This window comes from Adelges cooleyi, unplaced genomic scaffold (genome assembly GCF_023614345.1).
Source record: "Adelges cooleyi isolate 19-005CV unplaced genomic scaffold, UGA_ACOO_1.1 ACOO_flye_CR_arks_rails_tigmint_CR_PRNA_447, whole genome shotgun sequence".
Lineage (NCBI taxonomy): Eukaryota > Metazoa > Arthropoda > Insecta > Hemiptera > Adelgidae > Adelges > Adelges cooleyi.
The window spans coordinates 285,411-407,760 of record NW_026096130.1 but is presented as its reverse complement, the minus strand read 5'-3'; the positions used below and the strand labels follow the sequence as shown (position 1 = coordinate 407,760).

At 33.6% G+C, this 122,350-nt stretch overlaps 1 protein-coding gene across 1 annotated transcript; it reads right to left on the bottom strand.

Moving 5' to 3' along the window:
- Positions 1-6,747: 6,747 nt before the first annotated feature.
- On the bottom strand, positions 6,748-74,192 carry LOC126842155 (paired box protein Pax-6-like). Its single transcript, XM_050579043.1, is given in 10 exon segments — positions 6,748-9,894; positions 9,897-9,981; positions 9,984-10,211; positions 11,844-12,046; positions 15,363-15,367; positions 15,593-15,971; positions 22,367-22,507; positions 41,595-41,822; positions 68,990-69,246; positions 73,992-74,192. Coding segments are annotated over 9 exon segments (1,869 nt in total). The 5' UTR covers positions 69,171-69,246; positions 73,992-74,192; the 3' UTR covers positions 6,748-9,475.
- Positions 74,193-122,350: the final 48,158 nt, after the last annotated feature.

The following is a 122,350-nucleotide window of genomic DNA, read 5'->3' as shown; positions in this document are numbered from 1 at the left end:
AAAAAATACACTCATCGTTCAATCGAAACTCCAAATGGTTGTATTAAATTGTACAAACAGTATTTTTTTTTTTTTTGTATTCCAAAGAAAAATACACACATGCTCCGAATAGCGAATAGCGCAGGTAGGTAGGTGATTTTCGTTAGCAATCCAATTTGTGCACCTATTAGAATAGGTGTTTGTTTATATTGTCGGTTAAGGTGTGAAAATTCGGTGGCACGGTGAGTGTTAAACGAACACACACAAGCACATCCCGTTGATCCCGGCTATTAATGGTGTGTGTTACACAAGTAGGTACAATAACCTACCCACCGTGTCTTATACATATAGGTAGGTGTACACGGGACATGATTGGGTATCGTTACGCGGATTCGAACAGTCATCGTAGCGTATCCAGATAAATAGCCGTAAATATTCCCTGCGCCGCCAATAAGCCGGCCAGTATATTATACTGTACGCGACCCTCGTTAAGTGGAAACCGTACTTTGCACCTCATCGAAATTCTGAACGCGTTTTCGATAAACTCTGGTCGGACTACAAACAGTTTTAGTGTGCATACTTTACCGGGTGATCCATTTAACCAGTGCCCTACATCGGGCCCACCTGTGCAACGTCCAATATATATAAATATATAAGTTTTCTTAAAAAAAAAATTCAAAAGAAAATTACAGTTGCTCGGGTGGGTTGAATAGGTACTAACTAATAGTTCTGTTGACTAATAATTCCTAGCTCCTAGTTCAAAAGAACTACAAAAAAATCGAGAAAAAAACGTGACCGGTAAATTAATAATTAAGTACCATTTAATCTACTTTCCAAAAAATATTTATCGATTTCATAGTTTTTGGGATCTGTACAAGGCGATCAACTTATTGTGAACCACTCAGTATCTCACTGGGTTTATTGAGAAATTACATTTTTTCTTTGTATAATGTTTTTACTTTTTATGCAATGTGATCTCAATTTTCCACCATTTTTTTGTTTTCCCCCCTCCCAACTTAGTTTTTTTGATAACATCTTTTGAAACTTAAATGGTAACGCATGCATTTCATTAACTTTTTAAATTGAGAATAATGTACTAAACATTTTGACTGGTATTGAAATTATTGAAGTTTCAAGTTGAGGGCAGGTGGAAGGCGCCTTTCCCTGAACGAAGAGAGTGAAAAACTACTTAAGAAACTCATTACCGAACGATCTTGTGTCTAGTTTAAGCATAATTTCTATTGAGATAAATCTGAAGCCAAATCATTTATATAAACGCTGTATAGTTTCTACGCTACTGTTTAGGTACTAAAAGTATGAAAAATAGACATACTGGGACTAATAATTATACAAAAAAAAAATACCTTACTATGCGATTAATATACTCTGTTTAGATCATTTTAATTTTTAGTGTCCCGGCTTTTACAGCACAAAATAGTACCAACAACCGCATGCGGATGCAGCTAGTGAGTTTTTAATTTATTCAAAACGCGGCTAAATGTTTTCCCTTCGAAATTTCGGATAAAAATCTATAATTTATTATTGACTTCTTAAAAAAGTCTGCGGTTTCAAACATTTACCCCTTAACAGAAATCTTAAGTTTTCCCACATAATATTTCAAAAACATACCTAACGAATTTATGTGAACAAGAACACCATGAGGAGATGTTATATTATATTTTATATTAACCGTAGAATCGATTTCTGCCACACCGGAAACGGATGTCTAAACTTGTTTGAAAGTACAAATTATAATCATCTTTATTTAGCTATTCTAATATAAGTTGGTAACATGCAATCTTTGTAGGTATAGCTCTTTCGTCACGGATTATCAATTATAACATTTTGTTGAGATGCTAACAACGACGAGGAGTTGGAAGTCAAATTTGACTTAAAAACACACATATACATTTTTGTTCTAACGGGGGCAAATAGAAAACAGGTGTTAAGTAAAAAGTACTAATATTTAGATATTTACTAACAACCTTGAAACAATTATCTTTATTATTCGGAATGTGATAAATGCTTTTTAAATGCTTAATTACTTTTAATTTAGCTTTGAGTAACAACAGTTAAATTCTCTACTCTTTCTTTTTGGTTACTGCACTCCTAACATCCACTTATTGACTTGACACTTTCTCATCATTAATATCCTTGTATTAGTCATATCTGCTACCTTTATTATTTTGTTAATAGGTTGAAAACTTAGGACTTAATGTTCATAAATCAATTGCATTAAATGTTGATGATATCATTGCTGGATTTGCAATTATTAAAAAAAGAAATATAGATCTTGTTTTGTAAATAAAAATGTGCTTTGTTTTATCAAATGTCTATAAATACAGTCTGTTGAAAAACATCACTTAGAAATGATTTATCTTGTACCGCAAAAAAAACAGCGATGAATAATGGTATTTCATCAAATACTTATAATGATACTCTTTTAGTAAAAAATTAATAAAAAGCATCTATTAACACAGTCGCCATTAATAACAATGGGTTGCCATGAATACATCACCAATTTGAAATCTAAATCGAATGCAATAGATCCAATTATTTCAGATAGGGACGCTGACTTATACATAGTTATTAATCTATGTTACATTTTTAAGTTTGTTCTTTTTTATTTTTTGCCAAATTAAGTATACATTTTTTTATTTTATTAAACAAATTAAAGCATAATAAACTATGTTATAAATGCAACAAAACTAGCTTCGATGCAAAACAGTGAAGGTATTGGTTTTACCATGATGTGGGCTTTTTTTTTTGGCTGTATACACTGTAACTCGTTTAATACTGGACCAATTCCTTCGAGTAGCAACTCTATAAGTTCTATCGTCTAGTTAGTACTTTGGAAAATTAGTAATATGGAATCAAAGCATAGAGGCAACGGTGAGGTCACAGGTCCACAAGTGATAAAAGTGAATAAAATCACTTTCAAATAAACGCTTTGATGCTTGTTTGTAAGTACAGCCCTCAATTTAATACTTTCTAACTTTGCTGGTTTATACTGTGCCGGATTTTAAGTAGATGACCGGGCGGTCAACTCAAGTTTAATTAAATTCATGTTTATAAAAAAATGTGGTAACTAGGAACGATTTGCTTTGATTATAAAACGTATGCAATTATTACTTGTGGGGTTAGAAATAAAACAGTTATTTGTCAACTTTAACATTGACTTACCCAGTTGGATAATTGCATAGTAAATCCAGATTTCATTTCTCCGACCCCACAAGAGGGTGAATTTTATTCATTTTTTTGGGAATAGTTTTAGAATTTTTGTTAAAAACCAAAATAGGAAGTCAGAGCAAGGGTTTAAATAATAATATTGTTTACCGTACACAGTTTCCAAGTGTATTTTACACATGGTCTATATGTATATAGACTAATTTCCAGCAACAAACAATTTATTCCAAAAATAGTTAAAAGTATATCAATATAAATTCCAATACTAGTAGCAGCAGCGGCAGAAGTAAAATTTTAGCAGGTATAATTAGCAGAGGCAGAAAGTTGTCTAGAGAGTTCAAACTGTCTTTATCCTGTGTCGGCTGACACGTTGTCCCCAAAATAATTGAATAAACGACTAACAACACAACAGCAGTCGAGTACAGTTTGTACATTGTAATTATAGTTATAAGAAATGTTTTGTTAAAGACACATTTGTCGGCAACGAAACGGTTCATATACAAATATAAAATAACAGTAATGATATCAACGAGCCGAGTTTAAATACATAATGTGTACCTATTAAGAGTATTGACCAGCATATAAATATATAAAATATGTTTTTAATGTAACATAATAATAATAGTTATATAATTAAAATATTGGTATAAAGAACATATTGAACGTTAATTTATAATTTTAAAACTTAGTGAAAAATACAGTGGTATCGCTTGGAGTATTCCTTAACCTAGACGAATCACTAGACGGCAGACCAACTGATGTAACAGATCAATTATTCGCAATTCCTTATAGAATTATTATGATTTTTGTTTGCGTGTGTACCGCGTTCAGTTGTAATGATATTATCATAAATATATTTTGTAATATTACGGTATGTTGTTTTCCCCTCATAATATCGTGCCTCGTAATCGGCAAACGAGTTTCATAAGTAAAATTCAAATAGTACAAATTAATAAGAGCGCACTATAAATAAGTAGGTTGAACGTTCTTTGCAGCGGAAACGGATAATTATTATTAAGTGTTGGGAAAAAATGGACGGAGACGATTGACCAACGTTTTTCCCGACGGATTATAAAAAAAAAAAAAAACGTTAATACAATATTTGAAATTTGATGATATTATTATGTACTACATTATAACAGGCAAACTAACATTGTAAGTATGTAAATGAGTATGCGGTACAACGTTACACAAACAGTTATTTTGCAATAATTATGATTGTTGAAGAATCCAAAGAATCAAAGAGTTGTGAAATACTATTATTCTCAGAGCAACTTTAGCCGCAATACAAACTGGTAGGTAATAACCTTAAGTTATACTGATAAGTAATTAAACCTTACATAGGCTGTCGTTACTTGCAAACTAAACGTATGAAATCTAAAATTGGTAGCAGAGCGTGGTCGAATAAAAGTAAAAGCTTATAATATGACAAACATTATTTTTTTCACGGCTAAAGATCTTTATTTTTTTTTTTTTTAGTCATTCATTTCTGTTAAACAGGTGAGGTTTCGATGGTTTTCAAATAATTGTACTTACATAGGTATTCAATATGGATAATAACTGATACAATATTATAATTTTGAAAATCTAGCTATATCCTGAGGTCTATTGTATTTATCGTCAGTTTAAAGAATCTGTTAATCTTTATTCAAACTAAAAATTCGGTTTTATGATAAATTGGTTAAAATTAAATTGAATCTTAAACACGGTTTAAGTTGACAGGCGTACTGCAGCCGGCTAAAGACTTTAAACTGATTGTGACATTAGGATCATTGTTATATCAGGTAATATATAATATTACTTAAGATATCTACTAGTATATTATAATACAATATTTCTATTAATATTAGTGTTAATTTGATTTGAACCACTTTAAAATGTTTATCCAAATATATAGTCGTTAGGTCTAGTTTCAATGTAAGTACTAATTTAATTCAAAACAAATACATAACTTATAACTATCGCATTGCCCATTTTATATAAATTGCATGTAGGTATATTTAATTATTGATGACTGATATAGTTATCAGTAGCAGTGGTTGTGACTAAGAAGTTTTTACTTGTCAGGCTATACAAACCAAAATTCCTAAAGACCTTATTTATTGTCAACAACAATTGACCAGCCAAATCCGTCTGAGTAAAAATACATTAAAAATGTTGTTAAAAATGGTTCAGTAAGAATTAATAACTGTTACTCAAAGGTAAAAGTTAAACAAAACATAATTGAATAGCAATTACTTTTAAAAAGTCTATTTTTAACAGAAGTATCGCGACCTTTGATGCACTTAGAGTATTTAAATTATTTTCTACCCTTACACAGGGGCCGGAGAGACGTATTTAATTTTTGTTTAAATTTTTAGATATTTACTACAAGTCTGCAATATTGCTGATAAAGTATTATTTTATTTTATTTTTCATTTTTATCAGCCTTTTTTTTTTTGTACCTTAAGCAACCTGTACATAATAATTAATAATTTGTATTGGTCAAGAATCATTTTAGTTCCTATTCGATTAATATTGAAATTGTAATCTGAAATGCAGTCACCTAGTAATATGTATAACACTGTTCATCAATAATCAAATATTATTATTATTATTATTATTATCATACACTTGTTTTCATTTGTTTCGACTTATAAATTATAAACTATACCTTTTTTGTATATACAGTTTGCACATTATTTTAATTGCGTTTTCCAATGTAAGTTTAACATTGTTATTATAAGTAAAACTGGAATTTACTTGAATGAAACAAACACTATTTGATTGAGGTTTTCCGGTTAAAATATACTTAAAAATTAAATTAATACGCATTTGTTGAACATAAATATTTATAGTAATTTATGGTATTTATTGTAAACAACATATTATGTATGAAACATTTCTTTAACAATTTGTACTAAGTAGGTGTCGGCTGTAATACCTACTAGGTATAGTTTTTTTTAAAAAGGATAATATTAATAATTAATTTTTATTTTGTATCCAAATAAAATATTTCATACAATTTTAGTATCTTAACCATATTTATTAAGGGACTGATGGTTTGATAATAATAAAATAGGTTATTAAACATTAAATATATTATCTGTTAAATTATATTTTATTAACACATTGATTAAAATATCCTTTGTGTACCTACTGTAAAACATTAATACATGTTAGTAATGTTAGTTTTATGTGTTTACAGTAGAATTTTTGGAGCTGTACCATTTTCCAAATGATAATTGCCAACTTGACGGAAATGTAAAAACACTGATAAGGATTCGAATAACAATAAAACGCAAACATCAAAAGTTTTTCGCAATGTATAATATTTAAAAAAAAAATGTATTGTGCAATAAATTAAATACAATTTTACGCGGTACAAATGCTATTCTTAAGATGATATAATAATGATAAAAAAAAAAAGCACGAGAGTACAACATTACAGATTTTCTACACTAACACTAATAGTAATCATAATAATACTAATTGAATGTACAATAATTCTATAGCTAGTTAAATAATTACAACAAACGTAATAGGAAAAAAAAATGCTCATTAATGTTAAGTTATATATATATATATATATATATATATATATATATTGATGTATAGATATATGTGTACATATCACAGACAAGTCGTTAAGATAAAACAAATCATTAATAATCTAAAAGTATATTGCAACGGTTCTCCGCCAGCGTGGCGCAAACGTCTTAATGTAGGCCAGTTATTAAATTATTTCATAATACAATTATGATTTTGCTCTGCGCCATTCAATCATTCATCACTGAGCCAACATTTATTAGTATAACAGCATGATTTATTTTGGCCGAACTGTGAACAATGTAACAGTCGGATAGGATAGGTTTGTTTGGGAAACCAAAAATGCATTTTTTAACTAAAAGTCCTTAATTCCTAACCCTACCTATCTTTAAGTGGGACGTAGGGTGTTAGGGTAGGTAGGTTAGGCTGTCGAAACCGATTTTTTAATCCCAAAATTATATTTTATAGTTGGTATTCGCGTTGGGGATTTGTATATTATCATGATCCAATTTTGGCTCCTTCTAATTGTGATTGACAGGAGTATAATTGGCATAAAGAATATGATAGTATAGTTAGCTTGTGAAATATGTATTTTGGAAATGTCAAAAACTTACAACATGTTAAGTACGTTATTGGAAACTAACCCAATTTACAAACTTAGACGTCTCGACATTTAAATCACATCGAATAGGGTGTTTTTTATCAGTTGGAGAAAATCCGGATTTGACTAACCCAAACCAACCTAACCTACCTAATCTAAGCCAACACTGGTTGCGTTGGCAACAATGGCGAGCGCTGATAAAAAACAGTGTTGTTGCAAAATATCAGGTGATCAGGTTTCAGAGGCAGAATGAAAAAAGGAAATTAGAGGAAATTGGTGCAATCTAAGTAAAAAAAAAACGGTTTGCGTGTGAACACACATTAAATTATATTATTTCCGTTTCAAAAAAAAAAAACCCAAAAACTCTTCGCCTTTCTTATTATTACATAAATAATAATATTATATACCCGCCAAATATAATTACAACGTTTACAGGCCGGCCGATAATTTTTTATTTTGTACACCGACACGAAATTTTTAAATAATTTTCATTAATCGTTCGCCATTGTTGTGCAGTTATTAAAATGTACCTACATAAACATTGTACAATACTTAGGTACTCAACAATAACGTGTGAACAATATTATTTACAATATAATAGTGTACCTGATTTTTTTCAAATACATACTTACAATATATCTCGCACGGTAAACAATATATTTATATAATATATATATATATTGAAACTATTAAATCTTTTATATTATTATAATCAATAAAACATGTATTTACAAAGCAACGTCCATTTCGCTGTGTGATAAGGAAATCAATGGCGGTTGTAATAATATTGCAGATTATACGAAAATCAGACGGGGCATTCCCTATTAAAGCAATATAACTGCTGAGAGATTAACGCTTCTCAACTCAGAGTAACCACTGGTAGAAATAAACATTTCTGAATTCATTGATTGTCATCGCATGTTTATTATGAAAATTATTCGATAACATATTATATTGTAGGAAAATGTTTTGTAGAAAAATTGTATTTCTAGAATGCGGTCACATCCGGTTCTTATCAAATCTGTGATAACATTGCAGTTGGAACCGTGCCAAAGATTTTAACGGTAACCCTAATTAATTCACTAGTGATGGAAACATCTGGTTTTGGTGTTTTTAACTTGTTTAAGTTCAAAATTACAATAATTGTTTTAATCAAACTAAATGAACCTAAGTAAACACAACGTTTTTTAATAGTAGTGAGTTGTGTTAAAAATGAATAAAATTAAAAAATCTGGATTTCAGTCCCCGCTCTAATAAATGTAACGCCTTAGAATATTTACCAAGTAATAAAACATACAATTCACACACCTTTTTTTTTTAAATTTTTATTGCTACGTTTTGTGTAATTTTGCTGTACATTGTTTTTTTCTAAATTGTAAATTAATTTGGATAAAACAACTTCAAGTACGTACAACATCTATTATAACAGCTAAACATATGCGATTTTAAACGGTAGCTTTTGAAGAGGTACCTATATTAGAGGAATATTTTTCTATGCTTTAACGATTTAATTTAAATTTAATTTTGGCTTTTGAAACAATTACATCTTCACTGAAGATGCAACACCTCATATCTCGTTTTATTTTTGCCAAATCACGTTGGCCACACTGTTATATTTTAATTTTCGCGCGCGGATAATTATTGATAACGCCATTATAATGTTATCACAGAATAAATAAAACCAGATAGTGCTTTTTAAAAAAAAGCGAAAACTGTTTGTCAAATTTAACTAATACTCTCAGGTCAGTGTGATCAAAAAATAATCTTTTTGTTCTACAATGGGGGTCAAAGAAATTTCATCAAGCTTTTGTAACCATATCATCATCAACCTTCGTCGATCAACTGCTTGTTATCAGTAATTATTATCAGTTACCATTATTATTATTGTAAATAGTGTGCCAAATACTATATTAACACTACAATTTTACCCTAATGCATTAAGTTGAACCAATCAAAAATCTTTATTTGAAAATCTTTTGTTTTGCTTTCGAGTGCACTATCTGGTCTTATGGTGTTGCATCTTAAGCGACGATATTTCTGGAGGTAAAATTGCTGTATAATGAAATTGCAATCGCTCTATAATATAGTGTCTAGACAATTTTTAAATATAATTTATGTACATTTTTTTTAAAAAAAATATTATAATTTTTTTTTAGACAATTTGCCTTTATAGACTTGTGTTCAGGTTCTGTCCTTGTCGTACTTGGTCAGCTGGAGCGGTTGGACGCTGGCCGCGGCCGCCGCCGCTGCGGCCACTTTGGCGGCCGCACTCGATTCCATCGCGCGATGGTGGAGGGCCGTGAACGCGGCCATTTCCCTCCACGACGCTATCGTGGACAACACGTTGTGGTGGTGATGGTGATGGTGACGGTGGTCGGCCGCGTGCTTGCCGGGATCGGCGGACAGGCCGAAAAACGGTTGGCGGTCGCCGGCGAACCGGTACGGCGAATGCGCGGCGGACAGCGACGCCTTGCCGCCGTGGCCGTTGCCGCCGTCGACGTCGCCGTCGTCGTCGTCGTTGTTGTTGTTGTTGTTGTTGATGTACGTCGGTGACGGCGTGTCGGAACGGCGTCCGCCGCCGCCGCCGCCGCCGACGGCTCGTCGTCGTCCGTGGTCACGTTGATCTCCTCGGACGATTCGGACGCCGCGTAGCACCGGCCCGGCCGCCGCCGCCGCCGCCGTTCGGGTACGGCACGAGCGAACGGAACGCGCTGTTCTCGCCGCCGCCCAGACACCGGGACGCCGCCGCGGCGGTCGCGCCGTCCGCGACGGGGGACACCACGGGCGGCGTGGGCGTACCCGCCGAACCGCCACTGCTGCCCGACACGGTCGAGGTGGCCGCCACGCCCGCCGACCGACGCGATTTGTTCATGCGCTGGTGTCGCCGCCACTTGGCCCGCCGGTTCGAAAACCACACCTGAAACGTAAATGATACAAATGAGTCGATGCTGGAAAACTTGAGAAAAAAAACTAGAAAACTTGAAAACATCTTGTCGACTTTGTTGATTTTAAAACTGTTCAAGAATATTTCAAATATAATCAGCCCATTTCACCAACGTTTGATAAGGATTTAACTTGTTGTTAATTATATTCAACAATTAGTTGAGTACAAAATTGGGTTTCGTCGAGATTTATTACCCTTAACACGTATTGTTGTAATAATTGTTAAGTTAATCAGCCGAAGTCGGCTTGTTAAAGTGAGATTTTTTATTATGAAATTATAATTTTATCACTTATCAGTTTTCACATTACGCGATAACCAATGAGAACGTTGGAATCAAGGTAACCGCTTTGGTAACCCAACAGACATTTTGTTAACTTAACAAATATAATTTAATGGTAATGTTGTTATGATGAGACTTAATAAATTCAACCAGATGTTAAACTTAAACGAAATGTTAGCTAACATTATGTTAACACTGTATATTTTAATAATATTGGCGAGACCGGCTGAATATATTTTATTATTAAGCAATTAATTCAAAAAGTATAAAAATTTAGTTTTTATGATATTATATACAACTTTATCAGGTTGACCAGTTGGCAGGAAAAATAGTTAAAAATATATTATTTATTGAAGTTGAATAAATTGGTAATATTGATTATATTGATAAGATGTGAATTAAAAATATTTTAACGTTTTGGTATAATTAAAATTAAACAATAACAGTGAATAGTTTATAATAGTTAAGGACTAAAGTTCTTGTTTTGTTACTGTTATTATTATTAATAGGTCCCATTTCGTGTGTTGACTAGCGCCAGGGCAACTTGAAATCAATTATTCACAACACACTAGATAATTTGTTAGCTGGTTTATTAACAGCTATTATTTAATAATAATAATTGACAGTGGAAGTGTTATCGAAAGAGGAGTATTTATTAAACAAAACAAACAAAATTATCTATAGGTTATAACGTGGGTAGGTTATAAGTACTTAAACAAACCATACTCAATGCAGGGTAATGCGACCGTTACATAATACATTTGAATGTTATTATTTTAGAATGACTGTTAACATGCGACTCTTTTGTCTTGCTTTCGTTGGAAAACGACGATAGGAATTACCGTACGAATATTGTTGATTAATCGAATTCACTGACAAAAGGTTATTAATTATTTTGAGAATTAGTATGATAACAGGCAACAGCGCCGCTGACGGTATACCTTTTGGTTTATTGTAATAATAAATTGGGTTTCCCGTGATCAATAATAATTGTCCTTGTGTTAGAAATAACTTTTCTGGGAAGTTAACTGGAGTACAAGAAAAATATAAAAAATATAAACTTTTTTGAGAGGAGAATATGATATTGTGATCTCTTCCACAGTGTAACCCAACTAGGTTTTTCTTTTTATCACTATCTCTTCCGTGGAAAGCCAGCTGGGGAATCGTTACAAGTGCAATCTAGTCCAACCTTATCTTACTACACAAGTACCCGTTACCGAACCTAACCTAACCTTTTTTTTCCCCCAAATAACCGCTAACCCGGTAGGGAACAACCCAACTTAACCTGGCTTAACCTTTTGTAAACTTTCGTGACAAGTGCTCACCTGTACTCTGGCCTCGGACAAACTGGTCTTGGCGGCCAGTCTCTCCCGGGTGCTCACGCAGGGATAATGGCTCTTGTCGAATTCTTTTTCCAATTCGTCGAGCTGATCCGGACTGAAAGTGGTCCGGTTGCGTCTGAACTTTGGCTGTTCTCCACCACTGCCGCTGCCTATGCTCTCGTCGTCTTTGCCATCGCCTTCCGTTGCTGTGCAAAAAAAAAAAAGACGAGAAAATTAAGATTAAATCGTCCATTCGTGTGGCGTCTTCTCGTTAGAGGAGATGTCCTCGCCCGTTGTATTAACCCAACGCCTCCGGATAAATAATTCTAATAGGTGTTTGCTCGTCAAATCATAAAGATGTCTAAGATATGTCCTAACCGGCCTAGGAGGTCGAATTGCCGAGCAAAGAGTCGGCAAAACGATTATTAATGTTTTTTAGCGTTGCAATAACAATGACACGATAGTAAAAAAAAAAAAACACCTAACCTCTGTGGGTTGGTCCGAATAACGCGATTTGTCCTAACCTAACCTGTCATTATTTTGTTTATCGCAATCGCCGTGTAATTATGTCCTACGCCGCCAGACTGCTATTATACCTAGCCTGCGTTAAATTATTATTATAATTGAAATCGCACAAACCTAATTAACAAGCTCACGTTCGCACCCGTGTTACTATATGTCAATCATTAAAACATTGTAAAAAACTACACGACCTCGTTAGGTACACCTTGTACCTATGTGTGTGTGTGTGTGTGTGGTATGTTCACAACCGTCCAATTATTATGACTACTGAAAATCTTATGTTGTATACGCTGATTTCTGATTCGTTAACTGTACTTTGTCGGATATCTGTCGACGATTTGAATTACTCTGCTTCGATCCTATGGAGTTTTGTTTAACGTGGATAAATATGAATGTTATGGATACATGCGAATGGCATTGGGCTGTATACAAGAGATTTTATGTCGACATTTTCGCGTCACACTTTCACTTTCACGTGATAAGAGATAAGAATTAAGCGATAAGATATAAATGATAAGACATTAGTGATACGAGATTAGAGATAAGAGATAACATATCCACGTTTCAATGTTTTTCCGTGGGGCTGAGAAAATAATTATAGATTCTTTCTTTTTTTTTTTTTAATCATCTATCTTAAAGTCTTATGCTTAAGTCCAGGGTTTATCGTGAAGATTACCATGTAGGTATTTAATATTTGGGGTAAAAAAAAATTAAAGAATTGTTTGTTCCTAGTGTTAATGGTCAACAATATTCTATTCTTTGAACATTTTTTTCCGAAGAAAATATAATATTGTACTGATACACACAATTTAAAATACTTTAATAAAATACAAATTTTAATAAACAAAGGTAATATTAGAAGTTATTAAAAAAAACAACATGGGAATTATTTGGAAAAATAATTTTCCAGATATCTTAAGACAAAGAATTATATTGTAATCATATCATTGATATAGCTACTTATTTCTCAAGCGCGCAAATTCGATAAGTCATCCGCATACTATAAATGTATTACTGCATAATTATTGGTGTCCTGCTTTCCTTGAAATAAAGTCTGAGCTAATTTTTCAAAAATCTGATGAATTTTTTTTTCTTAAGAAGAATAATATAAATAATGGAATATTTTACAAACTTTCAATTAATGTTTCAAAGAATAGATTTTACACTAACGATGGACGTGTCTTCGACTCACTAGAAAATATATCAACAAAAATGTTTTTCGATAGTGTCTAAATATGAATGGGCAAGATCCTTTTCCAGCAGACCGTTGGGCTAATTTGAATTACACATTTTTTTTTTTGCGGAACCGACCATGCCCAAACAAAAATGTGGCAATAAAAAAATATGCGTTTGCGATGGTTGTTATTCGGTTTAAATAGACAGTTTTAAGTAGGTAACTATTTAAATCTGAAGTATATGTATATAAAAATGTAATCATATGTTTTCATTTGTAAAAAAATGGTTAATTTTTTTTTTTTTTAGTCAAATTATGCCTGACCTTGCTGGCTCGACCGCTCTTTGAAATGGACATATTTTTAAAATTGCCCATCTTAATCACTTTGTTTTAAAAATATGATGTTTACACTCGAGTGAATTATAGTATTTATATATGTATATATATATATTTTTTTTTATTGTAAAAATATGCGTATTTCTTCACCTCCGTCTGGTCGGCTGTCATAAAAGCAATTACTACCAAAGAGTACTTGTGGTTGATCGTTCACACGGCGGCGGTGACCGGTTGACGCGTTTTCTCAGCAGATTCGCATATTACATGTATTTTTTATTCGCCACACGACGATGGTTTCCAATTACCGTCGGTTGACCGCCGCCAGTTATTAAAATTATTTTATAATAATAATAATAATACGTATAACGGCGGTATCCACACACGTAATTACATCCGATGCAATTATATTGTATTAAGTCGGCCCGGCTTAAGTCTGCAACCTGGCTGTACCCAATGGTACATTAGTGTACAGTGCGTGATGGCCAAACGCTGTAAACTCGAAGCGATCTGAGGTTATAGTATTTTAGTAGCAGCCTTCCGTCGCACAGTCCGTCAAAGTACACGGTCGACTACTTATTGTAACGTACGGCGATTTGTTAAATAACAAGTCGGCAACACCGTCAGTTTAGCCAAACGGCTGGAAAACAATTTTAATTAAACGTACAAACAATGTTTAAGCTGATAATGGCTCCTGATAAGAGACAGTCGATTAGAGATCAATTAGATGTAGGTAAAATGGACGAGTGGAGTGACTAGGAAGGATAGAATAAGAAATGTAGTTGGGTTCGATTAGGTTACCTACAAACGGACACATTGGCTCGCGTGTCATATATTTTTTTTTAATGTAAATTTGAAAAAATAAAATAAAAAACTCACAACGAATACTGTGACCGGTCTTTTGCTCTCCTGTAGGCCACCGCCGTTAATTATATCTAATTTAAATATAAAATGAAACCGTATCGCGTGTTTCAACCTTTTGCGTGGATCATAATTAATAATTGCACAATGTATACCTACATCCAATCTGACCCCAAGTGTATGCCGTTTAACTATTTAGTTGTAAATACAGTAGCCGTCTAAGTAGGTGTGTAAACGTTAGCACAGAAAACGTTTAATATGATTTTTTTTTAAAAACTTATTTCAAAATACGTGTAATTACTTAATTTGAATGATAAAAACCGACGGTTCGACAGAAAACAATATTTTTCAATTGCACAAACGCAGCGTTAAAGTCTCTCCACAACGACCCAGCCGATAAGTCTCACGTGACGCAAGGACATAAAATTGTTGAATAAAAGTAAACGTTATACAATTATATATTGCAATGTTAGATATAAACAAATCATATTTCTTACAAAATTACACTCAGTCAGAATACTATGTTACTTGTTACTAGCTTGGACGAGGCAATGTATGTGTTATTTTTTAAACTCGCAGAACTGTTGCAAGCCGTTGTCAGCTATTAACGTTGTTTACCAGACACCAAAGACACCCACTGCTTTAGTTATTAAACTATGCGTTTTATAACCAAAATGGAATTTTTTTATAGTCTTAAATGTAAAATCGACTTGAAACATCTAGTGGCAAACTGTTTTATTCATTCAAGCCCTACCAGAGCGCTGTAGGTCCGATAATGTCTCTTTTTGAGACACCCTAAATTGTATATGATAAGATATCATAGATGTCTTTAGCCTAGGTTAGTTTGCTTGTCCTGTGGTACTCACACAAAAGTCTGGGCATCAAGTCCCGAGCCGACAGCATGCTGCATTGTTGGTGTGGGTTCATCATTTGAAGTGGCGAGCTCTTGTTGTTGGACGCCACCGAGGAAGCTGCCGCTGCAGCGGCGACGGCGACCGCAGATCCGGCGTGCGACAGCCCGGCCGAACTGACCGCGGGCGCGGTCTGGCCGTCGGCCGTGACTCCGGGCCACAAGCTGTGCGGATGCGGGGGCCACGGGAACGACGCGTACGGATGCGACACCTGGTAAAGCCCGTATCCGGCAGCCCTGGCGAACTCGGCCGCGGCCCTTTCCGCCGCTCTATTCCTCAGTATCCGGTTGATGCTGCTCACGGACGGCGCCGTGCCGTTTGTGCAAACACCTATGAACAGATTAGCAACAACTGTAAGTCACAAAGGTAAAATATCAACATTGTATTACACAGTACAATAAAACTCGGCCCCTCGGACCTGCTGTAAAGAGATTCCCGAGGTGTGAAAAGGTGAGCAACTAGCGCTTGTGGTCAAATAGATTTATCCCCATAGAAAAGAACAAGATTCAGCATTAATCCCGTGTTTGCTTTGCTTGAACTGAAGCAATGGCGTGATAGACTAGTGAAAACTAGACCTTCGGCAATAAGTTTGAGCCATATTTTGATTTCTGGCAGCTATTGTTCATAGCAAAAGCATATTCTTTGCGGAATTGTATACCATTGGCGCCAATTCAATGGGAAGTGGCCAAGTATACACAAAATTCTACAAGTTTGTGAGTATTAGTCATAACTCACATTCAATCATTTACAATTTGATCAAAAAAATTGAGCTGGCTAGGTCTCGTATTGAGGTCCAACACGATCACAAAACAAGTCCTGAATTGAACCCCACGAAGGAAGAGACCCTCAGGCGTAGACCTAAACAACGACGGTCTGAGAAAGCCGTAAGGGATTTAACAATACTAGAAACAGAGAAACACCAGGAGGTAGCGTCGGATAGAGAGAAGTGGTAAGGAAATGTGCGATGCAGCATTGGGCCTAAATGGAAGCTTTTTGGAGCTGAAGAAAGAAGAAGAATTGAACACTTTTAAGGGCACGCTGAACTCGAGCCGTATTGATTTATTTTTACGCTAAGTACACGGAACATAATAATTATTGTCTCGAAGCAATCGTGTTGGGCACTACACGTGTAACACAATAGGAGAAACTGGGCGCGCGCACTCGACGGCGTCTCTGGTTTCGTGACTGCCACTATTCGACGTGTCCGTGGTCCGTATTAGGTATTGGAATATAATAATAACGATAATAGTAATAATAATTGATCACGCTCAGAATGACCGAGAGAGAGAGGGAGAGATTGTTAAATAATGAAAATGTTCTTAGGTATGTTTAAAATGTTATTGACATTAGGTGCACGCGGTTGATCGGTATGCGCCGGGCGCGGTTCGCAATGAATTATATTTATTAACCGGTGGTTCGTATACTGTCAAAACATTAATTAAACACATTCGGAACCGACACAACACTCGATGCCGTATTGGTTTATTAACCTGAAACGGGTTATTTGAGAGGGAATACGTTACGGCGATTTCATCGTGGTGTGGAGATGGAAAAAGGGATGGAAAAGAGACGGGTAGATGTAAAAAAGAAACCGAGGAGAAGATAAGGGAAATCCTCAATCTCCGGATGACTGATATAAGAATGATTGATAAGAGAATCAGTTTATAGAAATAACTGTGAAAAGTCAATCCAATAATCGTGCTGGAAATTGTACAGATAAGTTATCTAGATAAACCCCAATCTTATTGTATCTTATCAAGGTAAATCAATTTTGTAGAACTAACCTTTTTGAAAAAGTTACACAACTGCTTACAGTAAATTTTTTTAGCATTCATGCTTAAAATAAATATACTTGATTAGTTTGTTTTGGAAATATTAATATAATATGTATTTAACAGCCAGAAAACGAGAAGTTATAAGTTTCTTTCGCTATTCTTTGACGTGACCTAGACTTATTTGACAATTTCCAGACTAAGTCGATTGATGTAATTCAATTTCCGACGAGGAACGCGAAGTTCAGTCTCTCATTCATCTACTGACATTTTGTTAGACACGCGAACGGCAGAACTGTTATTGTTTTGACAGCCACGTCAAACGGGCCACAAGATTAAACGGTTATTATTTATTATAGGTATGTATTTTTTTACCTACACCAATTAATATACTTGTCGATCGTTAGATATTACATAAACGATACCAAAGACTAATTAAATTATTCAACTAAAGACACATAATATTAATGGTTGTGCGCCGGAGTTTTGTTCGAGTAGGAATTAAACAAATGTGTAAACTATTTTTATAATAATATAATAGTAGTCCATGTTTTTCAACCCAACCCCTCTTTTAACAATTATCCTCACCCAATATGAAGAGTTTAGTTTATCCGAGAGGGTAATTTTGGAAAATACAAAACTGTAGACGAGCAGAATCGATATCAAATTGAAATATTGACAACCAAAGCTACTTCTGCTACTTTAGCTTGTTTTAGACACAAATGCATTCGATCATCCTATTTCCCTTTCCTACCATTTCATTATCATCTGCACACACCTCCAGGTCTTTATTTATGGTACACACCATTTCCCCCTTTTTTGGTCCATCTTAACTCTGCCAAATCCTTTCGTTCAAAGTACCATACACCATCTCAGTTTGCTGCCTAAATTTATCCTGCTGTTGGCGCGATTCAAAACCACCTCATTCCTTTATCCTGTCTGTCCATCTCAACATTCTCATTTCAGTGACTTTCAACTTTCCTCACTCTTATTCAGCGTGAAAATACTACTCGATAGAACTGTAAAAAACCCGGTTATGGATAACTTCATCATTCAGGAGATTTCGCGGTTTACTTTCGAAAAATTTGGGGATACACAAAATTTAATCCATCCGGTTACATGTTTAAATAGATACTATCTATTATCATCTCTATAAACCGTACAGATCGGTCCGACGACGACCATTCCACTGACTGACTGACTGACACTCGGCACGGTACAAATAATAATAAACGATAATGATAACAACAACAATAACGACAGCATCGACAAAGATATGCTGACGATGACGATGATGATGATGATGATGATGATAATAATTCTGTACGGTTCACACGGCGGAATTCTGTGCGTATAATCCTTTTATCACGGGTCTCGTGTATATAGTAATTGGTAAAATTGGAAAAGGTAAAGATTCGTTACCCGTCGTTATACACATACAATAGTAATAGATACACACACGGACACAACGCCTTGTCTCCGTTTTTGACAATCGTCAAACCACAATGATACCTAATAATAATAATAATAATGGTAGTGAACAAATTCGTGAAACGATAAAACATAATATACTTAATATCGTACCTACCTACCTACCAACCAAAATAATAATATTATACAAGAGTCGGTCGGTATGAATGACACGCGGACACCCGATGACGATTCCACCTACCTACCTTACCTTACACCTTGTCTGTTCACGTTATACACAATGATTCAAGCCCACGTCGAATTATCACACTCGCACACAACAACAATACTACATCTCGAATGTCTGTGGGTACTTTAGGTATTTAGGTACCTATACGACGAATGCGGTGGTCCCCATGACCAATTTAATTAGATACCGAACCTGCGTCTGTGCGATGTCTCGTTTAAGCGAGAGGAGTAAAAAATATAAAAAAAAACACTATAATCACAATAATAATGTAATAATAATACTAATAATAATAACAACAGAATAACAGAGTAATATCATTGTAACTCTATCGCGCGCCCGGTGGTTGTGTGTGTAGAGTGATCGTCCACCGTAAACGCCTCGGTAGTCATACACGTATAGGTAGGTACAATAATAATATATTAGAATGCCTACCACCTACCTATATACCCGACCCGACGGTCGCCTCCAATATAATACTAATAATTTATTATGCCATTTATTATGAACGCAACAATAAACGATAACGATTCCCGATGACCGAACAACGATAATGCGACGTGCACACTTTAAAAACGACATACACACACATATATAATATCATTAGCATCGCGGATTGCACTTAAAATCAATACGGTCGAGATACATAATTCATGTTAAAACCACGGACAGAGAGAGCTGGGCTTAGCATCTAGAATGCAAATAGAAAAATGGGTTCCCAGAAAAAATTATCCTCAGAAAAATTAACACCGCAAAATTGGTCCTCTTTTGTACCTGTTCTCGGAAAATAAATCCCCCAGAAAAATATAATTGATCAATAATTATTCAAGCAGTTACGATTAAGATTAAGCGTGGTTGGATCAAAGCGTGGAGAGAAATCGTCAGGTGTTTTATGCGACAAGAGAATTACAATGATAATATTTTTGGGTAAGTGCTACTAGAGTGCGGAAACACTGATTACATTGTATGGTTCGGAATGTTGGGTGGTAGACAGGAACACAGGACAGAGAATGCTTAGGCGAAGGAGTATGATTAATTACATTATTAAATTCAGGATAATTTGATGAAAATGTTGACTAGTCAACAACCATGTTTGGACAATTACTTTTTAAGTTAAACATTTAAGACGGGTGGGTGGAGTGGAGTATTAATTTTATCTGCGCACATTACTAAACACTGATTTTTTACCAGTCAAATTGAGTATGTTATCTTTAATTAATCAACACATTAGCCATCAAAAGTCAACATTTTTGCGAGGTTATTGAATAATCGTAATGTTATTAGTGATACACTGATTGATGATCCATAGAATACTGATCCCGGAAAAGAAAATCCCCGGTACATCGGCTCCTGAGAAAATAGTCTTGGGAAAAAATGTCCCCAGAAATCCCCCCCCCCCATAAAACTATTCTCAGAAAATTTGTTCCTCTAGAAAAACATGAATGTATTGTTTTATTATTCAAGCGGTTTCTTTTGATTGATAGACATTATTATAATAATAAGTAATAACAGCTCCAATAAGAGATCGAACTTTTATTTAATTATTTATAATTTTTGTATAAAATCATACTTATATTTTTTTATTACACTTACAGGGAATCGTTATTTTTTTAGATGATAATAATTTTAGTATTTTCGATGCTGAATAGATGTACATAAACATTGCAAAAATAAAATGAAAAAAATGTATTGATAAATTAAATAAATACTAATATCGGTGAAATATTGATTTTCCCGTTCAATTGTCGTTTCTCGCTTTGAGAAATCGGTATTACTTTTTTCCTACTAAAAAATGATATTTTAAATTCCAGTATTTTAGATCATTTTGCTGGGGATAATTTTTTCTTGGGGACCAACTTTCCGGTGATTTTTTTTCAGGATATTTTCAGGTACATTTTTCCATGTATCAAGCCGAAAACGATTTGAACGGTAAAAATGTCGGTATACGTTATGGGAGAAAGTTAAAATCGTATGAACGTATACGCTTTACTCGAAGATTCAGCCGAACGGTTGACTTTCATAAACGGCCGGACGAAACACGAAGGGAAGTATCGAATTCGGGTATTTACCTATAATGCGTTTGCCCGGAGGCGATCGTTCTCACGGATCGGTTTTGACGAGATCAGTGAACGGATGTTATGTGGTATTAATTTTGAACAGTTTTTGGTTGGCTTCCATTGCTCAGGTCCGTTGAACCGTAGGTCACAATTTACTACATTTTCGGTGCACGAATTTCGGTACGATTGTTTAGGAACCGTTTGAAACCTCGAAAGTTTATAGTGGATTTAATTTTGCCTGCGCACAGTGCATGTGCTAAATCTGAAATTAGCGAGGCGCAAACCCCAAAAAAAAAAAAAATAAATAAATATCGTTTACCGTCGGGTGTTTGCCCTTCAACCACACAAGTAAGGCTTCCCAAGGTGACAACGTCTAATCCGTCGGCTTTTCGTAGCCCTCGTCTGCACGCCATAGGCAACCGTCGTCTGGTGTAATGTTATGTGTAACACTGTTGGACAATTTTCGAATAACGAATAAAAGATTTTGAAAAATAACCACCAAAGTCTAAACCAGCAAAAAACAGTACGAATCGGTACAGTAAAAAGTCTGCGAAATCGGACCGAAGCAATATGATCAAAGTGAGATCCAGTGTCCATCGAAGATATAAGTTTAAATTTTAGTGTACAAGTTTTTAAATAAGGTCAACTGAGTCGCTGAATTCTAATTCGGTTTAAGCGGTTAATATTACCAAGTAAAATAACATTTGTAATGCAAATCCACGTTTAAAGTGGAAAAATCATTCCATCTAGATAAAATATGTTATCTATGGACACCATTGTTGTAACCAATACCTTCTAAACTCTTAAAACTTTCTAGCTAAAAACTATTAAAATACATTATAACAATTGGTAAAGGTCAACTCCTTTGCTCTAAAGACTGAGAAAAACACATTTAGCAAATTGTTCATCTTTTATCTTTACAATATGCTAAAAATTCGTAAGAAATGGCTGGATCTAGTCGAAATCTTAATGGGAAATTGATTAGGCAAGTCTCTTCTGAAAATCAAATGATTCAATCCTAAAAACCCATACATTTACACCTAAAAAATACGAAAACTTTTCTCCTCTCGAAAAAAAAAGAAATGTCTGGGAATTCCCTTCAGGGAAATAAGATAGAACAGATTGGAGGTGAGGACGAGATTACTATCCCTAATCGTTACAAGCATCATATTATATAATTTTCTAATAATTTTCAACTATGTTATCCTTATTACTTTTTTTATAAACCATGATTATTACCTTCGGATATGAGTTTTTCGCGTATTTCCCAGGCGAATATCGTCGGGTTTTCCCGTTTGTAGAATTCTATTTTCGACACAACCGCCGGCGTGGCCACTTTGGGTTTGCTGCCGCCGATCAGCCCGGGAGGTCTCAGGGTTCCTGCGAACACCAGACAAAAATATACATTATAAACAAGCAAAAAATAATTCAATAAAAAAAAAAACAAGTCTTAAACCGGCTACGGCATGATAATATCAAGTGTTTTGCTATTATTGTTATTGACGGCTATACCTGTACACACGGCATATTATTATTATTATTATTACACTGTATAGAGGTAATGTACAGTGGAGACTGTCTGGCGGATTGTCTTCGCAACGTTGCTTTTTTGGACGGTCGACTTGTTGATGAAATCCGACACCGCGACCGGTCGCTACCGAAATCGTGCAAACGCTTTGCAATCTAATATACAGTATAGGTAGGTATGCAGATCGAATGCAAATAATAATAATAATAACGGTACCTATATAATACATATATATATATTATTATACAATATACATGTGTGTACCGGGCTCGCACCTGTATGTACGGCTCGGCAATGTTTCGCTCGAACAACAACGGCGGCGGTAATACGATATTCAACGGATTAACAGCGACCGCACACGGTCGAAACGTTTTCAAATAGCCGGCAAAGTATATTACTATATAGTTGAACTCGCATTGCGAACCTCTTATTTTAAGCCTTTATATAAATAAACCTAGTTATTTTCTCCATTCCGTGGAAAAACAGTGAATCATGAATATGTCATCTCTTATCACTTATCTCTTATCATTTATCTCTTAATCCCTTATCATTTATCTCTCACCCCTTAACACTAATCTCTTATCACTTTTATATTATCTCTTGACGCTAAATCTTATATCTGACGCGAAAACAGCGAAATGGCGTTTTCATGTGTATCCAGCCCAATAACTTATCCTTGTTGAAATTGTTTGGCTCACAACAATTACTCGGTTTATTTCAAACTTCAAACGCCAGTTTTTGTAGACCGTACGGTGCACAATAATTATTTTAAATGTTCACTGGTCGATAAACACTTTTGAAGTAAGTGAAGTTTAAAGTTTAGAACGTGAGGCGGATTGCAGATTACAATAAACCTACAAACCACTCTACTTGACGTCCTAAATTTTAAACTTAGCTACTTTAAATGTGTACGTCCAAAATTGCCATATCGATCAGTCATAATGTTCTGCAAATAATTTTTAATTTTAAATATCCGTTACCATTCAAGTTTCGAGAGTTGATACAAACAAAATGTTTTCAAAAAAAAAAAACTACAAACATTGCAAATGTTTTAAGAAAAAAATGAATGTGCTTTATCTTTGATGAATCGTCGTGTATGTAAGAAACAACGCAGACATGCAAAACACTTTTTAACTTCGTTATAGTAATTACATAGTTATAATAGAAAATTGTATAAATACTAAATGAAAAGAATATTAACAACCCTAAGCTATACTAAATTTGTTAAGCTAGAAGTTAACGGGAGAAATATACTTATACTTTAATTGTTCAACCTCACAATGGCCAGTCTTAAATGTTCTGATATGACTTGGTCTCCTTGTATGTTTGTCAATTGAATTTCTAATTTTTTTTCTACTATTATTGTTATTATTAGTAGTACTAAGCCTTTTTGGAAACATATAAATAGTGTTACAACTCATAGATCCAATTTAATTTGAATGCGTTATGCTTTATGTTGTATTAGGTATGCTGCTTTTTAAAAAAACTTCTTTTCTTCTGTTCATGTAAAGAATTCTGATAATGTCGATTTAGCTAATTTCTTTGTTTTTAATGTAAGTTCATATGTTAACTTAAGTTTTCAGAAAATAGCTAAACAATTTGTCAGGAATATTTATGAGCCATCTCAACCTATTCTCTCTCATTTTCTCCAAAATTAATGCAACTCTTAGACTCCCCATTATGTATTCATTTATTATTCTATTCTCCCTAGTCACTCCACTCATCCATCTCAACATTCTCATTCTCTGTGCAGTTTTCTTATCTACTGCCCAACATTCCGACCAATATAAACATTGCCGGCTTCGCTACCTACCTAAGAAATTTACCTTTCAATCTTATAGGCATCCTCCTATCACACAAAACATCCCTCGCTCCCCTCCACTTCATCCATCCTTAATTTATCCTATTTCTCAAGTTCTCCTCGTATCCACCATTTTTTTGTACCACCGATCCTAAGTACTTAAACCTATCAACCTCACACATTCATAAGGAGTATACTGACATGTTGATTTTGGATCGGATAAATTGAACGAGATCTATTTGACTAAATCGTTTAAATATTTTTCAACGCGCCCAAGGGGAGGAGCTGTTTCGCTTTCCCCTCGAGTGTCTCTCTACACAATGCAGTTATTTCATGTAGTTCCGGGCGGTGTGATTGGCGATGGCATTTTACAACGTCAATTACGTTGTCAATAGCACAGCGCAGGTACCTAATACGATTGTCTACCGTGGTCACTTTTTTTCAATTATTCCTTAAACGCATTATGTCGTGTATTTTTTTCATTTTGTTCGATTGTCCACGGCAATTTCCGAATCGTTGTTACGGTCCAACAATCTCTGCGGCAACGACCTAACTCACCAGGCGCATTCGGATAATGTTTCCATTATGTCCTCGGCTGCGTTCTTCGCCGTGGAAACATACTAGCTGTACTTGTAATAATTTAAATTCATATCTCGCAGTGCTTTAAGATATCCAATACATGTTACAAACGAGGGTAGTGGACGGCCAAAATTATAAGTAGAGTTTATAGAGTTTACCAGTGCATTCCTCATCCTCTTGACTTAACATTTTAAATCAAGACCGATTTGCTGAAAATTTCGACTGGTCGATAACTAGTTTAGGTTAATAATAATTACTTAGTGTTATTTTTATCCACAAGTAATTATCGAAAACTGACAATCGACCAGTCCTAATATTCGGCAATTTATTCTCAATTCAACGGGTACGTTACTATTAACATGGATATGTTATTGCTTGTGTCTGTGTTAATGTTATAAAAGACAAGAGATTAGTGATTAGAGACAAGAGATAAAAGATAACAGACAAGAGTCAAAATATAAGTGATAAGAGATAACATATCGATGATTAAATTATGTTATTGCGTGGAACGGAGAAAATAACACTAGGCCGATAGAGCTCTGGAAAGTACTAAAAAAAAAGTAAATGTGTATGCAATAGTTCAGACTGTGATCTAATGTGGAATAGTAATAATAAAAATAATTTATAATATTAAGCTAGTGCGTGCCATCGGTGCGTGTGTACTGTGAGCGAGCGCGCGCGCCTTGTTTAAACTATTCATAATTTTCAAAAGCCACCGTAATAATAATAATAATAGTAGTATAACGATAAAATAAATATTCCACACGAATAACGTACCGGACACGTAATATAATAAATATATATATATATATTATACACATGTATAATGACCATTGGCCTTCGGGAGACACGAGGGGGAGCAGCCATGCGAGCAGCGAGGGCGGAGGGTATGCGGGTGGGTGTGTGTATGTGTACACACTTGGGTTAGCCTTTTTCGAATCCACCCGGGCTATGTTGTACTATACACAGTACAATAGTAATAGGTAATAGCTTCCAGAAAGTCCCAGAATACAGGCTGTTCAAAGTATACCTACTTGACTTTGCAATCGTTTTTTTCCTTCAGTTTTCAATAGGTCCAATCACTTCTTAGGCGTTTACTATCTTCCCACCTTTTAGCTGTAGGTACTCGATAAATTAATTTGCTATTTTACTTTTGCAATTAGACCGACCCTCTAAGTATTTATTATTATTGTTATTTATTTCACCATCTATCTGTATTCTCTGCCGCTTCTCTCGATTGTATTCCCTTAGGTGAGGTCTTCCTATTGGATTCCTTTCAATAACTGTTCTCAGAGTCGACCCCCAGTTTTTTTTTATTTTGTCAAGCACGTCCTCACCATATCAGTCTACTCAATTGCAACGGTTCTTTGACCAAATTAAAGGGTTAAAATAAATTCTATAGTTGCTCAATACTATCTGTTGGGCGTATCAAGATCTTATATGGAAACAGCTTTAGGTCATGATAATTTTCTCAATCCACATTAGCAGTGATTGCCCTTTTAAATTCTTGTGTTATAACGATAAATTGGAGTACTCTTTTGAGTATAACTTGACCTTCTACCATTGTTGTGTATCTTCTTGTCGGTAATTTATACCGTGTATTCGTTTTTGCTATCATTCACGTGTAATCCGACCTTCTACAGCTATTTTCATGAACGTTCTGCACGAAGATACCTAACCGCCTCTAGATTGTTACCTTGAATGTCGGTGTAAGGCAAAATACTTATAGTTTTTTGACCGGGTTGAGAGACCATTTCCAAGTTTGTATTATTATACCGTTTCAACACTTTTGTAATGAACAATCATAAATGCAATAAGATGCTTGTTAAATTAACATATTGTTTTCAAACTTACCAGGGTCAGTTTACAATAGTAAAAAATGTAAAGAAAATATGGCAGCCACAGAATGTAAACAGCTTGACACAACTTGACCTAACAAAAATCCTTGCTTCTTTATTCTATCGTTAACCAACAATAGTTAATTAGTGAAAATATGTGTCAATCACCCTGTATACGGGTAAATTATTTAAGTAAGCGTTTAAGTTTCAAGATGGACAGAGCTCTGGCATACACTAAAAACGGTTAGGCTGGGCGCAGGGTGCTTGATTAGGGATAAGACACTCGTCTTCTCCACATTTAAACGACTTATTTAAATATTAGCACAATCTAGCACAGCTGGACTTGTAGCCAACCCGGCCAATCACTCTGTATATATGCACAGGGGGTCGCGCCAAAGTGTTGTGTTTGCTCGGGTTCGACCGTATCCATGGCGACCACCGTGTGTAATCGAGTGCAATTTAAAATAGGTAGCCGTCTCGTTCGTGCTGACCCGCGGTGGTCGGTTTGCGGTTGCCTGCCTTTTCCTGTACGCCTCCATCGCGGTCCGAGCCCCGGCAAAACGCCATTACGCAACAACAGTGCATTAATAATGATGACAATGATAAAAAAAATATTACTTAATACATGTATAGCTTATATCCGACCCCGACTGCGCCAAAAGGGACTGCAAAACTCACATTGATTATCCCTCGCTAGTCCTACCGCCGACGTTATACCGGGTGATCCATTTGACCGGTATTGTAACTAAAAGGAGGGTTCAGAACACTCAATTGCTGACATAGTGTATCACTACAACCACTGAGACGATAGACTCAACGAAAGCTGTTGGACTCTTTCAAATAGCTTTCGACAAAGTTCAAGAAACGCAGCATCGATTCGCAAAGACTGTGAGAGTTCTGTTCAATTCTAATACTCAAAGTTCAACTCATGACTAAGAATTGATCACCCTGTATTGCCTATACAGGTATTATTAATTATTCTGTGGAAACGGTCGACCGACATAATGGGTTTTACCCACGAACGCGCCTTGGGGTTCCCCTCCGAAACCGCCTCGAACGAAACACATTGGAAACGGCCATTACACACAAAAGGGGAGGGCACAGCAGACCACCGCGAATACATTATAAATATATAACAATAATATAAGACTTTGTCAGAGTATAAAAGGGTTGTCAGAATTTCGTGTCACGATTTCCCAATGAAAAAATATTTTCATAAAAAGTTTTTTAATAAAATCCTTATTAAATTAAAAAATTAAACGATAAAAAAACACTATATAGTTAATGTTTGTAGAACTAATTCCTTCAATCTTAGATCCACCCACCTATACGGTTTCTATCCCATTTCTATTATTTCTCCATCAGACTCGTGCTTTCAGGGTAATTTGCATTAAACAGGTGAGCGAATGCCGGACTTCTTACTCCTAATCTGCTTCTCCGTTTATCGAGATCACTACCCCTTAAGTAAGATAACTTAGAACTTTTGAAAATAAAAGATAGAGGATGATATGCGGACCAGTTCGTGACACAAGGACAAATAAATGCGGAGAAGGAAGTTCAGGAAGAAACGGGCTAGGCACCAGTCATTAGTTACATAAAATTACAAAGAATACAATGGTTGGATCATAGTATGAGAAGAAGACACCATCAGAGCAGTTATGGAATGGCAAAGACTTGAGGCAGACCGAGGAAGAGGATCTTAAAGTTCTGGTATTGCAAGAATGGAAGGCATTTGTTCAAGATCGAGAGAGATGGTGGATGTAGTGATGGCGGCAAAGACAATAGGCAATTGGTTTGTATAACATAATCCTTGTTTGAAGAAATCTCGAACGGGTCTACCCATTTATCTCTTGCCAACAACTCAAGAAGACAGACGTGAATGGCTACAAAGTGACAAGGCTTGGCTACTCCGAAACTGATGATGATATCAATAAAATTGATGTTAATTTTTTTTCCTTCTTGTTATTATTGTGAAATACTATTCTGGTTAAAATGTCTACAAATACTTGTTGGCTAAAATACCCGTTGGTTACTGGGCTGTATGTTACTGGTCGGGTGGTCATCATTTGTTGTTCGTTCGCCACCGACCGGCAGAGAATTCGATCCACTCGGGTTGCCGGTATTCGTGTGTTTTGATTGAAAGTGTACTTAAGTATTTTTTGATTTTGTATTTTTTTTTTATATATATATCTATATATTACACACACTATGCGTACGAGTAAATATATATAAAAAAAAAAAACACAAAAAATACGCCCATTTTTATCGCCGACCGCGTCTCGAGGTGTCGTTCGTTTTCCATTTTAGTGTAAGTGTTTTAAATTTAAATTTTGCGCCTCAAAAGTAAATTTTTTTCGAAAATTTCCCGTCGGTTTTGTCTCGAGTAAAAATTAAAACGGCTAAAACGGCTATAAGACTATAACAAAGCTCGACATCAACGGCGACGACGACGACGATGACGATGACAACGATGGAAGTGGACGGCGGTAGGCGGAGCCGAAATTTTTTCAAATTCCCGTCCAAGCAAACGGCGGCGGCTGCGGCGTCCGTCGTACAACAGAGCAGGGCCTCCGGATGCGGCGGCGGCGGCGACGGAGACGCCAAAGCCGTCAAACAGACGACGACGACGACTGCGACGGACGACCGTTCCAACTCGGCGGCCAATACCACGGAGAGCTCGGATCAGGGTATCGTGATGGACGACGAGATCGGCGGCAAACGATATCTGGAACCCCCGGAATGGCTGGAGGACCTGGACGAGGCGGCCACGTTCGGCGTAAAGCAGCGGCCGTACAACAACAACGTGGCCGGTTGGCGGGCGGCCACGGCGTCGAGCGCCACCGACGGCAGCGACGACGACGCGTCCGACTACTACGGGCCGCCGCCGCCGCCGGTGGACATCGTCGGCAAGACATTGCGGAAAAAAAAACAACCACGGCCGCAGCCTAGACCGTCGTCGCGGGTGCAACGATTGCCCAAAAGAAACAAGAAGCAGAAACGTGCCGCCGCCGTCAAACAGCCGGCCGCGGCGACGCAAGCCGCCCACGCAGGCGGGCTGGTGGCCGTGCAGAGGCCGGCGCCGACACGCAACGAGCTGGCGGCGGCCAAGGCGGTGCTGGCGTCCAACAGGCAGAAGAACGCGCAACGCGTCAAGGACGTGTACCTGTGCGCGGGGCAGATGATGCAGCAGCGCGGCGGGCCTGCGGCGCGCAAAACGTCGTCGTTCATCAACCGCAAAATGATGAGCATGGAGATCTTGCGGACCAACAGTATAATCGCTAGTAAGATACTGAACGCCAAGACGACCATACCGCGGCCGCACCGCAAGTGACACCGTGCGTGCGCCGCCTGCGTGGACGATACGCAATGTGCTATACGCCGCCAACAGTACCGACGACGCATAATTGGAACGCAACGGTTTTTAGATATGTCTTATGATAATTAATTAAATGATCATCGATAAATACACGATATAGATACTTATCTATTATCTCTTATCTGTTATCTCTCTTATCTAAACAGATAAATCAGCTCTTATTTTTTGGTTATGATAACATAAAAATGTCAGCAAAGAATTTCTTTACAATTATTGAAACCGGTGATATTACAGATGACTTTTGACCAATTGCTCTAGCCAATTTAAGACTTGAGTGTTTTGAGTTTTGTCACAAATATATTAATTACAATATATAATTTAGAAGACATGGTCGTTTGCTTTTGGTAGGAACGTCGCAACCCAAAATAAATACTATATATACTGCTTATATGGGGTTCAGTGTATTCATAATTATCCACAACTAGTCGAAAAATTAGGAGACCTTAATTATTCAGCCTCAAAAACTGAGGTAGCTAAAATTTAAATAAAATATATTTTATACCGCTGGTAAAAGCCTAGTTAACGTTAACGGTCTTATTGTCCGACCATCGACGGTGTAATAATACATTATCGGGCATATAATAGTAATGATGTAATGTACCTATAGTACAAAAATAATTGCAGACCTATCGGACAGCTAGGCCAGCAGCGACACATGCGCCAACAGGTTTCACATGTCGAGCCTTTTGTCTTAGTAGTGCGGTGTATATAATATTATAATATAGGTCTTGTAAAGAGAGAGAGGAGGAGGAGCGAAAAAAATCATAAATAATGGATTACAACTTTGTTCGATTCGTATCGTATTACGAAGGATTTTTTTTTTTTATATTGTTTTTTGACCACTTGTCCATTGAAAAAATACATATAATATAAAAAACAACAACGGTGCAGTGTACACCTGGAAGGGACGGTCCGGTCAACCGCATACGATATAATATATAATAATAATAATGTTACATTGTTTCGGTTTGGTATGTATACACATATAACTAGGCAGGTACAATCCGGCATGTGCCCGGCTATATTTAAATGAACTGTGTAACTTAATAAGCGTCAATGGCATGGCACGGCAGTCAATACCAGTGTTATACACACAGACACACACACACATAAGTAATATTATTATATAGGTACCTACTACCTATATGTGCCCCTGTACACATAAATTTTCAATAGGAGGTCATCTCTGTGCTCTGACAATGGTACCATGTGGTCCTCTGTATATTATAATATAGCGTTCACACAACAATAATATAATAATGATAACGATAATAACGGTCTAGCTGTGTGTGGTGTGTGTGTGTTTTTTTTTTTAATCACATTCAATATACATATAGAGAGGTACATATTATAATATTATGTACACGTCAATGGCTATCCTCGACGGCTACCGAGTGTCTCATTAGAGAGTGTATAGGTTGTACACACATCATAGGATAAGTTGACCGGTCGTAAATAGATGTACAAAACGCACAAGACGTGACGCAAGAAGTTTCCTGTTGGAGAATACATATATATATATATATATATAGGTATAGTAATAATAAGACTTCTGTCTAAGCGACATATGCGCCCGTGTATACAATAATAGTAATATTATAATGTGCACGATAATAATACCTACACGATATTATTACACTGTAAGTACGAGTGATCGTCTCAGGGACGCGTCAAAAAGTGATTTATACCGTATCGGTCAATAGAATTAACCCGGCGATTCATCTGTGCTCACCTTAGGGGCTTCTGTCTGTTTAAAAAAAAAAAAAAAATTGTCGCTGCTTATGTTGTATTGTTCGATAATGGAAAACCGCCGAGGCAGGCCCGAGGTACTCGTGGAACTTTGTACGTTCTTAAATTATGGCAATATGACTCACCAACAGGAGAATGAACAAAACTAGAAAAATTTGCCGGTAAAGATAGACAACGTTAAGATGGATGAGTGGAGTGACTAGGGAAGATGGAATAAGAAATTAATACAAAACGGGAGTTGCATCAATTGTGGAGAAAATGAGAGAGAATAGGCTGAGATGTTATGATATGAGCAGAGGCAGTGAGAGGTGTTTTGGAGACAGAGCTCTATGAAGGTGTATGACTAGGGTGGCCGACCCCGTGTAGTTGGGAGTGTAAGGCGAAGAACAAGAAGATTCGAACCGGAATTTGCGTGGCTCAGGATATTGTGTTTATTGCGTTATGATGTCGATGACGGATACGGCGAGGTAAATGTTTCCATAAAGATTACATCATGCAAGATTTTTTTTTTACGGATTTGCATAAGATGTGCGTGATGCGACGGTTCGCGTTGTACGGCGGCTAAACTATTTTACATTTACCTAATACGGATTTTACAAAGGTTTCTACAGAGAAATTAAAAAAAAAAATTACTGTACTCTGTATTTGTTTGAAGTGTTCGACAGTGTGGAATGCTGTTGGCGGATAATTGAAACGGGGCAGGAAGAGTGGGGATTGTGCTTGTTTTGTAATATACCATATTGCTTATATCCGGCAAACTACCGTCCGAGCCAAAAGTTAGTTTTCTGGCAGCAAGTAGTCTGTGATCAAACCTAACCTAACCCTGACTTAACCCTACCCTTATCTAATCCACATTTAACTTCAACCTAAGCTATACAATCCTAATCCAATCTAGCCTTACATTCTAATGTCCTATCTGATATTTTCCTGAAGAATGGAAACAGACTATACAATTGTGAGGACTTTGTAAACCGAGTTAGGTCTCTTGGTCTGAACGATTTTCGGTCGTCCGACTGACAAAAGAAAGAAATAAAAAAACGTGAAAGGTATAATAATATTATGGTACCTGACGTGTACATTTCGAATAACATTCTGATAAACGGTCCGTTACGTCCGGTGCAAACCCTGCCTGAACAGTATTATTATGTAGACCAGAAGAAACAAAAAAAAAAATGCGTTTTTTAATTGTCGGTCGGTAGACAGACAAAAAAAAAAAATACACACAAAACAATTAAGTAACAATTAGTAATTATTATTATCATGATTGCACCACTCCGATGACGTTTAACAATAACGTTTATTATTAATATTTATTACCTGTTGTTTTTTTTTTTTTTAATAGGTAATGTAATTCGAAAAATTATTTCAACAGTTACTTTGGGTTGTGTGTGTGTGTGGATAAGGAGTTTTTTTTTCCAGTCCAAGATTTTTTTCTTGCTTGTACATTCGGTTCCGGAACTGAACGCTTAAACGGTCGGCAGATGGCCACAAACGGAATTTACATATAATAAAATACTATTATGTTTTGATATTATGTACGAATAATATAAAAAAAAAAAAAACTACACGTCCACTATACCGAACCGTACAAACGTATTGTAGTTGGTATTGTTATTATTAATTTTTTTTTTTCATTGTAAAAAAAAAAACTACCGTATTTCAAGCGTAAGTATGTACATGCGAGAGATCGTTAAACAATTTTCTAAGAACAAAAAAAAAAAAATACCCGCACTAAACGCTCGAGTGATGTATTATTATTTGGTCGGCGATGACAGGATATACAGGGTGATTCGTTAAGGGAGAACCACCAGTTTTGTCTTAAGACAATGGCCGTTTTGAAGCTGTTTTTTTTTTTTGTATACACTTATGTTTTTTTATTTTAAAGATTTACTAAAAACGATAACAGTTTGCAGTATAAGTGTAATTTTTTCCAGTCAGAATCTATATTTAGGAGGGGGGGGGGTGTAGGGTATCTTTTTAAACTATAATGGTAATGTATACATTTAATTATTACTTTTTTACCATAAAAATAACTGACCAAAACCTGTTATCGATCGGTCGAAATGTTCAGCAGATTATTCTGAATTTAAAAATTAATTTTAATATAATATATATAAATGTTACCACTTAAGTTACACGGTTAATAGAGCTCCAGTAAGGTTTTAATTAAACGAATTGTCTACTAGGTCTACTGGAGTGTTCCTAAAAAAGAAAGACTACAAAATTGCAATGATTACCTTAAGAGAAAACGATCCAGTCTTATCCTTGCCGAATCACCCTGTATAATTTATTTAAAACTGTTTTTTTTTTTTTTAAGGACATTTTAAATGAACAAAAAACAAATCAACCGATTGCCCGGAGACGAGCACTTCCACCTGTCGCTTCGTCCAAACCGATAATCTGTTCCAAACGACTTCTGGTATTGCTGTTATTATTATTTTTTTTTTCCTACCCTACTTGTACTTATGTCTTGGCCCGGTTCGAATTGCAAGCTCTCCGAAACACCAGGCCGTTTAAAACGGTTAACAACAATCGGTCCGCGGGTGGGCAAAAAAAAAAAAAAAAAATACAGAAAAATGAAAGGAATACACAAGAACCGGTGTTTTTATCATTTTTTTCTTTTTTACAAGTAACGTGTCAAAAGGGCTAATTAAAGCGCACACGACCAAAGACGAACGATCGCGTGCCCAAATAGGTATCTTTTTTTTTTTTTTGCAAAGACGTTTTCATTCGCACCTGTACAATAATAAAAGGTAGGTAACCCGTCGCACAGTGGGCAGAAACCTCAATAAAAGTGTAATTTCACAATATTTTAAAAAAATAATATACCTAAAGTTAACACTGTTGAAATAGTAAACGAATTCTAAAAAAAACAGAAAAGGTATAGTTATAATTAAAGTTTATATATTTTATTCAGCCCATAAATCAACCAATACGACCTAATTCTGGAACTTTCCTCGTTGGGCATGACTTTTGGACAATGTAAAGAATATCCATTTACTATGTACAAATGTAATATAAATATTTGTATAGGTAGTATAATTAAATTGAATTGCTGATCAGTTAAGTAAGCAGAAGGCAGCGGCCAATCTGAAAATGTTGGAGGGTCACGACCAGTACAAACATAACAGGGACATATTATGTCATTATTAATAGCATTGCACAAACTTGTGCATTTTTTTGTTTTTGTGCAAAAAATGTAACACAGATTTTCGACTAGATCTTTAATAAAATGCTACCATCTCTATCGTTTAAACAACAACTGTTTACTTCTATGTGTAAGTTTATGAGCCAGAGAAGATTGAAATATAAATCCTGTTGGCTGCTCTGTGTTGTAGCTTAGTTCAAAGCCGTGTCGATTGCGGATAGGTTAGGTTTCTCGAATTTTAAAACTGACCAGAGGATACCATAAAAAGGATGTGAGCATTTTTTTGTGACAAATTTTTTTATCGAAGAATTCGAAATACAGTAAATAGTCTAAAAAAAAAAATCACATATTCCACACAAAGCACAAAGATCAATGTGTAATAATATCGCTTAGGACCGCATAACCCCCGCGGTACAGTGTATTGTATGTATGTTTTCTTCCACGTTGACAGCTGTTGTCCGGTTCAGAATGTATCCAATCGTAACGACTTTTCGAATATTGTCATGCTATTAAGAACCGTTATACATGATTGTTATTGTGTCACGTATTGATCACAATATGGTGCACGTATTAAATACGGATTTATACCGGACGGACTGTTAGTTATTCAAATTACTCGCCATGTTAATATGGTCTGGACAAAATGCAAGAGTTATTTGAGGATAATATTATCCGTCAACGGTAATTTTATTAAAAAAAAAATAGAAACGATATTTCATATAATAGAACATAACAAAAATAGCGTTAGATCTCAACGTGAAATTGTTGTATTTATCGAATAACGATTCCTGGAAGTATATCTCCCAGGAATAATGATCCCCTGGAAAAAATATTCCCAGAAAAATTTACATTTGAAATGTTTAGAAAAACAAAATTAATAATAATACCCATTTAGTTAAGAATTCGTCAGCTTCTTTTTTTAGAGCTTTGCCTGTTATTCAGGCATTTAGGGATTTCCGATATAGAGGATCAATTTTTCCTCTAAAGAAAAAATCTGGAATTCGAAACTCGGAAAGTGTAGTTTTTTTTTTAACTCATCACAACATTATGCTATTTAGCTTAAAATATTATTTGTACTTGTATTTTTCATCGACAAGATAAAAAAACAAAATAAAAATGGTTAACATATTTTTTTCTAAGAAAAACTTGGATTTTTGGCTTCTCATCGCTAGTTAGAAGTTAGTATTTTTTGAGAAAATGTAATTTTGAAATCCGGATCTATGTTTCACTCAAAATAATTCATTTCATACAAGGTTATCGAAAAACCCGACGAGGATTGCGCAATTATTATATTGTTATCAATTAATAATAATATTGTTTTGCCGCACATAAACGTTCGATTGTTAGCGGGCTCGTGACAAGATCTAATAGTAATCATCATGATATAACATATTAGGTACATATTGTATACAGAACGAATTGACTCGGTTTACAATAGGACCAATAATAATAATTATTGTTATCAGTCATATCGCTTTATCGAAAGCTATCTATATAGATATAAATATATATGTAATTTTTTTTACCAACATCACTCCTCTTTGAATGGTTTCTCCGCGTTTTGCTACCAACGTACGCCATTATACCTATTATTATTATTATTATATTTGACGTCGAGTCTGAATGAATATGTTGGTGGTGTCCGTATCAAACCGCACGCATCTCTTACATATCCACATTGTTCTCGGTTTGTCAATGAATTATATTATGGTCGCACAATTAACGTGACCTTTCTGCCAGTCACGTTCCGATGACTTTGTAATTCTAACGTTATCGTACACCTACGCACACACAAGTACATCCGAATGGAAATAACAAAATTATAATGAGCGCTATGGTTGATGTATGATGAAAGTATGAAAAATGGATTTTCCCCAACAGCGGCCTTCCCGTAGAATCCAGAAACAGAAGAGTCGCCAGAGCCTAAGTCGGTCTCCACGAATTCAGGAAACGAAATTCAATAATTATCTCCTCGACATTAGATCGTCAACCAATGTCTCTTACGAGCAGTCAGTTGTCCGTCAGCCATCCAGGAATTATCAATTTCCCCTAATCGCCTAATCTCGTCTCTACTTTGACTCATCTTGAAATCATATTCACGTATCCTTGCCTGGTCTGGTCTCCAGATTGGATCAAACAACCACCACTATGGATGGTATCCTCAAAAAATAAGACCTCTGATCTACTCTGACCTATCGTCAACGCCTCAAGACAAAAATTCTTAAGGATCTCATTTAATAACAGATCTCAGACGATGCTCTAAAAGACTCACCGGCAAATTGACAATTTTGAGCATTTCTGTTGCTCTAATTATGTTAAGTTCTTGTCTTGTGATTGGCACGTCCTGATCGTTTGATTCCAATATCACTACCTCAGCTGTGCAAGCTGAGAGTGCAAGTTAACCCGACGTCGTTCTTGAATCTCTCCAACGACTTGGGACATTTGAGGATGACCCAACTATGACAGGTGATCAGATTGCGCAATATCTTCGGACTTCACAAAAAGCTTGTGGACCACCTGTTATTGATCTTACTAGTTCAGTAGTGTATTACATAGGTATTGTTGCGACGAAAAGATAGTTGAAGTTGTTTTTGAAAAACAGTTGAACTCAATCCCAAAAATCCATAGATTTTCGATTTCCAAAGACTTACTACAAAACATGATTGTATTGAGAGATGCAGCTAGAGCGCTGTTAGCAGAAGCTGCCAAACGGGTGGGTTTGAGACATCACAAGTATAATTTTTTTTTTAAAATCGAGCCAATTATGTTTGCCTCATCTATTGTATCTACAAACAAACATTACGAATGAAGAAATAGCACCGTTAATACAGACCACCTCAGGTCGGTCACCTGAAAATCCTGTTGGCTGGCTTAATCCATATAGGTACTATTGTCGCTATTTATTATAGGTGTACCGTTTGATTTGTCGTATTCGACATTCGTTCAAAGCGTCGTTTCCGTTTCGAGTCCCGTATTATATACCTTCATGTTTAATAATATTGTTATTATATTAACATTATGTTATTACATGTATGTAGGTGACCGTCCGCTTCGGGTGTTATTACTGTTGAATTGAATTTGCATCGCCGAGCAATTTAATAGCGTTACATTTTTTTTTTTTGCGATTACATATTATTGTTATTGACATTCTTTTTCTGTATTCGCAACGCGGTATATTATTATTGTAGTCATTATAAACGTGTAGGTACGTTATGTGTGAGCGAACGCGTACCATTGGCCGTGTGTGTGTGTGATGTCGGCTTTGTCACGCTGTTGGGCACACACGTCTCGAGAAAAACGGATAAGACAGAACGTGAGAATGATTGTCACACCGACAGCGGCTAGTCCAGGCAATTAGCTGCTACCTGTCTACAATATTATTATATTATATTATACTGCTGTATGTTAAATCGAATTACACTCGTTCCCGACGAATTCGTTTCGTCGGCGAGCCAATGCAAAACAAACAAAGCCGGTGGTACAGGGAAATAGGCGGAGCGTGGTGGACATATGTCTTGAAGGAATTATGCCTTCTGCTTCTTCTATCGTGCGCGGTCGTCGACCATTTCGTATAGGCAACAGTATGATTTCCCAAACATAGACCGGATATTTTATTACATTCAGCCAACCGCGCTAACGAAAAAACGGCTAACGCTTCTGTAATAATGAATTAAAATATCATTTTACCGCCAAATACTTGGGTATGTAATTTAAAACGGGTAGAGCATATTAATATTAATTCACGAGCAACGGGAAAACAAGAAAACTTTGTTATACCTTCAAATGGCCAAGACCTAAATATTAAAATAACATACAAAGTACTGACAGAATCCTCATTTACTTATGGTACGAATCTCAATCTTAAGCACCAGGTGTAAACTAATTACTCAATATTATTATTACCCCGATAGGACATAAATCTTCCACACAATCTTGTTTTTTTATGTTTGTCCAAGTATTTTTAATGACCCTCCTAACTATTTGAAATCTTCAGGTGAATTTTTCATTTGTTTTTGTAAAATTTCAACACAAGCTCGTTTGATTAAAGAATTTATAATCGACTGATTGCGAGCTCCTGGAGTTTCAATTACAGCTGTAAGATGTTTAATTGCTTCGGTACAATCAAATGGATTGCATCAAAGCTCGAGGAAATTCATCGTTCGATTGATCATCAAAGAATGACTGCATGTAAGTATCAATAATTAATGTTCTTTGAAGTCAAATTAAAAGCATGATTAAATAAAAATAAAAATTTACCAATTGCAAAAGATAACGCTTTGTTACAAGTTGGAATAGCTACAGGATTATGATGACAGCGATGTTCTGTGTAATAATTAAGAAGTGCCTAAATACTAGGAATTTCGATTTAAAACTTAACGAATATATTTTTCAACAGTTAATAATAAAAAATAAAAAAAAAACGTTTATTCTGGATGACTTGGTGAAATAGTTTATTTTCGTGATTTAGTTTTCTGACTGTAACTTTTGTCTTATTTTTTTCACAATTCTGGTTTGTTGTTTGACGAAATAGTGACAGGATATTTTTTTTAAGAATCTCTCTAAGAAATATTAAATTAACATTTGGAATTTCGGTAGGCAGTCGAAGAAAACGGTCAGAAAATGTATTCTTAAGCGAAACGATTCAGGCCCAGCTTTTGTTTTACGTCTTAAACGCCATCGATTTTTACAATAGACACGCGTGTGCCCAACCTATTGTTATTAGTGGCAGCAGCTAACGAGCAGCACTCCGGTGGGGGGTAAACGTAGGTATGTGGGAACCTAACCTCCTCCTTCCTACATAACGTTTCACTCCGGTCGAGTGCACGCTGGCCGCTGCCATTTTTAACAATAGGATGTGGCTTATCCGTATAGGATTTAAGAGACCACGTCCAAGTAAACCGAGCCTTGACCAGCAGTCCGTGTATCGTCTAATTCGACCAATATAATTTTGCACATTAACGTTGGTCGTATACCTAACCCGTACAAACAGGTGGCGGCCGTGCTATTCGACAATAATATCGTGTACTCGTATACGACCGCCACCGCCTTAAGGTCAAGTAATAATTGTTTTCGAAAATACCTAAGTCCTACGACAATGTGCATTATTGTGTTACCGGAGAAACCAACCACCGCACCGGTTGACCGGAAAAAAAAACAAAATGTCCGTCCCGCGTATGTACCTATCTAATTTATTCCAACTGCGCCGCTGTTAAGTTTACTTCATAGAGACCAGAGCAATGTCACGTAACAATAATAATAATAATAATGAAATTTTACACAAGTACACGCCAGATTACTGCCGGAGTTCACTTAGTTCTGTCGTTGGATGGGAAAATTGGATTTAAAGAGACAAAACAAAACACAAACTGCTCCGGCGCGAGCACAACAAAACGATTAAAGTTAATTTAACCGTCGTTACACAATAATAATTATAGCAATTACGTTATAATAACATTCGAAGAAGTCCTGTGCGGAAACTATTGCGGTTTTACTCAAATTGTAAAGTATAATAACTGTATTGTTGTCTCACAACAACGATAAACACTCAGGGTCGCTCACTGGCGCACACCGAGTCAGACCGGACAAGCACGCACGGTTTTCTGACATTTACTTGTATGTTTCCTTAATTTATTCTCGCGAACCCTTCGCTTTCTCTGAATAAAAAATAAAATAAAATGTATATTTTTGTTCGGAAAACCCCAAATACAATAAAGAAATTCCACTGATAAGAGATAATATAGTGATAACAGTGGTTATTTATAGAGACGTGACGATAAGGGGGTATGATAGCGATAACACGACATTATGGCGACTTGTAAAAAGAAATACAACTCTATTTTATTGTTTATCAACTTTATTTGTATTTATTTACACTTGGCTTCTATTGTCAGGCGGTCCTTTAAACCGCATAACATAATACTATCTCGTGTTCTATAGTTTCACATTCGTGTGTGTACCTACACAACTGTCGATTTTATAACAATATTATTTAAGCTCTTCTCCGAAAACAAATATAGATAAATATATATATATATATATTATTATGTTCACGTTTGTATTATAATATTCTAAACGGACATATTGTAATCATAACGATTCGAGAGGGGCCGTATCGCGTACATAGGTACTCGACGCATCTCTCAAGTGCGCATGTTTATAAGATTATCATTGTGTATAACAACGATGCTATGCGAAATCCGTGTACCGTATTGTAATATGGAATATAATAACAACGTGTGTATACAATATCATACACAGACAGCGTCGTAGTACCTACATAACGATATTACAATAATCGAGGGAGTACCTATCGAGTAGAAGAACACTCGGCGCTTGTATATATTATTATAATAGCCCGGTCAATATTATATTATATTATTATACCTACGTCGTATGTACGACGTGCACGGGTAGGTACTATTATTATTATTATTGTGTGTGTACTTACCGAGTAGTTTAGTGACGGCGCCTTGTTGGTTGAAAACGTGATGGGCGATCTCCGGGTATCGATGGTACCGGTTGGACAGCTCGAGGAGTCGGGAGTGCTGTTGGTGTTGTTGGCTTGCCGCCATGGCGTAAAGTTCCCTTAGAGTGGCCGGCGAAGGAGATGGTGGCGACGGCGAAGAAGCCAAAGACGTTCGCCCGGTAGCCCCGACCGGAATCGTCGTGGGAGATGCTGCGGGACACAACATTTTACAATTATTTAGATTCAAAATAACTCGGACAATGTTTGAACCAAAAAAGAACGCAGAAGGTGAATTTGAAGTTAGGACAAATGAAGAGTTGAGAAGTTCATGTGGAGAAGCCAATATTATAGGAACAAATAAGGTAGGCCGGTCACGTATGGAGATCTGAAGGAATACTGGGAAGCATAACAAGATGGAGAACGAACTTAAAGCGACCCAGAGGACGACCCAAACAACGTTTGGCTGATAGAATCAAGGGAGACCTCAAGATGATGAGAAGGCAGAGGAATTTTTAATGGACAAGGAGAAGTGGAAGGAGGCTGTTGTTGCGGCGATAGGTCTCAATGGTCTTTAAGATGCCTTAGAAGAAGAAGAAGATTCAAAATAATTCGGTCCTTTAGCTTTTGCAATGCGAGCTTCCACATCTCCCCCCACCCGCTATCTTGTCATCTTCTCTCTTCGAGTTGAGTAGGTTTGGAATACATAGAATATGCTTTTGCTAATGTATACTCACGGTTGAAATATACAAGGATATTTCACATAATAAAACCTTATGAACTCGATTTTCTAATCTAGTAAATTCATCCCTTAAGTCGGATAGTCAGAACCTATCTAATCCAAAACTAACCTCAACCGGACCGATTTAAACCAAATCTTACCTAAATCTAAAATAGTCTTACGTAACTCTAACCTAACCATACATAATATCTAATTCAAATTTTACCTAAATCTAACCTAAAACAAACCTGACAGTAATTTATGGTACATGTTTTATAACCCCAACCAGAAGCCTTTACGTTGAATAATAAGATATCTAACAGATGTATAGTCATGCTTTGCATGGAAACTCCTCTATGAACTGTATTTATAAGTGTGAGTGCAAAGTCTACAGGGTTTACACAGTTTTTAACAAAAAGAGTTTGATATAAATTATAAGAAAGGATAATAAGGGGCCTTAATACAAATTCGTTTTCCTATGGAGCCGTAATTGCTATCCGATTTGGTTATCTGTATTCATTCGACTTCAAATCCAATGGTGAAGCGTAGCATGGCCAGTATAATATAACATTAGGCTTACATATGTACATAGATTAGAGCTCGAAATGTTCAACGACTTTTTCAAAAATTGTCCAAATATTGTCTTTTTTTAAAATATTATAATGATCAAAGCGCATACATTTATTAATTTAATAACGTTGTTTTTATAAACATAAAACATAGTTTTATTTTTTTTTAAATCCCATTTATTAAAACTTTATTAAATATTTCATACATAATACAAAACTTTAAACATTAATTAAAATAAACAAATAATAATGATTACACACGATATTTATAGAAAAACTACATAAAATATTTTTAAATGTGTATAATGTGCTTCACAATTTCGAATATTTTTTAATACAACTTTATATCGTTCATATAAACGTAAAATGCTTTACTGTGGATTAATCGGTCTCCTAATTGCGTTAATCATAATGTATGTAATTAACACTTGTTTGGTTTCGCTTGAACACAAACTAGAACAACAGCTGGTTTACGTTTAAATAGAAAAAATCTTCTTGAATTTCCCGTTTAGACAGTCGGACCCACCATCTGAAAGCCGAATTCATTTTGATATATTTTTCATTTTCAGGAAAAGAGTTTTGTACGTCTTTCGAAAATCGTCGAAATAAATATTACTAAATGGCTAAACGGCAATACTAGGCATAACTGTTGCTACGATGTGTATATGTATATAGTACATACTTTATACGATGAAATCGTAAAATCGCGTTTTTATAATTTGTACGTTTTAAAAAGCATAAAGAATTCCACTGCTTTGCAAAATGGGTGTAACAGGTGCAAAGACTTTATTTTTTAATAAATTTGACTTACAACAAATGGGTCCGTAATTGAATACCTAGAGTTTAAGTTTAGTAAACGGGAGGTTTTCAGGAGGAGATAGGGAACCGGTTATGCTTGGAGAGCAAGTGGTGAATAGAGAAGAGTATTTGGATCAGTTGAGCTTGGTCGGATGGGGATATAAAGTGAAAAAGAGGTGTGGTGTTTTAAGACAACTATGAAATAAGATTGAAACAAATAACGCAAGGAAGACCAATCTATTTCAAGTTACCCATAAAGTACACAATGTGAACGGGTTAACGAAAGTAACGGAGTTGTTATTTTTAAATTAGTTAGATATCTCATATTATTCGAATAGCATCGTCGGTTAGCATTAGAAATATTATTTGTCTAGATTTAGAACTCTCTAAATTTGGCCACGAATTATGAACATTTAGACAATCGAACTAGGTGTGCAATTTTTTTTAGCTTTCGCGTGCGCGACGGTGAGCCTAATTTTTTACACTAAAAAGTTAAATTTTGATTAAAAAAAAAAAAAAGACACTTTCCTTATTCCAGATTATTACCATAAATCACCAGGATGGACTAGGAAACGGTTAGGTGACTAGATTACCTCGAATCCGAAAACCGGTGAATTTCCGTCGACGCGATCGTTTGTGTTTAAGTGTAAGTTTCCTTCGACTGTGAGCACTTGAGGGCTGGACTACCGCACGGGTAAACTTAACGCGAACCGCACACTTGTCTCGACATCTCGGCGACTGATCACCGCAACCGCACCGTGCGATATGCCCGTCCGCTAACGTCTTTACCGGCAAACCGTGTACCTACGCCGGCAAGTAGTTCGCTATACATAATGCGACATACCCAATGTAATGTACAATAATAGGGTCTAATCATAATAAATTATATTTTTCGCGTTCGAGCGGTGCCGAGCCGCAGAAGAAAACGTCCCACATTACCCGATAATTGGCATCGCGGACATACCTGATATCAAACCGTAATAAAATATATTCATATGAAAGGAAATAATTTTTTTTTTATGAAAATACATTCATGTACATATTATATATGTATTTTTTTAATATTTTTTTTTTCGTGTCAATCGTTTGTCACCGATTGTCGAGAATCGCACAGTTCTCATATTATTATATTATTATTATTATTATTATACACAAACCTAAACGCACAATGACCGTTTACTCGGGTACCTACAAATAGTAGTAATAATAATACTACATAATAATAAACGAAATTGCCGGCATATTGTTACGGTTAGCCGATAATAACATGCTCTTTATTGTGTTATACTATAGTTTTTCCCCCCTAAAGTCACGGCGCGGTAAATTTTCGTTTTATGGGGATTTAAGATATGGACGATTCGCCCATTATCCCATCAAGATCCATGATGGACTGTGGATAAGGAGAAACGGCAGTCATCTCGAATATAACATTATACAGGACGAATAATTTAACATAAGACAACGGTTCCCTTTACAAAACCATTACAACTTTGTAGTTTATTTTTACTATTTCCAAGATATTTCAGGAACTTTAGCTTCGATGCGGAGCTGAGAAGGTATTGTTTTTACAATGATGTGTTTTTATTTTGTGTGTCTGAACCAACCATAATATGGTCGAAGTCGCTAAATCGATTTCTTCACGAAGCAACTCTGTAGACCAGAAATCGTAGCTGGAAAGTACTTTATTGGACCAAAAGTTTAAAATCGGGAAAAACACCAAACAATTTTACATATTTTTCAATTTAAAATTACGACGCTCTATTACTTTTTAAAAAAAAATGAGTAAATTTGTGTGGAATACACTTTAGACATAGCTTTTTTCTCTAGAAGGGGTAGAAACTTATTCTTTATTTCGCTTTTTTAGGTGAAGTTTTAATGTCTAAAAATTAAACCGAAAGTAGATCTAGAATGAAGCTATTACATAAATATACAATTAAAAAAGTTATTGAAGCTTTAGTGGGGGATTGTATTTAAACTATTTACACATCTTGTGGCCTCTCGTCTTGATTGTTGCTCCGAACTCTTCAATTACCGTATGAAATGTCGTTATTAGTGTTACAATTTGTGGGCGTATAATAAAAAAATAATAATAATAATAAAAAAAAAAAGGTACTCTTCATTGTTTTAGTGACCTTTTTATTTCATTCGAATTCAAATATCTTAAATCGATCGTTTGATTTTAAGAACACCGGATTGATATTGTAATTTAGTTGAGGTAATAATTAAACAACCAATTTTTTTAAGTGTTTAAAAATTCTAAATCGCTAGTCCTTTTTTTTCCAAATTTCATCTGTGAGCTCATGAATCATTTTAACATGGATACGTTGTTGGGGTGGACACAAGAAATTTCATGTCACCATTTTAGCGTTACACTTTCACTTTCAGTCAGATGTAGGAGGTAAGATATAAGTGATAAGAGGTAAGATATAAGTGATGAAAGGTAAGGTTTAAGTGATAAGTGATCAATTTTAAGAGATAACGTATCTGTGATTAAATGTTTTATCCGTGGAGCGGAGAAAACAACTAGGTTTTCTTTTTCTTATCCGTTGTAATTCACAAAGTTTAAAAAAAATATCGTCTCGCGTTGAATTGATCATGATCCGTATAATATTGTACACCTACGGTACACTTCACTCGGCCACATCGGCGATGATCAATGCGCCGGCTCAATTATCGATTTGCCCGCCAATCACCGTGCAAGTATGGTACACCAAGCGTTTTATTTTTGAATTTCCCATTGGGCTTAAATCGTTACCGTGTTTATCGTATCGACTGCGAGTTACAGCAGCAGCCGCTGCTGTACATCATCATCGCATCGCCTATTATTATTGTTATTACCTATTAAGTACTACTATTGTCGAAGGCGGTCGGACGGACATTCGCCGGCCATTCGATTTGGTATTTATCGGTAATGGCAGAACCCGTGAGTAACAAATGACCGCACCTTAGTCCGCACCAACAAATATTGTACGTACACGCATATAGGTACAAAAAAAAAAAAGAAAAAAAAAGGCAACTAAATAATAGTAATATAAAAATATAATGGACGGTGGATAGAGAAAAAAAAACAGTCGGTCGATACATATGAAATATTTTACTCGATCGATAAGTACCGACGCGTTAATCGGTTTTCGTGTACAAATACATAATAATATTATTGTAATGACGACGGCCAACGGTAAAAAAAAAAATCTTCAAACATAATAGGATAAATATGCGGATCCCGCCTAAAAAACCGACACGGTTCGTTAAGTCGTTCATCGTTAATTTTTTACCGAAATTCGTCCCATTATAAAAACCGTGTGTGTCCGCCTCCGTCCGCCCAGAAAAGCGATACGCTTGACCAATAATAATATAATATAATAATAATAATAATAATATATTATGCGTTTTCGGGGCAGCTGTGAATACATATAGGTACATCATTATATTATTATATTTGCGAAACGGACGATTTCCATTCCGTTTACTATGATGTGCCTAATGCTGTTGTACTGGCGACGATGACCGCATACGACCCATTTATATTGGTTATTATTATAAACGTGTAGAATATATTTTTTAATGTCAAAACGAACCCACCAAAACATTATAATCGTTACATTAAATTACAGAATGTCCGAAACGTTGTCCACACTACTATAAATATCTATCAAAACTATTATTCAGTTCTGTAGTTTCTCTTTTGACGTGGATATGTTATTGGGCTGGATACCAGAAATTTCGCGTCACAAGACCACACCTGAAAAGACATTTAGGTAAAAGAGTTTTGAGATAGGAGATAAGTGATAGGAGATAAGAGATAGGAGATAAGAGATAGGAGATAAGAGATAGGAGATAAGAGATAGGAGATAAGAGATAGGAGATAAGAGATAGGAGATAAGAGATAGGAGATAAGAGATAGGAATGCATTTTTATGGTATACAACTTTATGACAGATAAAGTTCTAAAACTCTTAACACACTTCTACGGGCCAAGGCGACACTCATAAGACCCTAAATAACAATTTACCGTTCATCGGTTTAAAAAGTCTACATAGCTAAAGAAAAATTTAGCTAGAATTTGATTATTTTGTACCTATTCTTGACAAGCTCTTTCTACTGAGCTTAAATCAACTTTCTACCTAATGTACTTTAAAAGAAAATTGAAAATTAAACGTTTATATGGTGTAACACACCTACTTTTTCAAGTTCAAATCACTATCTGATATTAAAGACAAAGCAAATATCTATCTTCCCGCTATTATTGTGTAGCATTTCGTTAATTCTCCTATTTACAACAAGCTCTTAAAGTTATACACATTAATTTTTTTCTACTTTAACTAAAATACTAACTTGTTTTTTTTAAATCAAGAAACTGTGGCGACTGATTTAGTATTTTGTTGTTATTACAATTTGCGAAACCATTATAGATTTATATAACTACCTATATTATATTTTGTATATTTATGAATGTATTTTAAAAATTATGTTTTATAATTAAAACCGAAGGCACTAGTTATCACCCAAATGTGTATACCGAGAAGGACATGGTATTAAATTAAATATTTAAACCCAACGACACTGTGGAAGGTTGTATGGTCTGAAAAACTATATTTATAATACATAATATACACTTAAGTAGGGTGAACCGATATAGTGTTATGATTATAATACTAATTAGCTAACACTATAAGCCATTATAATTTAGGTTGGTACGGGCGTCTTAATAATTTATCAATTATAGGAACCACCGAGGTTGTGGAACGTCACGCGGCTTTGTTGCATTTACTAAACACACCACCCGACGTCCAAGTTAGCTATGTTTACAATATTTATTAATTATACAAAATTAGCCTGAACTTGTGTGGAATAAAACGAGATGCTTAATAAGGTTTATTGTAAACAAATCCATCCATTAAATAAAGCCATACGCCATCCAACTTAGACACTAGATTTCTTGGAAAATGATTTCAATGTTATAGTCTTTCTTTTTTGTACACATTTGTACAATAATATTACAAAACTGACAAATATTTACCTTTTTAATATAGGAATATATAAGTAGGATTATATTTATTAAAAGAAGAATAATTTGATGACATTTTTGCTGGCTAGGTTAGGTGAGTGAGGAGTGTAGTAGAGTAACGCTTGCAGATAAGAATAATACTTCACTCCTCACTTCCTCCCATCCTAAATTTTAAACTCAAATACCGTTAAAAGTATTATTATTCAAATTATTTCTAAACTAATCGTCGACCATTCGAAATTATCTACAAATAGTTCTTAGCTCTAAACGTTGGTTAGGTACCATTTAAGTTTCAAAGGTATATAAGGCTTTGGAAAATACCTAAACTGGTAAACTGTGATTAATTTTACTGTATTGTAAAAATACATAAATAAAACTAACGAATAAGGTGTCGATAGCAGAATGAACACGAAGAGTTGAAGAATTTGAACCTTACGATAGAACTATACTATTGGTCAAGATAGTAGGAAAACTGTGAAAATGCATACCTACTACATTCAGACCATACGATCTGACTTCATTAGTTTTAACGATAGTCATGGAATGTATGAAGAATTCAGACGTTGGTACAATTAGTTTAACATGGATGTGTTATTGGGCTGGATACAAGAAATTTCATGTCACCATTTTTGCGTTGCACTTTCACTTCCAGTTAGATGTAAGAGATGAGAAACAAGATATGAGTGATAAGAGATAAGTGATGAGTGATAAAAGGTAAGCTATAAGTGATAAGTGATCAGTTATAAGAGATAACATATCTACAATTAAATGTTTTTCTAGGTTTTTTTTTTAACATGTCCTTACCAACTTAGGTCATATGTTATACAGCCTTTATTATTTTTTTTCGCAATTTGAATAACACCCATAAACTCTTTCTTACATACACACATTAATCCTCACAGTCAGACATGGTGAAATCTAGTTACATATAATCAGTGATTTTTAGTTTTTCTCTGTCCCACAAAACTCCTTACCCTTCCGTCTTTGGGCGGCTATGGCAAAATATGGTTTTCATGTTTGATTTATTATCACTAATCGTACGCGGGTCAAATGATTTTCCTTTCTCGTTTCTTTTTACCGAGCATAATATAACTGTGCAATTGGCCTCATTCTTCCCGCACGGATTGCGCCGGAACAGACACGGTTTTTTATTGTCCACAAAACGGAAACGATCAAAACTATAAATCAGAAAAACCCGCAGGAAGCGAGTAACGCGTCGCGATTTGTACTATTAGGTGTTGTATTATGTTATTATATTACAGATTTATTAACGACAAAAGTAAAAAGTAAAAAAATATATATATATATTTATATTATTATGAACCCATCCGTTCGGGACGTAGACACGGGCGAGCACCGCAGGGTTCGTCGGTTATACCGCGTGTGAAATCCGTGCGAGGAAGCCGAAGATTTCACACACAGCGGGAAGTTTGTCTAATATAGAAATATTAACGAAAAAAAAAATTATTAATATTAAAAAATCAAACCGATGGTTAACTCGGCCGTGAGTATAACTGCCGGCCGTTGCTGTAATTTTACGATATTTAATATTATTATTATTATTATTATTGTAATGACGGCGTCGTTAAAAGGTCGACCTCAAATTATTATTATCATCATTACAATGCCGTTATTATGACAATACAGTTATATTATATCACTCGGTGTGGCGGTCACACACGCTATACGAAAATAATAATAGGTAGTATGGTGTATAATATGGTATGTAACCGTGAGTTGGGTACTTCGTGGGGGGTGTTTGGCAGAGGGCAGTAAAGGACACCAAAGGGGGTGGAGACGACGGTCGATTCCGAATAATATATCATATTCCACTCTTACTTCTCAGAAAATAATTACAATTTTATAGTTTTTTATTTTGGAAATATTTTTGTAATTGTTATTTTATATTAACATAAAATTACCAAAAATGTACCTTATTTAGTATATTCTAGTGCTCTACCGATAGCTGTTGAAACTAAAATGGTAACGTACTTATTTAAGTAACTTTTTAAACAAAGAATAATTTTCTGCACATTTCGACAGGTCGACAACCAGATTTGGATGATTATTTTGAAATTTATTCAAGTTTAAAGTTTAGGATTGTATATGTGGAATACGGCTGAGTAAGGCCAAGAGATATTGCTTCACTTCACACTTCCTCCGGTCTTAAACTTTAAACTCTAATAAATTTAAATTTACAATTATCCAAAACTGGTTATCGACCAGTCTAATGTTTCAGCAAATTATTCTTAATTTAAAATTTACAATTTAAGTTTCAACAAGCTCTGGAAAATACTAAAAAAAGGTAAATTTAGTAATAAACATGTTTTCAAAAAGAAAATATATATTACCGTTATTACTTTCCGAGAAAATAGCTAAAGTATTACGTTAAAGTATCACTTTGTATATGTGTAAGACTTAAAATTTACTACATCAAATAATAGGCAATATTGTTATTTTAATAATAATTATGTTTGTACATTAGTTTATAGTTTTGTTAAACATTTCTTTCAGGAATAAAGTGTTTTATAATTTAAACTTACTACCTCCCAAAAGAAATAATATACAATTAAAATATTTTTATTGTTTAAATTGTATTATTTGTTGTTTCAATTGAATAATTGAAGATATTTTACTTTTTTGTTGCATCAAATTATATAACTAGTTATTAGAGAGATTTTTAGGATTTTGTCTTGTACATATTTATTAGCTTCATGTTGGCTCTACGGAGAAGATCCATGAAAAGAGCAAAAAAATCACAGGATTTGTAGAAGAAACATTTGTTTGCTTATTAGAGCATCCTTAGGGATATCATATATTAGTTCTTCGGTGCTCATTTTAATTTGTTCCTAATAAATCAATTTCATTAAAGTGGAGCCCTGTAGTTATTAGAGATATTGCTATCTACCAGATGTTATAAGCATAATATTTATATAATTTATATATATATATATATATATATATATATATATATATATATATATGTATATATAAACATGAATCATGGATATGTTATCGCTTATCACTTATCTCTTATATCTAACTGAAAACGCGAAATTGTAACGCGAAAATGGCGACATGAAATCGCTTGTATCCAGCCCAACAACATGTCTACGTTAAAATATTCCATATGATTTTTTAGATTAATTTTTTTAGTTTTTCCCATTTACTGTAGCTGTAACGACCACGAAATAACAATAGCACACAGTTAATATGTAAGTACTCGACAAAAAAAAAAAAAAAAACACGAAGCCAATATTGTCCGGCCGGGTGGGCATTGTGTTTTAAATAATAATAATATTATGTTGCTGATACCTGGCCACAGCCCGCAGCTGTGTTTATACTCTTTATAGTCTATATGTGTGTGTGTGTACAATAATATTATAATGCTCGGCTACTGATACGCAAACGCGGATACCGTGTAACCAATATTAGACGGGTTATAATATTATATATCATAATATAGTATGTACATTCATTATAGTAATTATTTTCAAAGATAATACGTCCGAAACGGCTCCAAATAAACCCCAGAAGCTGCTATCTCTCCAAAGTAAATGACCAAGAAGCGAAATTGCCGAATTCACCACAACGACACCGAAATACCGCTCTTATCCGACTTGGATTGAAAGCCAATTAAATATAATATAACAAAAAAACCTACTTATTTTCTCCGCTCCAAGGAAAAGCACTGAATCGTGGATATGTTTTCTCTTATCACTTATGATTTGTCTTTTATCTTTAATCTCTCATCTCTTATCACTTCTCGCTTGTTTCTTGTCTCTTATCTCTAACCGAAAGGGAAAGTGTAACGCGAAGATGGCGTCATGAAATCGCTTGTATCCAGCCCAATATGTATATCTATGTTAAAATATTCCATATGATTTTCTAGAACAAATTATTTTAGTTTTTCTCATTGAAAACATTTTTACTCGTGTTATTCTACAACGTTATAACGTTAGCAACAGTTTACTTTAATATTTTCCAGAGCGCTATTGACACATAGAACTTAAACTTAAATTCTATATTTTAAGAACTTACATTTTTATTATCATTACTTTTTTTTCAGACAACCTATTGCTTCATTTACAAATCAATATGATGTACGTTACCATTTATTTTTTAAAAGGCGGTAGTGTTTTGGAAAAAAAAAAAATTACTATTTTAAATATCGTCTAATATTGTAAAATAACATAAACCTAAGTGTCTCCAATAAGATACAATAATAAAACTACATAATTGCAATTATTTGAAGAGAAACTAAATGCCTCACGTTGAAACGATCACCCTGTACGGTATACATCATAATATTATTATGTAGGTCCGCCTACGGACAATAGGTTTCGCCATCAATCGTTTGACATGTTGTCGCTGGTTAATCAATGGATCTGTATCTATCTAGATATTATTGCCTTGATAAACATTTCGATTCAGTAAAACAAAAGCTTCGTCCGTGATAAAAAAAAATAACCAATAGGTATACTGTACAACGTTACAAAATTAAAAGAAAAGCTTCTCACCGAGATAGCAGATCCTATGCTGCAGTATTATTAGTTATGACATACAAACACGACAATCACTCACATTATACTTACACATATATACATATATATATATATTTGTAAATATTTAATAGGTGACCATTTTTTCCAATCCTGTCATTTCCTTTTAAGCCTACCGTGCTCCAACAAATACGTGACAATAAAATAGGAAGGATGGGGAAAGATAAGATAGGGTAGGGGAAGGGAAATAAGAGAGGACGAGATTGGGTAGGGGTGGAGAAGATGACGAGAGGGTAGAGGAGGAGAAAATAGGAGAGAGGAGGCGATAAGGGATAGGAGAAAAACGACCATCAACGTAAACATGAAGTATGAACACATATTATACTTTGAGGCGACTGTTTTAAGGGAAAACCAGGGTCCTATCTTTATGGAATCGTCCGGTATACATACACTTGAGCAAACACTGTTTCGTCGAGTGATGGACGAATTTCCATATTGTTATTGTATGAATATTTTAACGGGTTACACGGGGGGCTAACCCTAATTAATGTAACGCGAGCATGTCCTTTTGAGGCGGAGCCACGAGCAGTGGTCGGGGATAGGACCACTGAATAATAAATATGTGCATGACACGTGACACGCGACGTCGTTTGGATACCGCACGAAAACGCACGCGGTAGGTAACTAAGGGTAGGTTTTAATGTTTCTGTGGGTACTTAAACACGTTCGATAAATTATGTAAAATGTAAAACCAGCATGGCGGTAGCGGCGGCAGGGTGGCAACGGGGAAGGACCGATCGAATACAGGCGAATAATCGGTAAACAGGTTAGGTCAGACCAAAAATGGTGTATGAAAAATTCACACGGGGAGAGGGGAGGGTTCACTAGGGTTCTTAACACAGCAATTACACTGTACAACTGTCCTTACTCGAACCTATCTGAATGTACGGTCTGCAAATTTGGGACGCAGCAAAAATATCACTTGTCAAAATAATCCAACATTCCAGTCTAAAGTCCTAAAAATAATCACTAAAGCCACTGTCCACTCTGACCTAAGCACCGCCACGCTAACCAACTATGCCCACGATCACACTCCAAACTCCCAAAGCACAAAAGTCCTCTAATTTCCTACTTCCCCAAAAATCTCATACCCCGAAGCTTTCCCCGTCGTCTAAGGCGAAATCGGAGCAGAGATCTCTTAAAGTAATTTTACTACATTAAATTCACATTCTAGAAGTAGTGTCATCGGTTGACAACATTCTTTCAAAATAATTTGTACATTTCAATCATCACATAATGTTCCAATTGCAAACGATTGTATGTAAATAGATAACAAAAAAAAAAAACAGTGTATTTTGGTTTTTGTAAATGTAAATACCAAACAAAACGTTAATAATTGTTTCAAAACGGTCATAACGCGTCTTGTTAAATTCGAAAAACGCTTAAAATATATTGTGTAGGTATATTATTATCAAGACATCAAATCGATTTCATCCAATAAACCTACTCGTTTTTTGTTTTATACACATTTGTACGAACACGAGTAAAATACTGTTTAGTGTAATAATTATTATACAAATGTCTTTTTTTTACCCAATAGTATAATATATTTTTCAATATTATTGTCTACAGGGAAAAAAACCGGTCCCGTCCGTCTCACTTGGTCGAATTTGCTTTTAACCGAAATGTTGGTCATTAACATTTACACGTTATCGCTTTTATGTGATTTTTATTCGAAAACATTCATAAATAACTCGATATATGTGTATATATACATAAATATTCTTTTTTACCGCGTACTTTAACATTGAGTTGATAAATTATAACGTCTTAATATTTATTCACTTTTCTCCTTGTTGTATTACTATTGAATTATTTACCACGCGAGCAAGGAATAATAAAAATATTTAAAAACATATTATACTTATACTTAAACACCTCAATTGATTTTTTTTTTGTTGATAATTATAATAATAATTATTTATTGACCAATTTATTTATAAAAACGACTTAATTTATATAAAAAAAAATTATGGTAATACTTTGAAAACACATAATATTTCAAACCTAACTAAAATTTTGCATATTATATGAATTAACAACTGTAAGAATTATTATTACTATTGACACTCATTAATTTCGTCCGTCGAAATCTTAAAACATTAAAATATAATACTTAAAAATAATAATAGTTTACAAAATAAAATAGGTTAGGTTAAGTTTTAGCGAGATAACCAAATATTTTGTTTTTGTCGCACTATACAGGGTGATTGTAAACACAATTGTCTTCAAAAAGAAAAAAACTACTAATTGCGTCTTAACGGATCGACATTTACAATATTTAAATATAAAACTAAAAAAACCCAGTACAGTGGAATTATTATAACTGAAATTGATAAAGTCACTTTCAAAAAACGTTTCTATGAAATCTGTAAACACTAGAACTTACTTTAATACATTGTTGCTGTGCTGGGTTATGATATGCTTGGTGTGGACTGTACTGGTTTAGACTGTTCTTGGTTTGAACTTTCAGTTTAATTTATGATAATACCCGTGGATTTGTCATCTCCCTCACTGTACTGGCTTTTTTCGTTTTGCAATATATGTTAAAGATACTTATGAGTCCTATTTTCTGACCGATTTTCAATCAAAGGGTCCTATAATTCTCTCCCAGCCCCCCCCCCCTCCTTGGAAATAAACATAATTTATTAAATTCCAAGCTATTACCGCATAGGGACATGTTTGTTTTTACGGCCACCTCAACATTTTAACATGGATGGTATGTTATTTGGCTGGATACAAGAAATTTCATGTCACTTTTTTCGCGTTACACTTTCACTTTCAGTTAGATGTAAGAAATTAGAGATAAGTGTTAAGAGGTAAGCGATAAGTTATAAACGGTAAGATATAAGTGATAAGTGATCAATTATAAGAGATAGCATATTAGAGATAAGAGATAACATATCCACGATTCAATAGGTTTTTATTTTCATCGCTTTACTTTTTTTTTTCCATACTTAACGTAGTTTTTCTTTTTTTTCTGTAGACCAAAATTTTGAATGCAACGCGTAATGGATTTGTTATGAAACACGGTTTTTGGCGTCTGCTGTCGATAAAACAACGTTATTATTGCGTTGAAACGAAACCGTCGATCGACGTTTTTACAAAATACACTTTGGACAGTGTTTATGGTTTGGGGGAAAAAAACAACAAAATTAACAACGACAATAGCACGCGACCATACCATACCCATTGGCGGTAATTTAATATAATTTCTCTGTCGACTGCGACGACACGTTACCAACGATAGCAAGCAATAGTAATAATCATAATAATAATAATAATAATACACTCACGTTCAACGACCTGTCGAAATTTTTTTCTTTTCCGTTATCAATCGTTGTAATCGCAGCAGGTACACACACACACAACGATTGTAAACATTATTATATTGTTACGACAATGATGTAATATTTTATTTAATCGCACACTTGTCGTACCGTGACGTATCGAATTATTACCATTAGGTATTATAATTGTTCAACGAAAACACATATAGTAAAACGAACAATAATAATAATTAATCAATATTGCCTGTATCGGTCCGAACGGCAATAGTATATACCTACAGAGTTGTGTGTTATTCGAATAAAACGCTAGACAAATAATCATCTAGTTACACACATCATTCATGTGAAAATTATTCGAATAACTTTAAACACAATTACTCGAATAAACTTCTACTCGAATAACTTCAAACATAATTATTCGATTACACTTCTATTCGAACAACTTCAAACGTAATTATTCGAATAAACTTCTATTCGAACAACTTCAAAAATAATTATTCGAATAATTTCGAACTAAGTTTATGAATAATCATGTTTAAAATGATTCGAATAAGTTTTTATTTAAATAATTATGTTAAAAATGATTCGAATAAAAATTGATTCGATTAACTTTCAAAACATATAGGTAATTCAAATAATTTTCAAGTATAGATATAATATATACATATATGTATGTATTACTTAAAAAAAAAAAAAAAATGTTTAATAATTTAAGTCAGACTACTGTGGTTGAGAGCCAAAAGCTGATACATACAAAACGTATACTTTTCAGGAGAGTGATTTGAAAATGTTAGAAAATTGTGCGAAACAAAATTGTAAGTAACCGTTTTGTTCTACAAGTTAAACTTTTTATATTTCATAAGTGCATGCAAGATATACAAATATAACTTAACAGTACCATGTTTCTTCTATGAATCATGTTTGTTTCATAAGACATGTATGTACCTAGTTTTAATACATTTTTAAATATATCATATGACATTAAAGCCACAGATACCATATTTTGACACAATAAAATAGCATACACATTAAAATATGTAAAACCTCGGAATTGCATTTTTTTACTCGTATCACCTTTTGGATCTCGACCATTATAGAACGGTTATATTTTATTTGCCCTTGTTCGAATAATTTTTTATTCGAATAGATTGTGAAAAAATAATTCGCTTAACGTTTTGTTCGAACGACTATTCGAATGTGCACAACTCTGGCTGTATATACAGGGTGAACCGTTTAACGCAAGACACTCATTTCTATGAAAAATTAACATTAAAATTTTGTAGTTTTATTTTTTGGAAACATTTTTAGCTATCATTTTTTTACAGGGCTAAATATATAAATATATGTATATATATATATTTTTAATTGTTTAATGTTTCCGGCGCTCCGGTGTGATTTAGTAGCTACACGACTGGTTTTGTACTTTGAAATCAAGAAATTATACAAAAGTATACGACATGCAACGCGCTCGTTCACAGCCGTACATAAATCACGTCGGTTGCTGAAACGTGTACGCGTTGTTATTAAACATACAAATCCAATTGGCCGCTTATAACAAACACAATTTATATATATATAAGTAGTAATTAACATTGGAACTGGTCGATGGCATGCCGTTTATGCACCTCGACAGGCTTGGCATTGCAGCACGTTTCACGGTGAAGAAGACATCACCCTTTATTATCGTTTATTAATAGATCCACACTCTGAATAGATTTGATTTTCGCACTAAGAACTAATATTCACATTCCGCTTTGGAATCCAATTTTTATTTTTTTATTTTAGAAGCAGTCAATGGACAGGAATTGCATTTTATTATGCTGTTGACAGAACCTATCTACTTAAATAACATTGTTTTCGTTTGTTACCAGTTAACTGCTAAATTAATACAGTACAAATTGTGTTATTACAATTGCATGGCGAAAAAATTACCTACCGGACAGTTTATCCGCTGCTTTATCTAACAGATAGACTTGACCGGCGGATAAGTATCCCTTATCTTCGTGCCTACCACAAATTAGTTAAAACAAGACGGTGTACTTTGTCATTTACTGATAACTGAAACCCTCCTCAACTCAGTGTGACCACATTCTAGAAATTAAATTATCGCACAAAACATTTTCCTACGATATGTTATATTTGAGTACTTCAGTGAAATACTTCTAGAAGAATACTTTCTTAATAAAGAGTTTTTTTTCTACCGGTGGTTGTTCCGATTCGAGGAGGGTTTAGGTTTGTTTACATCATCCAGCAGTTACGTTGCTTTTTAATAAGGAGTGACCCATCTGGTTTTATCTAACCTGCGATACCGTTGAAAACCCGGGACAGTAGTAGCACAGGCTATATGGAATAGAGATGGTTCTTATAGGCCATAAACAATAGACATTTTTAAAAAGACTGATTTGTCGCATGAATTATAGTATCAACGATAAATCTGCAGTCACATTATTGTGCTTGGAATTTCGCCCTGGACGTTTTTACATAGACTTCCAGGATACGGATAGTGCGGATTTGCCGTCGAGTGGTGGAAATCGCGTTCACGTTTTTTTTTTTTTATGAACGCATTACCGACTGTTATATTATCATGTACCTACGGAGACAATATACGTTTAGAGCGGAATATATTACAAATATATAAATAGGTATATTATTGTAACATTATCGCGATGCGAGCGGCGTGGAATAAGAATAATCACGGGACAAATAATTTCCACTTTTTGATAAATGTTTTACGTAGGTGTTAACATAGACTTGTTCTTCTATACACTTATGTGCCGCCGTCGGTCGATACAGGTCTCGCCAGACCACTCACCGTACACACCGGGTACATTATATTATGTTTAACCGGCCGCTGCAGTTGTGCGTATGGGTTGTTGTACGTGTGACTCGATAAGAGCGGGGTGCAAAAGACGACACGTTGATGGGTCAATTAAAAAAAAAAAAAAAAAAACCGTAGGTAAGTATAATATAATTTAATTGAGTCGGTTTCGATGTCGGATTCGTTTTTTTTTTCTTTTTTAACCGTTCAAATGTACATGGGATATAATATACCTAAATATATATATATATATATATATATATGTGTGTGTGTGTGTGTATGTAAGCTGTGTGACAGTGGTGCTAGCCAGGGAGAAGTTGAATTAAAACAAACATTAACCAGATTGCAGGGAACACGGTAATAAATTAAACGTGGTTAAACGTGGCACAAAAGGGGCTGCTCGGGCCGTGTATACCGCATTATCGACCGAGATACAAGACCAGTTGTCGCCTACAAATTTCATTGACACCGGAGCTCTCTCTGCACGGGTACACAGGTATGTCGTTTACCTACCTATCTTTTATTTACTTTTTTCTTCTTTTTACAACCTGTTACCCGCCCTCTGGCCGTACAGTGTATCTCAGGTACCTCAGCTAATGCCGAGTGCCGGCCAACGACGACAAGAAGAAGAAGAAGAAGCGGTGGTAGAGTAGTAGTCAATCGCGACCGACCTTGCGTCGAGCAGCTATAGGTATATATTATTATAAATGATAATAATAATACTAATAAAATAACATGTCAAAACACCATTTGTAACAAGCGGGCGCGCACAAGGCAAACCGACAGAGATTTCTCTCTCTCTCTCTCTCCGGGGAAACTGAGAGTGGACGCACTTGCTATAATATTATTGCCCATTAGGGTGTAGCGCATTTTTTTTTTGTACATCCCGTGTTTATGAATTTAATACAGGGTGATCCGTTGAACAACTACTTTTTAATGTTTTGGAGAACTATTAATTTAAAATTAATCTTTTATTATAAGCAATCAATTAAAAAAGTATGATAATTGAGAGGGAAAAATTGTTTTTTATTTCCATGATATTATCCAACTTAATAGCTCTGTAGTGATTACATTGTATCAAAAAAGCTCTAAAACTCTTCACTGCACATCAACACGCTGAGGTGAATCTAATCAGATCATAAATAACAAAATCTGTTCATTGGTATTTGGTTTCAGAGTTCTGTGTGGCTAAAATTGAACATTTTTCTATTATCGCAAAAAATGTATTCAATTATTTATTTTTAATTTTTTTTAATTTATATTTTGTATCTTATTCTCGACAAGCTCTTTCTAATGAGCTTAAAAATAACTTTTCGTCTCTTATAGTTTAAGAGCATGTTGAAAATTAAGCGTTTATAAGTTGTAACACACGTTTTGTTCATAATATTCAAATCTTGTATTAAAGCTAAGACAAATATCTATATTTTCACTATTGGTGTGTAGCGTTTTGTTTTTTTCACAACAAACTATTAAATTTATGAACATCTATTTTTTTTTTTCATTTCGAGTATCATATTTTCTTGATCTTTTAAAAATTAAAAAAATTAAAACTGCATTAATTATTCAAAAAGAAATTTAATGTCTTATATTATTATATGAAACACCCTGTACACGCTGTTAAATACCACCACTACGTACACGACCACTCGGATGTGCCTCTGAATTTTGTTTCGCCCGTTTATCATTTGTCCTTTGGCGCGGTCACAATAAATCCTGAACGCGCGTTACATGTCTTTGGCGTGCCAATTCCCAACGTAATGTCTTTCAGTGTGTTTATAATAATATTCACCGTTGGCGTTTGCATTCTTCGATCGTCTATTGGAGATATTGCGAGAACGCCGTCGTCTTAAGCGCCCGGAGACACAAGGTTTTTACCGTTTTCCAAAGCCAGTGGAACATCATAACACTATACTAATGATACCAAAGAAAAATGTCCAGAAAAATAAAAAAACTAGTCATTTTCTCCGCAACATTGAAACGTGGATACGTTTATCTAATATATCTTATCAATTATCACTTATCATTTATCTCTTGTCTCTTATGTCTAACATTCTATCTCCATCCATAAAGTGCAACGCGAAAATGGCGACATGAAATTTCTTGTATCCAGTCCAATAATATATCCGTGTTAAAATTATCGAAGCACATTGTAAATGGGTTTTTTTTTTTAATTGAAATCCTAAATTTTAAGCTTTAATACCTTTTAAAGTAATTATTTAAAACTGTTTATCGACCTGTCAACATTTTAAGCAAATGGTTACATTGACAACGTTACACATCTTAAGTTCACATCCTTTATTATCTATATTGATGTGTTATTTATTTAAAGACGGTCTATTTTTATACAGAAAATATGGTCTTTTACTCGGGCTGTTGACTTGAAATTTTCACCTCACTTGAAATACTCCAATGCAATATTGAAAAATAATATTTTAAAATATATTTATTGGTTATGTTTAATTTCTAAGTTGTGACTCTATGATAACACTGAGTACTTATCAATATCAAATTCTTTAGAGAATTCTTTAGAAGTTGTATGTGTCTTGGTTTTAGAAGTTGAGGTCAGTTAGTACAGGAAGGACAGATTCGGATGACGAAGAACCAAGATATTATGGCATGAATAAATGTTTAAATTGGGTATCATTTCAAGTAAAAATACATTTTTAAATTGTAAAAAATGTATTTTTAGTAGTATTTATTAGGTTATTATTAGGGTATTTTAATTATTTTAATAAACTGTTTTTTTGTACAAAGGAACCTGTACATAATTTGTATTGTTTTAAACTAATTTTGTTTTTATTAGATTCATATTTAATATTTGTGATCTGTAATCTAATCATTACACAACAATCACTTAGCGAAAATATACTTATATATTTCATCAATGAACAATAATTATTATAATACATTTATATTTGTTTGTTTTAATTGATAAACTATAAACTATTAAGTGTTTAAGTAGTTGGTGTTTTATAACTGAATTTCAAATATTTGTTTTAAGTAAAACTGCCATGCACTCGAATAAAATAAATACTATCTAATTGATTTCAAATTATTAATATGAATCAAGAAATAATGTTTTCATTGAACATGATCTATGGTTATTTGTATACTGCATTGAAACATTTCTATAATAATTTTTTACTTGGGCTGGCGTCTGCTGTACTTATTCTATTATAGTTTTTTTTTTTAAATTATAATATTTTATTTTAATATGGATATTATATTATTGGACTGGATACAAGAAATTTCATGTCATCATTTTCGAGTTACACTTTCACTTTCAGTTAGAGATAAGAGATTAGAAACAAGTAATAAGAGGTAAGATATAAGTGATAAAAGGTAAGATTTAAGTAATAAGTGATCAATTTATAAGTGATAACATATCTGTGATTAAATGTTTTTCTGTAGAGTGGAGAAAATAGCTAGGTTTTATATTTTTTGTTTATCGCCCAAATGAAAACTTTTATGAAATATTTCAAAAAATAAATTTCGTGCATTTTTAGACCACATTAATAATAATTATAGCTCTGTGCAATAGCTCTTGTTGTTTATACTGTAATATTTTTTATTCACCAACTTGGCAATATTTATGGTTTACATGCGCTGTATATCCTCTGGTCATAGTATTGTAACGATAATACCTACCGTTATTACAATAATGGTGTGCTGTCAAATTTTGACAAACCACCGGAGAACGTCGGGAATCCCCATAGCGGTTCGGCGCAGGCGTTATGATAATGATATTATTTGGAATATTTTATTTTATAAGCCGTACATTGAATAATAATAATAATTAGACGAGATCATTATTATTGAAGAAGTAACGATCGGTAGACGTGCTCACGACTTATAGAGGTACCTATACTATAAGAATATCGTTATTCGTCATCGTCTCGTCGTGACTGTCCGTCAGACCGGTCGTTCGGTATTGGTTCGCGTTGAAGAGGTTAATCGATTTCAGACTTTGGCATTGATACTCGATGCACACATCGGTCGTCTGTGTTCAGTTATGTGCGCCCACGTCTTCCTCGCGTTTAGCAGCAGCCGTTTTGATTTTTCGTTCTTAAACTGTGTGTTAAAGTTTATACAATAATATTGTAAAACATCTGCTCGATAATTGATACGATTCAGGCGGTTACACTGATAGCATCGCGGGTCGGTCTAATCAGTCTCTTTAAATATTTCATAAAAGTTTTCATTTGGGTGAAAAACAAAAATAACTACCCTAGCTATTTTCTCCACTTCACAGAAAAACATTTAATTATAGATATGTTACCCCTTATAAATTGATCACTTATCACTTAAATCTTACCTTTTATTTCTTATCTCTAATCTCTTATCTTTAACTGAAAGTGTAACTCGAAAATAGTGACATGAATCGGAAAAATCATTCTTTATGAAAAATTATTCTTCTAGAAGTATTTCACTGAAGTACTCAAATATAACATATCGTAGGAAAATTGTTTGTACTATAATTTAATTTCTAGAATGTGGTTACGCTGAGTTGAGGAGGGTTTCAGTTATCAGTAAATGACGAAGTGCACCATCTTGTTATATCTAATTTTCAGGTAGGCACGAAGATAGAAGATATTTATCCGACGGCCAAGTCTATCTGCTGGATATCCCGTGTTTTGGTCATAGATTAGTTTTCGCAGTTTTGTTTAAAACGTTCTACGTATAATATTTAACTATGTGTAAACATACCCGTTTATGAGTATTTATCTGTGTTTATTTTATAAATCTGGATTTTGAAAGTCGTCCGCTCCCAACCCCCTCTAATTGTTGATCATTTTCTCAATCAATATTTTAACATTTTTGTTTTTTTTTGTTTATAGCTGAAATGTTATCAACTTACCAGTTACGGTTTGTGTAGTGTTTTCAGATTAAAATTCATAATTGCTGACGTTTTGATCAATAAACGAGTTAACTAACACAATTTATGCATTTAAGTAAACGATTCGCTGTAAATATTACTATTATGGTAGTATTAACGACATGTCATAATGGTAAGCGAATAAACGGCGAATCGCCAATAAAGAAATACTATGTTCTAATCTTTTCGACTCAACGTTATGTAAATGTAAAAATGAATATTATGTATATCGCTACAAATTAAAATATAACATGTACATTTCACGACGGTGCGTCATGTGTGTTTTCGGTTTCTACAAATTCGTTTTAAGAACCGGTTAGCTGATTCCACGCACAATCCACAGGAGAAGGTGTTAGAGGCAGTCTCGGTACGGATACCTAAACGGGGGATCGTCACGCCCGTTATGCTTCTTATGGAAATACCCTCGCGGCTTTCCCGGTGGACAATGTTACGTTTTCCAATGCATTAATCAGTTAGACGTTTCCCGTAGATTTGCCGGGCTTTATCCGGTCGAGATATCTTCTTGTACCACCATAACGGTAGACCGATCTATGTACAGATGCCACCTGTAAAAACCCGTATGTGTGGTGCTGGCCCGAAATAGATTAGGTCAGAACGGTCACTTCCAATTTTGTCTGGTAACGAGCTACACATGCAAAGTACACCCGGTGTTGCCTCGTAACAAAAAAAAATTGTTATATCCCGTTTTACCTTACATACATTCATATCTTAAATATACAAATATACCTATACATTGTTTCCAAAATTGTATTGTCAAAGACTTAGATAAACTACTGACAAAGTTCTGGACTCTGGAAGAACCTTCAGTAGGAATTGTTTATATTTAATTAACTATTTAAGCGCTTAACATAAATTATATTTATACTAATACAGTCTTTAGATTTGCATGTATTTGTTAAATAAAGCAAAGTAATATTTGTAAATAAAAATAGTTGTTATTGAATCATTAACAGCTATGTTTTTATCATAAAAATATATAGAAATCAATATTTTGTAATTAATCGATATTATTCACAATCGCCTTATGCGCAATAGAGAATATATAAGTATACATAATATATTAGTAATTAGCGTTAATAACAAATAGGTCGACAATCGCTGTGCTTTGATATTGAAATTATAGTTCTTAAACAATATTATAATTAGTAATCCTTTTCGAAAATTTGAATATCCTACAAAATTGCAATTATTTTAAGGAAAAAAAATTAGTATCTAATTCTTAATATGCACCCTGTATGTGTAGGAAGTAGGCTCACATATAGAGTTTCATATAGCGCCAGCATTGCCTTTCTAGACCTAAACTCAAAATAGATATTAGATTTTATTTCAGTATAGTTGACTGCGGTTGGACAGAATAATCACGATGGTCACTCAAGCGGTTTGAAATGACGTTTGTGATGGTTTAACAATATTACAATATTATTCATAGTATATTGTTTTTATTTGGACGTATTGCGAGGTAGGTAAACGCTATGACAAAAATATTAAAAAACGTGATTTTAAACCAACGGCCGCCCGTTTGAAAGTGAAATTACAAGTGGCAGTGAAACAATGGTTCGGTAATTGCATTTAGCCATTTAGAAAGTCACCGGAGAATAGAAAACGCGGCAAATGGGCCTAACGAGTTTTGGGACGATGCTTAAACTTATTTTTCAAACGGTAGGGTATGTTGGTTAGGTGTCTCGCCGAGGAGACGGGTACGGTAGAGAGATTATTTATGGAAAAATTAGGAACGATTAATATTATAATAAAAATATATTATATGCCATTTTTATGTGTTTACCGCATTCTATTGATAAAAGTCGTTTTGATAATCGATAGTTCAGTTATTTTACCGACAAATAGATATGTAACAAATTACATATTAACCATGACCAATAAATGATATCAATATAAATGCACCTAATGCATATATGCACTTACACGCAGCGAATGGGTAAATTACAATGTTAGTGTTTTACCTATATGACCGAAAAATCAGAATTGTCTAAAACTGCTTTCTCATTTTCAACCAACAATTACTCCAACGTTAACAGCACTACAAAGTCGACATACTTAATTGTAAGTTATTATTAAAGATGTATTCATTTCTACGCAATACCCCTACATAGTTCTATACACTAAACACTACAAGAAGTTGCATGAAAGTATTTGAATGTTATTTTGAAGAACTTGGGTAATTTTAAAGTGCCTTTTTTAGTAACTCTTACTAAATGTTCACCAACTCCAATCCGCTTCGACTTGATTCATATTATTTCAGATTTAAAAAGCGAATCCCCCTGTATACCATATGCAGATTATAAATTTATAAAATGTTGTATAAATAAAAAAAAAATTAAAAAATAACTTTTAAACGACTATACATTTAGTTCAACAGCATCGGGCCAAATATAATAATATTGTGGCACGTTAATTCGGTGTGATATTTTTTTTTTTTTTGAAGAACCTGTTTGTTCACAAAACACGTGTTTATGAATAATTCCGTAATGAGATTGCTTTAAACCGAAAATCAAACAACGAAACTTAATCACGGTGTCAAATAACGTTTATTAAATTTAATGCACATAATAATTAAGACGTCCCGAGCCGAATCGTGTCGACGGCCCAAGTGGTCGGGTAAATTGAAAAAAACCAGTTTATTTTTTTTTTTTAGGTAGTTCACATTAAATTAAAAAAAAAAACACTCTTATCGCTGTTAGTAGTAAGTATAATATATTTTTTATTATGATTATTATCTAACCGTGCGATGTGACCGCGCGCCTAACGTTTACTGTGGTTTTTATGATTTGATAAGATTAATTTTTTTAGCCGCGAAGGTATTTGGTCTTCTTCTTATGTGGGACGGCTCGTGTAATTAACATGTCATTTGTTTTTATTATTTAATCGACGCCAATGGTTTTTACGACGCAGACGATTCGTGATGATGTCGTTCGGGAAATACTACGATTTTTTACATCGATTACATTACACATAATATTATTATGCTTACAGAAAAAATAAAATGAAGTAAATAAAATTACTTACATGACTCTTGACGAATAAATTAAACGGGTATAGAAATTTCACGGCACGACAACAGAAATAATTATTATCATTAATAATAATATTATTTACCGTTTGCTATATTACAGGGTAGGTACATTCATTTGAGGGGGGGCAAGACACTCAATATCTTTTATATGATTATAAAATATTTATAATACATCTTTTAAAATAATTGAAATTTCACAATAATTTTTGTTTTGTGTTATCTAACAAAACTATAAAATTAATAAATATTTCCTTTTTTTTTGTTATTTTCACCAAAGCTCTATCGACTTTTAAAACTTAAATGTTGATGTATATATATTATTTAATTGACTATTAAAATAAACAATATCAATTTGCTGAATACGTTGACTGGTCCGATAACCAGTTTTGGGTAATAATTACTTTTTGAGTTACTAAATTGTAATCTCTAACAACTCAAAAAGTAGTTATCCATAACTGAAACCAGAAATTGTTATTAGTTTCAAATGTTCAAATTTTAATGCTTATCTACGTTACCATTGTTGAAGTTGATATAAACTCAATTGAACGATTGATTTATGAACAGAAAGAGTGTACAATATACTTTATTTCAGAAGTTGAAACGTACACAGTTATTAACTGTAAATACTGTAATACTAACCAAGATGTGTATACTTATGCCTGAGAAAGTAAACCCGTCCAGAAAATTCATAGTAATTTTAGTTTTTTGTAGTTTACCGTTCGTCAAACCCGGTCTATAGTAGTTTTTTAATGAAATCTCCCCAGTCCGTTAAAAAAGGACACAATTTCATAAAAAGAAACCCTGATCAATATTTCTTTTTGTCATATTTTACAATGTATAAAACAACATTAAAACTAAAAAAAATACTGATACAATATGTTTTTTTTTATAACATAATAATTCAAATAACATTATAAATAAAATATTTATACAACGCGAATGTTTCCTAATTACTGATGTGTGATTATATTACATTTATGTACCGTTGCCTAAATGGTATACGATTATTATGTTTGTTACATAGGTACCGAACTACCTGTCATTTGAAATTGCAAATAATATGTAAATTGTAAGGGGCGAGGGGGAAACCCCGTCGTTATGTACCGGTTGATTTAACGCGAGACGCTCGTTTTCTTGGAAAAATTAAATTACAGTTTTGTAGTTTTTATAAAATACCGTTAAATTACCAAATATTTATCTTGTTTATAGTATTTTCTAGAGCGTTATCATCATATTCTTACATGACGCTTAAATAGGAGCGAATGTATTTAATTAACTTTTTCAAAGAGCAACAAATTGCTGAAAATCGGTTTACCGGTGGAAAACCAGTTTAAAGCTCAGTTACAAATTTTCGGTATTAAGAATAGTTTACTGAGCATTTTGACTGGTCGATCACCAGTTGTTATTAGTAGCTACTTCTAAAGTTGAAAATTTTAAATTTTAACAACTTTGAATGGTTATTATTCAAAACTGGTTATCGACCAGTCGACGTTTTCAGCAAATCGTTCCCGATTTATTAAGTTAATTTCCTAAACATCTTACGGACTTATGGTTTTACCGCATAAGGGATGGGGTTATATTGTGGAAAAATATACTAAAATTTGCCATGTATGTACAGGGTGATCTCGCGGTTACCCTGTACCGCGTGACCTCTAATTAAATAAGTATTAAAGTGTCATCCACTTACCGGTCGGTCCGTTCAGAGCTGTGGAAAACGGAGAACAGGCTGCCAGCGGTAGAGTTAACTTCATGTTGTTGCCGGTGCCGCCGATCACGATGGCCGGGTCCGGCGGTGAAGTCTTCATGTCCCGGCACAAGCTGGAAACCGAAAAGTCCGTGCACTTGCTAACCGAAGTAGAATTGGCCATGACGTCGGTAGGGTTTTCCAAAAGAAAGAAAAAAAATTCACCACGAGTACGCCTTATCGCATTGCCGTCTTAAAGCCTGAAAATAAAAAAATGGGTCTATTTGAGAACGGGGCAATGGCCAACCGCACAACGCACTGTAAGTTATTGTGATCCAAAAATGTCTTAAACAGCAAACGAACTTGACAAAAATATTTAAACTTTAAAAATCAGTAAAATACCTATGCACAAAAATAATGGAGTTGGTTAGGAAATCGGGACTTTTATCGACCGTTTTATACAAATTTTCAACGATCATGATTCAATGTTGTCATTTAAAATAAATGGTTGAATGGATTGTTCGGTTGATCTTGAACTAAGATTGTTTAGTTAAAAATACAGCCCAGTAATAAGAAAATATTATTGATCTAGTCCACTTTTCTAACCAAAAACGGTTAGGTTTTTACCACTAACTAGATATGTTCACTTCGTATGTGGACAGATAGTTGTAACGGAGTTGATTAATGATCAACGTTTAGAATTAAGTTCTCATAATAATTACGTTGTTTATGTTTTTAATTTAATGTATACATTTTTTTCAGACGTGTCGTGGGAAATATTACAAATATAATACCTATTAATTATTTTGTGCTTTTTTTTTTTTAAACACAATTCATTTATTAAATCAGCTTAGAATATCAACCTGTTTCAATGTTCTATTTTCTACGCTTGTTAGTCAAATAAATTTTGTTGTAAGTCCAATTCAAGTAAAACGAATAAATAATTGGCAATTCGACGTTTAATATTAAATTAACGTCTAGACAGGAAATAAATTAAGCTGAAAAAACGCATAAGACAAACTATAAAACAAGTCGTTTGGACCATAAAAATAATTATTCCAAGACTATGTTATTACAATTGCCTTAATACTATTTATCGTTATATATTTATACATTACATGTACACTATTCGCAGTATTTAAAAAACGAATAAAATGTATGGCGTTACCATTTAAGTTTCAAAAGTAGGGAAAACAAAAATTGTTATTCCTTGTTTAATCCTATGAGATATCGAGTTGAGCGGTTCACCTGTGTAATGATCACCCTGTACCGATTTATTTCTTATACGCGGTTTCTTAAAATTAATTACAATATATTATTTTGTATGAAATAATTATTACATTCTGGACGCGATGAATAATTTATTTGGTGGTTGTTAAAATTAATATAGGAATTTTTTATAGTTTTTGAGATTTAATTTTTGAATAATTTTATACGTGCAATTATAGAAGAGTAACAGCTTCGCGCACCCATTTGAATTGCAAATTGTGAAATCAAATTGAATAGATAAACGTTTATTCGTTTTGAACAAACCCGTCGTTGACGTATCTCCTAATGCGTCTGAGTATAATATTAATTATTACAAATATAATATCAATTAATCAATTATCCGGTACACGTTTTTTTTTTTTACTAACTATAACTACTTATTGCTTACTAAGTATTTCCTTCTTTTTTATTGACTGATTATTATCATTCAATTTGCCATTGCGCGTTTGGTTTTTAATTATTATTTTTTTATACTCAAATGATTTTATCACGGACCGGTCGATTGTGTAATGTAAACGTGAACTGTAAGTGGTTTTGAATAAATCCAAACATTATGCAGATATTGAATTGAAATTGTTTTCACTTATTGTTAAAACACATGAGTTGTATATTATAATATTACTTTTGCCGAAAACTACTATACAGAAAATTAAATCAACTATGTTTTATAACAAAAGGACCGAATTATCACCTAAATGTGTGTACCAAGAAGGACATGGTGTTAAATTGAAGAAAACAAAACGGTACATAATTATAGGCCAAAGACACCGTGGAAGGTTGTACGGTCTAAAAAACCTCTATATTTACAACTAATATACTTGGGTAGGATGAACCGATAGATGATTATCATAATATACTAGCCAACACTACAAGCCATTCAAATATAAGTAGATACGGATCATCCCAATAATTTACCAATTAGGCAACCGCTAAGGTTGTGTAACGACACACGGCTTAGCTGTATTCACTATAAACACTTATGTTATTTAATAAACCCACAAAATTAGTCTGGATGTTATGTAGCCGTTCGAAACTGGTAATCGACCAATCGAAATTTCCAGCAAATGATACTTGTTTTGACGGGTTAAAATTTAAGTTTGAAAGGCCATTCGCTTGAAGCGGAAAACACTAACAAAGGTGAATGTTTGGTAGTTATTGTCGAGTATTGCGCAGTGACATTATAGAAACAAAAATTGTAATTATTTCTCCCGGAAACGGGTGTGCTACGTCCCATGGATCACCCTGTATGTCATAAAAATAATTTAGCGTATTATTTAATAGGTATGCAAAGTGTTTAAGAGCACTTTAAAACCGTTTTCGACGTATCAATTCGCTAATAGTAATTGAAGGTGTGCCAAATAGTCTCAATGGTCCACTGTCCACAAAATTATTTGTAATCCTTTATTCGTTTCTTTTTTTTTTTTATTATTTATTATTATATTTTTTTCGAAATATCCAACTTAAACGGTTAATCGCTCATTCGGGTGGTTCCTATACTTGACGTGGGTAATATTATACAATTGAAAAGCGTCCGGCACAATAACCAGCCAACTGCGTTTTTATTGATTATTGTATGGGACTATCAAAAGACAAATATTCTTTATCTCATCTACCACAAATTTTGGCGGTGAGTTGTAAGCACAACGGACCGATTTTATAAGATCTTTCAATCATAATGTGGACAATTTTTCTATGAACACTTTTTCCACGAAAAACCCATTTTTCCGTTAAACATAATTTATTTATAGTAAACGAAGAAACACATTTTTTTCGGATGCCGTTTCAGTAAGTATCTAAATCGGTCCCTGTTTTTAGGTCACTTTTTCCAATTGGACCGCAACAATCCAGAGTATATAATGTACAATAAACTTTTTCGTTTTACACATTATTTGTACACTATTTATTTTGATTTTTTTTTTGCTTATAAACACAAGAACGGTCGCTCGAATCGCGTCTCAGGAATTCCGGGCTAAATATATATATCCAGTGATAACAGTAATACAGTAATGCTATTATTATTGTGTTAAGCACGCGAGGAGAGCAAGCCGGGTAAGTATCATTGTGGCGCACGTTTCAAAAATAAAAACACCCAAGAGGCACGTCTCGTACACGTTTAACGGACACCTAACGTTTTCTTTATAATGTAATATAATAAAAATAATATAGTAATCACGGGATGACGGATATACGGGCATAACAACATGGGTAACATAGATAGATATAAATTTATATCTTATTATTATTATTATCCGGTTAACCGCGCGGATTTTTCACTCCATTTAGGTAAATTCGTTCCGGACCGGAATTACGTGCGGTCACAGCGCGCGTGCTTAATAGATGGCTGGTCATTTTTCTTTTAAGATTATTTTTGGTTTTCTTGAAAAAAAAAAGAAAGACTTTTTTTTTATGAACTGCTGCCTTCTGACTGTGCCAAAAAGTGTTGTAATCATACAGCTATTGTGAAAATCCGTATTCGAATAAAACGTTACGTTGGAAATTATTTAAATATTTTTTACAACAATTCATTCCAATAAAAAATTGTTTAAAAAAAAAATAATTACTTTAATAAAGCGTTTACAAACCGTGTAATTAATTTTTCGTTCCAATCAAATATTATTCGAGTAATATTAGTTTTGAAATTGTTGGAATAACATTTACTTGAATATTGTGTTAACAAGATGAATAATTAAATAGAGTTTTATTCGAATGATGCACAACGAATTTCTCAAAAACTAAATTTTCAAAGTGGGTTTGTCGATACGAAAATTTTAATATTTTTGGAATATATGTAGAAAAAAAATATAAATAAGTATTTGTCGTTAAAGTTAAAAGGGTGGAAGTGTGAAATTAAGTTTTATGTTTATTATCGTTGCACATTATTCAACCGCACTTCAAACTCCCGTCCTTAGTTTTTAACTCAAATATAACTTTAAAAGTGATAACTTAAAACTGGTTATCGGCCATTTTAATTTTCAGCTAATTGTTCTTAATTGAAAAATACATGTGTTACCATTAAAGTTTAAAAATTCGATTGCTCTGAGAATTACTAATGAAAAGGTAAATATTTAATTATATATATTTTTGTAAAATAACACAAACAAAAATTGTTTCAAAGAGATAAACTATTTAATTGGTAAAAAAAAAATAGTTGGGCTAACTAAATTTTTAGTAGATACAAGTATGCATTTAGTTATTTCAACTTAAAATTAGCAATTTGTACAATTGGACGTGTACAATTGGAATAACTAAATAAATAATAAGTTCAACAGCACTAAACATTTAATTGACCGAACTATTTATTTAGTTATTCTAATAGCTAACTAGAAATGTATGTGTGCATATGTAAACCATAATTTTTATTTGAGCCCACTATGTATTTTTTTCCGTCTATAGTTGGAATAACTAATTAAATAACTGGCTCGACTAAACATTTTGTTGGCCGAACTAACGGTATAGTTGCTTTACTAAGACATTTAGTTGGCCCAAACTGTTTATACTTTTTTTCCGTTTACATTAACGTTTTAAATAGTTTTGTTTTTTATTTAAAAGAATATTTGTTGAATGTTTAGACTGTTCGTTTAGTTGGGCTTACTAACTATTTAGTTGAGTCAACCGTTTAATTAGTTATTCCATCTATAAATGTATTTTGTGCCTATGTAAACCATAATTTTTATTTGGGCTCACTATGTATTTCAATTTCACGATAGATAGTAAAAAAATACACATCAGCACTTACATTATAATGCGGTATCGTCAAGGGGTAGTGTTTAAGGGTAGCGTGGCCTTCAATAAGTGATCATCCGACAACAAGCCTCGTGTGTGTGCGTTTGATTAGACAATTCCAGTGCGAAATTTCCGTTTAACCACTCGAGTCGTATGTATATATTAAAGTAATATAACCGAAATAAGTTATTGTAAATAAAACAATTAATTTGATTGTTCGATTTAACCGAATTAATTTTTGAGAAAATAAAAAATGTTCAATTTGTCACCACAAAAACCGCGTTGGAAAATGCACACACTATATTTTGTCCGTCGGCAGAACGGCCTGCGCGGACGGGCCCTTTTTGAACTGAGACGGTCGTGGGCGGCGGCGGCGGCGGACGAAACCCGTTGAGTGTTGGTTCGCGCGCGGCTGACGTCGTCGACGGGACGCGATCACACGGTAAACTGTCGGCTGGACGGCGGCCTCGGAGACGAGACCCGGCCAGCGAGACGGGGGCGGTCGCCGGACGACGGCCGCGCGGGAGGGAGACGGCGGCCGCGTTCCAACCTCGTACGTGTGCTCGCGCGGTGGGCAATCCCGGACGCACACACGCGGGCAAGGCCGTCGTGTGTACCCGCGCGCGCGCGCGCGCGCCGTCCGCCGGGCGTAACTCGCCGGTACAGGTGTTCTCCGGACGACGCCCAACCGGGCTAATCGGCGTCGCGTCCGGTCGGCGGGCGCCCCGCCCATTCCGACACCCGACCCGATGGCGATCTGCCCACCGGCGTCCGCGGGTCGCCCACCTCCTCGTCCGCCGCCGCCGCCGCCGCCGCCGCCGCCGCCACGCGGTGGGAAGAAACCACATATTAAGAAGTGGCCGAAAGTATTTTATCTTAAAACAATTTTGTTGTCTGTCATTCAAGTTAAATATGTAAGAAGCATATTAATAAAGTATTGTACTTACATATAGTTTAAATTTTATACTTGGCGTTTTTCCTTTGAAAATTAATATAAATATACATATATACTTCCCAATAACCATACATTAGAATATTTCTTATATTTCCAATGCATTAAGTTTCAAAGTATGTTCATCATAAAGGCACGCACACGCCTAACAAGTTGACGTGAAATTATAATTTCAGATCAACATTTTTTATAGTTGATAATAGAAATAGAAATAATAGAGTATTCAGATAACAAAAAAAAAAAATGTATATACATGGAAATGACCTATGAGATATGGCATAGCTAGGCTAAATGGATAGAAAAGTATACACATTCGCCGATTACGATAGAAGAGGAGCTAAGTTTTAAAATGCACTACTTAAGGTGCACTTAAGTTTGGACTGTTCATTTGGTTCGGCCAACTAAAGTACTTATATTTAGTTGGGCCGACAGTTTATTTAGTTATTCCATCTAGAAATGTATTGTGTGCCTATGTTTACCATAATTTTAGTTGGGCCCACTATGTATTTTTTCCTTGTAAATTGGAATAACTAAATAAATAATTGACACAACTAAACATTTTGTTGGCCGAACTAATTGTATAGTTGCTTTACTAAAACATTTAGTTGGCCCAACTATGTACACATGTGGCCGTAAGTATATTTTCTTAAAACAATTTTCCTAACAAAATTGCCCGTACGCATGGACAATCACTTAAGTGGCACTTTAAATGGCTTAAGTAATACCTAGCCAGAAATGTGCAGTATCTAAGATACAAGTATTTCAAATACTTTTTATATTTTGTTTTTCAAGATACATGTAAACGTATATCTTTGAATATCTTATCTTTGTATATCTAAATGTACATCAAAATGCATTGTACATTGTCCGCTTCTGTTGAAATAATTTTTTCATTTACTGGTTTTGTACAGTCCCCTACCAAATATCTGAATATAATCCAATGAAGTATTTGGACAGCTAAAATGGACCAAATAAAATTGAATAAAATTGAACGCAAAAGAAATCCTTTGCAGATACTAAAAACGTTGACATTTGACCAACTAGGATTTTGTATTTTGATATAGGTGCATTCTAATAACGTGCATTTTATTACATCACTTTTGTATCAATTTCCATTCCTCAGCTGTGTTTGTAAAATGAACATAGTTTTTAAATGAAATCGACAAAATTGTAGAAATTCTTTCAATTTTTCGAGATACAGTTCCTTGGGTAACTCCTCTGAATCTCCACTAACTGTCTGAAATTACATTTTACTTATAATATACTTCATACTAAGTAATTATTATTGTTGGTAAAATAATATTGCTTTTGGATAACTTGAACATTTCGCGCAGTTAGAAGCTGATACTTGAAATCAAGTCCAACAAAACATCCACTACTGTTTCTTTAGAAAACCTATTGTTATTTATTGAAATTATATATATTTTGTGTTAATTACTTACTTCATTACATTACTCACCGATATCTTTTATAGAATTACAAATCTGAGTAGGTATAAGTAATGGATTTTTGAAATCCCATAAATATTTTCTTGGTCAAAAAACATTTGCCTTGCGACAAGCCTATTTTCATTTTAATAATTGGTTTTTCATAGAAAAATTATCTATATTTCGGTGGGACAAACAGTAATATTGGACTATTACTAATATAAATTAAATATTTAGACGCACATGATCAGATTTCAACAGCTGAATTAAAATGTATTTTGGTTTAAAACTGTAAATAAAAATTATGTGTTGAAAATCAGTCAAAAAAAAAAAAGAAAAAATTATATGATAGCTGATACAACACGGGTTTCAAAACGATAATAAAACAAATATATTATGGCGCGAAGATTGATGTAAATTGGTAATATTAGCCAAATCTCCAAAAAACACAAAAACGGTCCTGAAAAAACCCATCTAATTAAATCCTATCCTGAGCCTTACCTATCTAGTAGGAGGGTAGGTTAAGGTTAGATTAAAAAACCCCAATTGATAACTCAAAGAAATTATAGATAAGAGCTAACGAGAGATGTGATAAGAGAAATTAGAAGTAAAATTATATCATATCTGCATCGCCATGTTGTGATGATGTTAAAACTAGAACTTGAACTAATCGATCGCATTTGTTATTTTAGTTATCACAGTCTTGATTGTGAACCACTGATGAAAATCAAACGATAAATGATTAATAAATATTAATATTATTCGAATATAGAAAGGGTTGAACAAGTTTTCATAAGAGTTTTAATTGGCAAATTAATTTAGATCAAGTTTAAACTACGATTTCATCCCGAAAATATTTAAAGAATTATTTTAAATATTATTATATAATAGAAAAAAATTTCGACTTCTCACCCGAAGGAAAAACACATTGGATCGTGAACAGTTAATCAGCTGATCATAACATCAGTTGATTTCTGTCGCTTATCAATAATCCGTTATCAGCTGATTTTTTTATCAACAATTTCTTATCCGCAGTTTCTCTTATCAGTTATCCCCGTCGCCATTCTTCTCCGATAGCAAAAAATGATTGACTAGGTACACATTTTTATGTCGACTGTTTATACATACAAGATAGGTATAAACTAGTTTTATATTCAGACCTCAACGCCGAAACCTCGTTCAAAACAGGGAAAACAAGAAAAAAACAATTTACGCCATCGATTTATACCTAATAGGTAACGTTAATACAAATGAAAATACATTATAAATTAACGCTATTAAAATAAACGACCGTCCTACGTCCTTTCATCGTGTCGATAACTCAACAGTGTTATTAACAACGATTAGAGCTTCGCCGAATTATTATTATTGCCGGCGAAGACGTTCGTTTCCGTTTTAAACGGACCAAACCGACACTTACCCGTGTAGTAACGTGTACTATGAAAATTAATTCTCACACGCCCTGAGATACATAGGTAATAACATATGTTTAATTTTTTCCGCCAGTTTAACGGTGTTGTATTATAAGTAGCATCTATTTAATAATAATTGGTAGGTACCGTCTAGTATAAATCATGAAACATATTATATACATATAAATTAATACTGCTATTGCTGAAATACAATTACAATTTTATCATTTTCAGGCGTTTTATAAAAACACCTTCCCTCCCCCCCCCAAATTAATCTACCCCCCTCCTTGGCTCGTTCGTTATTTGTGAATTGTATACTTCCCAAAATTAAAAGTTTATAATATTATTGAGGAACCTCTTTATTGGAATAGCAGTGAGCGCCCCAAACGGAGCTAGCTCGAGTTCAACAATATAAATGTCACTATAAACATTACTATATTAATATATTAAATTTAAATTTTACTAATTCAATAGGTAATATATTTCTATAGAATTACACCGACTCATTGGTTTTTATTTCATTTAAAAGACATTTTATTATGTAAAATACACAATTATTATAACTTTTTAGCTAAACTGGTTAGGGCGTTAGGATTTTACAGCTTAAGATTAACTAGACGAAAAAAATCTTAGTCAATGTACAAACTAATAACATACAACCGATTACACTTTTTGGATAGAGTTAAAGATACCTTATAATATTATGGCCAAGGTAATTTTTTTAAACATTTTGTTTACATTCCTACTTACAATAATTGCTCTCCTAATAATTTATTGGCAGGAATTGCATCTTTGTGCTATAAGTACTTGTATGGTTGATTGTGTTGAATGTCAAACAACTTTGGAATAGTATTACAGAACGAACGAGCTGTTCCTATAATGGTCCTGAACCAGCGGTAGGATATCAAAAGCAAACTCCGAAAGCAATATCAAAAAAATACAGGAGCAGAGAAGAACATAGGAAAATATGGACGTACCTAGTGGTACTTAGACAATTATAGATGTTTAGCATCTTGGCATATGATTATAAAGGATCTTGATGTAACACCAACAGGGACCAAAATACGAGGTTGCTAATTGGACTATAAACATGACACAGACATTTATTTAAACATCTAAATACTTTGGGAATTACAGCAACGCCAATTTTTAGGAAATGCGAAGAAGAGGAGGAAACGTCACATCACATCTTGTGTGATTGTAACTCTCTAGCTGACCTTTGGCAAACCTTTTCCTAGAAAGGATGAAATCAAATTGACATTGGATCAAAAGAGATACTGCGATTTGCAAGAGACTAGGGACTATTCAACACACAAGAGTCACCTATCAGATTTAGCAGGACATAGACTTAAATTAAGGCGGACTGCGCGGCTACAGCGAGAATTATGATGGTCACTCAAATTGTATGTGACGGTTGAACAATAAAAAATGTATTGTAATTTTTTCGAGACGTTCAGGTGGGTAAACGCTATGACAAAATAACTACAACAACTACAAAAAAAAAAAAAAAACGATTTTAAACTAACGGCCGCCTGTTCGGAAGTGAAACAATGGCTCGGTAATCACATTTAGATATATTTTAGAAAGTCACCGGAGAGGAATACAAAACGCGGCAATTGGGCCTAACGAGTATTCAGGATGATACTTAACCTTTTTTTATTTTTTTATTTTTAACGGTAAGTATTTATGTATGTGCAATAATAATGGCCGCTGTTGTTGTTGTTGTAAACATTTCGGTTACAAAGCGTGACGCGCACACAATGTAAAATCCTACTGTCTTAACGACCGGTGTTAAATACTCACTACAAGAATATATCCGCACCCCGGGGAAAAAAAAAGTATAATAATAATAACAACAAATCACTGTTGTTTTTTTTTATTTTTTGTTATTATTATGTTAAACACTCAATTACCTCCCGAACCGGCGCAAAGCGTTCGAGTGAGAAGACAATGAGACCATATTATACCATTATAATTAATAATATCCTCTCGTCGAAATTATCAAACGGTACCTACGAACCTGGAAAATAATAAAAAAAGAACAATAAAATACACTAAACTATGGTGGCAAACAAAACCATATCAATTACTCGTAAGAAAAAATATATACCAAACTAATAATACATTTAAATCGTACGGATTATGTTTCTTTTCCACCGCCAATGAAGTCTTCTAGTTTATTTATCAATATTCTAAGCTGCGCTAAGTCACTTATCTTAAACTATGTCTTAAGATGGTAAAAAAAGGATTCATTTTAGTTAAATTTTAAGTTATTAGAAAAAATAAACTTATGTAAGGTTTAATAATATATTTAATAACGTTTAGTAATAATATTTTTCCATCTTGGTCTCTGCTTATAGAGTTTTTTAAAACATTGTTAACAATATTCAGTTCATGAGACAGATGAAAAGGAAATGGAATTGAGATTGTCGCATGTGGGAGACGGCCTGGGTAGAAATTATTAGTAATGAGTAATCAAAGGTTGGCAATGACAGTAGTATCGATAATAGAAAAAATAAGAGAGAATAGATGAGATGGGTTGGAAAAGTTGAAGTATGAAGGGTAGAAATGAAGGAGTAAAATCAATCAGGAAGGCTTAAAGATAAACCTAATGAGATAAGTGGATAAACGTTATAAATGAAGTCACAGAGATCCATAGAGTGGAACTCATACATTGAGACGAGTTTTTGGGGATAGAGGATTTAAGGCAGCTGTTCTATTCCTATGTAAATGGAATACGGACTAAGGTGAAAGAGAACACTTTAAAGCAATGAAAATTAAGGGGAAGACATCCCTAGGATAGGTCTACAGAAAAAAGTAATCTTTCTCTTTTAAGCAAACATTGAGTCATGAATATGTTTTATGATCAGCTGGTTTTCCGTATCTTATCAGCTGATTCTCTTATAAGTTAACTCATCAGCGAACTCATCAGGAAATGTCGATTTCCCTCTATCATTATCCCTACCCATCCACTTCCCTCGTGTTGGGAATATGAGGCAGGTGACTCTTGTGGTCCAGAGCAGGCACTAATAAAATGCCTAATGGCTCCCTAACGGGTCAGTTAGGCAGAGCTCAATCAAGCTTACATGGGTTTATTATAGATTCTTCACTGTATTATTGACAGATGAGTGTTAGTTACGGATGGACGTGGATAGATAAGGCCGGGACCGTTTACTTGCAAGACTCTGAGTCAGACCTAGAGTGACCAAGACGTTGATCGTGAATACACCAACACCTTTTTTTCAATGAGACGAATAGTGACAAATATAAACTTATAGTGTGCGAGATGCCAAAACGGATGAAGAACAACCATTGATGGCTCAGAGTGATCAAATGGTCCAAACCGGCTTGAGCTTCTCACAAACGAGAAATTCTAAGACAACGCCATGATTAATTTAGTAGACAATTCCAACGTGTTCCTAATGCGGTCATTTTGATAATACTCATATCGAGCTTTTGGTTCTTGCCCGTTCAAGAGCTGATTCAAAAGAGTCATGATCTTTTTATACATTGAAAAGTAAAACGATAACGAATGCTTCAACGTAGTTTGGTCCACCTTGCTCCATCTGCAACAGACAATACGCTGTCGTAATAAGACCACAGTGGGATTTTTCACCTATATAATTCATCTGCTCCTTTATTTCCATTTATTTCATTATTGTTTGGTTTAATATTTAGTTTTTGTAGACTCAACCGATGGAGTCATCTCTATCGACAAAAAATTGTTAACATTTTTAGAAAAAGTTGAGGTATTCGATGGAAGATCGGATGTTGGACGGCGATTCTAATGTAATTAAATGTATATTTTTGTGAAATATAGTTGTTCACAGTAGAACGACCCGTATGAAAGGACGAGACACTATATCTCGCGTGCGCTTTTATAATATTATTATAATGTATAATGAAAAAGCCATTAGGTAACCTGCAGCGTTATCAACGATTGAATATGTTTAAACGAGTGTGCCTAAAAGTGAAAACACCAATTTCGAAATGTATTATTGATGGTACGCGTTCGTACACACAGCCCAGAGATGTCCGACTAATTAACATGTACATTGTGGTTAGCTATGCGATTGAAAAGAACGTAACTAGATAATATATATAAAAACCCACGACGGCCAGATCATTAACAAAACGCGCTGGCCCGTTTGTATTGTATTATGCCAATCATGAATGAGTGTAAAAAAAAAAAAAAAAAACATAAAACCAAGTTAGTTAAGTCGATAAAAATTAACGCGATACATCCATATTGGATGTTGTACGAATGTTCAAAATATGACAATCGGTACTTTATTTTGATATAACAAATCAATAATCATATCAAAATGATCACATGTAATAATATTACCGTAAAATGAATTAAAGTACCAATTAAACAGAGTATAAAATAATGGTCACAATCGCCTAAGACCCGACGGACACCCCGTTACAAAGTTATTCAACCCATTACACTCAAGGGAGATGCTATTTATCTATAGGGTCATTATAACTACCTATGCAAAGTGCGGTGGGCTAAGATGGAGAAGGTAGGTTAGGCAGGAGTGGTATGAGACAGGTATTGAGGGACACGGTAATTGATAAGTTTTAACATGGATATGTTACTGGGCTGGATACAAACAATTTAAAAACGCCATTTTGCGTAAGAAAAAAAATATAAGAGATAAGTGATAAAAGATAGGAGGTTACAGCTAACAGATAATAGATTAGAGATAAGTGATAAGAGATAAACGATAATAACCATGATCCAATGTTTTTCGGTGGAGCGAAGAAAATATCAAGGTTTTAGTAATTCAGAACAGGATATACTACAGCTTAAAAGTTTTAATTTAACATAATATATAACAGCAAGAATCAAGGGACTTTAAATTAAGACTCTAACATACTGTGTTTTGAGACCAAACTAGTTATTGAGTTCCTTTGTGTTCCTAACCAAAAAAAAACCCAGACTTATTAGGGCTTTAGAGCAAGTTATTTGTTCATTGCGAGAAGAAAACAAAGTATTAGATTAAAAAATGACACCAAGATCACGAACCATGTTAACTTAATTTAGGTGAACACCCTAAGGATGTAGTAATCAGTATTTAATTTTAAAGGCATTTTGATACATTAGAATATATTTATTTTTAATCCATAGGTAAGACAGCAACTACTTAGCCTACCAAAATCTTCTTGTATCTCATAATAGTGATCAATTGATGAAACATTAGCACTAGATGATTAGAACGTTTTAAACAAGAGCTTAAATAAATAATGAAAATGGTAAATAAAAAAGAAGATAGACAACCTCATTGGGGAATACCCGTAGGAGAGAGAAAAGGTTAGAACAAAAAACTATAAACATTCACTTGAAGAGATTCTGATTGTTGTACACAAATAAAATAATATTGCAATTTAATTTGAACGTTTAAATATGACCGAGATATTACCGTACAAGTACACATATCTCTTATGTAAGGCTTGGAACTAATTTTGATGTCTAGTGTCTACTTCAATGAGAATACTTACCTACCGATGAGAATTATCTGAGGATAACAAATTACAAACGTTTGAATACCTTGCAAAATAATAAAGCATTGTACACATACTACATAACAGTTTATAGACGAAATCGGATCGTGTGAACTTTGCGATACACAATAACGCTTATAATATAATCGAGCTCATACTATATATTATAGATTTCCGGTTTACACGTAACATGAATTGTTTTTAAACCGCTGTGAGTAAACTATAAACAGCCTATAAGTTGGGTTTCGGTCTGTGGAAAACAATTTTACATGATTTATGACACATACAAGGTAATTGTTTTTTTTTTTTTTAGAAATATTACTCATTCCAAATTTATACATAAAAAATTGGTATACAGGGTGATAAATCTGATGTAAGACACTTGTTTTCTCGGTTATATGAATATTTTGAAAATATTTTTTTTCATATACTTGTAGGTTGTAATGTCTTAATTCCCTGGAATAGATTTGGAATAATTATGATTTGTATAAATATTGTTTACATGTTTCAATATTTAATTAAACTTATAAATTATTCAAATACGCATATTATTTATTTATATTATATGTTTTATTATTATTATATGCTCAAAACTATTATAAAAGATTACGAAGACTTTTTTGTAATTCCAAAAATATATTTAATTTTCATTAGATACAAATCTAATAATTGAGTTAAATACTTGATATCAGTCTTCGGTGTATAAAATTGGATTTTAAATAATTACTTTATTTTTATAATTATTTAAACTGTCTATCCGTTAAAATTACATTAAATTTCAAATGTTCAATAAATCTATTAGAATAGTAGTTGGGTATTTCATTTCTGTACTTGAATGAACTAATTACTGATTAACAAAAATAATAAAATTAATTAGAACAATCAAAATACATTATAAAGTATAATACTTCTAAAAAGAAAGGTACAACTTGGCATTAATCTTTCAAAAATAATAACACAAATTAATACCTTTAAAAGTCTAAAAAAAATAAAATAAACAGTATTATAGTACATTCGTACACTATAATACTTATAAAAATTACAATTTTTAAAAAAAATGTTAAAGGATTTATGTTAATAATAATAATTTGCTTATTGCATTCGCAGTAGGCTCCAGTTCCACTGTGCTGACTTCTTTTATTTTATTATTTCTATTTGGACGTTGGTTAACTTTTGCATTTTGTCAAAACTAGTGGTATTTTTTTTTTTTTTTTAATATGGATTTTGAATGTCGTCTATAAGTCAACCCTAGCAAGCACATAGACTGCTTATATTATCATTATAACCATATCTTTAGGGCCTTTCTTGACTTGTAGCGAAAAAATCACACATGTATTATCCAATGGCTAGATTTATCTTAGCAAGTACATAATAATATAACGGACAAATGAATCGTATCGTCGTTTCGACGGATTTTGATAAACGGTAGACTTGACAAAAAAAAAAAAATCAAACAAAAGCGACGTTAGGGTGTTAGTTTAAATCTTGTTGGACCATGCCTACATATTAAATCAAACACTCATTCCGGCTGCCGAACGAACACTAGTCAACCGTAAGATTCAATGAGAAAAAAAACATAGACTACGTGCGCGTTATGTAGGTAGAGATATATTTTTTTTCATCCTTCTTCCATCATCGGGTCCTGACTAATTTGTCACAAAAGCTTTCCCCCCCCCTCCCCGTCCGTAACCGTAATGAGTATGTCAACGAGATTTAATGGTTCGTTTTCCGATCGGGTTGTTTGCTCGCCCATTCGAGACACACCGAAGAAAGTTCAAGCACCGTGACACGGGGCGATGCTTCAATAACCAAATCGGTCACGCCGCCGGCATTCAACCAGGATAGGAGGCACTGCTAGGTACACGGAGAGACCCAAGTGGGTATAGCCAAACATTTAAACGTCTCATCGACCATGTCACCGAGCTGGAAGGCGATGCATGTAATTGAATAACCGTGAGTGTAAATCAACGAACAACGTTTAGTGTTAAAAACCACAATCCCACGGACTGTCAATAACCGGGTGATCCGTTTAAGGTAACACACTCGTTTACTTCCCAAAAAACAGAAGCCAGCTATACAATTTCTAGGGTTTATAAATCAGTAATATGATATTGTTGCACTACATTTTGTCACAAACAGGAAGAAAATCTATACGTTTGTCGTTTAACCATTCTAGCAATGTTAATCTCAATCCTCATTTTTATTCTGACCTTCCTGTTTGGTTTTTTTTTTTTCATAACAAATATGATACTCACGACTATCTCTAATAGCCTAAAGTTCATAATATGTTATTCTTTGGATATGGTTAACAACTTTAAATACACACCTATGTCCTCCTATGTCCTAGTTTCTTTATTTTTAGATACGCACAAAGAGTTAATGTACATTGAAATATTAATAAAACGATATGATAACACTTGCGTTGAATTCTGATGTTTGAACAGCTTAAAGTAATTACTTTGAGACGGCTTGGATGACGAATTAGTATTTCACGACAATATAATTTCTTCAAAACATGATGGCATAATGTCCGGTTGAAAAGATTTATTCCATTGATTTTTTAAATGAAGAATAATTTGCTGTCCTAAATTTTACCATTTAGTGAATTACGGCGATTTTACAGCGAGCCGATCCACAATCTTCAAATCCACATTCACAAATTTTTCTTTTCTAACATTTTATGTATAGAGTTTGATAAACGCACAAAAAAGATACATGCTGAAATTTCTTGTATCCAGCCCAATTACATATTTATGTTAAAATCTGTCTAAAAAAACCAGTACAGTAGGGTCGGGGCATAGTGGGGACGGGGAGGTCACATGTTTGCAACGCTTCGATGTAAATCAGTAGTTAGTATTTTCAAGCCAGTACAGTCCAAACCAAGCACAGTATAAACCAGCAAAGTTAGAAAGTATCAAATTGAGGTGTTGTATTTACAAATAAGTATCAAAGCGTTTATTTGAAAGCGATTTTATCACTTTCATTTATAATAATTCCTGTAGACCTGTAACCTCTCCGTCGCCTCTATGCTTTAATTCCATTATGCCTGTACTATACTGTACTAGTCCTCTCGGATAAAATCACCTTCTTAGTTAACGCTTTGATGCTTATTTATTAATAAGCAAGTTTTAACAAAAGGTTTAAAAAAAAAAATGAAATTAAAAGCTAAAAGTGGTACACAAAAAAACTTATACCCCCTCTAGGGGGGTGGAAATTAGGTATAATTTAAATTTGACGTGTGAGGGCATACGAAAAAAATATTTTTTATAAATTTCAACTCGATCCGACTCATTTTCTCGAAATTATAGGCAGTAAAAGTTCTAACTAGAAACTCGTATGGTTTTTCTTAATTTTAAGTGTGAAGAAGTAAACTGTTACCCCCCCCCCCCCCAAGGAACCAACTAAATGAAAATTGTGATTTATATAGTTGCTACTCGAAGAAATTTTTCCATTAATAAAAAAGTTACAGTGTATACAGACACAACAAAAGCCCACATCGTAGTAAAAACAATAGCATCTCTGTTGTCACCCTGTTCAAACGGGACGAGGTTCACATCGTGAAGTCACTATTTTTTTCAAAAAATAAGGTTGCACGCTATTTGTAACTGCACTCGTTTCGAAATTCACGATATCGACAAAAAGAATCTCGAAATGGATCAGAGCATCGCTGTTTCTGAAGAATGTGTGCAGATAAATGTGTCGTTGGGAGTGTAAGAATAAACCAGCGCGCTCTGATAGTCACTGTTTACCTTTTTCCCCTGGAACATCTGTCAGTGACGTTTGAGATTTTTTCCTTCTAAATTTGTTAGCGTACACACTCAAAATTGTTGAAATAGTTGCAGTCGTCGAGAAACGAAGCTACCTATCATACTGTACCCGTACATCGTACAAAGGAGAGTGGCAAAGGAGTGGTAACCGCCCTTGCGAGGGCCAAAGGTCTCCCGACAATATTATGTACTGCCTATAAGTCGGACAAATCAACAAACGTAAGTATACCGTCGACCGATCGACCGTGGCAATGGGTATTAGATATTCCCAACGATATTATTACGTCCTCACGCGAAAACAGTCAATAATTGGTATGGTTTGGCGGCCGCGGGGGGCATGTTCGCGTTAACACAGCCTTCTTATCCGCTAATTTCGTTTGATTAATAATTCATTGCTCTTATACACGCCATCCCGGCGGAACCCATATATCGTTTTATTATTATTATCATCATCGTCGTTAACGTTGTTATTGCTTTTTTTTCCCCAGCCTATACGTTGTCGTGCATGTTTTCAACGGTCAAACACGAGTGGACGTATTAACCGCACGCACCGGTAGCGCCATCCTTAGAAAAACTGGTCGGTCGTAATACTATTTCATAATACATGTTACCACTACATAATAATATATTATAATATCATTATGTAGATACCTGCTGGGGCGGTCAATAACGGGAAAATAGCGGAAAAAATGTCCAACCAAAAAAAGTTTCTCTATTTTTACAAAAGTTTTATTTGTCTGAAGACAATTCAAACTACCCGCTAGAACCATAGTAGGCATTATTCATAAAGTACACCGTCTAGTGGATAGAAACCTCTTACTGGGAAAAAAAAAACTAATAACTACTGTGGAGGATTTCTAGATAATACGGCTCAGGCCTTTGAAAAAGCGTGGCACCGAGACCTTGTTTTTAAATTGAATTCCAACTTTCCACCGTATTCTGTTTTGTCGTTCAAATCGTATTTAGCAGCCAGGCACTTTGTTGTACGTCATTCAATTTCAGTCATATCTAAATATCTGAAATAACCCTCATCCGTGCCGGAGTCCCTCAAAGTGCATTAGCAGCTTTACTCTTATTTAACCTGTATACCTCAGAACAACCCACAATCGGCCATACACTCTCTTGTCACTTTGCAGATGGTTTACTTCAATCACACATAAAATTCCTCCAAAGCTGGTATAAGAATTAGAGATTTTTAAATCAACAAATCCGAGTTCATTCGCTGTACTTTCACGCTCAGACTAAGAGACTGCCCTACTATAACACTTGATAACTTATTCATCACTTCTACAAGAAAATATGTGTTATTTAATATCCAAACATGTTAGTCTAAATAATAAAATTCTCTTACACAAACTTCTCTAAAACACTAATACCTATAGTCATATGGCATGCAAATTTAGGACTCAGCCAAACCCTTAAACTTAAACAAAATCTAGATGCCTCTGTCAAGTAGCAAAAGTTCCATTCTATGAAGAAAATCGCCTTAAGAAAGAGACCGTAACCCGTTTCAAGTGTAGACTGAAGCTTGTTGGGTAAGAGAAATGAAAAATAAAACACTTTTGGTTGTATGTAAACGACATTATTGAAGTAAACAAGTAGGTATTCACATGCTCTCACATTAGAATGTTCAATGACTTCTGTGCGAGAACCTACCCGTTGTAGACGGATAATTATTATTATTCTAATAATAATTGGTTGAATAATAATTTATTATACTGTTGCAGCGCATGTCGTGTTTACACGGAATATGTTAAAAAATCAAAATAAATCCGGTTTTCCCGTACGGTCGATAGTAATGATTCGTGAAGACAATTATTTTATTTCAACGGCCATTCTCCTAATTATATACACGAGGGAAATTGATTTTCGAAACGTCTTGTTTCCGTTGTACACATTATAATATCATGTTATGAGCCAAATAATTACTTTATACCGTGTCTTTCCAGGATAATAATCTATATTATCACACTATACTTTGTTTTAAAAACTAATAATAATAATAGATATTTGTTTTAAGATATTATTATAATAGGCTAAAACACTTTTAAGAAAACAACCATTCCCTTGCACCATTAACACGCACTTTATTACCGTAATAAGTATCTTGTAATACAGTTCTACCTGTCTAATATTAAATATATTGCAAACGCAACAAATAGGCTATGGATATGATACGAGAGACCCTAGCTAATCCCGAATATAATATCGTAGTTTATTAAATCTGTACAAGTTCTCACCTTTTTTAACCACAATATGTAGTTTATCTGCCTTTAGCCATTAGGATAGGTTGCTGACAATTGTAGAAAACAGATTATTACTTATCCAGTAGCTTCGACATAAATTTAAATGTTGGCTGGTATTAATAAGGGGTTAGTTTTAAAATGAATATCAAATTCGAGTTCAGCGTTCCCAAAATTGTATAAATCGACTAGCGACATAAGAAATTGTACAACACTGAAAAATTATCCTATACAACCCCCTAACTAACCTTTTAACCCTTCCTAACTCTGAATATCAGAGATTGAGTAAAAAATATTTATAATTTTTAAAATCATAACATAATATGCATAGATCTATTCAACTGTTTCCTAATATTAAATATCAAAGTTATTAATATAATTATGTAAAACGTTTTAGACCATTATACCTCATACATTTAATTTGGTCTAAATTTCCAAGTCTTTTTCGACGTCCAACAATCCTTCTTTGGTCTACATCTTCATATCTAAATTTCTTTACTACAACTTCATTTGCCAGTTTTATAGTTCCTTTGTCCTCTCTTTTCACAACACAGCCGGTCCATAATATTATTAATCAATCTCTCTCATAGTTTTTGCTATTGACACAATTCTCAAACTTTCCATTAGCTATACTTATCTAACACTTAAATATTTTAAAACCGTTTTGTGTCATAAAAATGTATGTAAAGCATGACGTTAGTTTTAGCTAAAAATTTGTACATTTTTTTGGCGTTTTTCTCGATTTTGGAGAAAAATAGGTGAAGTTTTAGTATTGAATAGCTTTGCGTCGACCATTTGGCCGAATAGAACCACAAAATTAAGAAAATTAGATTAAAAGTAGTTTTTTTAAGTTAGATTAGTATTAGATAAGTAAGGTTAGGTTCATCATTATCATCAGCTTCTAAAGGCCAAGCCTTGTTGTTGTAGCCAATCATATCTGTCACATGCCCTCCTCTTGAGACTTTGGTAAGAGGTACACCCATCCAACGGAAGATTTCTTCAAAAAAGGACTTACGCGGTCTTCCTCTAGTTCTTTTACCCGCTATTTTTCCTTCCATAATGATGGTGATGAACTCATTGTGTCTTAGTAGATGACCAATTAGCTTTATTTTTCTTTTCATTATTGTGTTGGTCACTGTTCTTTCTTCATTGACCTCGTTCAGCACTGCTTCATTCGTCTTATGTTCTATCCAGCTTGTTTCTGTCATTTTCCTCCACATCCATATCTCCATCGCCTCCAGCCTATCTTTTACATATTTTCCTATCGTCCACGATTCACAACCATATAGTAATATACTCCAAATGTATGTTTTTACGAATTTCTTTCTTGAACTTATACTCAGATGTTTATTAGCAAGAAGTGTCCGTTTTTTCTCGAAAGCTTGTTTTGCTAATGTAATTCGTCTTCTTATTTCTTTCGTAGCTTTATTGTCATCTGTTATCAAGCTTCCTAAATAACAGAATTAATTTACTTGTTGTAACTGCTCATTGTTGAGAGTTATATTTATATTTGTTATAACTTTACTTATAACCATAACTTTTGTTTTTTTGGATTTAATTTTTAGTTTGTACTTGCCTAGAGACGAGTCAAGTATATGAAGCATTAAATTCAACTCTTCCTCGCTGTCAGCTAGAAGAGCTATGTCATCTGCAAAGGGGATGGAGTGAAACCGTTTCCCATTTATCGATATTCCTCTAGAGTGGTCTTTCATTTCATCCATTGCATGCTCAATAAATAAATTAAACAAATATGGAGACAAAGGGCAACCTTGCCTTACTCCTTGACGAATTTTCGCTTCTCTCCTGCTTCCATTTACTTCTATTTCAGTCGTTTGACCCTTATACAAGTTCAATATTAAGCGCCTGTCTTTCCAATCTACTCCGGCTTCTCTTAGAGTGCTAAATAGGAGTTTCCAATCTACCTTGTCAAACGCTTTTTCCAGGTCTACGAATGCTATAAACGTTGCTCTATTCACGTCAGGCTAGGTTAGATTTGAGTAATTCAGTTTCTAACTACTGAACTGTCAATATCGAGGAAATCGATAAACCATTATCTGATTTGTGGAATGAATTCACTACATTAGAAAATCATAGACTGCGTAAAGTTAGCGATGAATGCAGAGAGTATTTACAGCGAGTCTGCACAAGATTTGTCTTTGCTAAAATTCAATGTTTGAGTTTGATAAACGCACTAATCGAATTTGATCATAGATTGCTTGCTGCCAAAAAATCAATTTTATGGATTTGACGGCAACATGGATGAACAACTATCAAAAAAAAATCTGTCTTTAAGAATGTTTAAATGTGTCGCTCAGTTCAAACCAAACGAGGTTCACATCCTGAAGTCACTATTTACGAAAACTAAGATTCTTATGAACACATTTTGACAGTAAGAATCTCGAAATAGATCAGAGCATCGCTGTTTCTAAAGAATACCAACTTAACTTAACGCATACATTTCATTAACTCTTTAAATTGGCAATAATGTGCTAAAAATGTTGACTGGTCGAACACAAGTTTTGGATAACTCTTTTTGAAGTTCTTGAAGTTTCAATTTTAGGGCAGGAGGAAAGGTGGAGTGTATTGTTATCTGCATGTATTTTCCAACCACACTACCCAAATAAATGCAAGACTGGCGTATTTCATATTATGGCTACAATATCACAAATTATAAAATGCAATACTGCCACAACTTAAATATGACCATCTTGCACTCAACATATCACTAGAAAATTATGTTTCCTACAGCGTAAAAACGCCACAAATCGAAATGAGGCAGTCTTGAGTTTTGACTTCAGTAATAAATGGATAAATTAAAAAATGTATACGGTCATAAAGTAAATATGGCTCCGTTGATTTGAAAATTAAATAATTCTATATTGACACATCTTTTTTTGTGGCAAAATAAAAAATGATTTTTTCCATCCAAAAGAGGCCATAACTCAAAATTGAGATAAATTTTGAGTTGTGGCAGTCTTGTTCTAGATGTGCAAATTGTTTACATATCACCTATCGACCGGACGTTATCTGTCACAAGCCCGCTATATTCTAAACCAGATTCCACGTTACCTTTGGCAAATTAAAATCACCCAAGATCATTCCATAAGTAAAGTTGTTAGCTTGCCAAATACGTTCAACTGAATCAACATGGCATTCGTAACAGACAAAATCTGTATTTGGTGGCAAATATACAACCATAAATAAAATATACATATTACCATTTTTAAGTTTCAAAAGTTTATATGAAAACAATTAGTTTTGGAGGGAGGTTAAAATAAAAATACTTGTGAAAAATTAATATTACATTGTATAAAAACACTATGAAAAATAAAAGTTAATTTCTTATTAAATCCTATTAGTTATTAAGTTTTGGATAACTCTTTTTGAAGTTCTTGAAGTTTCAATTTTAGGGCAGGAGGAAAGGTGGAGTGTATTGTTATCTGCATGTATTTTCCAACCACACTACCCAAATAAATGCAAGACTGGCGTATTTCATATTATGGCTACAATATCACAAATTATAAAATGCAATACTGCCACAACTTAAAATCACCCAAGATCATTCCATAAGTAAAGTTGTTAGCTTGCCAAATACGTTCAACTGAATCAACATGGCATTCGTAACAGACAAAATCTGTATTTGGTGGCAAATATACAACCATTAATAAAATATACATATTACCATTTTTAAGTTTCAAAAGTTTATATGAAAACAATTAGTTTTGGAGGGAGGTTAAAATAAAAATACTTGTGAAAAATTAATATTACATTGTATAAAAACACTATGAAAAATAAAAGTTAATTTCTTATTAAATCCTATTAGTTATTAAGTGGTTTACAATAAAATGATCGACCTGCAGATGTATCGCTCAGTTCAAACGGGACGAGGTTTGCATTGTGAAGTCATATATATGAAAAATAAGATTACACACTGTTGGTTACTGCGCTCATTCTCATGAAATTCGACAAAAAGAATCTCGAAATTGATCAGAACACCACTGTTTCTGAAGAATGTGTGCAGATAAATGTGTTGTTGGGAGTATAAGAACAAACCAGCGTGCTCTGATAGTCGCTGTTTACATTTTTTTTTCTGGAAACACCCATCAGGGACATTGGAGATATTTTTGTTCTTAATTTGAGGATTAAACTTAGTTTAGATGGACCAAACAAAATTTGTTTTTTTCTGTTCTTTTGACATTATATTCCATTGAAAAAAAATATATTTCCCTAATTTTTCAGACTTTTAAATTATTTTTAGAGTGCGAGTATCGGTTTTCTAAAAAAATGTTTGTTTCTTAGTTTTTAATTTTTTTTATGGTAGGTATAAATATAAATACTAAACGGGTATTACAAATCATCAATATAAAAAGAGAAATAAACTAGTTTTTTTTTTTTACAAAATAAACTATTATTGAACTAATTTCGGCCTTATAAAGTATATACGCTAAAATATTTTCTTAATACTTTTTTGGCATTATAATTGCCTAGCGGTCAGCCACCTAAAGTAAACCTTTGAAGTAATGCTCCGGTCGCCGACGATAAAATTACATAAATATTGTATAATATATTTGTATAAAAACCGGGTTAACTTTGGTTACTGATAATCAATTATAATGCCAAAAAATCTATGAAATCTTGATTTTTGTTTGGTTTAAATAATTATTTTTTTTTATTTATTGTAGAAATAATGTGTTATGAAATTAGTATATTCGGTTTCTTCGCAATTTAATTTAACCCTTAAACATTTTTTAAAATTTTTACACCTAATCAAGTATCTTTTGGGTACGATTTCTGCTCTACTGAGACAATATTTAATATTTACATTAATCAAGCGGTCCGGCCGTTAAGTAGACAGATACCGTGTGGGTCGTCTGGTTCGAAGCTTGAACAGTGGATATAATTAAAAGACGACGGTCTTTCGTGCGTTTATACTCAAAGCGCAGCTCGCCCCGAAAAACGGCGTGTGATTCTCACAAACGTTTACTAAACGTACAAAATATAATACAATATTTATAATATCATTATATGTATAGGTAAGTACTTTGGCAATCGGTCGGGAAGACCGGCGTGGGTTTTATATATGGGCTTAATCGCAGTCGACCGTTCACGCACATACCAGTAAACGGTGCACTTAATAACGCCGGGGTCGACTGAAATACATTAATACATACAAAATAAAATAAAAAATCATTTAGATTCCTGTGCCGGGGTTTCGTGTCGTCGATCGCGCTGACCGTAATTCAGGTAGCGTCGGTTATGTGTGTGTGTGTGTGTGTGGAAGATGCGGTGAAGCGATGGACCAAAGAGATAATAAAAAGAAGCCTATCTCGCGGCTATATTTTAATATTGAGCGGGTGGAGTATCGCGTGCATCCCTCGCTACCCCTCGGGACGTACCGGCGATCATTTTGCCCCTCACTTTTGACTCTTCCCCGACAACCCATGCAGCCAAGTCGGCCGATGGTATCCACCGTATTGTCCAGACGGTCGCTAATGACTATCGGTTCGGGCCCGTGGGGCCAAAGAGTGGCATGGGCGGCGTGGGCGAACATCTACACGGTGGAAATTTTCGGTTTATTTGAATAGCTACCGGTGCGTGTACGGCAAACCGTGCACGAAGGTCCGCAGACGATAATCATACCTAATAATAATATTAGTGGTGTATCGACGGGCCCAATCCGCCTATTATTATTGGTTTCCAAAAAAATATAATATGTGTACCTACGTACCTGTTATGAAAACGTGCGTGATGCGGCGTGGAAAGTAAATATATATAAATATTATCCGAAAAACGAGTGTGTGAAAAAAGCCGTACCGGTTAAATGCGCGGTATTTCGTTTATCGACTAAAATGAAAACAATTTTTTATGTTTTTTTTTTAAATCACAGTAAATAGATAAATAAACACTGACGGCAATCCTGAACGACACTACTCTTGAATCGGATCGCGCCACCGTGTATGTAGGTCAGAGCCGGCGGAAGGGTATGTTAAGCGAGGCAGCTGCCTAGTGTCCCACGGTACCCGCCGAGGCCTTTAACCGAAAAATAAAGTAGTTAGAACAAATTAGAGCGCCAGATAGTATGTCGTATGCAATATGGGGTTTTCAGCAATTTTGAGTGTGTACGCTAACAAATTTAGAAGGAAAAAAATCTTAAACGTCACTGACGGATGTTCCAGGGAAAAAAAGTAAACAGTGACTATCAATGCAAGCTGGTTTATTTTTATACTCCCAACGACATATTTATCTGCACACATTCTACAGAAACAGCGATGCTCTGATCTATTTCGAGATTCTCTTTGTCGAATGAGAATGAGAATGAGCGCAATAACCAACAGCGTGCAATCTTATTTTTTGTATATATATATATAGTGACTTCACAGTGCAAACCTCGTCCCGTTCGAATTGAACGACACATCTGCAGGTCTATCATTGTATCACGAACCACTTAATACACCATAGGGTTTACAAAGAAATTACATATATTTTTTTCATAATGGTTTTATACTATTTGATCTCAATTTATTACAATTTTGTTTTGTTCTTACCTCCCTTCAAAACTAATTACTTTTATATAACTTTTGAAACTTAAATCGTAACATGTATATTTGATTAACTTTATTAATTGACAATAATGTACTAACAATTTTGTCTAGTTGATAACCGGTTTTGAACAACATTTTTTTTAAAAGCTACGAGTTAAAAATTTAGGACGGGGGGGTATTTACACACAGATAACAATTATACTACTCTCCACCTTTCCTCCTGCCTAAAACTTTAAACTTAAATAATTTCAAAAGTAGTTATCCAAAACTTATGTTCGACCAGTCAACATTTTTAGTACATTATTGTCAATTTAAAAAGTAATGAAATGTATGCGTTATCATTTAAGTTTCAAAAGTTAGTATTCTACAGAAATTGTGGTCCTCTGACCTATTTTGAGATTTTTTTCGTCGAAATTTACAGTGACTTCACGGTGTGAACCTCGACTTGTTTGAACTGAGCGACACATTTAAACATTCTTAAAGACAGATATTTTTTGATAGTTTTTCATCCAGATTGCCGTCAAATGCATAAAATTGATTTTTTGGCAGCAAGCAATCTATGATCAAATTCGATTTGTGCGTTTATCAAACTCAAACATTGAATTTTACCAAAGACAAATCTTGTGCAGACTCGCTGTAAATACTCTCTGCATTCATCGCTAACTTTACGCAGTCTATGATTTTATAATGTAGTGAATTCATTCCAAAAATCAGATAAGGGTTTATCGATTTCCTCGATATTGACAGTTAACGATAGTTCAGTAGTTAGAAACTGAATTATCCAAATCTAACCTAACCTTACATATCTAATTCAAATCTAACTTAAAAAAACTACTTTTAATCTAATTTTTTTAATTTTGTGACTCTGTTCGGCAAAATGGTCAAGGCAAAGCTATTCAATATTAAAATTTCACCACTTTCTCTCCAAAAAAAAAATTTACAAATTTTGAATTCATAACTAACGGCTTGCTATACATACTTAACTATTAGTAGAATCTTAGAAAGCGGGTAAATATGAAAAAATTTAATCCTCGCCATCCATTTGGGCCGATTAGAGTCTTACAATCTGTAGCGCCAGCACAGATATAGGTCAAGCTATGTGAGCATCACAATGGAGACCGATTACGTCCGATTGTTCGTACCGTGGAAAAATAATCGCGTTTTTTTACTCGGACCAACCGAGCAGATGGTCAATATACCGGCGACATTACTCTTAACTTGTTAACACACGTAGGTGTCAATCGAGGATTCTCTTGAAGGCCTAAGACACGACGGTAGCAGTTGGGGTGACCCGGATGAGTTACGAGACGAGCGAAAGATAACAACAAACACCGAGTTCGGACCGGACGGACAAACAATAATCGTCGACCGTGAAGAAGAATAATAATAATTACTGTTTAAACGATCCGGTTAGGTTAGGTTGGGACGACCAAGGGTAAACTCTGGAGTGTAAAAAAAAAAAATTATCCGAGAGGGCGACTGATTATCATATGTTACGATCGGACAAAGGTGTAAAAATAAAAAATAAAAACTCCGCTTCGGACTAACAGTAATACACCGAACAATACCTACCGCGGTTTTACCGGGCTATAACCAGAGGTGTAACGGATCGAAACGCGCCACTTCAACGCTCTAAATATCCAAGAAAACGGCGACAGCACAATAGAACGAGTATAGGCGTACGCCTCTTAGCAGGGCAGACGCTTTGAACAACGCCATAAATAATAATTATTGTTTACACGATCAACATTTCAATACAATTGAAATAATAATATTTTCCGGAAACCGTTTCGGTGAGTGTTATCTTTGATGATGAAACGATTGACATCGAGTAGAGACGTTCGACGGGGTTCGATGCGCAGCCCAGAAGATATTGTTTTTACAGCGCTGCGTTTGTATTGTTATTGTACTTTCTTGATTACTTGAAAAAATCAAATTAGTAATATGGTAATTGAAATGAAAAACAAATTGAGGTCGACGTCTCTAAGAGCTTGTTGCGAATAGGAAGAAAAACAAAACGCTACACACTAATGGTGGGAAGATAGAATATATGTGTCTTGGCTTCTCTTCTTCTCTACTAAAGGCCTCGCCTTGTCGTTGCAAATCTGGTTCTCCATTATTCTCTGTTAAAAACTAGTCTTTTCATGTCTACGTGTCGACTACAGTCAACTTATGATTTCTTCTATATATGCCTTCCTTGGTCTGCCTCTACCTTTGTGTCCATCTATTCGTTCTTCAAATATATTTGTCACAAAAACGGATTATGACTCAGTACGTGACCGAACATTTTTCCACTTCTTTCTTTTATGATGTTTAACAGAATTCTTTTTGTTCTTTATGTTACTTTTCATTTCTGTCCAACTGACTTTCAACAATCTCTCCACTTCCCCTTTTTCCATGGCTTTCAACATCTTCTTGTCTTGTCCATTGATGGTACATTTGACCAAATATTTTCTCATCTTTATATTCAATTATTTTTTGTTTGGAAGCAGCTTCCTTTTTTTTTTGTATAAATGCTCTTTTTACCATAGCTATTCTTTGTCTAATTTCTATTTAGCATCTACCACCGCTGGTTAGCGTACTTTCTAGGTACCTTAGTTGTTTTACTTGTTCTATTAAATTATTATCTATTTACAACTTTACTAAATGAACTTGGTTTCATCATAAAATAATTTACAAGTAGATCGAATTTCATACCCATGTATTGGTGTAATGATTTTAATTTGAAAAAGTCCGGCATCTTATAGACGCTTAGTTTTCAATTTTCTCCAACTCTAACTCTTACTCTACTAACTATAAGAGATTGTAAGTTGATTTAATCAATTATAATACCTATCGAAGTAAAATCAAAAATATCATTTCGGTAAATGACACTACAATGGAGTTATAATAACGATATAATGTTAACATAAACAAAAATGTACAAGAAGAATAACTACGAAATTGCAATATTATTGTATGAGAAAATTATGAAGTTATATAAGACATGTTTACAGTCTAGTTATCAATTTTAACGTTAAATTTGAAATAGTATAAAAAACCAATCAGTTCGAAAAACGATTGTAAATTTTGAAATCGGTGTATCTCATATTATATGCTCAATAACTAATATCCAAGGACTTAAAGCTACAACCAAGACAAGTCCACTTTTCAAAATTATTCAGAGCGATAAAAATACAAGCTTTTTTTATCCTATTTACTACTGTTTGACATACAAACGGACTCGGCTTCAAGCCGTTCAATTATAGGTTCAATAATTATCGAGGCAAATGTCCACCAAAAAATACCGTTTGCCTTGTGTAGTATTAACGTCAGCAGCTAAACAGACTGGCCGCACGGACATCCCAATATTCACCGTTACCGCATGGATTAAATGCAATTTCATCACCGTGATTTTTATCTTTTGCTTTTAACGCTACAATTATTATTATTATTATTACCCGTTGTCGTCAATTCGAAAACGTGAAACGTATCGCCATTGAATAACGTTAAATCCTTTTTTAATTACATCAATTCTAAAAAGACCTTCGGTGGAAAAACGATTAAATGTCATCGTCAATGTGCATTGTGTGTTGCGTACGGTTGTTTTATGTTTTCTGCGTTCGTGTGTAGAACATATTAAAACGATTTAATGCGAAGGATGTGTTTTAACATTTCATCAGTACGAGGCGCATGACTTATGTAGGTATTATACAAAGAACCTCGGTTATGTGTGTTATATTTTGCTCGAACGTGTGTACAAGTCATCGTTCGCCGGACACATATGATTTCCATTCAAGGTTCATTCCGCACGGCATAATTGAAAATTAATAAAATCGTTCTGACCGTGTAAAAGTAAAATATACCATACGGAGTGGTCATATTGTTAACTTTTCTAGAACAAAAACCTAGTTACTTGCTCCGTTCCGTGGAAAAACATTAAATAATTGATATGTCATTTTTTATCACTCATCACTTACCTATTATCACTTATCTCTTATATATTATTACTTATATTTTGTCTTTTATCTCTAATATCTTATATCTAATATCTAATACCTTATCATTGATCACTTTTCTCATATTTCTAATCTCTCATCGTTTATATATTTGCTCTTAATTTTGAAAAATAAGTTTGAATATTGTCACTCGAAAATGGTGACAAGAAATTTCTTGTATCCAGGCCAAAGACATGTCCTTGTTAAACTAATTATAATTTTGTATTTGTTGTAGATATTACCAAATATTTACCATTTTTACAAATTTTCAAATGACTATCAATTTTTGAAACTTAAATGGGAACATGTATATTTAGTTACCTTTTTTTTTGACAAATAATTGACAACCAGTTTCGGATACTTCCTGTTTAAGTCATTCAAGTTTAATGTTTAGGATGATAGAAGAGTGGAGTGAAAAATTATATTTATCTGCATTAAGATAGAAATAGTTCTAAAACACATTCGACTAGATGACATTTTCATAGCAAATTATTCTTCTTTTAAAAAGTGCATCAATTGTAAACTTTAGAATTTAGTTTCAAAAATTGAAAAACACTTAAAAAAAGGTATGGGGAAACGGGGTAGGTTGAATGAAAATTATATTATTATTTTTCATAATTTTATTTTATGGAAAATTTCAAGTTTGAGAGCTTCAACCTGTAGTTTAAAGGCTTGTACACTTTATAATACTGTTTTCAACCTCACCAATCGAGTATAATTTATAATCTATCAATTTTTAAAGAAATCTTTATTTTATTCAAATCTACTCCAAATATGGGGTACATTTGAATCTAAAGAGGGCAGATTTTAAGTTTTCTTATTAATATATTAAAATATGCACAACACAATTCAATTAATTTATATAAAACTATTTTGCTTTATTTAAAGTGTATTTGCTTCTTAACTTATTAGCTTTCTTAAAATTTAAACAATTTTTTTTAACACTTAACTTAGTAATAGAAGATTATATTTTATTTTGGTTGTCAACTCAAACAATTTTCTAACCTTAACTTTACATAACATTTAGAGACTAAATAACTGATGAATAATAACAACTTTAAAATTATAATTATTTCCCGAGACACCAAATGAGTGTCAAATGGATTATAAATGAATGGCAATAACATGTAATGTATTCTATTGGACGATGGCTATTTCTATGAATGCAAACTAGCCATAACGAATCGCACTTTGTGCGGCTCGTCCTTGTCTCATAAACACCGCAATATATGTATAATATAATATTATATTGTTTTCGCCTCGAGCTCTGTGCTGTTGTTATTTATGTACTTAAAAAAAATCCAAGAAAAAATGTTCATAATTTTACGACCGGCCATGTTAGTTGCTATACCCAGGTCTGTGTTATAAGAAATCGTAGATTTATCATGGGGATACTTTGCTACGGATATATTTGATTTAATAGGCTGATCGACAGACAACAAATAGCCAGTACAGTTACATTAACAATATAATGTAAATATTTTCATTGTCTGTTGACTGTTGATTCACTCACACGTGGCAACCTGGAGATTACAGCCAAAGTGTAATTTTCCCCCTTTTAAGGTTTTTCCAAATAAAAAAATTTGACTGCAGATTTTTGAAAAAATTTTAAAATGTGTTATAGTTCTATTCTACTTAGTATACCTTCGTTTTAATTTTCAGACCTAAATCCCTAAAACTTAACCATTTAGTGAAATAAAGACAAAACTTCCATCCCTTCTAGGGGAAAGGGTTTATGATATTTGTCAACGATTGTCGTTAGTACTGTGTTTAAAGAATATTCCATATAAAATTGGATGTAATTCGACTATTTTTTTTAAATGTCATAGAGCATAGTGATTTTAAGTTACTAAAAACATTACATAAACTGTGAATTTTTTAAATGTTTGGTCTATTAATAGAAAATATACATTATATTCGGTTTTATGATCTAGGTCGTATATCTAGTAAGTGTGGTAAGTATTTGATGCGCAGTGGTCGAATGGTTTTCGTGGAGTCCAAATTGAATATTTAGAAGAATATTTTTATTTTTAAGAATTGGAATTAATCTCGTGCCCTGATTCCACTGTGCTGGTTTTTTATTCGAAAAAACAACTTTGTCGAACTCTGTAAAAATATGTTTTCACATTGTGTACTTGAACTACTTGAACACAACGTTATGGTGTTTGGTATAGTAGCAGGTGCTCGCACTTTGTAGTGTAATAATATTATAGCGGCCGTGTTGTGTGCCCAAGGCTGTAAAGAATGTTATACATATTTTATTGAGAAAAAAAAATGAATACGAAAAATACACGACATAATGAGACATAATAATCGATGAGTTCATTTAAATGGCTAATTTATTCGCCAGAAGATTAGGTGTACCTTCTCGAATTTGAAAAGTACCAAAAAAAAAAATAATAATAATAACGCCGAACCGCTTAAGTACCACATAAAAAACATGCATCGGCGGTTGTTATTAAGTCATTAGTGGTAATTTTCTGAAGGTCTGACCGCTTTAGGCGACGGTCAAATTATTAAGTCGGTTCGTCCGGATTATGTTTTATGATCCGTATTAATTTTTATTTTCACAATATTGGCTGTAGACAAGTCACTTCGGTTATTATTACTTAACGACTGTGCGGAATTTCGAAGTCAAGAAATAATAATCTCGATATAACACAAAGAGACGAGGTTATATTTAAAAAAAAATAAAAATAAAAATTAGATGAATATTATAAAGTAAAAAATTATCTTAAAAATCTGATACCTTCTGAGATATTGGTCGTTAGTGAATCATCCTGTGTACGTTTCTTTTATTTATTCTACTGTTTTTCATAACACATCTCAAACATTCAGGTCGCTAATAAGCGCTTAAGCATTTAGTTGTTCTACACATAGGAATACTTGAATGACTAAACTTGAAAGTTATTTATTAAATTGTTTTAATACAATTTTTATATTTGTGTGTGTGATCAAATAAAACTATATCAAAATTCGGATAGGTAGATAAAAACAAAACCTATTTAAATAAAATTTTTTGGTGTTGAATTAAATTTTTTTTATTTTACATAATTATACTCATAATTCACTATAATATATTTTCATCCGAAAGTTGTTTTTTTTTGTTATCTCTGACTGTAATTAGCTATTTAAAACAATGCTTGAACTCGCTGGTCAATCACCTAAAAAAAAATAATAATATTAAATTAAGTATATTCGTGTCGACTATTAACCTGTTGTCCACTTAACAGATTATTAAGCCATTTTAATTAACTATTATTTAATAGGAATGTTTAATTACAATATATTTAGTAACAATATCAAGATATAAATTCACATTCAATGAACTATATTCTTACATTCATATTAAAATAAAACTTTTCAAGTATGTAATAAGCATAATTGACTTTAAATAGAAATAAAAAAATAAATGTTATAGCTAATAAAAGGACCTCTAAAGAATGTATGATACATTGTTTAATCATTTTTGAACTATAGTCGCCCACACATTAAGTGGTTTCACATGGATTGACCTTATTATATAACACTATATCACTATTTCGTTGCTGGTGTGAATAAAAAAAAAAATTAAAGGTCTGAGGGATAAATGAAATAAATAACAAAACGCCAATACCTTTTGGTTTCGATCCAGTAATATTATTATCACCATCACCTAAAAAAAAAAAATTATTTAGTTTATATAATTAGTTTATATATTCATTAAAATTCCAATTTATTTCCTAAATTTTAATAATATTAATGTAACGCGTACACAAGTAGTTGTTGAATGAAAAATTGTAGAATGAAAAATATAGTTGGAAAATCAAGAGTGGTTATTTTTTATAAGCTCAATCATATTGCAAACGTCAAAATCTATGACTGCTTTTGATGATCACATGAAGTTAGTGGTCAGAGCAAGTTAATTAAATAGTGTTATAATAAAAAAGTAATACCGTTTCCGCTTGTTCCTTCATTAGATTCAATATCCAATGCTGAAAAACAAATTGAATTAAACTAATTGAGTTGGTTAAGTTAAATTTTACTCTGTTTTACTAATTTTAAGTAAACCTCATTGGAAATCTCGTAGGTATTGTCCTAATATTATTATGTTACAATTGAGTAACTATATTTTGTTAAGTTGTCAATAAAGTAGGTATGTAGTTATTTAGATATTATGAAGAGATATTTTTTAATAATATATTTTTTTGTATTACCTACAATTTGAAAAACATAGTATCATAGTAAAAACTCTTATCTGCCCTCTCTGATGTATCAAATAGTCTTCGCCTACCTCCTAACTTAAACCTAATCTACCCTTATCTGTTTAATCCAAATCTAACCTAAACCTAATTGATCCCTTATTAACCACGGGCATGCAATTATTATCGGTCAACACGTTCAGGTTATTATCACCAACGGTTTAACAGGTGTTTCTTAACACTAACAGAAATCTGACCCCCCCCCCCCCACCAATCTAACTCTTCCACAAATCTTTGCTCATCAATAACATAACATATTGCGTGACGTGACGCTAATTACATAATGATTCCCAGCTCAAAAACATATCCATTTTAATGAAATGGTTGTGACTTTCTTGTGAAAAGAACAGAAAGGGACCGAGTTTAGAGATAAGGTGCTGGAAGGAGGTTATGGCCGGTCCTTGGACGGAAAAGGGAGGAAATTTATTTACAGGATAGATGAAGTTAATGGTGCCAAGGAAATTTGAGAATGTCAGGACAGATCTGTGATATCAGTTAGCGAAATTTGCAGACAGGGCAGATCATTTGGCTTGTCAATCTTTGTACAACTTGTAGGCACATGTATAGGGAATTTATGATTAAAATACCTCTCATTGTCATGGATACCGGAGTGTACGGGAATCAAATGGGACTGATTTTTTTTTCAGAATAGTTGGCAGATACCTATAGAAAAATAGAGTTTCTAGTCAGAATAAGGTGCTAGGCAAGGGATTAGAGTTAAATTGGACGAGTAGGAAGGCGAGAGCCAAGCTTGGGAGTCGGAACAAATTAGGAACTTTTTAACATGAAAAGACACTAAATAAACTAGGACATGAGTAATGACGTAGCATTCTGTAGTAAAAGAAGAAGAATACGAATGAAGGCTGGTAGAAAAAGGAACCCTAAAATGTACCACAAGTACAGTAAAGAAAATTGTACCAACGTGAAACGAAGGAGTAAAGAAATTGGAAATGACGAAAGCTTTGTTAGTTTTTAGTCCAATTCGAGTCCCAAATAGGCTATCCAATGAGATGGTGGAATAATATATGTCCATCACAAGAAGTGCGTGCCACATCCAAGATAATGCGTTTTTTTGGTGAAAAGGATAAACTGAATTTTTGTAGCAGCGATAAAAAAAGAAGAACGCAATAATATAGCATACAAATTTTTGAAAACAATACCTGCATCGTTGTTGTGACGTATTTGCTCCCATGTATCGCCTAATTCCTTGAAAGCATTACATAAGCATCGCCATTTGCTAAGTTCCCCTGCAAAAACAATCATCGACGGTTTTCACTACTTCCAAAGTACATTTTAATTAAATATAAATATTTCCTAAGCAATTTGACGTTCATGGACTTGCGGAAACTTTCACAACACACTCTGTATGGTAAGACGTTTTAAAAAAAAAGCCTATACAAATAAATTTAGTAACCAGTACCTGGTTCGTCGTCTGGCCGTATTCCATACATACAATTTGCTACTTGCATTATAAAACGCAAAACCCCTGTACAAACATTTCGAATACAAAAATTATTATAACAAACACCTAGTTAAATGACAACCACTTGGTCGAATCAATTATGACAAAATGAAAGCAATAACATAACATACCTCCACGTACCTGACTAAAACCTAAAAATCACAATAGGCAATAAGCATAGAGATATGTATATTCGTGTTGGGTAACATATTAATGGACACAACTTGAAAAGTATATCTTTAGTATTAAACATAGTGTACTGTGGTTTAATATTAGTCTTTGATGGAAGCTAAAGAAATATTAGCTCTCAATTAACGTTTTAACATAGACAAGTTATTGGGCTGGATATAAGAAATCTCATGTGGCCATTTTCGCGTTACACTTTCACCGTCAGTTTGGATGGATAAAAGATAAATCACAAAACATAAGTGATATGAAAAATATAACACATCTCTCACTACATACCTAACCTAACCTAACCTAACCCTACGACCTTAAGCTTTTGAAGCGGTAACGTGTATGTATTTAATTGACTTATTAAATTAAAAATGATTTGCCAAAAATGTTGACATTTAAAAGTGACAAGTTCATATTAGGATTTCAACATTTAAGAGATGGAGTTATATTGTTGAAAAATATGTCAGATTTGGGTTAACTAATAACTATAAAAGTATGGAAAAGAATAAATTGCAAAAAAGTCTAATATCTTTTTAGGCATTGACTTTTACCCACATTTTATCTTAATTAATAATTTGTTTATTGATTTACATATTATATTGTAACTACGTACGGTATTCGTAGTGTGCATTTCTGTCCACAGAAGTGTCATCATCTAAATCAAAATATTATGTATTTAATTTATAAATATAATTTTTAAAAAAATCCAAATTATCTATTGATTTAGTTACTTACCCGGTGGTATAGGCATACCTAATGGAACTAAAGTATATAAACAAAATTATTAACATAAGCACTCGGAATGGAGTTCAAATTGGGTATGAATTTTGGAAAGTGATAAAAAATTGTATTTAAATAGACTATTATTAGCACTGTATATTACCCAACGATGTGCCCAACACGATTACCGTCAAAAAGAAAATATAGGGACGAATTTTCTGCATATTGTATTAATGAAAATCGATTTTAAATTCCAAAAAATAGCCGTTTAATAGAAAAGTTAAAAACGTGCACTTGGAAAATGAATTGTGTAGGTGTAAACTTTTCTACTAAATATTATATTATGTTAAACACTGAATAGTTTGCGAGTTGTACTCGGATTGAAAAAAAAACGGTTTTAAGCGTAGTGTTTGTGTAGAAGGTTTTATTATTATTGCAAATTGTAACACGGGAAAAACAGAACGAAAATTTGCGCGTTAGCAAACAGTTTTCTAGCGAAAAAAAGTAGTTCGACGACAAGTAAATATAAATAAGAATATCTGAACTAAGCTATAGTTTTTGGATCGGCAAAAGCACTTCAAGAAATGGTAAAGAAAATCAACTGTACAGCAAAAAAAATAACATTATGAAAATAAACGCCAGCAAACCAAAAACAAAGATTCGGACAGAAATCTCAGTAGATATATGAATGTTATATTTCTGCTATTTAGGCCAAACAATCACAAATGATGCAAGATGCAAAACGTAAAATAGAAGATGAATTGGAATGGCGAATATTGAATTTTACGAAAAAAAAAACAGATCCTATTATTAAAGAAGATCAGCATACACTTAGAAAAAAGATACTGAAGACATATGGCATTATACTTAGCGGAGACATAGACATACAAAAAAAAATGAAGAAGAATCAATAAAGGTATTTTAGATGTGGTGCTATCGACGTATGCAAAAGATTAACTGGGCAGATAAAGTAACAAATGATCAAGTACTAAAACAATTAAACGAACAAAGCACAATGATAGATACCATAAAAGCGAGAAAATTACAATGGCTAGGACATACTTTGAGACATACTGAATAGTCATATACAAGTAGTCCTTGAAGGAATTATACCAGGGAAAAAAGGAAAAGGAAGAAAAAGATCAAATTGTATATCACAGACACGTGGAGAACTGGGCCTAAAATATGTAGATATTAAAAGAAAAATAGGAGACAGAGAGGAATGGAGAAGAGGTGTAGGAAGGCAATACCAGTCGGAAGACTGAATAACCTTAAGAAGAAGAAGCTGAACTATACAAACGTTACATACTATACAAAGTGATTTATTAAGGAAAGACACTCATTTTCTCATATAATAATTGCAATGGTTTAGTTATTCTTTTTGAAAACACTTTTGTTTATTTTTACTTTACTAAATATTTTTATTGTATTTTCCATAGCTCTATTGCCTTATGAGTTATGTAACTTAAACAAATTAAACTAATGAATTAATAATTTAATTAACTCAGTGTTTTATTCTTAATGAATCACTCTGTTTATTGTTTTTATTTTTGCCTGGACATATGATTCTTTCCTGAGTGGTTAAACCAATTTCTTCATTTATTAGAGAATCTTATAATAATTTATCTATTTATAAAAATACATTTTTATAGGTAACCGATTAATAGGTATAACTATGCAGTAAACTGTATTTTCAAAACTAGAGACAATCGGTACAAACAAATTATGTCATTTTTAGCTTACACCAAAACACGATTATGTATATTTTTTAAGTAACGCCGAAGCATAAAAATGTATTAAAATGTACTACTTATCAACTTGGTAAAATGTGTATCATTGTTACATTGTTCTTGTTAATACTTTATCTTAAGCACAATTTAGCCCTTACAACTGTTTTACATATAACCCTGTGCGGTAGGATGCCAGAAGTCGATCTGCCCGTTTTTTTGCAATATTATTTAAAGCTTTTCATCATGACTATTTATTACTATTATACTAGTATTAGCTGTTGCTGGTATTAGTTATTCAGCATTACAAAAAAAAAAAAATAAGGGTACCGGTTCGGTCGACTCGTTTAACAGGTAGGTCGCCTAACAAAGTGATTAGGTTTCGTTGTGGGTGCCCACCGAAGACTTCGAAAAAAAAAAATTGATTTTACACATTGACGGATCGACCGCACTTTATCACGCCGGCCTTCTTAATAAACGGCCCCAATAAGCGTGTCGGTATCATTTTTCTTATCTATCACAAGACGACGACGACGACGTTTAACCCGAGCAATCCATACAGGTATACCTACCTACTTACAACGATCCGGGATGTACCTCTACTAGGTACTACTACTACTACTACTACAATTACTACTACCGTTGTGTATCTAATAATAATAATAATAAATTCCAATTTATAATTTATTAAACACACACGCCGTTATTAATGTTGACGCTGTCAAACGCACACGATTCCATATCGAGGCGGGCGGACAGGATAGATGTGTGGCCGCGTGCCTACGGGTTTACGGGATAACCGATATGCGCCTACCTACTTGGTACTCGCCTGTGCGTTGCTGCTATAATGATGATAATAATAATAATAATAATATCGGTCGTGATGCTCGTACAAAGGTTTCTCTTTCACCGGTATGGCATTCGCCGCAACAACAACGCCCTGGTGGCCCGTGCATACACTGTAGGTGCATACTTACTTACCGTCGTAATCACTGATTGACAGTAGTCGGAGAGTTTTAGAAATCATCGGCGCTGATTGTGCGCGATTGATATTTATGTGTGTACACGCTGGGATAATATAATATAACATAACGTGCGCCTACTTACATACAAGTAGTAGCCAATACCTAATAATAATAATAATAATAATAATAATATATAGTCCGATGACTATCGAACAACGCAATACCTAACCCTACGTCCTAAGTTCCAATCGGTTCTAAGACATGATATGAGAAATTGCCCAGTGGAAAATGTCCAAAGGAAAATATGTGCAACCGCAGAAAAATTCCCTAGAAAACTCGGCCTTTTGGGCCTCACAAGAAGGGCTGCCAATCCCCTTGACCCGCCTAGGATTTTTCAATATACAGGGTGATCAACTTATCGTGAGCCGCTCAAAACCTCACTGGGCTTAATGAGAATTTTTAATAAAAAAAAATTCAATGATTAGTTAAACCCAGTGAGATATTGAGTATTTTGAAAATATTTTCCCTATACTTGTTGGTATGCTCTCCCTTTTTCTTTTGTACTTTTACCCACGAAAACGTCTAAACCACTTAACTGAACTGTAGCGTATAGTTCTGTTCTGTTCATGCTCGTGTAACTGAGCTGCTGGATCATATTATAAGGACAATTTTTTTAAAGATCCGAATATTCGAACAGTTGTAAAATAGTATACATTTCTATTTATACTGTAATTTCCACTTTTAGCGATGTAAAACATTTTCAGACCGATTCCATCGAGCCCGGACCGATCTAGTCCAATAAAATAAATTTAATTGGCAGGGTTGATCTCGCCGAGTAGAACCAAATGGCTACCCCACTTTGCCAACAGCAGAAATATTGGGATAGCAATCGAAAAAATCGGGTTTATGTGTACGCCAAATCACCAACATTATCCATAAAATCATAAAAATACCCTTACCACTTTTCTTTGTTGATTTGGAATCCGCAGAAGTCAATAGACATTTTTCAATGTGTTCACAATATTAGTTGAAGAGGACGCTACACAGCCCGTTTCTAAAGAGTAAATTATAGACATTATCACAAGCACAAACACAGATTTAAATGCAATCGCTAAGATCGAATGATACGACGGAAGACATAATAGGATAGAGCCGGAGTTGTTATAGTATGGAGTCTGGTAAAATGATTGCATTTTTACAATATATATAAAAAAATAATAACACTATAATTATTATAATATGCCATTTTTATTTCTCTGTTTATTGAGTGAACACATTAGTTATCTCTAATCAACTCAATAAAAATCTATGATAAAATATCATTGTTGAAAATAACTTTTTCTGGATTTTCCGTGTGCACGTATGCGAATCCCAATCTGTAAAACCATCTTTTAATAATGTGACCGGAGTACGAGTCGATTTTATGTGCCATATGTTCCAACATTGTCTCTTCTTCTGACGGCGACGAAAATCTATGCTTGTTTGTTTCTACGAAATCTTTGGCAAGGAAGTCCGGAGTAGAGACTTGATGTGGTACTAAGCAATAGTTCTCCATGAAAAACAAGTTATTTTTCGTTAACTTAATGAAACTCGTATGGATTTTATCAAGTTCGCGTCCGTCATCGCGTCTGTTGGCTTGGTATTCGTTCAATGTCGATTTTGTTTTTTCGATTACGTTGCGTGTAAACTCTTCTACGGCCGACAGAGATTTCACCACCATGCATCGTACGGCGAACATAACGATTGGACCAAACGTTTCGAAAAACTTTAACGCGTCCCTCATGTATCTGAACGTCACCGAAATAGAGCCGAGTTTATTTAGCACCACATCGAAACAATTGCGGAAAATATGTGGACTCGTATACATATCTTGTTGACAAGTTTCAAACAGATTGTCAATGAGCAACCTGTAAACCGTCGTCACTTCAGCGTATTTGCATTGAAGCACGGTCAATATAGATCTATATTTATCGTACAAATTCATCGAGGTTACGGCGTGGTAACCGGGTAAGTTGATCGCGAGTAGCTCGGATGCAGCAATAAATTCGTCATTGTCGGCGTTATCGCTATCGTTCAATCTTGATTGTCTTCCTCTTGTTGGGTCCAAATATTGTTTTTTTACAGAAATGTCCATATACTGCCATCCGGGTTGTGATAACAGCGTGTTCAATTGATTGGAAATTTGTTGTAAACTTGGATAACCAACTGCAAATGGAATAAGCATCGAAACAAAAAAATGTTCAATCATATTCATGATGTTAACAATTAAAATATTATTTAAGAGATTCAATACACTGCACTATAGTCTACAACGAAGTAAAACAGATACCTTGAGTTTTTCAAAAAATATCCATGTAAATACGTTTCAGGTGTTTAGATAGCAACTATTATCGCTTATAATTTATGGCGTTGACTGTAGTACAAAATTTCGTAGATCACATGGCAAGAATACACACACTTACAGATACTTTTATTTCTATACAATATACAAGGCGATACTTTTAATCGTGAACCTCTCAATATCTCATTGGGCTTAATTGCTAACTGAATGTTTGGTCTATAGTCATAGCCATAGGGTTTTTATATAATGTGATCTCAATTTTCTACAAATTATTATGTTTCCTCCTCCCTTCGAAACTAATTATTTTGATATCAACTTTTGAAACAAATGTAGGTACTAAAAATGTTTAAGATTAAGAAGTCTTGTAAATATTAAGAAGATTGTGAAGTCTTAAGTATAGGACAGGAGGAAAGGTGGCGTGTAGTATTATTTTTATCTGCGCGCACTTCACATCACGCCCTAACACACTAAACTCTTATAACTTTTAAAAAAGTAGTTTAAAATCGGTTATCAACCAGGCAACATTTTAAGTAAAATATTCTCAATTTTAAAAGTTTAAAAAATATATACGTTACCATTTAAATATTAAAAGTTAATATAAAAATAATTAGTTTTGGAGGGGGATAAAAACAAAATGTGAAAATTGAGATTTCTTTTTAAATTCTATGATGTACTGAGTGGTTCACGGTAAAATGATCACCCTATATATTTATACCGTAGTCCCGCTTTAATAAATGTCAGCAGTTTTTAAAAACGAATAAGTTTTTTTAGTCAAAACAACAATCTGTACAAACGAAGAAATTATATACAATAAGTCATTGTGGTGAAGTTATAAGGTATAAGCTAAAACTTTTTTTTTTTTTTAAACAAAAGAAAATTACTTAAAATGCTTAAAATGTTTACTCCATTTTCATTTTAGTACCCTAATGACTAATGACATTTGTTTGTATTTATAAACATAATTAATTTTATTATCTACAATACAAGTATTATACATACTTGGGTGAAAATAGGACTGTTGACACAAAATAACAAAATCAATAATACTATATAATAAATATTCAATATTTATTTCCTGAATATATTATTTATCTATTGAAAACCATTAAAATAGCAGTTCAGGAATATAGTTAGAATATAAGTTATAACATAAAAAAGCACAAATCAAGTACAGAATTTATTATAAACTTAAAATTATAAACTCTATGGTAAAACATCTTTGTTGAAAGCGACCATTTCTGGATTTTGTGTGGCATCGTAAAATAATCCTAATTTATAATTAATGCGTCTCTAATGTATCTGAATGTAACTGAAATAGAGCTGAGTTTATTCAGCAGAACGTCAAAACACTTACGGTAAACTGATAAGGGAGTTAAGTAGGTTAGGTCATATGGAGGTGCTTGAAGGATTAAGTGGAGGTTTTTGGATTTTTTTTTACATTCGTTTTTTAAGCAGGTCCTCATAATTCTATTCTGTATGTCCACTTTGGTTTTAAAAGTATTTTATGTATTATTGTTACTTTTGTGTTTGTATTAGAACATTTGCCAATTAGTCGGTATAGAGCTCTGAGCTGTCGGTTAAGGTGTATTTTTTTAGTATGAATATGATTTGACCAGGTAAGGCTTCCGTCGTGAGTGAGGCCTAGGTATTTTGCTTTAGTTGTAGTATTAGGCTGTCGATGCAAAACAACATATTTTTCGATCATGACGACGCTTTTATCGATAAATGGTGTCACACCTGGATTTAATATTCGAAACATTCTTTAAAAGAGCCTTTTTTCTCAATACCAAACTCCTTTGTTGTAAAATTACAACCGAGAGAAAGAGACAGAGCGATTTGTTATAGGGACCATTTGTATAGTTTTCTGTATATTTTTGACGGACACACGAATGGCCAAAACTCCACTGTTAATGCATTCGGCAAAACTAATGAAAACGACATGACCTCGTTTGTACTTTAAAAGATTTAGTATTGCCGGTGTAATATGACAAAAATAGGAAACATGGAGTCACACAGGAATTGTAGTTTTGGTGTTACTATAATGTATTGTATTCGATTTTTCTGGTTCTTCGGTTAAAACGATAGCACAACAACATTTTTTTTTCGACATTTTGATTTGTGCTCGTGGAGTTTATAGTGTGTAAACAACACAAGGTTGGTGAATTTTTTTCGTCTTATTTACTAAGAATTCGTATCGATAACGTATGAGTAACAAAACACATAAAATACTTTACAATATTTTTTGTACCCTGAGTTTTCGTTCTGTGAAACGCGTTGGTATATCAAAGACCTTAAAGTATTTTGTGTAAAATAAAATTTTCATTGATTTTACCGTCTTATTTTTCTTATTGTCGTATCGATAACAACAACATATGTGTCCACACAAAAACACTTCTCTAAATCACAACACAACAAAGACTTTTTATCATAAACAATTTTGCAAATTTTTTGAATATAGCACGCAATAGTATGCTGAAAAAAATTCTGAAGTCATCATAGTTTTCAATTCAAAATATGTTGGCTTAATCTTTGTACCCTAAATTGTTCTTAAATCGTAGCTAAGCCAATCCGTAACCAACGATGGTTGGTTTTTCTAGATTTTTTTACCACAACTCTTGTTCCTCTCGGTATATAAATGGGTCAAAACACCAATTATGAATAAACGTTGGGAGCCATTCCCTGCGAGTTTTTTTTAAAAATTACTCAAACCAATTTTTCAAACCAATAAAGTCCAAACCAAGCACAGTAAGAAACTCTTAACGCTCAAAATTTACCGATGAAGGAGTGAACTTTTTCAATTTTTACCCTCCTTCAAAGTAACAACATGATAAAAATGTATGACTTATAGTGTTGCTATTCAAAAAATTGGTTGAGTAATAAAAAAGTTACAGTGTATACAAACACAAAAAAAGCTCACATCATTGTTTAACCAATAGCATCGCAAACCGTATCCTAAATCGTTGCGAACCCGATTGTCTTGTACTTCCAGATTTGATCGAGGATAATTTCATGGTGTATTATAACTGATTTATTAAAAATAGGATGATGAATAAATAGTTGTTAGAAATGACAACCAGTTAAAATTATAGCTAATCGCTCATTATTTATTTAACATAATGGTATTAATGATGGACTATGATGATTATACACAATAATTAAAAAGGGCCTGTTTAACTTGTAAAGTTACAAAATTAAAATAATTACATAATTATGATAACAAATAAATATGTATAAAAATGTACACCAGAATTTGCATAGCCTGTATTCGAATTATTTTAATCTCGGTAATGATAACTTTTCTATTTACAAGTTCACCGAATATTATTTAAAAAAAAAAACTTTTTAAACTTTTGGGAGTATGATACTAATATATTAAAAAGTCATTTAAGATTTTTTATGTTTGGAAGATTTGTAAAACAGTCATATAAAAGTATCAACACCTTGAAATGACTCTTTTACAAATCCCTTAAATGTAAAAAACTTAATTGACTCTCTTATATACTAGTATCATACTCCCAAAATTTACACATAGCATTTAACTTACTTTTCCTTTCTTTTAAATAATATTCGTCAAACTTGTAAATAGAAAAGTTATCGTTGCCGAGTCGAAAACAATTATAATTGTTTTTTTATTAGTTGTGCCAAGACGGTATTTACAAACTTTTTGTTTTTTCATAAATTTTCTAACTTCAGTACAGACTATTTATGAAAGAGTTTGGCAATAATAACTAATTCATCATCTTCTTTAAAAACTTTATAATTTCATTAAAGTGTTCTTTCATGTTGTAATTATTAATCCGTCTCATAGCATAGGCAGGCCTCATTCATGTTCCACAATTTATACGTATAGCAATTTCAAATAAGCGTTTCCACGAGTTTAAAAACAGAACAAATCTCATACCGTTTATGAAAATACCTTGAAATTGAGCAATGTCATTGATCAGTGTCCCAAATTATTTTTCGCTAAGACTTCTGGAGCAGGTATCAATAGTTATTAGACTGCATGTACATTCATGATCCGGCAAAATGGTGATTTCAACAAGTGGATTATTTCATATTTTATTACCTGACCCATTGGAATAATGGAATACTTGTAATCCATTTAACCGTCATATTGGATTAACAAATAATTTGTGATTACTTGGATTCATTCAAAAGTAATCTAGGATTAATAATCCTACCCATCTCTGCCTGCGAATTTGTAATACAAAAAGTGATACTAAGAAGTGCGCAAAATTAAAAAAAGAAAGATTCGAATAGAAAAAAACAATAAAATTCTTATTAGTTCTGACAAAAACCACAACACCTGTATGACTCCCTGTTAACTAGTTTTGTCATACTACACGGATAATACAAAATGATTTAAAGTACAAACGGGGTGATGTCGTTTTCACTACGCATTTAACGATCAGTGATCCGTTGATCTACTGATTTTTTGCACGTCACCTGGTCGACAGCACAATTAAACCGCTGGCTGATCCAGATTCGACTGAATCAAATCCAGGTTCGAAGGACCAAATGTCCCAAATTTTTCAACTTTTACTCCCTCCCCCCCAAGTACCAACTAAATTTGTGATTTATAGAGTTGGTACTCGAAGGAATTGGTCCAGTATTAAAAAAGTTACAGGGTATACAGACACAAAAAAAGCCCACATCAATTAGGGAATTTATAAACACAATTGATAATACTTCAAAACGGCACAAGATGTTCCGATTTCTGAATACACAATACAATTTTCAAGTCACGTTGCCGGTCGCACGCACTTTTTTCGGGCATGGTATATAATATTATAGTCGTACCGTTAAAATATGGGTAGGTTAGGTTAGAAAAGAATTTATGTAAACAGATTTATGAAAAACATACTCTTCCATTTAAAAAACCAAATGCTTTACTTGTTTTACGTATTAGGGTTGAAGATGAAAATATTCTGAATATTGAAAAATACCAGTATAGGAAAAAAATAATTTTTAAAAATATTCATATTTTCCGAGTAAATGAGTGTCTTACGTTAGTTGGATCACCCTGTATATATGCATATAATACCTACCTCATATCTATATGAAAACCGATATGACAATATTATTATTAGGGTCAAAATGAGATTTTTAGAACCTAAACATTTTTGGAAATAGGACACTCCTAGATTCAATTTCAGACTGTAAATTCAAAATTAGTAATTTTACGATTTTTCAGGTTTAAAAAAATAATAATAATAAGAAAAGCCAGTACAGTGGTGTCGGGGTATGAAGGGAGGTTAAAGCATAGTGGGGGCAGGGAGGTCACAGGTGTACAGTATAATTATAAATAAAAGTAATAAAATCACTTTCAACTAAACACTTTGATGCTAATTAATTGTAAATACAACACCACAATTTAATACTTAACTGAAAGTGATAAAACCACTTTTATATTAGCGCGTTTATGCAAATCTGTGGACAGTAGGTTAAAAACAGTACAGTCCCAACCAAGCACAGTGTAAACCAGCAAAGTTAAAAATTATAGAATTGAGGTTAATAGGGTTAGTCGTCTGTCTGTAAAAATGTATTGCCGTAGTTACCCATATAACGTAGTTAATAATATAAGAAAATATATTTCACTACCTGTTGCGACTGATTATCCACTCACACATGGAAACATAGAATTACATGTTAAATTGAAATTAAATAAAAATTTGAATTGCAACGAATACAGTATTTTCTCACCTCCTCATTGAAGCTAAAAAATAATATATTGCTGTGCATTCGTTAAGATTAATTTATATAAAATTCTACTGATTGTACGGAAAAACGAATGATAAACAACATATAGTATGGGTATAAAGTAGTTGTTGAACCAAAATTTTTTTTTGTGGTTAAGGTTTTTTATAAATATTCTGTTAATTTATGTTATACTAAACATTACCGTCAAGTTTTTTTTAGATGAAGTATCATAAAGTATCCAAAATCATAACCACATGCTTTGGTGCGATTTGCGTTTTTCTTACATTTTGTTATTTGATTGAGGATAATTTCATGGTAATATTAAGAGCTGATTTAGTAAAGATAATATCTCTAAAATAACTAAAACTATGAGTATCGACGATTGTAAATTGTACTTTAAGTTTAATAATTTACTTATGAGACCGCCAATTCACCATTACCATATCTTGAGTCAATTATTAAAAGACTTTGCATGATGAATAAATAGTTTTTAAAAACGAGAATCAGTTAAATAGAAGCACTTTATTGATTTAACATCATTTTTTGTTTTAATAATATTACGATAAGACTGTTAGGTTATTGGGTAAACTATGGTAATATTTCACAACTATTAAGGAAGGACTAATTAACATTAAAGGTAACAAAATTAAAACGATTACGTCATTATGATAAAAGAAAATTGTATTGAAAAATGTAAACCAAAATGTACATAGCATTATAAACCGTATAAATCGTACACACTATTTGGAACACAATTAAAAATGTTGTGATAATTAAGAGAAATTTAAATTTTATAATACCATTATCTTGAAACAAAACATTGGTATTCAGAAAAACGCTTAAATGAAGCTATTACTTGAAAATCAATAACTTTAAAAGACTGTTTTACTACTTTCCTAAGTACAGCAAAACTAAATCGACTTTCAAAATCGTCAGACTGATTAAATCTTAAATTATCTATATTCCAAAAAGAACTATTACGTTGTAGCATAGAAACCCTCTTTGAAAAATACGTTTTGGTAAACTTATCAGTAGTAAAGTTATTTTGTTTTAAATGAAAATTATTCGAATTTATTTCGTTTAGATGTTCCAAAACGGTATTTTCAAGCTCTTTGTTTTTTTCTACATTGGCTAACAAAGGTACTGATGATGCATTAAAGAGTCTAGCAATAAATGCTAAATCCTGGTCTCGTTTCAAATTAAAAAACTCTATAGTTTCATTGAAATAGCGTAATATTTTTGAACTGTACGTCTTTATCCAATTGGTGGCAGTTTCTGTCTTGTCCCATTTTTCGCGTTCCTCAATTAATGTGTTTACTGAATTTGGTAAGTAATAACCAACTTCGCGTACGTATTTCCACGTGATATAGAACATAATATATTTTAAAACGTTTGTGAAAATACCTTGACATTTCGCAATTTTGTTGGCTTGTACTTCAAAAGATTTGATGTTATATATTCTGGAGCAGGTATGATTAATTAGACGGGTTGTATTTTGTCGTTCCGTTTCGTCGGTGATTTCTGCAAAGTCTTTCAATAATTGACTAAAAGTATAGTAATCGTAAAATGCAGGTCTCATAAGCAAATGTTCAAACTCAAAGTACATTTTACAATCGTCGATACTCATAGTTTTAGTTATTTTAGAGATTCTGTTGTGAATTATGCCGTTGAGTTGGGCCATGGAGTTGTTGATTGTCAGGGATCTATGATAACAAGAATCAACGTAGCGATCGTCATACACGTTATCATTATTTGGAATATTGCAATGTTGCTCAATGAATGTCCCAAGTTTGTCGTAAACGGTATCATGGTCGCGCAATAAACGAGATCGTTTTGCACTATCGTTTTTGTTCAGATACACCAAACTGCTCGCATACATGTATACGAGCCATAATGGATCAACTGAATCAATTTTACCGAAATTATACATGACGTTTAACATGTCGATCACTTGGTCTTCGAAATTCCATACGGATCTTTCATACTTGACCAAAAGACGTCTTAATGCAACCAAGCCACTTTCTATCCATAGAGGTCTGATCAAATTCATGTAATGCCTACAATGGTGCACATAACTGCACAGTAGATGATTATATATCTCATCAATCGCCGCCTTTGTTGAAGTTTTCTTCAGTTCTTCATATCGTTGTACTAAGAGTTCGTGATAGTATCCCGTTTCTACTTTGAGTAATTTTCTATAGTGCCCGTCCGTGTATATCTCGGCATATTTTTGTCGTTTACACGAATCACCGTATTGCCAAAGTGCCGCTGTTACTACAATTAGTAACACAAATGGCCGAGAAAAAGACATGACCTCGTTTAAACTTAAAATATAATATAGTATTACCAGTATAATATGAATAAACTTGTTAACGGGGAATCACTCGGCAATCGTGGTTAATGCAGTACTGAGCTGTGTACTACTGTATTGTATTTCTCTACGGAAAAACCAAAGCACAATAACATATTTTTCTCGATATTTTTGTTTGCTGAGGTAGAGTGTCAACGATTACTGACAATATCTACGTGTATTAAGTTTAGGTATCGACGAATTCGACGTATCGAACAATATTTTTTTCCAAGAATTTTCGGTAAAAATTGTACTATATTTTTCAATATTTTTAAAATTATTATCATCAGTACTTGTAAGCCATAAAGGAGCATTTTTGGTTTTTTTAAATGGAAACATATGTTTTTAATTACATATATTTGTGGACAAAAAATTTAAAAAAATGTTAGCGTTTGAATTTTTATTTATTTGTTCATTTATTATGACTTTATAGAGATTTGATTTTTTGACAGTATTGCTTAATATTTTTAATCGTTACTACGAAGACGAATAGTTTTATTACATCGCATAAAAATAATTTGATGTGTTACCGTACCCGTATCATAATCAGATATAATAAATAACTATGCATTATAATACTGTTGATAGAGTGTTATCGCCAATTGGATAATGCGAACATAAATATGAATTTTATGTGCTAGGTACCGGTTTTCGTAAAACCGTAGAAATTGATAATTATTACGATAAAATGTAGTATCTTTAAAAGTCATAGCTAATGAGCAGATAAATGAAAATAAAAAAAATCCAACGCTAACGCATTTTTAAATTTTTTGTCTACAAATTTTTATAGTTAAAAATATATGTTACCATTAAAAAAAATTAATATCCCCATTTTTGGCTTATAAGCGTTGATGATAAAAATGTTCAAAATATAGTACAATCTGTACCTCAAAATTTTGAAAAAAAAATTGTTTCAAATATTAATATATTCCGAGAAAATGAGTGTCTTACCTAAAATGAATCACCCTGTATTTCATGGGCTATGCAAAGAAACCTTATGTACACAACATGTTTTTCGACGATTGTGTCGCTTTTTATATTTAACGACTACTGCCTTTACAAATCCGTAAAACGAATAGAAAGTTAAAAAAAAAACCCTTGTGTGAAGCAATATACCATTAAAAATGCGTTGGGACTTGAGTTAGACTAAGCTGACTGAATATGATAACATAATTTCCAAACAAATGTTTCAATGCGAATCTGTAAAAATACAACCATTAAAATAGTCTAGTAATGACAATAATGATTAATGTACTTAATATTGTAATTTTTCCCTTTATCTTGGTTTTACCTTAAAAAAAAAAATGTTCGCTAAAGATTTTTAAGAAAATTTTATACGACGTTATAGCCCTATTGTAGTTTGATGGGTTTTAAAAATGTCCATTGCTTTGTGTTCCACTAAATTTTAAAATATTTTAAATAACGGCAACATTAATAGTTGGTTGAAAATTTTCATAAAATTTGTTTTATAATTTGAACCAACAGTTCCACTGGTCATCAAGTTTGTATATATACAAGGGTGATTCATTAGTGACAAGACCATGTATAAACTATTTTAATTATAAGAACGTTAGATTTTTGTAAAATTTCGCACATCGACGCATGATTCAAACACTATGCAAACAATGACACCGAGTACAAAAGTAAACAAAAATTAAAAAATATAATTTTATATTATAGTTTGTTCATCGCATTTTGGTCTTGTCGAAAACAACATTTCATTCTCGTTAAACTCGAAAACACAATTTCTTTACTTTAGAAATATTTCAATGTGCACTTTTATTTCCACTATTTACATAAATGAAAAAAACAGTATAGTGATCGTTTATGTACAATTTGTTTAGACGTTTAAATAACTGCAACCATTATAATATAGATACCCATATTGAGTATGCGTTATAATAATTCGTACTTAACGTCGACAATTACAGGTTTTTTCAGAATTTCATGGCCCACCTGACTTGTGTTCATAATTTTTAGGTTTTATCGTGCAATGATATTTTAAGGTCATTGTAATTTTTTCCGCCTTTAGTAAGAGAATTTATGGAAGGGTGACTTCAGAATCTCTTATAGCAACCTATATATTTAATGCCAAGCTATTTTTTTTTTTTTTGGTAAAATAGACTTTGATTGAACTTTGAAGTTTATAACGTTAATCAAAAGAGTTTTTAGAAATGTTTTTTTTTTGAAAATGCGATTCTTACATTTATAGGTAATTTGTTACTGAAAATCAAATATTGGCTAAAATTTGTAAACATAAAATATATATCAACAAATAAAGAAGGATTTATTTTGATATTTATTTATTTCCTTCAACTATTATAATGCTCACAGGGTCTATTTTTCTATAAAAACTTGAAAAATTCATAACATTTACAGGGTATCAAACGAGGCACAATTTTTATATTATTTTCAGTTACTTAGCAATATGATTGAAATTTGTCCTTTTTTTCAAATCTTTTTACCCTTCTTCAGTTTTTGATTGATTTCAACTTAAATATTTGTAGTTAAAAAATAATTTATACATAATTCAGTCATCACTTATCAGTGACTTTTTGTCAACAATATTTAATATAGTACATACAACCTGATATTAACTGTACCTAATGTATTCTATAAAACATCCTTTAAGTTTAAAACCGAAATCAAACTTGTAACCCCCCTCCCTGGTCCCCTCGCATTGTCCTACTCTCTCTGCCAACATTCTGAACCCCTGTTCTTTTCCCATCACATCCTAATGGATTTTCTATTCAAACATTTGCGCATAAATATTTTTTTTTGTATTTAATTATATGGTTAAAGTTGGCTTCAACCTAAAAACGTATGATGAATATAATGTCGTGTTGTACCATTTGTGTATA